The sequence below is a fragment of the Pseudonaja textilis genome, chromosome 3, assembly GCF_049901715.1.
Source record: "Pseudonaja textilis isolate UNSWEBS1 chromosome 3, rPseTex1.2, whole genome shotgun sequence".
Classification (NCBI taxonomy): domain Eukaryota; kingdom Metazoa; phylum Chordata; class Lepidosauria; order Squamata; family Elapidae; genus Pseudonaja; species Pseudonaja textilis.
This window is the reverse complement of record NC_141992.1, coordinates 149559815-149684234: the sequence shown is the minus strand read 5'-3', so window position 1 is coordinate 149684234 and position 124420 is coordinate 149559815. Positions and strand designations below refer to the sequence as shown.

The following is a 124420-nucleotide window of genomic DNA, read 5'->3' as shown; positions in this document are numbered from 1 at the left end:
CTCCAGAGAGTAATTAGGACTGCAGAAAAAAACAATTGCTACCAACCTGCCTTCCATTGAGGACCTGTATACTGCATGAGTTAAAAAGAGGACTGTGAAAATATTTACAGACCCCTCATATCCCAGACATAAACTGTTTCAACTCCTTCCCTCAAAATGACGCTATAGAGCACTGCACATAGAACAACTAGACATAAGAACAGTTTTTTCCCGAATGCCATCACTCTGCTAAACAATTCCCTCAACACTGTTCAACTATTTACAAAGTCTGTACTACTGTTAATCTTCTCATCACTCCTTATTGCCCATCCACTCCCACTTGTGACTGTACGACTGTAACTTTGTCGCTTGTATCCTTACAATCATATTGACTGTTTCCTAGTATGATTTGATTGCTTATTGTATCCTATGACTATTATTAAGTATTGTACCTTATGATTCTTGACTCTTGAGGAATGCATCTTTTCTGTTATGTACACTGAGCGCATTTGCACCAAAACAAATTCCTTGTGTGTCCAACCGCACTTGGTCAATAAAGAATTCTATTCTATTCTATTCTATTCTATTCTATTCTATTCTATTCTATTCTATTCTATTCTATTCTATTCTATTGAAAGAACAAGGGGAAGGGATTATATAGACACAGCCCCATACACTGCTTGACTGCAGGAAACCCATCCCAGCCATGCAGATGACCAATATGGAAAAAATAACTCCAGACACACAGATCCTTTCTCACAATGATTAAAGGCACGGAGGTTGAGGGGAGGGCCATACCCTTATCCTAAGCAGGGAATAGGAGTAGACTACAAAACCTAGTAGAGGTAGTCCTTGACTTACAGCCACAATTGAGACCAGATTTTCTGTTGTTAAGCAAGGCAGTAAAATGAATCATACCCAATTTTACAATATTTTTGTTGTGGGTGTTAAGCAAATTTGGGGTCCCCCATTGACTTTGCTTGTTGGAAGCTACTTGGAAAGGTTTCAAGTGACGATCGCATGACCGCAAGATGCTTAAACTGTCAAATGTATGCCAATTGCCTGAATTTTAATCACATGACAGTTTTAAGTGTGAGTACTGTTGCTTTGTGGGAAAAGAGACTCGAGACCCAGTTGACTTTTTCCTGTTTATTTTCTTTCTAGTAATCGCATGCGGAGAAACCGTGGCAGCCTTTTTTATAGCTGGCTGCTCGCGGCTCGTGGCCAATGATGGCTTTTCAAATCTCCCGCCACCACGGACCAACCTATCATAGGTAAGTATGCAAATATATAACACCCCTCCCCATGTGGTCCAGTCTAATCAATCCGGGCCTCACCTATCTTACATAGTCACGTAAGTAGGTGGGGCTCTTATGGTTCCGACTAGACCCGCGCAATTCAATCGTGAGTATTTCTGTTTGGGACTAATGTTAGTATTGGTTGTTGTGTCATTGTTAGGGTTTGTTTTGTCACTTCTTTTACTTGTGGAGGGTCTCCCCCTCCCCTTTTGTTTGTGTTTGAGAGGTCCCCCCCCTGGTTTGGCTATTTTTGTTTAATGTTTGTGGCAATTCCTTTATTTGTGTTGGTTCTCCCCCCTCCTCATCCTGATTGTTAGTATTTCTCAGTGTGGTCCTCGATCTTTTTTGGTCTATGTGTCTCCTCCAACTTTCCATCCTCTGTGTCTACCCTGTATGACCGGGGTCCTGTTATTTGGGTTATTGTTGCCGGTATCCACAATGGTTCCCCCATGAGGTTTTTTGCATAGACTAGGTCCTCTGTTTTGAATGTGTGGCACTTACTGGAGGAGTCTGCTGGCTTTTCTGGGCTATATGTGGGGTGTAGCCTGTCTAGGTTTGATCTTAGTTTCCTTCCCATTAATAATTCTGCACCATTTGTTGTGGTGTTTGGTGTAATGTGTTGTATACTTAGTAGTTTGTCTATTTTTTCCTGTATATCCCCCGGTCCCAATTTGTGTAGTGCTTCCTTAGTGTAATGGACCATGCGTTCCGCCCGTCCGTTCATAGCCAGACGTCCTGGCGCTGTTAGTGCATGCCTTATTCCTGTTCTGCCAGGAACCTTTCAAATGTTATTGCCATGAATTGTGGTCCGTTGTCGGATACAACTAAATCCAGCAATCCATGTGTCGTAAAAAGTTTCCTTAGTTGTCTAATAACAGCTTCTGCTGTGGTTGAGTGCATGATGCTTACCTCTAGCCAATTTGAGTAAGCGTCTACCACTATTAAGAATGTATGTCCTTTAGTTAGTCCTGCAAAATCAATGTGTATTCTAGACCATGGTCCCCTAGGTGTTTCCTGTTCGCGTATAGGTGCAGAAGGGGGTGTAGGTCTAGATTCCTGGCATTGTTTGCAAGTTGCTATCCATTCTCCTATGTCTTTATCCATCCCTGGCCACCATACATAACTCCTAGCCAGGGACTTCATTCTGACAATACCCGGGTGACCCTCATGCAATAATTCAAGTATTCGCTTCCTTAATACGTTCGGTATGACCACCCTATCCCCCCATAGTATACATCCCTTTAAGACTGATAGTTCCGTTTGTCTATTCTGAAACGGTTTAACAGTCTCGTCACTTGCAGTCTCTGGCCACCCTTTACCTACCCAGTTTAAAATCCGCGCCAGGTTTCTGTCTCTCATGATTTCCATAGCAATGTCTGTTGCTATTATGGGTAGGTTTGCCAACATCTTGATCTGAAGGGTTGATGTGATTGGTGCAGGATCATTGTCTAAATCAGGTGGCGGGGAACGGCTCAGGGCGTCAGCATGTGTTATGTTCTTTCCTGGTCGGTAGATCAAGTTGTAGTTATAGGCAGTTAGGAATTCAGACCACCTCGTCATCTGCGGTGACAGTATGTTAGGTGTAGCTTTGTTTCCTGCGAGGATCCCTAGGAGAGGTTTATAGTCTGTGACAAGTGAAAAAGGTCTGCCATAGATATATTCGTGGAAACGTTTTATTCCTGTTATTGAGGCCAATGCCTCCCTATCTAGTTGGCTGTAATTCCGCTCCGGTTTAGATAGAGTTTTTGAATAGAATACGATACGTGCTTCTCTTCCATTGGGTAATACGTGGCTGAGTGTGGCACCAATGCCGAATGGTAACGCATCGCATGTTAATGTTATTGGAAGGGTCTCACTGTATTGTATTAGCACACAGTCTGATTAAGTAAGTTTTTTATTTCCTGGAATGCTGTTTCTTCTCGTCGCCTCCAGGTCCAGGTAGCTTTCTTATCAAGCAACCTGTGTAGTGGTTCCGCTATCATTGCTTTCTGTGGCAAGAATACATTGTAAAAATTAATAAATCCCAAGAAGGCTTGCAAGCCTGTTTTATTTTTGGGTCTGGGAGTTTTCTTTATTGCTCTGATTTTGTTTTCAGTGGGGTGGATCCCTTCTTTGTCTATGAGGTATCCCAGGAATTTGACTTTGTCGGTGGCTAATTGGCATTTCTCTTTTCTTTACTTTAAGTCCTGCCTCTTTAAAAAAATTTAAGACCTCTCTTAGGCGGTCTTTCAGTTGTTCTTTGTCCTTGGCTGATACTAATACATCGTCAAAGTATGGTACCACCCCCTTTATTCCTTGCAATAGGCATTCCATTAAACTCTGGAATACCCCTGGGGCCATGCTAACTCCAAATTGCAGTCTGTTGCATTTGAATGCCCCCCCCCCTGTGTGTCATAATTGTTTGTGCTTCCACTGTTTCTGGGTCAACTGGTAATTGTTGGTAGGCTTGCGCAAGGCCCAATTTTGCAACGATTTTACCTCCTCCTAAAGAATGTAATAGGTGCTGTACCACCAGAACTGGGTATGCGCTTTGCTGTAGCGCATGGTTAAGGGTTGCTTTGTAGTCCCTGCAGATACGTACGGACCCATCTGGCTTAATAGGGGTAACAATTGGGGTTTCCCACCTTGCGTGGTCTATTGGTTCTAATACCTCCTGTATGATAAGTTTATCCAATTGTTCATCAATTTTTGGTTTTAACTCGAAAGGAACTCCCCTTGCCTTTAGTCTTATAGGGGCTATATTTGGATTTAAATTAAATGAGATAGGGGACCCTTGGTACTTGCCCAGTTCTCCGTTGAGGACGTCCTGGAATTCTTTTATTGGGTTCTCTTCCCAGTCTGTCTCAGTAATGCTGTTTATTCCGGTTACTCCGATTCCTAATGGTGCAAACCATTCGAGTCCCAGTAGGCTGGGTCAATCCTGGTCGACTATTGTTAATGGAAGGACTTTAGTGTGTTTTTGAATTCAACTTTGAAATGTCTGGTACCTGCTACAGGAATTCTGTTTCTCTGGTAGTCCTTTAGTGTGAGTTTTTGTATTTCGAGCTCTCCCTTTTTATATCAGGTATTAGTCTTTTTAGGGTATTCCACGATACCATTGATAAATACGAGCCTGAGTCCATCTCCATCTTGCATGGCTGGCCTTCTATGGTGACTTGCACATGTAACTTTTTTGCATTGATTGAGTTTGAGTGCCCAATGGTTATTGTTTGATGTGTTTCCTCTTTTCTGTTTGCTTCTTTCCATCGTTTGTTTCTGTTTTCTTGACTCCAACGGCTCCTTATTTGCTTTTCCCTCCCTCTGGGTGGGGGGGTATTCCATCTTTGTTTAGGGCCATAGTTATTTCTAGTTCGGCATGCCTTTGCTATGTGTCCCCGCCGCTCACAATACCTGCAAATAGCATCGAACAAATGGCATTCAGAACGTGGATGGTTTCCTCCACACCCAGCACAACGGAATTCTGACTTTCTTTGATTCCGCTCCCGTCTACCTTTTTCCGACTGGAGTTGATTTACATCTTCTTCTTCCTCTTCATCTTCTGATAAGGATTCAATGTCCTCGGGGTGTGTTGTGGTGGTGGGTTTTTTTGTTTCATCTGGTGTCTTATTGCGTGTTTGATTAGTGTCTTCTTGGGTTTCTTTTGGTAATTTATTCATTTGTCGCATGGTGGCTGCCAATTTCTGTGTGGCTTCCGCTGCGGTGGCTTCTTCTATTGCCTCCTTCAATGTTATCTTAGGTCTTGTTAGTAGTCGACCCTGTAGTGTAAGGTCCTTTAATCCGAGGACCACGCGGTCCCTCATGGCTTCATCCATGTTTAGAAATTGGCATGCTCCACCAATGTCTCTTAGTGCTGCAACAAAATCTCCGATGCTCTCGTCTTCCTTTTGGTCGCACTGATAAAATTCGTGTCTTTTGATGAGTCATGAAACGGTTGGTGCATAGTGGGCTTGCAATAATTTCTCTAGGTCCGTCCACGCCATCGTCTTTACATCGTTGGGTGCTGCTAATGCCTTTGCCATTTTGAATACTGTGGGACCGCAGTGGGTGAGGAAGACAGCTCTCTTCCTATTTTCGGATATTCCTTGGAGATCGCTCCCTTCTAGAAACATGAGGAATCGATCAATGTAGGATTCCCAGTCTTCAGTTGTTGGATTGAATGGTGTGGGTGGCAAGTTGTTCCCGGCCATTTCGTTTCGCTCGGTCCTCGTTGCCACATGCACAACTGGGCTCCTTTGTCTCACTATCCCACCCTCATCACCAGTGTTGCGTTGTGGGAAAAGAGACTCAAGACCCAGTTGACTTTTTCCTTTTTGTTTTCTTTCTTTTTTTTTTAAACAAGTTTTATTGATTTTACAGACAAACAAACAAAACAAAACATCATTAAACATTAAAAACATAAAACCTCTTTCCATTGTATATCCTTACAAGGCAGGTAACATATTGCTTTATATCACGTACTTATAATTTATCCCATTTCCATATAAACACATAAATTCCCTTTACCAAATTCCACATTGTTTCTCTTTAATCATTATTCAATCATATTTCCTTTCTGATTTATCTGCTATCCAGTCATCAACTTTATATTTTCCTCTGGCTTGTTTATAATTATTCTCATCTAGACTTCCTCCGAGATTTTATTATTTAATTCTTAATTAAACACACACACATAAAACATAGACATAAAAACATAAAAACTTTCTTCTAGAAAGTAACTTGGCCCCAGATTACCTCTTTTTGTATGGATTCAATTGAATTCACGCTCTTCTTATATACCATTACCCATCTTATTTACCATTCTATATCTATTATATAACTCCTCTCCACTTTTGCCTCATCTTAATTCTGTTTTATATATTTAATCTTGCTTTCAAAAAAAAATATTTTTATATCTTTTGTCCATTTCTCCATTTACATCTGTCTCATTTCCAATTTAAGAGAGAATAGTTTCCCCTGGAATCACTAATCGGAGTATGATGCCTTTCTATCATTCCTCTAAGTTAAAATTTAAAATAACACCTAAATCCCAATCAGATTCTGCTTAGTACATTCTACTATTTCAAAAACCAATACTACAATAATAAATCCGTAACAATCAACACATTAATCCATTAAACTCTATATTCAAACTAATATTTTAAACATTCCCTTTAGTATTTTATTAAAACTTATTATCATTCATTATTAAACCTTTTAAAGTTATACCTTGATATTTTAGTCTTTTATTAGATCTTAAAAAGTTCTGATTATCTACTTATAATACAAATACCACTATTACAATACTCATGTGTACTTTGCAGAATCCCCCTTTTTTTAAAAAAAAAAATCCCATATATTACCCATTATCCCTGAAAAAAATTTCCTTTTCTCCATCTTGTCTTATACCTTTGTAACTTTTTTCCTCCTTTTCCCTTTCCTTCTTAGCCCGCCTAAACTTTTTACCCCCTCCTCTCCAAACCTCTGCCTTCTTGATTTCCCCTTTCTGTTGCATTCCTCTTTCCTTTTGCTTTCTAGCATTCTGTTGTTTTTGCATCTTCTTTTTCTCTTTCATAAACATTTTTTTATTTCTTAAGTCCTTCCTTTTCGCTCCTCTCTTTCTCCTTTCTTTCTTAGTCATACCGTTTAGTTCATTAAAAATGGCTTCTTCTTCCTCGGCTTCTTCCAGCTGTTGTTTAATTTGCTGACACATGACAAGCGCCATATGTAGAAAACAAAGGGCTTCTCCCATAACATCTTTGCCTTCTTTCTTTATTTTTAAATATTGTTTTTTTAGTTCATCAAGAGATAGAGCCATTTTGAACAGTTTCTTCTTCTCTTTCTGTATCCTCTTCTTATTATTAAGCCAATCAATTATTTCCAAACTTAAAACAGTTCCCAAAAGTCCCAAAATCCCACAGTCATCAAACAGTCCAGGCAGAGTACAAGCTTCTTCTTTTTACAGTTTCTTTTCTAGGGGTGAAGTCAAATTAGGGAAAGAAGAAACGTCCAATCTGTGCTTTAAATCTTTCTTAGAATTAATTTCTATTCTCTTTATCTTCAAGGCATCTCCTCCAGCAAAGTCTTAGAGTAAAGATTTGTTTTCCCAAGCCTCTCCCTTCCCACTTATAACAAAGGAGTTTAGGTTTTACCTTCTATCAAAAGGCTGGTTTCCCTTGTCCATTTGTTAATTCCATAAGGGAGGGAGAGTGACTTCCCCTTTTCGTCACTTTTCTTCGCAGCTGAAAACATCAATCGGGAACATTATAGCTTCCAAGTCATTACTTTCCCAGGTGTTAAATATATCCTTAAGGTCCCAGTTCGACCAAGAAAAGACTTTCTTTAAAAAAAACAAAACTCCTTCTCCCTCCTGCGCATTTTTTATCCAATTGCCGGCTTCTTTATGATGGCCATAAAAGACCACCGCTACACCGTCTTGAGAGAAGGGGGTTATTGCCGGCTGGGGGGGTGTTGCGATGCCCCTCACCCCCGTCCGGATCCCCCCTATCTTCAGCTGCCCCAGCAGGGCAGCCTTAGCCTCCAAATCCGTCAGGATCGGAGGCACCAAGGCGGCTAGCACAGCAGGGATCGCAGAGAAGGCGAATCCCTGCTGTCACCGAAGCCGACAACCGGAAGGCCTTTTTGTTTTCTTTCTAGTAATCGCATGTGGATAAACCGTAGCAGCCTTTTTTATAGCCAGCTGCTCACAGCTTGTGACCAATGATGGCTCTTCAAATCTCCTGCCACCACGGACCAACCTATCATAGGTAAGTATGCAAATATATAACAAGTACTGGTTGTAAGTCACTTTTTCCAGGGCTATTGTAGCTTTGAAGAGTTGCTAAATGAATGGTTGTAAGTCAAGGACTACCTGTGCCACAGTGCTCCTCTCAATAAGAGAACAATGGCCTTGCTTGCTCTCTTGCTCCAAAGTAACTGGGACTTGGAAAATGTTGACCTTGGCTCAGTTGTGAATGCAATGATAATCTCTTCCTTTTCAAACCACACCACAGGGGGTGGAAGCACAAGCCTGCTCACTTTGGTGTTCCCAGAGCAACATTATTCCACCTGTTCCTTCCAGCTCTGAGTCACAACCTTGCCAGGAAAATACAAAATTATTCCTTCTGGCTCCTGTCTCAGTTCTGTGCTGGAAGACTCCTCCCTAGCAGGTGGCCATGACTGAGATTCCAGATGCTTGGAATAATCCATTTCCCCAAAGTGTTCATTGCATTTAAAACCAAGCCACAGTAAAGGAAGAATCTCTTTTTGGGTGGCTGCAGTGCATTCGTTAACCAGTTTACAAAGGCAAACCAAGGTTGAACCACCTTTCCCTCTCACATTCCTGTAGGAGTGATCTGCTGGAAGCAATGGATTCATGGGTTGATAAAGTTGGCATGGCCCCTAATTTTCTGGCACTCAATTCCCTCCTGTCTACTTTGTAGCTGGCTGTTCCAAATTGGTCATATTTTTTCTGTCAAAAAAGTTAAGGGATCATTTGCAAAGTGTCTGCAAAATAAGTATGGCAACAAGACTCCAGTGAAAGATCAGCACTGGCACAAACTTTACAAAGTACAAACTTCTTGGGCACTTTCTCCATTTCTCAATCCACTGGAAGCAACACTTACTGTGAGGTTTTGTTTTGTTTTTTTGAGGCATCTGGTTGGCTGCTGGACAAAGCAGGAAAGTCGCTTGCCTAATTCAGTTCAGCTCCTATTCAAATGGCTAATTATCCTTGACATCTATCTACCATCCATGTAGTTTTTGTTTCAGTTGGTAGGTTCAAAAGAACAAAGAAGCAACCACAATACAATAATGGGAAGAAATGTGGGGGGAGGGGGATCAATAAATTTTAAGGGAGAATTGGTACAAAATGTTTTTACAGGTGATATATAACTCCATCTATAATTACCAATGCAGACAAATTATATAACAATGTTTTGGAAATGCCACAAAAAGGAACATTTTATCATATATGATGGTCATATTTAAAAATGCCTCAAAAATACTGAAAAGAAATTCTAAAATTCAAAAAATAAAATTTGCATTGAAACCATTAAGAAAATATAAACAACAACATAATTTATTAAGATACATGCTGACATCTACAATTTGTTACATTAGAAACTGACGTATCTGTATTAGAGAAATCTAATCAAATTTAAGTAGGAGCACATCACACAGGAAAGCAAATTTAGACATTTGGAATACGGTTTTTAGGAAAACAATTACGAGACCAATAAAAAATAACCAATTAAATGACCTAAACAGATAATAGCAATATCCTTCAAAATTTAATGCTAAGTTAAGTGGTCATGGAAACAAAAGAAGAGAAAGGTTCCCTTAAGAAATCATTCTATAATGTTTTTTATACTGTACATGCTTTTGTGGGGGGCGGGGGGGTAAATTCCAGTATAGGTAAGTCCTCAACTTACAACCACAGTTGAGCCCCAAATCTCTGTTGCTAAGTGAGACAGCTGGATTTTGCCCTATTTTATGTCATTTCTTGCCACAGTTGTGAACCATTGCTGTTGTTAAGTTAGAAGCATGGTTGTTATGTGAATTTGGCTTCCCCATTGACTTTGCCTGTCAGATGGTTGCCAAAGGTGATCCCATGACCCCAGGACACCACAGCCGTCATAAATATGAATCACTTGCCAAGCAATCATGTGATTATGGGGATGCTGTCATGTGAAAAATGGTCATAAGTCACTTTTTTCAGTGCCACTGTAACTCCGAACATTCATTAAACGGATGGTTGTAAGTGGAGGATGACCTGTATTCTGTTTTAAATCCTCATCTTTCTAAAAATCTGTTAAAAGCTTAAACAAAAAAAGGGAGGTGGGATGGGAAGCAGAGGTGGTATTCATTAAGTTCTGATCAGTTCTAGAGAACCGGTAGCAGAAATTTTGAGTAGTTTGGAGAACCGGCAAATACCACCTCTGACTGGCCCTGCCCCCATCTATTCTCTGCCTCTCAAGTCCCAGCTGATTCGCTGGGTCTTCTTTGGTTGCCTTGCACAGGAGAACGGAGCTGGAAAGCAGATTGGTGGGGTGGGGAGGGAATGGAGATTTTTGCAGGAACCTTCCCCTGCCACATCAACCAAGCAACCCCCACCATACCATGCCCACAGAACTGGTAGTAAAAATTTTTGAATCCCGCCACTGATGGGAAGCATGTACTATAGTGCAAACAGTTCATTACATTCTGTCCCTACTTTGTCTAGGTTTGCACTAAGCCTAGAGCAACAAACGAATTATCCTTTTTGTCAACTTTGACTTCAGATGAATGCAATGGATAGGCTTGTGCAGGTGGTACCATTTTTGAAAATGTTTTATTGCATCTTCTTCTGGGATATTTTTTTGACCTCCTAGTCTAGGACTAAGAGACAGTGATTGGCCCAATCGCCCAACTAGCTTTCATGCCTAAGGGAGCACTGAAACTCGGGTCTTCAGTGCCTTTAACCACTACATTAGATTGCCCCTCTAGGGCTGAACCACCCCAATGTTTAGAAGGAGTATGTGGCCACCTACAACCATTGATTGATTGATTGATTGATTGATTTGATTTGATTTGATTTTTCAATCGCTTACAATAGGTACAAGGATAAACATAGTTATGAATACAAGAAATGAGTACATATCAGAAAAATAAAAGAAACAACAGGACAGGGATGGTAGGCACTTTGGTGCACTTATGCACGCCCCCTACAGATCTCTTAGGAAAGGGGTGAGGTCAATAGCAGAAAATCTAAGATTAAAGTTTTTGGGGTTTGGGGAAGAAACCACAGAGTCAGGTAGAGTATTCCAGACATTGACCACTCTGTTGCTGAAGTTGTATTTCCTGCAATCAAGTTTGGTGCAGTTAACCTTGAGTTTGTATCTATTGTTTGCTCTTGTATTGTTATGGTTGAAGCTGAAGTATTCATTGACCAGTAGGACATTGCAGTGTATAATTTTATATACTATACTTAGATCGGACCGAAGGCAGCGTAGTTGTAAGTTTTCTAGGTCTAGAATTTTGAGTCTGGTGGCATAAGGTATTCTGCAACGAGTAGAGGAGTGGAGAACTCTTCTTGTGAAATATTTCTGGACTTTCTCAACTGTGTTAATATCAGATACGTAATGTGGGTTCCAGACTGATGAGCTGTATTCGAGTATTGGTCTAGCAAATGTTTTGTACGCTCTAGTTAGTAGTGTAATATTACCAGAGAAAAAGCTACGTAAGATTAGGTTAACAACTCTTAATGCCTTTTTGGCTATGTAGTTACAGTAGGCTCTAGCACTTAGATCATTAGAGATGAGTACTCCAAGATCCTTGACAGAGTTTGGATCATCAACAAGGTCTTGACTATTCAGCCTGTATTTTATTTTCTGGTTTTTTTTGCCAATATGTAAGACAGAGCATTTATTTGTTGACATTTGAAATTGCCATTTGTTTGACCATTTTGATACATAGCAGGTCTTTTTGAAGGATAGCAGTATTGTCTGTGGTGTTGAACAGCTTTACATCATCAGCGAAGAGAACGCAGCTGCTCTTAATATGATCACAGAGCTCATTTATGTAGAGTATGAAGAGAGTTGGTCCTAGAACGCTGCCCTGGGGGACACCACTGTTGACAGGTACAGAAGTTGATAGGATGCTCCCAATTTTGACCATTTGTTGTCTGTTTGACAGGAATGCTTCTATCCAGTTATGCAGGTGTCCAGAGATACCGTAAGGTTTTAGGTTTTTTGAGTCTGGTGGCATAAGGTATTCTGCAACGAGTAGAGGAGCGGAGAACTCTTCTTGTGAAATGCTTCTGGACTTTCTCAACTGTGTTAATATCAGATACATAATGTGGGTTCCAGACTGATGAATACTAGATTCTGGCATGGCTGAAGAAGGGTTGGGCAAGCACCAGGGACTCTGAAGGTGTAGAAAGCTCTGAGCCCCTAGTGCAGAGGTCTCCAAACTTGGCAACTTTAAGACTTGTGGACTTCAACTCCCAGAATTCTCCAACTCCCAGAATTCTCCAGCCAGCACAGCTGGCTGGAGAATTCTGGGAGTTGAAGTCCACAAGTCTTAAAAGTTGCCAAGTTTGGGGACCCCTGCGCCTAGTGTGAAACGGCTCTTCCCAAGAGAGAGAGAGAGGGACGGTTCACACGCCCACAGGCGCGTCCGGAGCAAAGGCTGAACAAGGGGCAGCGCCAGTTGCTGCCGCCGCCGCCGCTGCTGCTCCCTCCCTTCCCTCCCAACTTCTGTGAAAAGTTGCCGAGTGAGCAAAGCCCGGAGGCTGAATCACGACCCGGGGAGCCAATAAAAAACGTTCCTCGGAGCCAGCCGCTCCGCATTCATCCGCCCGAGGGGCTTGAAATACGCCAGGAAAAGGGGGAAAAGCAGCGGAGGCCACGCCAAAGCAGACCCACCACCATGAGGGAGATCGTGCACATCCAGGCGGGTCAGTGTGGAAACCAAATTGGAACCAAGGTATATGAGTGTGTGTGTGTGTGTGTTGGGGGGGTGGGGCGGGGGGGGGAAGGGAGAGGGGGAAGAATCCTCTCGTATTATGAAAGCCAAGCGATTCCTTCTCGGCAGCCGGTCGCGCGTGGACCAGGTCCAGCAACCCCCCTTAAGGACGACCGCGCCTTCCCGTCTCTCCCTTTCACCTGGACGCCGAGCCTTTGAACCAGGGCGAGGAGAAAGCCGCTCCTTTCCTTCCTTCGTCTTTTAATACCAACTTATCCTCCCCCCCACCCACCCTAAAAATGGGGGAAGGAAAGCAAAATTGTTCCTTGCGAGTTTCGCTTCGCTGGGGGAAGAGAAGAGTCTTTGAAACCGCCGGGCCGCCTCCTGGGTGGGGAGAGCCGTGGAAAGAAACCACACAACGCGCACACACCAAACGGGAACTAAATTAGAGCCGCTTCTTTCATGTTGACCATACAAGGCTTTGGAAAAAAACTGAAACCGTGTGTGTGTGTGTGTGGAAATGCTGAAGCGGCGGGGAAAAGGCGGTGTGTGTGGGGAGGGGGAGGGGATGGAGAAGGCTGGAGCTATGAAAAGCGGGGAGAAGAGGGAAAGGTGCGACTAGGAAGCGGGCTGACGCGCTTAAAACCGATTTCTTTTCCTTTGCAATTCCTCGGTGCCTCTCTCTCTCTCTCTAACACACACACACACACACACACACACACACACACACACACACACACACACACACACACACACACACACACACACACACACACACACACACACACACACACACACACACACACCCCTACACCCCTACACCCCTCCCCAGCCCGCCCCCCGTTTCCCCTGCTGGGTTGTTGCAGGCAGCGGCGGGGCGGGGCTGGCCGGAGCCTCCCTCAAGCACGCCTGGCATTCGGCAGCTGCTGCATCCGACACATGCCTTCCAAGGCCGCCTCTGCCCCGGCCGGCCGCGATGGGTGTGGGGGAGGACAGGCCGCGCAACGGGCCCTGCGGGCTGCTGAGAACAGCGCCGCCCTAAACCGTCCCTGACTCCTTTTTCTGCTCCCCGCAGTTTTGGGAAGTGATCAGCGACGAGCACGGGATTGACCCGGCCGGAGGCTACGCGGGTGACTCAGCTTTGCAGCTGGAGAGGATCAGCGTCTACTACAATGAATCATCCTGTGAGTTTGTACAGTGTTTCATGCCTCCCTCCCCCCCCCCATCTCTTTTGGAAAGGGAGCGACCAGGTTGCTCAGGTGTTTCTTTTAGAAAAATACTCCCCGAGCTGGCAGACAAAGAGCAGCTCATTCCCCTGGCCTTAGGGTGCCCATTCCCAGAATTCCCAAGCATGGTGAGAAATTCTGGAAACCTCCCAATAGGCCTTCCTCTTTTAGAAGCTGCTCTGTGAACTTTAGCATAGTTATTATCAAGCTGGCTTTAAAAAAATATATATATATATATTTAAATATATATATATATATAGCAAAGAAATCTGTCTTATTAGTATGATATCTATAATAGTAATAGGAAGCAGCCTTTAAGTGTGGTGCCGGTCATGAGTGAACTGTGATTTTAGTTATACCATTTCAGAATGGTATAAGTGAGGCATTGCAAATTTATAATCAATTATGAAATTGCATTTTTGTCTTTTAAGCCGTTGCCCATGTGTTTTTTAATTCATAAGTGTAACAAACTTGTATAAATAAATTTTAGAATACCCACTGTCTCCTGCTGAAATAGGGTTACTGAGGGAGACAGAAATGAAACACAAATACATTACACTTTTAATAATATGTGCTTTAGTTGGTTCTCAGTAGGTTAGCCCAGACTAATACCTGTCAGAGATGTCAGATTTCACCATAATTCCCAATATAAAAACCACATCTACCACTTGCAATGCTCCTTTGCATTGTTGAGTCATTCTTTTAAGAACATTCCTCATTTGTAGTGAAAAATCTGCTCCTTCGTCAATCCTTGAACTTCATTACATATGACCCGACAGACATTCTTCATGGTCACATCGTTGGACAAATGGCTGCTGATACTGCTGCCTCAAATTTTTCTCCTGCCACAGTTACTCAACTTACTTCTCAACTGTTGCTGAATGCAAGTGTGGACTGATGTGGAAGCAACATGCATTGCTAGGAGTCACTTCTCCTTGGCTTAAATGGGGAAATTACTTAATGAGCTTTCAGTTCTCAGGAACGGAAAATTACAGTTCCTTTTCCATTGAGTGAATGACATTTGTGAATGTGGGTGCATGCATATTTACGAGTACAATAAAGCTGACTTCTGACATACCCTCTTTTGCCTCCTACAGCATTGGGGGTGGGGGCGTAGAAGAGTTTCCTGAAAGCTCTTTCTTGATTAGAGAAATATCATGAGCGTGAAGTTTGCAAAACCTCAGCAACTCGCAGTGATTTACTAACATCAAGCCCTAATGTTTTGAGCTATTGTCCCATTCCAAAAGCATGAAATCCTGCCACTCTTTAGAAGTGTGAACATGTTAAGCTTTGTCCTGGATTAATTTCAGATGAGGTGGTAGTCCATTCTCCCCTCCCCTTCCTTCCCTCCCTAGGGCTCCTGACATTTCTGGTTGAATGGAACCTCCCACTAACTTTCCCTTTCTATTAATGAAGTATACAAGTTCCATTTGCTTATCCTTGCTTTAGCTGATAGCTCGATGGGTAAACAAAAGAGGCTTTAATCACTGTGGGCCATGTTTATAACCTGTGATGGTTATACTGGTTATTCTAATCCGCTGTACTAGCATGACATACTAACCTGAGGCTAACAACAAGAGCTATCATTCTCATCCAAACATGGCCAAGGACATGCCTTGGGGAAACCAAAAGATGAATGCAGTGATTGTAATGGTATGTGATAAGCTGATGAGCTGAAACCAAGAATCTCACTCACCTACCAAGAACACTCCTGCAGGTGTCGGCCAAGACAGAGACTGTTCTTAAAACAAAAGAACATTATTGGACAATGTGACTTGTTCCGTAGGGGGGAGGGGAAGAGATCTTTAACTATGCGGGGTTGCACGGGAAACAGAGTTGGTTGGCATTCTTCAGTGCTGAAATCATCTACTCAAAAGTTTTGCTTTTGGGATTTTTGAAGTTCCTGGAACTGTCTGCTTTTGTTCGGTTTGTTAATTGGACCTTTGACATTGGGGCTGTAAGGGTGTTTAGGGGTTGAAATTCTGGTTTTAAAAACCTCACCAGCTTGGCATATGGCACCTCTAAAGAATGGATATGGGAGTGAGCTTTACAGATTTTTAAAAATGGGATGGCATACAATACATTGGCTGAACTTAAGCAAAAGTCTTGGTTAAGATTTCAGTAAGGGACAACAACATTTTTCCAAAGAATGGTAAAGAAATTGGTCCCTCTTTTTGAGATCAAATAAAAATTAGATGGTGTAGCAAATATTCAGAAATTCATGTGATAAGATGGGTAGTTAGTTTTAATTTAATATACATATCATTTCTTTTAGCCCAAACGTATGTACCCAGAGCAATTTTGGTGGACTTGGAACCTGGAACTATGGATAGTGTTCGATCTGGCCCTTTTGGACAACTCTTTCGGCCTGATAATTTTATTTTTGGTATGTTGACAATATTCTGTTACAAAAAGAAAACTTCTCAAGGACAATGACTAGTGGTCTGGAGGTGGAGCTCTCACCTCACAATCAGGAGGCTGTGAGTTTGATCCTAGGTAGAGGCTCTATTTGGAATAGAGTCTCCTGCTCAAGCAGAGGGTTGGACTAGATGACCTCAAAGGTCCCTTCCAACTCTGTTATTTTATGAAATACGTTCAGTAGACAATACTCATGTATCCCTGCACATTGAAAGCTTTGGCGGGTTCCTCTTGTTTCACATTAACTCCAAATGTAATAAAACTTCATATAGTCAGCCAATGCATTTTCCCATAGCACTGGCAGATGAATCTTGAATTTTTAATAAAAGATTAAAAAAAAGTGAACTGGAAAACCTATCCATCTTGGCCCTAATGGGTGTGAATGGAATTCCTGTGTTATACTGTCAATATACCACAATGTACCTGCATGTAAAATTATATGAAACATTTCTAAGAATGTTTTGGCCATTACTTGGCAGCTAGAGTTCCCAATATATGATAACACTTGAAAATGTTTAAATTTATAAACATTCTGGAATGGTGAAGATTCAGAAGTTCCAGATATTTTGAGTTTGTTTCATGACTTGGTAAATCTGACCTTTTCCTATCATTTCAGGACAAACGGGTGCTGGAAATAACTGGGCCAAAGGACATTATACTGAAGGAGCAGAACTTGTAGATTCAGTGCTTGACATTGTGAGGAAAGAATGTGAACACTGTGATTGTTTGCAAGGATTTCAGCTCACTCATTCTCTTGGAGGAGGAACAGGTTCTGGGATGGGAACTCTTCTCATCAGCAAAATTCGAGAGGAATATCCTGATAGGATAATGAATACGTTTAGTGTCATGCCATCTCCCAAAGTGTCTGACACTGTGGTAGAACCATATAATGCCACTCTCTCAGTCCATCAGCTGGTTGAAAATACAGATGAAACCTACTGTATTGATAATGAAGCCCTGTATGATATTTGCTTCCGTACTTTGAAGCTTACTACTCCAACATATGGAGATCTCAACCATTTGGTGTCTGCTACAATGAGTGGGGTGACGACATCACTGCGTTTTCCTGGCCAACTAAATGCAGATTTACGCAAGTTGGCAGTAAATATGGTTCCATTCCCACGCTTACATTTCTTTATGCCTGGATTTGCTCCTTTGACTGCCCGAGGCAGCCAGCAGTACCGAGCACTTACAGTCCCAGAGCTCACTCAGCAAATGTTTGATGCCAAAAACATGATGGCAGCCTGTGATCCAAGACATGGACGATATCTGACAGTGGCCACAGTCTTCCGAGGTCCCATGTCCATGAAAGAAGTTGACGAACAGATGCTGGCCATCCAGAACAAGAATAGTAGCTACTTTGTAGAATGGATCCCAAATAATGTCAAAGTGGCTGTTTGTGATATAGCACCTCGTGGCCTCAAGATGGCCTCTACCTTTATCGGAAACAGTACCGCCATTCAAGAGCTCTTCAAAAGAATTTCAGAGCAGTTCTCTGCCATGTTTAGGAGAAAGGCTTTTCTTCACTGGTTTACTGGTGAAGGTATGGATGAGATGGAATTTACAGAAGCAGAAAGCAACATGAATGATCTTGTTTCTGAGTACCAACAGTACCAAGAAGCAACAGCAAATGATGGAGAGGAAGCATTTGAAGATGATGAGGAAGAAGTTAATGAATAAAGTTAATACAATTCTCCAGTCTGAAGTGTTTGCTTTAATGCTAACCATTTGCATAACATTAAGAATACCACAGAGCTTAATTTTCAAAGGATTAATTTAATCATTTTCTTTAGAATGGATTGTGAATGCTTTGCATCAAAAGTAAAGCTAAGGCTTCCCCTGATATATTTACTTGCTCAAGGGGGCTGTGAGAACAAGACTCTCTCTCCCTCTCTCTCTCTCTCACACACATACACACACACACTCTCACGGCCCAATTTCTATAAAATAAGCATTATCCCTTCCATATTCACTGGGTAGAATCTTGGCCATTTAAAAGCAGTCATAAACCTATTAAGTGTAATTTATAAATTACATAGGCACCCCAGTTATATAATGGGTTCATGAGTGCTCTTCATTTGATTTTGTGTTAAAGCACACAAAATTTATATTGAAATTAAATAATTGTATCCAGCTTCTTGAAAGAAATCGAGATTTTTTTTTCCTTTTAAGAAGGTATATATATAGTATATTCCCCTCCCACATCCAACTGAAACAATTCACAGCACAATCCTATGCACGGTTATTTGAAAGTAAATATTTCTTACTCTAAATGAGATTTATATCTAAGTAAAATGTGTTTCAGAATTGCAGTGTTACTATGTCTTTGTTGTTTTGTACCATGTATTTTGTTGGGAACAAACTCCATTAATTAAAAACAATTTCAAAATATAATTTAGTCTTCTGCATATTCCATATTTATAAATTAATACTTCAATGGTGATGTTTTGGAATCTTTTAAAAAAGTAACCTCCGAGGAAGTGGATGATTCTTTTGGAAGCTGAAGCCTTAAAAGTTCATGACACAAAGGAGGCATATTCTGAGGCTGCAGGTCCCCATACGCCCTACCTAATTCCCAGAATTCTTCCAAACATGGTTACTAATTTTCCACTTGACATGTGATAGAAATCATAAAAACATTCCATGTGGTTCAACAAGAGTAAATGTAATTTTGTTACATTGAAGTGTAAATTCACACGTTCTCTGTCTCCAGCAACATTGCCTTTAGCCCCCACCTACCTCTTTTGTAGTGCTAGCAAGCATGGCATCAGTCATTCTCTTGGGTAATCCCCCATCACGTGGATGGACCAGACATGTTGTCTGAATAGATGTCAGCACATTCCATAAGAATTCCAGTCTTCTTCACCATCTGCCACATTAGATTTTTCCTAAATGCTATGCTTGACCTATGCTGACTTAGGACATTTTGGATTAGATAGACAACCAGCATTGTGAAACAGCACTTTCCAGCTGAACTCCCATTCCAGGCTGCAAAGATGTATCTCCAAGTGTGTGTATATGAAATTACTACAGCAGGGGTGTCAAAACTCGCAGCCCATGGGCTGGATGCATCATGTGCTGGCCACATCCATACCTGGTTTAGCAAAGTTGCGATACATCACATGACTTCACCATGACACCACAAGTTTGACAACCCTGCACTACAGGAACCTAATGATTCAGGGTGAAAACTGGGGTTCTCTCAGATCTTTTATTAGCTACCTAGCCTTTTCAATCCTTGATGCTTGTGCTAGCTCTTGTCACAATCCAGATAACGTGCCATTAGGAGTTGAATTTTTAATATCTTCTTTGAAGATCTCCCAACATGATTTTTTTTTTAAATACAGCCACAAAGTAGACTGGATTTTTCATGTGTCTGTTTTCCACAATCTTCTTATCCTTGTTTTGTCACAGGAAGTTCATAATGTCCCGATGAAGCTACAGATTTTGCCCCAATGTTCGTCCTTTGATAGTTGCTTCTATTACCTATTATTCATTGCTTTTTAGTTTGATATTTTGGGAACACTTTTCTCTTTTTACTGAGCTTGATACTTTTGCAGGAGTAGCAATCCTACCTTCTTTCTGCTCAATACCAGTTAATTTATGAGCAAGTTAAAGGATCTGTGTTAGCAGATTTGCTTTTCATTGTCAACTGTTCAGTTTGCATTCTGTTCTTATGTAATTACTAATCTATAATAGGAACTCCAGCTTCTTAGTCTGACAGGCTCTTTGCTAATAATGACTGCTCCATCCATCCATCCATCCTTCCTTGCTTATGCGATCTATCTCTGGTTCTGAACAGGAAGATCAGTATTATGTGTATGTGTGTATGAGCTCATATCATGATTTTACTTAATATCTAGATAACAGAATGCAGCAGACAACCTGATGTTATTTTTCATGTTAATTCAGTAGACGGCACATAGTGAATTCTTATTTTTCTCATCTCATTGCTGCACTTTATGAACATGTCTATGGGGCTACTAGTGTCCTTCAAAAAGTTACCATGTAATCTTTTGTGTCTATATTTTTCTAATTAGAAATCTAACAACTGGTTGTATGGTCTCATTACTGACCCAAGGATCCAAGAGAATCTGCCTGTTTGCACAGTCCAGTGTGCTGATTTTATTTGATGTTTCTAAACTGTATTTACAAAATACATTCGTATGCTCAATATTTTACAATCTCATGTAGAAAAAAATCCACACTTTATTAAAATTGCAGTAATATAATTTAGATTTTACACTTCATTGCAGCCACAGACCCATATCTCTAATGAATAAGCTCTTTAGCAGGTTCCCAGTTTGATCACTAATACCCGCAGGGTCTTTTTATTGGACAACAAGGTAAAGAAATGAATTTAAACCGGCGGTTGAAAACTATGTGCTTTCACAAAACAAACGTATTTAAGCGATGTGGGGTCCCAGGAAATACTCTATGATCAAAACCAACAGTTTCAGGATATTAACAACTCACATTTGGTAGAGGTGATCAGAAGATAGAAGATTTTTTCCGGTGTTCTGGGAAGTTGTACATTCTAGGGCAGTTTAAATATATCAGGTTACACAATTGTGATACAGATCTGAAAAGCTGCAACTCTAGAAGAGATTCAGTGTAGACCCATTCGTTCTACGAACTATTATTTTTTAAATCAGGAATTCTGGGAAACAAGCTTCCTGTGGATTCTGAATCCTCTGTAGACGGAAAAACCCACCTTTTTTGGTTCATCAACCATGGCAGTCTTCTTCCATAAAGCAGAGGATACTTGGGCACCAGATTTTTGAAGTGTTTCCCCTTTACTTTTCAGTGCGCAACATAATACTGTGTCACTCTTATGTACAACACCATCATACTGCAACACTAAAAAGGCACATGTCCTCTGATCTGCCTGGCAGTTCCCTCATCTGTTGCCTCTTCTTTCTCTTCACGTTCTTTGTTCCAGTCTTTAAGACCTTCTGGAAGTGAAGTATCTTCATCTAAGCTGCCCGTGCCTTCAACAAATTCTTCATAGGTTGATTTTTCAGCAAAAGGTCGGGGGCCAAGCATTTCAACCATATCACTCTTATCCAAAACCTCTTTCTCTAAGAGCCTTAAAGCCACCTGAAACAATAGGCACACATGTATTACAAGGAAGTTCAGCCTCTAATTTTTCATGCTACAATCTTAATATAGAGCTTAGGGATAAAAGAAATTCCAGATTTTAAAACCATTCACCTCTGCTGAACATGTTCGGAGCAGGTTACAGTATTACTTATTACTTAAGGTCTTCCAGGTAAAGAATATGCAGGATGAACTCTTGAATCACTGTATCCCTGGGTATTTCAAGTTTTCCAAAAACGAAATGTGTAACTTTTCTTCTGTTATGACTAAAACATCATTTATAGTAATGAGATATCTGGAAATAACATTTCTGCTACTCTCAAAGTTTTTGGTCAGTGTTTATGGCTATTATTTTTGTATTACTTTTGAAAAAATAACATGATAAATTCAATAGATATGGATTTTTCTGATACGCAAAGCTTAGTAAACTACCACTACCTTAATTTCATATTGGAGGTAAGCAATTTTCATTTGTTTCTGTTCTGATACCTATATCCCTGGAAACCAGGTAATACTGGAATTTGAAAGGAAAAAGGAATTGGAAGAAATGGATGTCCCCTTTTCTTTGATCAACTAGAAGGAATCCTTATGTTCGCAGAGAATCAGGTTTGGACCCAAATAAGCAACAGTCTTTTAACCTATTTAGGACAAGAATCCATACCTTTTCTACCTCCGCCTTCTTTCCAGTAAGTAGAGATACTGTCCTTTCGTAAGCTATGTTAATAAGTGTTCGCACTTCATCATCTATCAATCTTGCAGTTGCTTCACTGTAGGGTTTTTCTAACACCATGTCTCCTTGCCGTGGAAGATCGAATGAAATTTGGCCAACTTTTTCATTCATTCCAAACTGAACAATCTGAGGATTGAACAGCAGAGCAGTTAAGCAATTTCTATAACATTTAATCAAGAATCTAATATTAGTGGGTAGTGTTTTCGGAGATAACAAGCTGATGAACATTAGCTGACAAGCTGATGAACATTAACTGTTGATATGTTAATATGAAGATGGCTTCTGAGCAAGAACAGATTAAAAGTCCCAGTGAGAACCTTTGCCAGGGAATTGCTGGCCAAGATCCAGGTTCTAACTTTTGAAAATCTCTCTGGAAAAAGGATTGCCCATTTGCACTCTGGAAAAGCTACTCCTCACAAGGAGGCCACAGGAATTGAATTTCTTGATCTGCGATCCATTGAGAATTGAGCAGTTTTGGAGTGAAGGGATTTAAAATACACCCTTAAGTGCAGAATTAATATTCATTTAATCATCAAAAGCCTCACTTTCTTAAACATGTTACACCCTAAAAGAGACATTCCAAATGGCATTAAAGATAGACGATTCCCTGGATCAGGATTAACATCAGATAATCAAGTAGAATAATATCCTAATCAAGGAACTACCAACTCAAACAAACAAACAAATAATAAATAACAACTTCATCAAGGAAAAAACAACACCTCCACCAAAAATGACAGGGCAAGCTATTATAATACAAACAAACAGCAAACCTCACCCTCATATAGCACTGAAGATATTACCTAGTTGGGTAATAAAATGTCTGCAAGCAAACAACCAAACTCAGAGAACACCAAAGATATCACAGTTCAACCCTGAGCTACATATAGTTTCTTCTAGAGGTGAGGCTGCCTGGATGTGAGGAGGACCAACAGTTAAGTGCCAGTACATCTTAAGTCTTGCACTTGTATGGCACCGTCTGCCAAATGCTTCTTTCTTAGGCTATCCAATGCTTCACCCCTTTTGTATTTCTTCTGCTGTAGTAACTGCAAACTCCCAAGAATTAATGGACTGGGATATGACCTTTCAAAACAGTTCTTGGCTCTTTGTTTGAGCTATCGCATCTTCCTGGCTTCAGAGAGGAGGAAAACAGAAACAAAGACCACCATTTGCCGCTTCACAGAAAAAAGTATCCGGCTTTCAAGGCTGATATTCATTATTCCCACCTTGAACTGATATATGCAGTTAGCTCCATTGGCCCACCATGTGACTAGGGCTCTCTGTTCTAATTAACAGTTCCTCAGTTCTGGCCCAAAAATATTCTATGCCTGCTACATTGTCCCACCTATTACTGTTCCTTTTATTCTTCTCTTCTTTTCTTATCTTCAGCCTGATGCAAAACCCTGAGGGAGAATAGGCCTTCTTTTTCTGTCCTAGGCAGAGTTAGGCCTGAGGACAGGTATCCTTCACATCTAGATGGAACAAAACCTAGGCCATATATAACTAATCCTTGACCTATGGCTCTTACGGACCTTCCCCACTGTGGTCATATGTTGGATGGTTGTAAAATGAGTCGGTCACATGGCCAATCCAACTTTATGACTTTTTTGCATCGTTGTTAAACAAACACCATGATCATAAAATGAACACCATGGTTGCCACTCAATGGTTCATTATGGGCATGATTTTGCCAAAAACCAGAAGTGCTGGTTTTTGGCAAAACTATCATAAAAGACAGACACATGATCCGTGTGGCTGCAAATGGCCACAAATCCAGCTGTGTTGCCAAACACACAAAATTCCATAACGTGACCCTAGAGGAAGTTCACTGTTGAATCTGAGTCAAAAGTCCTCTTTTGGGGGGTCTGTCAGAACTTTGACTGGTTGCCAACCTGTTAAACTAGTCGTAAATTGAGGACTATCTGTATAAAGTTTTGAATGTTGTATAAAATGTGGATTTTTCTTTCTATTTCACAATATTAGTACTAATGAACATTCCCTGGCACTATATATCAGAAGATTCAAGATCAGTTAAAATACTGCTTCGCAAAAAATATGTGAATTAATGAATTTGCTCCCATCAGATAGTATGACAGCCACCAATTTAAACAGCTTGAAAAATTACTAGAGAAATTAATGGATTACATCACTTATCAACAGACCTGATAATTTTCCTGTACCTGCTGAAACAATTGGCAGGACTTTAAATATAAGTTGTCAGAAAGTAAAAGTTGGAAAGCTCTTACTCTTGCCCTTTGCATCTATAATGTACTGTATGAACCATTTATGATGTGGAACACCAGATTAGATAATCTTCACCTGATCCATAATGGCTTTTCTTATATTCCAAATGAAAGTGGCTTTTTAAATATGGATATCAGTCATTCTATTGAAATATTACTATTAAATAATTGAATTTAATAGTTAGAACGGAACTTCTACATATCTATTAAAATAAAATATTTTAACTAATCACATCAAATTTTGTAACAAAAGTATTCAGTAGAAATTAGGGATTCCATAATAATTTAGTTATTAACTCAATAATACAGGCAGTAGAGAGTATAATACTACACCAGCATCACTGAAATGTATGGAACCTGCTCAAGAATGCAATACACACACTTCCCATTCATTCCTGTGTTCTCAGAGGGCTGCTTTGGAAGAGGCACTTCCGGGATTTCACCCAATAGAGCCTGTAAAAGGGGATGAGGCACATGCTTAATAGCTATCCAGGAAAGTTCTGTTTAGCAATAAGACAGGCCCAACCTAAGCTGTTATGAGGAGACCCAACATTTCAGCGTAAGTCTCCAATTCCTCTCGTTGCAGTTAAGGTCATAGCCTAAAAGCCTTTTAGTTGGGAGATGCTAATCAAAATTATATAGTACTTTGGACATGGCTAGATGATAAAATTTAAATGACCAAATAGGAGTTTTCATTTTTGCACGAAGAAACAGAATTTTGGGAAGAAAGCAAACTCATTTTCAGCCTGCATCTAGCAGATTGCAGATGAATCTTTGAGAGAAACTGTGGTATTGTCAGAAGATATTAAGAGGAAATAGCATGTACAAGCAATATTCTTGCCAGGCAAGATTTCTACAAAGGTGGTAAAAACACCAAGTAAAAATACAGACCTGAGCATATGCACTCTGAGTAACTTTCTTTAGGTCGTCTTGGGCTCCTGTTGTAATTCTTCCAAAGAAGATTTGTTCTGACACGCGTCCTCCCAAAGTCATACACATTCTGTCCAGAAGCTGTTCTTTTGTGTACAGATACTGTTCTTTTGGCAAATACTGAGCATAGCCCAGTCCTTTCCCACGAGGAATAATAGATACCTTGTGTCAGAAGAGAAATACAAGTATTTTTATAACAAACCAACCAACAAATAAACAAGAAAGAATTAGCCTATAACAAGTCCGTATTTCATATGATGGCTTTCTCTGCAAAGACACTTTTAAGTAAGAAATATGTAAGGCATGACTTTTGGATTCAAAGATAGTTAATAGTTTCTATATTAAATGGACAATGATTAATTCAAGGCATCCTGGTTTGAAAGCCTGCACTGCAAGTGGAGATGCCAAGGAGACATATAAAAGGCTTACCTATAATTTATCTTAACTGAGAAGCAATCCTTCGAAAGAACCTCTATGCCAGAAGTCAACATACCTTCAGAAGTGGATCAGCGTGTTCCAGAAACCACCCAGCAACTGCATGGCCAGCTTCATGATATGCAACTGTTTTCTTTTCTTCTGGTTGCAACACTTGCGTTTTCTTTTCCAGGCCTTTGATTGGTTAAATAAATAAGTATTCAATCAGTGTATCAATTTCTATGGAACATACTTCTCAGCTGCTCTGCCAATAAGTGGCTAACAAAAAAAAACATGAAACTAGTAGATAATTTTTCTGTTCTCCCTCTGCATGAGTGATGAATTACCACAGGAGAGGAAGAAGAAGAAAAATTTTTAGGCAGAAGCCACATTGGCTCCTACATGCTATTTTCAAGTCAGAAGCAGAATATCATTGTTGTTTCATAGCAGGGGTGCCAAAATACAAAGTGCCAGCCAAAGCAAAGTTTTGTGGGTGCCAAAGCCCCTAAGTGAGTAGAGTTAAATAAATAAGACTCTGTTTTTTGTGGTTTTTTTTTTTTGCAGTTTAATGATTTACAGATGAATGGGCAAAACAGGTGTCTTAAACAAGTGCACCTGTCTTATCTGTTTAAAATTCCAGCCCCCTATCCCTGGGGCAATTAATGAAAAAGGGGCTCTTACTGCATTAGAGGAACAAAATGCCATTTGACAATCAAAATTTTGACTGTCATGTTTTTGTCATTCCTTCTAAATTTTTAATTCCTCCTCCATCCCTGTAAATTATTCTATGGACACTGCACAGATGCTCATGGCATCTGTGTGTCGCATAAAACCTAGCGTTGTCCATATGCTAATATAAATATTTGCCAAACAAGCAACATTAGATCATGAATAAAAGAACCAACTGATAACAGCACTGATAACGTAATCCACAATGTGTGAGCTCTCACCTCCTATCACTCTTTCAATAGCTTGCTCAAAGTGCTTTTGACTGATGGCATCTGCAAGATGTCTTGCAGCAATTAAGGCAGCCTCATTGCATACATTAGCTATATCCGCACCTAAAGGAAAGAAGGGATAAGAGGCATGTAACTCCAGGCTATTTCCAATTTTGTTTTATCATTTACCACAAGGAGGATATTTTGAAATTTTATTTCTCAATGGCTAATGTTCTGCCAAAATAAATGCTACTCCTGGAAAAATCAAACTCCAAATTAAATTTTGAGTCAATTAAAGATTATCTGTTCAGAATCAAGGTAAATAGTTAATATGCTCATAAAGAATCCATTCAGTATACCTAAATAATTGGGACCAAAAAAAAATATTTACCAAGTTCCAGAAAATGATGTTCAGTACGCTCAAGGCAAACCTTACTTTGTTATTTACTTTTTTCCTTTGAGAGGCACTATGCCAATATGCCATCTTCAAACTCTAGGCATGTGACATTAGGAAAACTAAAAGCAAAGTCTTCTTAATATAAATACAAAGTCAGTAAATGATATTTGTTATGCAATGTATTAATAGCGCATTAGTTATTACATAGGATTACCTACCTGAAAATCCAGGGGTTAGTGATGCAAGTTTCCGTGCTAAATTATCTTTATTCAAGGCAGTATCCAACTTAAGAGGTCTAAGGTGAACTTTGAAAATAGATGCTCTTCCCTTTATGTCTGGTGGCCCTTGGAAAATTATAAAAAATACTTTTAAAATACACTTTTTACAAATATTTCAAACGTGTATACTTTTTATAAAAGCCAACAGTAACATCTAATTACTCCATTTCTCTCGCCCTTCACGTACAAAGAGTATCCAATTTGAGAATCTTTTAGATAATAAGCAATTTCACATATTAAGTCTGCTAAGATGCTCCAGGAAAATAAGAATTCCACCTGATTTCCTCTCTACATATTATTATTTAATATCTTTACAAAGCCAATATGAGGAACAGCTTACCAATGAAGATCTGTCTATCAAAACGTCCTGGCCTCAGAAGCGCAGGATCCAGGATATCTGGTCTGTTGGTGCCTGCCAAGACGACGACGTTTGTTGTGGTGTTAAAACCTGGGAATAGAAAGTAATATTGAGTAATTATTGATTATTACAATTACATTATTTTCCAAAATAGACCAATAAATTATGTTTTGAGTCTTGATTATTCAGAAAATCCATAAAGAGGTGAAAATGCATTTGAGCTATATTAAAATGAAATTGTAAGAACTGTGCTTCAGCAAACATTGCTGAAAAAAGCTGTTTCAGTTAATTTTTAAAATAATTTTCCTTAGTCCATAGTTCTTTACTGTATTTGCTTTCTAATTCTCAAAGTTAGTTACATGGAAACAACAGAATTTATTTCCATTTTATCTCTATAATACTGTAGTTTTATTTTAATACCTAAATAATAAGATGTACCAGAATTACTACAATATTTAAACAGTTACCATCCATTTCTACTAGAAGTTGATTGAGTGTATTTTCTTGTTCACTTTGCCCTCCAAAGTTACTCCTTCCTCTCTTTCTTCCCACTGCATCTATTTCATCAATGAAGAGAATGCAAGGTGCATTTTTACGAGCCAGAACAAATAAATCACGAACCTTTGTAAGAGAACAGAAAGTATTTTCAATGATTTAGAATTCCACCCCTTGTTTTTTATTCAACAGAAAGTTACAGCAAAGTAATGAAATCAGGAAGATTGTATTGTACCCAATAAACAAAATGTAAAATGCATTTTGTGTAAATTGTAAAATGTTTTAAAATGCATCAAACATACATTTTATAATTAATTTAAACATAAAAGTATGTTGTTGTTTGAGAGCCAAATATATAGAAGAGCTGGATTTAAAATGAATGTAGGTTGATCCAAATTCTATCTGCTAGAGCCAGATCCTTTCAATTTTAAGTATGATCTAAATAATATGAAAGGCTCTTATTTGTATCTTATTTTTACATCCGACTCATTAGAAATAAAATAAGTAAAAAAGGTAATAATACCTAATAAGGATATGCAAACTTGTTCATAAACTTTTTTAGGTATAGAACACTTGGCATTTCAAGTCTGTTTCGTTCTGAATATGGATTGAAACATTCAGGCAGAAGGTGGAGGAGTGGGGGAGAGAGTGGGGGGAGAAATCCAATCCAATCCCTCTGCCAAGGAGCTGTTTTGTTCTCAGAGAGGCTGCCTGAAACAGGTTTCTCCAGAAATCCAAGGTTTTCAATCAGTCCTCAGGAATTAGCCAGCTTGAATCCTTTCCCTGCTGATCATGTAGGCACCTAATGAAGACATGTCTCTTTTCTCAGGCTCCCTGAGAAACATCAGCGGAACAGTTCTTCTTATCAGTCATATTTCTGATCCCTATCTTTTTATGGTATCTGATTTTATATTACCTTTAATTTATTATTTTATATGTGTATTTTATTTTATGAATTGCATTGAGATGGTTTTCTATAAGTATCAACATAACTTTCCCTAAGTGCTGTTTTAGATATCTCAACCAGCCAAATGCTGTTCTTCCAGGCATCAGTCACTCCCTTTGCACCTAACCCTTATGCATCTCTAGCCTTCTTGTTCAGCATATACAGTATATCAACAATCTTGTTCTAATTACTAATTAAAAGACCTGACATGAACTAATTAAAAGAAACAGACAGGAAACTGCATATCCAAAATAAGGTTTCTTAGAATCTAAGTGGGATATCATTGAATGATAAACTTTGACAGCTATAATTTGAAAAAGAACTGTAATCTGGATAATAACTAAAGTACAGGGTATTATCAGGTTTTTAGGCTTTCCATGTTAACTATACCCTTTTAATTAATGACATCACAATAAAAGAGCAAAGTCATAGACTTACTCTAGCAGGACCCACACCAACAAACATCTCTAAGAATTCAGACCCATTGACTGTAATAAAAGGAACATTGGCTTCCCCAGCTGTTGCTTTTGCTAGAAGAGTTTTCCCAGTGCCTGGGGGTCCAGTCAGAATAGCACCCTAAGAAAAGATAGGAAATAAAAATTAAGCATGATTAAACACACACACAAAGAGAGCGTTATCATCATTCGCTTTTGTCATAGTACTAGCAAAATTCAGCAAAGAGTTTAGATCAGAGAAAATGTGAAATATTTAAGAAGCACAATCTAAATTATAAGATCCTATGTCAATACAAGGTACATACTTCCTACTGGTGAGATGAAGCCAACCTATATTAGTTTGCAAGGCAGTTTTTAGATCAGGGGTATCAATCTCATGCTGTCACGTTGTCATGTGACATATCGCGACTTTCCCCCTTCACTAAACAGGGGTGGGCGTGGCTAGTACATGACGCATCCGCCCCACGGGCTGTGAGTTTGACACCCCTGCTTTAGATTATAGCTCCCAACATGCACAGAGCAGTATGAACATGTTTATTTTTTTAAAAAAAAAATGCAGCCATCATTTGTTGAGGTAAATCATATTTAGTGAAAAGTTTTTTTGGATCTTATCTAAAAGGAATAGGATTGAGTTAATCCAGCAACATCATCAGTGAGTTCTTTACAGTGCATAAATTAATAAACACATTTTTCTTATTCATGCAGATAATTAAAATAAACTAACATAAATAGAATGTAGGAAGACAATTGTGATTAAGTTTGAAATTACTATTCCATACCAAAGAAATGTCTAGATATTTCTAGCTCTAAGTTAATGAATGCCCTTAAGAATTAGTACCTTTGGGATCTTTGCTCCAAGATCTTGATACTGCTTTGGGTTTTTCAGAAAGTTAACAAACTCCATTATCTCTAATTTAGCCTCCTCACAGCCAGCTACGTCTTTGAACTTCACATCTATTTCATCTTTTAAGACTTTAGCAGTTGTTTCACCAACACTGAAGAGTCCACCCATTCCTCGGCCTCCTCGGCCTAATCCAGCTGCTCCTCTTCTTATTGAATATAGCAAAAAGCCAATTATAAGGACTGTTGGCAACATATTTAGCAGAAATGAACTAAAAAAAGGATAAAAACTGAAAGTTGGTATAAAGCATGGCTTAGTCAAGATATTCAAGCAACTTGTCAAACTCAGTGCATGGAAAATACATTGCAATGTGTATATTTACTGTGTTAGGAATCTTCTAAACTTAATAGAAAGGCTAATATTTACATTAGCAGAATATCTGTTCTTTCTTTAAAATGTTTAGAAACACACCATCTTATTATGTCCTAAATAGAAGAATACTGGATTTATTTATTTTTCTGACATTTAGCACTCTTATACCTTATTGCAAACAGCTCTATGTGTCAGAACTGCCACCTAACATTCTGCTATCGCTTGGTGCCAATCAGCAATGAACTCCAGGAGACTGGATGAAAAAGGGGAGTACCAAGGGGTAATGAAAAGTTCATTGTGTTGGCTAGGTATGTAAATTCAAGGTCAGACAGCTAAGAATGGACTGCAGCTGCTTTCCAACCCACACTTGAGTGACTGTTCCGAAAAAATCCTTTTCGGATTTGATTAGACATTTGAGGGCCATTATGGAAATAATTCTAGGAGACACGGTGTTAGACCTGCGGATTTTGGAGGCGAATTTCAATTATGGCTTAATGTCAGACCTGGCTCAACTTGAACTTTTAAGTAAAACAATCCTTGACTCTTTGTTGAGAAAGGTATAGTTTACTAAAGGTCAAGTGAAATAAAGTAGAGGAAAGCTAGAACTGAAATTTCCGCACCAAAATACCCAAGTCTAACATCCCGTCCCCTAAGGTAGTTCCCATGCTGGTTCCTAAATGTCCAATAAAATTTGAAAATGTTTTCAGAACGATCCCTTGAAGTATGGGTTAGAATGCAGCTGTGGTCCATTCTAAGCCGTCTGACCTTGAAGTCGTATCTCTAGCTGATACATTGAACTCTTTGTTACCCCTGGGCAGGGATGGGATCCGACCAGTATAACTACCGGTTCTGTTGCTTTGCATCACGTGTGCATGCGCGAGTCGTGCGAGTGCAATTTACAACCTGCTGAGCTGCCCGGACAGCTGAGTAGTGCTGCGTGCGGGTGTGCAGTGGTTGAAAAAGCCCCTTTTTCCTGCTTTTTCAACTGCAGTTGTGCTGCACAAAGCAGCTGAAATTGAAAAAGCAGGAAATAAAGGACAGGTAAGAGACCAGGCGGGTGGGCGGGTCAAAACAGCAGCAGACATGGAACCAGTTCTACAGAGGTGGACAGAACCGGTAGAAACCCACCCCTGCCCCTGGGTACTCCCCACTCCCATCCAGTCTCCCCAAAGTTCATGGTAGACTGGCACCAAGCGATAGCAGAGCATGAGGTGGCAGTTCTGACACTCAGGCTACTTTTAATGAGGTAACTGCAAATATAACTAAAGAGAACTTTGGATCCCAACCATTATTTAAAATGATGAAAAATGAAATTCAGATTAAAAACAAGGAAGCAATGGTCACACACGGAAATAGCTAAAACATTCATTTCCCAAAATACTGAAAAAAGTAAGCAGCAACTGCTCAAAAACCCATATTTGAAGGTCATCTTTGCTTTTAGTTCTGAGAAGCCAACAAAGGCTTAAATGACATAATTATTCAATAACTTTTAAAAACAGCTGCTCTTGTAAAAGTGAATCTTTATTTAAAGTTTTCTTCAAAAAATTCAGCCTTAGTCTCAATAACCCTTTAGAAGAATTGTTTAATACTGCCTTCTAGTGATTTTTAAAGGAAAATTATAATGCAAAAATTAAAATCTCTATCATTTAAAATGCTTACCCATCACTTTCTGCAGTATATACTACTGGCAATTTGTTCTCTCCTTCTATGCCCATCTCCTGTTGGGCAGTTTCCAAGTTCCGCTCAAATGTATCCACACTCCCAATATTAAACCAAAGAAATTGCTGTAAACAGACCAAAATAATAGCAATTTAGTTTTACTACTTACAGTAATTTTAGACAAATAATAACACTTAAATTTCAGAGAGAATGATTCCATTATGCATTAAGTGAATCAGAAAAATTACTTATTGAATTACTATTCAGCCTTTCATTCAGTTCAAATTGCCACATATAGCACTTTGTTCAATTCCCTCCCCCCCCAAACATGTTTAGTAAATATGTAACAAAATTAGAAAATTCTGGATTCAAATGCACACACTGATTCAGAAGATTTTAAAGATTAATATACAATTGAGACTAACAGATTTTCTTTAGGGGTTTGATGAACAAGTAGTTGGAAAAAATCATGGAAATAATTTATTTTGTGAATGCTAACCGAAGTGAGATTGCTATATGCACAAAAATGAAAAGATTCGGCATTAACCCCAATGGAGAAACCACCGGTGAAGATGATGGAACTTACTGAGATGCATAAATTGACTTCTTTGATCAGAAAAATGACAGTATCTGTTTATTGCTAACCAGAAACCTATGTGGATTTTTTTGCATAAAACAGAAAAAAATGAACTTGTATGATGTATGGTTTTGATGATTAGAAAGAACGTATTACTACTGAGATGCTTAACAGATTAAAATTAAAAACATAAATTTCTTAAAGTGTAGCAAAAAACCCCAACATTTCTGCTTTATGAGCCAGACTTTTGTCAATTGTATATGAAGGCATAGACTTTTGCCATAATGCTAAGTAATAGTGGGGATCAGTCATTATTTAACTTATAGGAATGCATATAAGTATAAATGTTGCAGCCCTTGATGTTTGCAGGCTACTATAAATTCAACTTACCCCATCAATAGGAGATTTCCCTGGAATAAAGATGACTCTAACAAAGCGTTTGTTCACTACTTCTAGTTTGTCCACCTATCAAAAAGAAAAAGAAACATGTTATTACCAGTTTTCCTTGTTCATATAATACTGTGCCTTCTATTTGTATAAAGGCAGCAAAGTATTAGTACCAGATTTATTAACTTCTCCAAACTGCTCTCCTTGTTCATTAAATTACAGGCTTTAAATCTGAATCAGTGATACACTCATATTTTAAAAAATGTGTTCAATTAAAATAACAAAGAAGATGGGTGAGGTTGATAAATTCTCCCTGTGAACAGACTGCTATTGCTTCCTGTGATTCATAAAACTGTGCCCTTGATCACTGGTCCAAAATATAATGTTGTGCAACGGGAGGAAGAACTACAGAAAGTCAATAAGAATCCACTAGTTCCTGCTTTGTGGTCCTTTATGTGTCTTGAATTGCACTGTGTGCCCATTCTTCAAACAAACAGAATAGTACCTGAAGCCATGGATTGATTAACATTACTTAAACCTATTTAATGCTATCATTTGGTAAAATGTGCATTTTTTGGCACTTGCAATAGAGCTTTTTCTGAATTTCAGCTTTCCTATTTAACTTCTGAGGTACAATAGTTAAATGTGTTTTACACACTGAATTATGTAAATTGCTCCATTAGCTCTTCATCTCTAATGTTTGTGTGTCTAACAAAGACATATTCTTTATATGTCCTACATTTGTATATTAAACAGTCCCATACAAGTCAAAAATTGATTCCCCCCACAACTGAAAAACCAGTAGGCCAGGGATGGGGAACCTTTTATGGCTCACTCAGGAATTCTGGGAGTTGAAGTCCATAAGTGATAAAAGAGCCAAGTTTCCCTACCCCTGTTCTAGGATTTTAGTTATAAGTCATTTTGTATCAGGGATATAAGGGACTGAGTCTTCTGCATGCAAAACACTAGCTCTGGTTACTACACTTGATATTATATAGCTATTTTATTTATTTGTAAAATGTTAACCCAATCCAGACTAAATGTTCTATGATCTGTTAGGCTAATCTGTGATTAGGTGAATTTAATCACATTGATTATAAATTATATACCAATGCTATCTTTCATAAGATTACTTTCTATGGCTACTTACGACTCCTTTGGAAAGATAATTGTTGACAAAGTCTTTCCATGTGATTTCTCTTCCAGAATTCCTGAACATAACATAATAGATTACCAAAGACCAGAAAAGAGAAGTTGAGATGAAATAATATCGGAACTCTTTATCATCCCAGGGAAAATCACCCTAAAAAGAAAGAAAAGGCATTACTACTTCCAGAGGACAATTCTATATACAAATTTCTTACTTTTCACTGACAAAAACAAGCATGTAGCTTTTTAAATATCCTACTAATCACAATCCTTCACATATCTTTTATATTGTTCTAAAAATATCTGAATTCTGTACATCACCCTAACACGCATTAAATGACGGGCACTGTAAATTATAAAAACAAGCAAAGATTATAGTTGAGATAAATATAGCTGCTTACCAGAAATAGTGAGCTTAGGCCAGAGAAGTATAAATTTAAAATATAGAGTAGCTTAATTTGTATTGGCTTCTACACTAATATCAAATTTTATTTAATATTTCCTTAAATTAACAGCATTGCAAATGGAGTGTCATGTATTAATATATTTATTTACTAAGGCTTATATATGCTGCTCCAGTCCATAAGGACTTTGAGAGGCTTACATTCCCGTATCTCCAGATATTAGGTAGCAGCTTTACCACGTTGCCGGTTTGGGCTAGGGTTAAGAAATAAAACAGATATCAGCACATTCTGTGCTAAATAATCCCTTCCAGTAACCTTATACAAATGTGTATAAAAGGGATACAAGTGACAAGCTCGGCAGCATTTCATAACAGAGTATTCCCCCCACCCCCAAGCTACTTTTCCTGTCTTCACTAACACTGACTGGAACGTCTTTCTTCAGAAACCATTGTATAAAACAGTGCCTGTCACTCTTAATCCTTGAGGGGGTGGGCATCAGGACAGTCACACTACTGTACCCAATCCCACCACAGGTCTTCCATGTGGTCAGCCAATAAAATTTCAGTACCATACTTAGTCTGGAACTCAACTAAAAAGGATAGTAAAAGTCCACCATATTATCAACAACCTTCCTAAAAAGGGAGACTAGATTATTGTTATGGTTGTTGGGTTGAGTATTCTTCAGGAGAGAATGTATCATCATTTCCTTCAAAGCAGACAAGGCCATTGTCTCTCTCATGGATCCATTATCTATACCTCCAACCCATCTTTCTGCTACCTCTTGGAAAAAGAATTGGAACCTTTTGTAATCTTGACCACCAGTTAGAATCTTCTTTCTTGCCACCTTTTTTGCCTCCACTACTACCTCCTCCACTGCCAGTTTTGGAAGGTTGCTGGGACTCAGCATCCTTTGCATCTATAACAAACATACATGTGTTTCAATGGAAATGATAAAAGATTTATTAAAATTATCAATCTGACATTCTCAGATATGGACAGTTCTGTATACACAATATTTATACATTAATCGCTATAATAGTCAAACTAGGGCTTCAAGTAATTACACCATCAAATAATATTTTGCACATTTAACCTAGATGATGGGTATCAAGAAAGCTTACAAATTTGATTAAGAAACACTATTACATCCAATTGTTGTCCTCTATTTCCCACCTAATTGAATACAGATACCATTATACAGAATAGTGCAACTGCAATATGTGATAAGAAAGCTTCAGTCATTTTGGTGTGCTTATAATCTCAAAGCCAGAAGGTACACAATCTGAGGTCTTGGAAAACCTAGAATGTAATCCTGGAGTCTTTCAAAAATTATCAAATGCCAATTTTTAATGTGAGAAAAAGGGGGAAATAATTAACTACACCATCATAAAAGAATTGTACTATTTTAATTAGATTCTAACATTAACAAAATTTTATTTGGGACCCATTTGACATTTTTTTGCATTTTTTACTTCATTGAAAGTAGTAGTGTAGATTCAGCTTTGCTATAGAGAAAGGTATCTCTCGCAAGCACTGACTTCCTTGTGTCAGGAGTCACATGGCTTCTTTCCCACAAAGTACATAAAACGGTAAAAATCTGATTCTGGAGTTTTTGCAATTTTACAAAGTTTGTGTTTACCCAGTCGCTTCAAGATAATAACCTAATATTCACATTATGTGATTATGCTACTATCATTAGAACATGTAAATACTGAGGGAGACAGTTTTGTAACCAATTTACAAATTACAGAGCCCCTCAGGAAGATATCAAGAAATAAACTGGTATGAATGGAATGTTTCAAAGACTGCTTGCAATTTTCTGGTACAGTATTGGATTTCAATAAGACAAGAAGCAATGGGTGGAAGCTTATCATACATTTCCAGATGTATTTATTAAAATATCTGTACTAATGTTATGGCTTGCAAAACAGAAGGCTGAAAATTCAGTTTCATCTCCCAGATGCCCTGTGGATCCCAAGGGAACTAAGCTAAGTTTAGCCCAGGGGTCTTCAAACTTGACAGCTTTAAGACTTGTGGACTCCAACTCCCAGAATTCCTCCTCCAGTCAGGTTAGCTCAGGAATTCTGGGAGTTGAAGTCCACAAGTCTCAAAATTACCAGGTTTGAAGACCCTTGATTTAGCCTAACAAAAAGAAGGCTTAGGAATGACATGATAGTTGTCTTCCTATACTTGAAAAACTGTCATTGGGAAAAGATGATTGATTTATTATCCAAAATAACTGAAGACAAGAGAAGAAGCAATGGGTGGAAGCTTATCAGAGGAAGATTCAACCTGGAACTAAGGAGAAATTTCCTCACAGTGAAAACAGTCAGTGGAACAGCATGCCTACTGGAATTTTGGGTGCTCGCTCATTGGAGGTTTTCAAGAAAGGATTGGACAACCATTTGTCCATGATGGAATAAGGACTCCTGCCTGGGTGGTGGGTTGGACTACATAACCCCCAAGATCCATTCCAACTCTATGATTCTGATTCCTTGCATCCTGATCCTACTTCTTGCTCTGAAGTAGCTGCTTAGTCATTCCTGCTGCAACCACTACCCTTCAGGGCAAGGGTGGGCAAACTTTTTGGCTCGGGGCCCTCATTGACTTTTAAAATTTGACAGACGGGCCACCACCTGGTGTTGAAATGCCTGTCATTACAAATCAAAATCAAATGAATGCAATCATTCACATCAAACCTTAATTCTGTACCAATCTTTGGCGGGCCGGATTAAAAAGACCAACGGGCCGGATGTGGCTTGCGGGCCGTAGTTTGCCCACCCCTACTTCAGGGGGATTCATTTGGCATATTAATGTGCAAGATGCAATATATTAAAATCCCTTTGTAGCTGTATGATTTAAAAATTAGATATTCAAGTGGAAGTAGAAATTAGAATTGTTCTATGGGCATTTTCACTGCAATTTTCATATTCGCTAAGAAATAAAAAATCCAATATAAAATGCAGTATTCCAAGATGAACACAAAGTGATGCTTCAAATGAAAGGCCTCAGTCCCAAATCTTGAAAGGGGCTAGAAAGAAATTTACAGATCATCGTAGCAGTGTCTTCCCCCTTCCAATGAATGTAGTTTGAAGTATCAATGAAGGCTAAATGTCTAATTGTTAACTTATACAAAGATAAACAAAGATTTCCTGGTATCATGCAGGAAACAGATATAAATTTTTTTAGCACAAATGTATGGCTATCTATTATCTATTTCTTTGCAAACAGCTGATGGGGAAGGTGAAAATTTCTTTTGATAGATCTCTGTCCAGAAACAAGAGAAAGAGACAGACTCTGATTCTGAAGGAGATCTCTCATTCATGACAATATGACTGTTTGCAGACTAGGTTTCCAACTAAATAATTTGCTGTGATTGCCCAGCTAATTCTGTTTAAGCTACTCCATCGGCAATGTCTTCAGGATAAAAAGGTCAAAATTAGCAAGATGGCAGATGGACTATTACAATACAGGCCTCATTTCTCTAAATAGCACACAATGTTGGTGGATGTACAAAAGAAGTGGAACTTCCATCAACGTTTTTCTTCTACGCACTTGCTGATTTTGACATCCTCTCCTATGCGCACTATTGCCCTCCATATTACCCCTTTTCTTTGCCCTTATTATTTATGACAATTGAGCCCAAAATTTCCATTAATTAAGCAAGAGTTAAGTGAATTATGCCCCATTTACAACCTTTCTTAAGTGAATCACTGCAACTGTTAAGTTAATAACGTTGTTAAGTGAATCTGGCTTCCCAGTTGACTTTGCTTGTCAGAAGGTTGCAAAAGGTGATCACATGACCCCGGGACACTGCAATCATGATAAATACATGCTAGCTGCTAAGTGTTTGAATTTTGATCATGAGGATGCGGCAATGGTTGTTAAGTGTGAAAAATGTTCATAAGTCACTTTTTTCAGTGCTGTTGTTAACTTTTGAGTGGTCACTAAACAAATGATTATAAGTCAAGGACTACTTGTGAAATACACAACAGCTATCAAATAATCAGCTCTTTGCTTTCGAGCAACACCTAATATATAACAAATCTGACAATTAACTATAATTTAATACGATGAAATCAATCTGAAATGTGCATAAATGCAATAGATTTTTCTTCTAGCTAAAAGATGCTCACAGAAAGTAGAATAACAGAAGTGAAGAACAGGAAGATTATATTTAGAGGGAGACATTTGAACCAGTTTAATCCCTGAATTATACAAAAATAAATATGCATACTAATGCAAGTGATCATTTGAATTAATGACTACTAAAATGGAAGTAACCAAGTTAATATTCATTCTACATACAGGCCTTTAATGAAAGAGCATCTTGGTACCTTTGGGTTCTTCACTGGGATCTTTTGCATCATTAGGTTTCTTTCCCCCAGGAAAATATTTTTCAAATCCTATTAAAATAAAGCAGTGGAAATAAAAATCACCTTGACATTGATGCCTAAGACAGTAAAGCATCAGTATATCAGGTGGTTTCTGGGTGCAATTCAAGGCACTGGTTATCACCTTTAAAGCCCTTCAGGGCAAACACCATCATTACTGGTGGGACCGTTTACCATTAGCTGCTTCTTCCCATTGGGTGTTATCAAGCAGGATGGGTGTACTCTAGATTCTGTCTATCACACAGCGTCATTTGGCAGATCCAGGAGGCACATCAATCTGGTTGCAACACCTATCTTCTGAAATGATACCTCTCAAAGATTTGTACAATCCTCACCTCATAATTTTCCAGAAAAGCGGGGGAGGAACCCAGTTATTCTCCCAGGCCATGGAAAAGGGTGGTTGTGGAGCTCCTTTTAGTTTAGATTAAAATTTCTAGTTTAAGACTCTATTCCCGGACACTTCCGGTTTGTCGGCTTTGGTGACAGCAGGGATTCGCCTTCTCTGCGATCCCTGCTGTGCTAGCCGCCTTGGTGCCTCTGATCCTGACGGATTTGGAGGCTAAGGCTGCCCTGTTGGGGCAGCTGAAGAAAGGGGGGATCCGGACGGGGGTGAGGGGCATTGCAACACCCCCCCCCCCAGCCGGCAATAACCCCCTTCTCTCAAGACGGTCGAGCGGCAGTCTTTTACGGCCGCCATAAAGAAACCGGCAACTGGATAAAGAATGTGCAGGAGGAGAAGGAGTTTTTAAAAGAAAGTTTTTTCTTGGTCGAACTGGGACCTTAAGGACATATTTAACACCTGGGAAAGTATTGGCTTGGAAGCTATAATGTTCCTGATTGATGTTTTCAGCTGCGAAGAAAAGTGACGAAAAGGGGAAGTTACTCTCCCTCCCTTATGGAATTAACAAATGGACAAGGGAAACCAGCCTTTTGATAAAAGGTAAAACCTAAACTCCTTTGTTATAAGTGGGAAGGGAGAGGCTTGGGAAAACAAATCTTTACTCTAAGACTTTGCTGGAGGAGATGCCTTGAAGATAAAGAGAATAGAAATTAATTCTAAGAAAGATTTAAAGCACAGATTGGACGTTTCTTCTTTCCCTAATTTGACTTCACCCCTAGAAAAGAAACTGTAAAAAGAAGAAGCTTGTACTCTGCCTGGACTGTTTGATGACTGTGGGATTTTGGGACTTTGGAGAACTGTTTTAAGTTTGGAAATAATTGATTGGCTTAATAATAAGAAGAGGATACAGAAAGAGAAGAAGAAACTGTTCAAAATGGCTCTATCTCTTGATGAACTAAAAAAACAATATTTAAAAATAAAGAAAGAAGGCAAAGATGTTATGGGAGAAGCCCTTTGTTTTCTACATATGGCGCTTGTCATGTGTCAGCAAATTAAACAACAGCTGGAAGAAGCCGAGGAAGAAGAAGCCATTTTTAATGAACTAAACGGTGTGACTAAGAAAGAAAGGAGAAAGAGAGGAGCGAAAAGGAAGGACTTAAGAAATAAAAAAATGTTTATGAAAGAGAAAAAGAAGATGCAAAAACAACAGAATGCTAGAAAGCAAAAGGAAAGAGGAATGCAACAGAAAGGGGAAATCAAGAAGGCAGAGGTTTGGAGAGGAGGGGGTAAAAAGTTTAGGCGGGCTAAGAAGGAAAGGGAAAAGGGGGAAAAAAGTTACAAAGGTATAAGACAAGATGGAGAAAAGGGAATTTTTTTTAGGGATAATGGGTAATATATGGGATTTTTTTTTAAAAAAAGGGGGATTCTGCAAAGTACACATGAGTATTGTAATAGTGGTATTTGTATTATAAGTAGATAATCAGAACTTTTTAAGATCTAATGACTAAAATATCAAGGTATAACTTTAAAAGGTTTAATAATGAATGATAATAAGTTTTAATATAGAGTTTAATGGATTAATGTGTTGATTGTTATGGATTTATTATTGTAGTATGTTTATGTCTTATGTGTGTGTGTTTAATTAAGAATTAAATAATAAAATCTCGGAGGAAGACTAGATGAGAATAATTATAAACAAGCCAGAGGAAAATATAAATTTGATGACTGAATAGCAGATAAATCAGAAAGGAAATATGATTGAATAATGATTAAAGAGAAACAATGTGGAATTTGGTAAAGGGAATTTACATGTTTATATGGAAATGGGATAAATTATAAGTATGTGATATAAAGCAATATGTTACCTGCCTTGTAAAGATCTACAATGGAAAGAGGTTTTATGTTTTTAATGTTTAATGATGTTTTGTTTTGTTTGTTTGTAAAATCAATAAAACTTGTTTTTTTTTTAAAAAAGACTCTATTCCCTTTTTCTTTACATTTTTTTATTTTATCTGTAAGCTACCCAGTCAGGTAGCCTTGACTAAGATTGATTAAACAAATGAATAAATAAAATAAAAATCCCATTAATAAAAAAAAATGACACATAATTGTAACATAGTTCTTCCATATCTTCATATTCCTAGATCCTTAATTCCACCAAGTGGCTAATTCAGTTAGGCTACACTTATTAAGCAAAGGAAAATACTTATTCATCCCCCAAAACACTTTCCTTTTAATAACAAGAGAAGAAAAATATTATCCCTGGTATAAAGAAGCAATGGACAAGATTTTTTTTTTATTTGTGCCTTAGAATAATTTTTGACATTCCAAATTTGTATATATGTGCACATTTATTTCTTAAAAAAACAAAGCCACATTTAAGAGTACTGTATTTGATATAGTTGGCATAAAGAAAAGGGATATCAAAAATCAGATGTTTACCTATATTATAGGAATGTTTTCAAACTTTTATAAATAATAATAGACATTTTGACATTGAGCTAAAAATATTTCTTTTCTATATCATAAAGGCAAATCAGTGTACTTTCTTTGGTTTCTTTTATTAATATTAAATTGGTCATTAATCGTTCTATTTCAGTATAAAATATCCATTTGTAGATATCTCCTTTGAATTTTTTTATTTTAAATTAAAAGAAAAGATATTTTGATTTGAAAGTATCTGGAGCTAGAGAAAGTTTTCAAAAATTATGAAAATACATGCACAATTATATTGATAGAATTTTAAGATGTTGAAACTTAAATTATAGAAAAGTAGAAGCATGCATATTATGAGTTTAAAATCTCATTGCACATCACTAGCTTCCAGTAAGTATTATAGACATTATAGTATTTGAGGAAGATGTAGCTGCTGTATATTTTTTTAAGATTGTATAAAGAATTTTCCAAATGGAAATTTCATTGAATACAATTGAATACATATTAATCTTTGCTACTTTTTAATAAAATACACATTTTGCAGAAAATGACAATATGTACAATAAATATATGAAACATTGATTGGTTTCAGAAATAATCATACTCTGAACAAACTTTTGAAATTAATGAGAGATTCCCTTTATCTCAGCGGATTTATTTAAAGTGACTGAATTTGAGTATTTTAAAACCACAATATAATCTGCAAATCATTTTCATATGTCTCTCTTACAATTCAGAATAAGTCTTGTTACCTGTATACATACTTTACATACAGGAGATAACAGTATGTAAGCTATATGGCATCATTATTATATAACAATAATTACCTTTTGGAGGTTGGGAAAAGAGTTTTTGGTAAGCAGCAATTACATTTACAAGGAGACTGCTTCTGTTTGTAGGAACCTGGGAGATCACTTTGTCATGAAGCTGAAAAAAATGAGAATAATTGTTAAGAATGAAAATCTTTTCAGATTTTTTTAGTACAATTGCATGCACATAAAGTAACTTAAGATGCTTACAGTAAGGATTACTGGTAAACTGCATCCAATATTCTCTTAGATTTGAATTTACATAAACCTATCTAGGATTATATCTCACTGATGTCACACTTCCACTATACTGTACATTCCCTAACTTCTTCTGAATTCATATGAGAGCCCCAGGAAAGCAGTACTTGGAAATGGCTTTTAACATGCAACAATATCACAGACATACAGAGATCACATTTGGAATTTCTTAAAAGCCTTACAACAGCCTCATATCAAACAATACACTGATCACCAGAAATGATCAGAAAGTCCATGCAAGGAGTAGGAGATGAGGAATAAATAATCCATGTTGGAAATAAAACTGTCTGGTAAAGGGAAAATAGAATGTTGTACCAAATGTATATGGAGATTCTCACTGAATCTCATGCTTGTCTTAAAGGTACTTTTTCAAAAGGCCATCAGGCTGTTTTTTTCCTTAAAGAAAAAGATAGTCCAGTTACCTTTTGAAAAAGCATCTTTGAGACTGAATGCTGTAAATTTCTGGCAACAAATTTAACAGAAATCTTATTTTTCTGTTTAACAATTTTACAGTTAGGTAAGGTTGTGCTAAGCTGGGATTCACTGAGTAATATGAATATGAAGGACTGGATTATACAAGGAACAAACCTACCATGTTATGGTTTAGCATGGTAAGTGGTCCACCCGTCCACTATATATTTTGGGGGCTGGTTTTGAAAATCTTGAGGGGAACTGCTTTTCTGCAACTTATAATGGAACAAAACTTATTTAAGTTAATCTATTTCCCAAATATTTTTTCTACAATTACTTACCAGCTAACTAAAGCATAATTAATATGTGCTAAAAATCATGCGGAATAAAATTCTTGCTTCCTTATGGAATCAGGATTTAGTCAAGCATTTTAGGAGAATCCCAGCACATAACAGAGAGTAGGGGATTTTGTTGCACTGTAAAGTGTTTTTTTTTAAGCTTTCTGACGATGTTGAAGTTCACTCTTAAGTCTACTACAGAGGATGCTCCGTTTTAGAAGATTATAGGATATTCATTAGTATTCAGGTTACCCTAAAGTGAGCAGTCCTGATCTGAACAGGCATCTGTTGTGTTCTTGCCGCGAGCAAAACCGCAAGCTACGCAAATGTGCTTCGTCCCAGCCGCTGGCTCAGTCCGTTCGGGTGATTAGGGGCTCAAGCAGAGCTTATGGGGGTGGGGAGGGCAGCAGTGGAGGCATAGGAAAGAAGACACCCATCTGCCCTTGCCCTGCTGATCGTATGTGACTCACTCACCTGTCTCAAGGAGCGGGAAGGGCCAGTTCGACCTCGGGACCAAAACTGCAACTGAGCTCCGGGGACCCCGGTAGGGGTGCGCCGGCAACAACCGCGCGACAGCCAGAGGCAGCGGTGAGCCATGGCCCCCCCAAACAGGCCTAAAGGGCCCACAAGCACAACTCTCTCACGCCGCTTGAAGGGGCTGGACCACGCTCCTGGCGCTTCGCCTGCGTCATCACGTCGACGTCTTCCTCCTCCTCCTCCCCATGCGCGCGCAGTGTCACCGCGGCTGCCCTTTGCCTGGGAGCGTTCCGTTTCTTTTTGCAGCCCTGGGGTTCTTGTGGAAGCGCCGCTACTCCCCAAGGGAGCAGTTTTCGGGCAAACTGCGCTTCCGTGCTTTTCCAGAAGGATCTTTACAAACATGAAAAAGATCAGCTAAAGTACAAGCAGAGATAATAAGTTTGAAAAGTTGTAAGTTTAGAATTATATTTGCAGACTTTCTTCATACATAAAGAGTTTCGCAGAGGAGGATAAAGATGACTTTCTTTTGTATGCTTTTGCTTCAAGACCATATCATAATAATTTGGCTTGCACAGAGCAAATCAAATATAACTGGCTTGTTTTTTTCCCCCCAGAATTCTTAAAAACATCTGATGTTGGAAACTGGACTGCTAGATTCTTGTTGGTGAGGAATACAAGAGGGATTTATGTTCAAATAAGTAATTGAATTGCAGCAATTATTCTCAATGAACACAAACTGTTTTCTAATTAAATGGCAATTATCCAGGAAATATAGGGCTGTGGTGGCTCAGTGGCTAAAATGCTGAGCTTGTCAATCAGAGAGGTCAGTAGTTTGGCAGTTCGAATCCCTAGCGCTGTGTAATGGAATGAGCTCCTGTTACTAGTCCCAGCTTCTGCCAACTTAGCAGTTCGAAAGCATGTAAAAATGCAAGTAGAAAAATAGGGACCACCTTTCGTGGGAAGGTAACAGCGTTTCATGTGCCTTCGGTGTTTAGTCATGCTGGCCACATGACCAGAGATGTCTCTCCGGACAGCGCTTGCTCTTCGGCTTTGTAATGGAGATGAGCACCGCCCCCTAGAGTCAGGAACAACTAGCACATATGTGCAGGGGAACTTTTACCTTTTTATCCAGGAAATAAAAAGCATGGTTTCAAGTCTGCTCCAAATCTGAAAAACTGTTTTTTTCTATATGTTGTGGAAAGGGAACTTCATGAGGACAGTGGTGACACCCAAGCAGGAAAAGCCCAAAGGGAACATCAGGCCAGCCATAAAACAAACTTGCATAGGAAAAGAGATTTAATAAAAGGTATTGAAAGAAGCCCCCTAGACAAAAGCCAAATAATTAAGAAAGCTAGGGAAACAAGAAAAAGAAATTCCTTACAAACAACAGGTCATGCCAAATCAGCAAAACAAATAGATGCAAAATATATTGCAAAGGAGACAGACAGGAGATTGCCACAAAACAAATATAAGAAAACATTAGGACGAAACTGATAATCCAATCAAACCACCCCGCGGAGTTTACCCTCCGGCGGAAATGAAGACAACCCCCGACAGGATTTAAAACATTAAGAAATACAAACACAAGCACACACACACACAAAAGGAGAAAAGGTATAAAAAATCAGGGGTTTATTATACAAAGATGGCTAGCCTCAGGAACGCAGGCTTCTTGCTATCTCTTGCCTTTCTGAGAAATAAAAAGAACCAGCTTCCAAGCAGTTGTCTGTGTCCTTGCACCAGAGCCCTCCCAGCAGGAAAATCGAGCCTTCAGAAGAAAGGCATTTTCCAGCCTTTCAACAATGTCTATGGAGATTCTCAGTTATCCAGGTCATGGTTGTCCCAAAGATGTTTTTTTTCAAGAGGCAACTTGACTTCCTGGTTTTCTTGAAGATGTTTTGCTTCTCATCTAAGAAGCTTCTTCAGCTGTGACTATGGTTCTAATTTTTTTACTACCGGTTCTGTAGGCGTGGCTTGGTGGACACGGCAGGGGAAGGATCTTGTAAAATCTCAATACCCACCTCACTCTAGGGGAAGGTTACTGCAAAATCGCCATTCCTTACCCACCCTACTAACCTGCTTTCCAGTTCCATTCTCCTGTGCAGGGCAACAAAAGAAGATCCAGCCAACCAGCTGGGCCTCAGGAGCAGAGAATAAATGGGGGTGGGGCTAGTCAGAGGAGGTTTTTGCCGGATCTCTGAACTACTCAAAATTTCCTCTACCGGTTCTCCAGAACTGGTCAGAACCTGCTGAATACCACCTCTGTCTGACTGGATGGTGGGGAATGGAAGGATTTATACTCTTTGCAGACAGCTGGACATTTGCATTCTTTTAGCGACTTAAGGTCACCTTTTTTTTCATACTTCAATTTTACAATGACATGGTAGGTGCAACTGATGCCCTTGCTGAATCAGCTTGAACTGGAATGTATAAATGTGATACTCTGAGTTCTAGGACATTCTGACAAGCAGCAAGGGCATCAATAGCAAAAAAAAGTTTTATCTTGCTCTTTGTTCACACTACTATTGCATCAATGCATGACTGGTCTACCCTTCCTCCAGGTTAAAAAAATAGTTTAGAAGGGACTTAAGTGTATCACTGCCAAGAGTTTAAATTACAAGGAAGTAAATTTGTACTGGGCATCTAGAAATTTTTTTTTGACATTAAATCTAATCCAGTTGGCTGAACCATCTAATCCAGTTGGCTGAACTACAGATGTCTGGGGTTGTAGTACACATAGTAGTAATACTGTACATTAGGTAACAGCTGAAATTGCACAATGCTAGCTTTCAATTCTGTTAAACCCAAATACCTACGGTATTATGTGAACATGCCCATCTGATAGGGCTACGTTATACCTGAGTTTCTTTTTGTTTTAATTAAAATTAGTGATCCAACACAATAGACTATTAAATTCAGTGGATTTAGCCAGGCGTATATTAAAACAAGAAGGTTCTTCTTTAAAGTTGTTGAAAGGCTTGAAAATGCCTTTCTTCTGAGGATTCAGTTTTCCTGCTGGGAGGGCTCCGGTGCAAGGACACAGACAACTGCTTGGAAGCGGGCTCCTTTTATTTTTCAGGAAGGCAAGAGATAGCAAGAAGTCTGCGTTCCTGGGGCTAGCCATCTTTGTATAATAAGCCCCTGATTTTTATACCTTTTCTCCTTTTGTGTGTGTGTGTGCTTGTGCTTGTATTTCTTAATGTTTTAAATCCTGTCAAGGGTTGTCTTCATTTCCGCCAGAAGGTAAACTCCGCGGGGTGGTTTGATTGGATTATCAGTTTCATCCTAATGTTTTCTTATATTTGTTTGGTGGCAATCTCCTGTCTGCTATGGAATTTACTTCGTGTCTTTTGTCTATTTGTTTTGCTAATTTGGCATGACCTGTTTGTAAGGGATTTCTTTTTCTTGTTTCCCTAGCTTTCTTAATTACTTGGCTTTTGTCTAGGGGGCTTCTTTCAATACCTTTTATTAAATCTCTTTTCCTATGCAAGTTTGTTTTATGACTGGCCTGATGTTCCCTTTGGGCTTTTCCTGCTTGGGTGTCACCACTGTCCTCATGAAGTTCCCTTTCCACAAAGTAAAGTGCTGTCCATTCTGAAATTCTACTGCAATGTTTCTCAACGTTAGCAATTTCAAGAGGTCTGGACTACTACTCCCAGAATTCCCCTTCTAGGAGTTGAAGTCCAGACCTAAAAATTGCCAAGGTTGAGAAATGAAACACTGTTTCAGTAAGATAAAGGAGTACCGGATTGCATCTTTCATCAAATAAAAACCCAGCAAACCCGAAATATATTATTCTGCTTTCGGCACGGACTCGACTGGGCCGAGGCCACCTTTACTAAAACTTCCCGCGCGCGGCCAATCGCTTAACGAAAAGCCGCTTTAGGGAAGAGGGGGGGGTAGGGAAGGCCGGCCGCTCACAGAGGCGGGTGCGTGGCCTAGCCGCGTAGCATTGACGACGCAGAGCCCACGCCCACCGACAAGGTGAACTCGGCGTCTCCGGCTTCAAGGGCGTTGCCGTCTCTCCTTACGCACTCGGCCCGCCTTTTCCCGCCTGCGAGAGCCGAGAGTGGTTGACCCAGGAGATAGTCTCTGCCTTTGCCTTGGTGACGCAGAGGCTGACGTCTCCGGCCACATTCCTATCCGGGAAGCTCCGTCTTTTACTTCTGAGCCCAGAAAGCCGGTGCCTTCCGCCACGCAGCCCAAGTCGCCGCCGCCGCTGCTCTGTAGGATGAAGATCTGGAGTTCAGAACACGAATTCGGGTAAGGGAGGGCGGAAGGAAGGGGCGCTTCGCCCCGGCGAGGACGTAGCGAGAGATCCAACACGGGTTCCTCTCTAGCCCGCTCTCTCTTGAAGACCTCCAGCTTTTCCTAGCTTGCTATCTTTCCCGTCCCTTTAATGGGAAAAGGCTAAAGTGATCCACTCTGCTGGGGCTAATGAAATCCTGGTTTATTTCTTGGGCAGTTTGCGCAGTGGGCTAACCTATAACCCACGATTGACAAATCATCCCTCCTGGATCCCCGGAACGGCCTCTAAAGATACAAAGAGGCAGCCTCGTTTGGACTGGAGGTTTTTAAGAAGAGAGTGGACGGTCTACTTGTCTGAAATGGTATATGTTCTCCTGCTTGAGCAGAGGGGCTGGACTTGAAGACCTCCAAGGTCCCTTCCAGCTCAATTTTGATTCTAGATGTTGTGTGAACGCAGCCCGTAACCCCCAACTTTTTGGCTAGCGCCAGGGAAACCCGTCTCCTACAACGTTTCTGCCTAATTGTTGTAGCTTTGCCGACCTCACAGTCCTGATGTTGAAGACTCAGGTGAAAAGTGGGAAGAGCTTCAAAAGTTGACCGGTATTGGTGGATTTAGATAGAGTCGCACTCATTTTGATATCTTTAAAGCATTAATTCAGTATTTATAGTAACTAGGTCTTTTCCCCCTAGTGTTTCCTTCCTGTTCTTATTGCAGGACAAAATAGTTCTTGACTTGCCCTCTAACGGAAACTGGTAAGATGACACTTCTGCTAGGATGCTGGAAGGTCATAAAGTTGGGTGTTTTCTTCCTCTATGAATGTTTGTGATCCAGGCTGGGTAGCCCTTTGTGGTTTATCTTAAAACCCTTACTTGTTCTGAGGTTTTTAGAAGTAGTTTTCTGGTAACTATGCAATTTGAAATAAACAGTTTGATTAAGTGACAAGTAAAACTAGTCCTAAATCTTGCTCTCTGGCCTCCACTGTTTTGACATATTGAGTCTGTTTTGGTTATGAAAAATCCAGAGATTTTTTTCCTGGTTTATGTTTCTCTGTATATATACATAAGAAACATTTTGCTTTCTAAATCCATTTTTTCTTTGTCAACTTTTTTGAGTTAGTAACATGCTGGTAAATAGCTATGCTATTATGAAACAATCCTATGAAATTTCATGATAAACCATAGGTCTTTTCTATTCACTGATCTTTTCCCAGAACCTCATACAGTTCTTCCAGCTGATACTGAATGTGTTTTTGTATAATTAATAGAATGAATTTGAATGAGCCCAACATTCAGCTATTCTAATTTTCAGGCTTCTGGGTGATTCTGAAAAGGTGCTGCTGCTTTAAGCAACACATTGAAGGCAATGAATTGATGCCTTTAAACAGTCACACCTTTTTTAGACTTCCATGAAAGCCTAAAGAAAAGAGGGTATTTTAATAAATGGCAGAGTGGCTCTGAAGCATTTAATTTTTTTTAAGTATGAGGAGTTTAGTTAAGTATGGAATTCTAATCCTTGCGAGGTTTTTTTTTCCTGAATGTTTCAGGACATCTGAATGTGAATTTATCACTTTTCTGTACAGTGTCTGGTTAGATTGCATAAGCCTTAAGATTGCACATATTGGTGTGATGAAAATCTTGTAATCTCGTTACTGACATTTCAGCTATCTTAAATCTGCATTTTTATTCAGAAATAGATATAAAAATGAGAATATAAACCTGTGGCTGCAGTTTCCTACCAAAATTTATAGGACCCTCTTCTAATTACATCAATAATATTCTGCTAAGAGAGGACTTTTTAATTAATATGTGAAATAATTTCTTGGTGGAGGATCATTTTTTTAAGAATGAAAATAGAAGATAGTGCTACTTATACTTAATATTTGTCAGTGTTCCTTCCACTAGAAATGGAAACAGCAGGTGGATATGTTTTTAGGACATGCAAAATGTGATGCAAAGGTAGCAGGTAGAATATGTACAGTGGTAAAAAAAAAAAAGAATATTTGTCCCAATAATTTAATATGGCTGGCTGTGTGAATGTGCTTTTGCCTAATTTATTGTATAGAAATGAGTGTTGGATATATCAAAAGAAATATAAAAGCAAAAGGAGGTAAACACAAGGGGAGGGGGATAGCTTAGAAATTTATGAAATAAGAATGCATGCTGTTGAATGAGCATTGAATACAAAAATGAGCAAGCAGTATAAAAGAAGAATGCTGATGGCTTGGTCATAGGGAAAGATTGAGGCTCAAATTGCGAAACAAGTATGTGAAGGGGAAGACAAAGATTACTAGGGTTGTATGAAATGGCATATAGAAAAGGTAAAAACCGAAACTGGGACATGTATTGAAGGTGTCTTTCCCTGATCTTATTTTTTTGTCTTTTAAATCTTTTGTTTAAGTGTTACTCTTTTTCTAAGATTTGCATAACATTGCTTAACTAGACAAAGAACTGCATGATTGGTATGATGTATATCAGTGGACCAACACCCCAGAATATCTGTCATCTTGCCAAAGTTTATCTAAGATTAAATCCCGAAACTTGAGATAGTCAATTTGAGTGGTGTAATATAACATATTACATATTGAGTTTTAAAAATTCACATTATTATTTGTCTGACATTTAGTATCAAACATTTAACTGTCAGCAAAAGCTTCAATCTTGTCTGGAAGTGCCAGAAGATAAACTGTATAGGTAGAGCTCACTAAAAGACAATAATTCGGACTAGAATTTCTATCACTAAGCAAGTGTGATGTCACATAACCAGATTTCTTAGTGACAACAACCCCAGCAGATCCTGTTGCCGTTATTAAGTGAGGATCATGGTTGTTAAGTGAGGACCTCATGTGATTGTGACTTGTGAATACTTATCAGCTTCCAGCAAGTAAAGACAATGGGGAAGCTGGCAGGAAGTTGCAAATCTCCTTCGGTGGCTTTACAAGCAGGGAAGCAGGGGTTTGAGGACCTGGGATGCAGAAGTGTGTATGTGGGTAATTTGTTGTGTGAGCCCAGCAAAGCCAGCATATGTGTGCTCAGTACAAGAGCAAACAGATAGGTGGCTGCCTGGGCCCATGGTTTGGGATTTCTTTGAGAGAAAGAAGAGTGGGAATTATTTACTATAGTAACTTGCAACCTTCCATACTGGCTTCCCCTTGACTTTCTTATAGAAAGCCAGCAGAGAAGGTCACAAATGGTGATCATAGGATGCTGTAAGTTGTCAAGCTCCTGAATTGTGGTCATGTGATTGATTGCAGGAATGTTGAGATGGGCACAAATATGAATACTGGTCGTAAGTATCACTTGTCAACCCTGTCCTAACTTTGAATAGTTGCTGAACAAGTGGTTGTTAACCGATAACTACCAGGATGCATTCTTGCCTAAGAAAAAGTTCCTGTCAGCTTTTCAGATTTGGAAAGAAAGAATGGAATGTTCTGGCACACTGAATGAGATTGTACTACTGATATGAATTGGTGAAGTTCTTGTTGCAATTATTTTTCCTTTGTTAAGACTCATGCTAAAAGATACGTTTAATGTGGTTTGAAATTGCCAGGGCACATCAAAAAAGACCATTTTGAGCATTTTATTTTATTTTTATCCTGCCTGTGTTGTTATTTATAAATAACTCAAGGTGGCAAACATACCTAATACTCCTCCTTACTCCTTCTATTTTCCCCACAACAACAATCCTGTGAAATGAAGTGGACTGAGAGAATGATTGACCCAAAGTCCTCCAGCCAGTTTTTCATGTCTAAGACAGGACTCAGATTCATGGTCTTCTGGTTCCTATGCCAGCACCTTAACTACTAGACTATACTGGCTTTTTCCCTGTGTTGGAGGAAATATTGTTGCTCCTATTAAATTAAGAACCAAAGTGGTTGAAAATAGATCCAACAAAGTATATTTTATTGGCAGGCCCAGATTATAGAAATCACAGGCCTCCTCACCAAGGATTTGCAGAAGAACCCTGAACAAAAGCATGGTTATAGATGTTAGACATTTGGTTTGTTACTCTATGTAACAAAGATTCAGAAAATATTGTAAATTTCAGTGAGACATTTGCATAATGCCTTTGAATATGGTGGTGAGTAACCTTGCCCTGGTGCTCTGGTATCCCTTCACACAATTAAGATTCCCTTTTGTATACAGTCAGCGCAGTTTTTAAACAATAGTGTTTAATGTATCTGCATCCTTCCTCCTGTTATCTTATTCTGTTAACATTCTGAGGAAAGACAATTGTTCTGTGGTTTCTGTTATCTGTTACTCTAGGGACACTGCACTAGCCATTTCAAATTCTACCGTACAGTTCAATTTTAAATTATGGAAGAGCTGTTAACTAAAAGAATAAATGATGTATAAATGAATTAAACCTCCAGGCAAGTATTAATTATCAAGAGAATCTAACAGCTCAAGCTGTGTATATTTTAGCATATGGGAATTGCAACAGAGCCATAAAAGAGGGATGTGTGTGGAAAAGTTAATCCTATAGAAGGATCATGTTCTACTCTTCTCCTTTCAGTTCCAGTGATCTAATTCTAAAGCTACTTCTAAAAATCAAAGTCCAGCTTACATGTTCAGAATATACCCATGTTAAGTGCTGACTTATTATATTCAGCAGCCTGAGGCAAGTAGGGAACAAAGGTTGTTTGGTTTATGTTGGATACTTCTAGATTTACCACCAATAGTTTTCAAACTGACCTGGTTTCTTGAATAGGCATGCATTGAATCCTGATGCCTTTGTCAAATATTTCATTTGCCTAGTCAGTTTTCTGGAGCCATCAGAATTCAGCATAAATGGAAAATATAAATAGATTTTAAAAGTGACCGATGAAAACTATCTAGAAATCTAAAACTTCCAGAAATGTGGTAGGTATAAACAGACAAACGAATAGAAATGAGAGGATATTTCCAGGTCAAGTGGATGTGACACAAGACTGAAAACTACTTTAAAAACTCATAACCACAATTGAAACAATTTCGAAGTTGGCACTGGTGATTAAAAGAGCTCTGTTTTAAGAAAATCTTAAATACAGGATTGAATTGATAACCTGAAAGATTTTCCTTTGAGTATATTAGGCCGTTCCTAGATAGGAACTTTCTACTGAGAAAGTTTGTCTTGTTGGTTTTTAAAATGAATAATATTTGCATTGGTGTTGTAATGACGAGGCAATCGAGTTGTTTGATCATGAACAACTGAATCATGATGATCTTTAATGGAGTCTAGTCTTGCATTTATACACATTTTTAGTTATCCTCCATCACTGGTTAACTTTGGTTACTACTTAACTTTTGTTATTGTTTAGCATAGTAATCCATTCAATTAATTATCTCTAGGTAAAGTCTAGCATATGTTTACTTCCTCTCTCTAATCCTCCTTTAGATTAATGACTTTGTTTACCTGAGTTGTATTTGCTTGGAAACATTCTTTATCTGAGGTTTGCCATCCGAGATTGGAACATTCCTGCAATTACAACTCTACACATTGGTATTGTAATAGTATGATGTTCTTGTAATGCTGCTCATGCTAAAACAAATTCTGATAGAATTCTTCCAATTGAAGAATATAAAGTAGAATCAACATTAAAAGTTCATTACACATGAAGATCTTATTCTTTATAACATTAGCAAATCATTTTATTGTACATTAATTTTATGTTAGGCTACACTTAACGTCCTTTGGATTGTGGGTGTGGACGGAAGTTCATTTAAAAAAATGCGTACATTTACTTTCTCTTAACTAACATAATATGGATAGGAAAAGTTGGGAGAAGAATTAAAATGTAAGGAGATTCAGGAGATACCGATTCCTTTGAGTGGGCATTCTTTAATACAAATTAAAATAATTGCTACTTGCATTGAACCTTCTTAAAGATGTACGTTGATTAATTCTGTTCTATTTCATTTTTCTCAGGCATCCATGGGATACTGTAATAAAAGCTGCAATGAGAAAATACCCCAATCCTATGAACCCATCAGTGGTAGGAGTTGATGTCCTGGACCGAAGCCTTGATAATCAAGGAAGATTACATAGTCATCGATTACTTAGCACAGAATGGGGTCTACCAAATATTGTAAAAGCTGTAAGTTACAATTAACTTCCTAAATTATTACCCTTTTGGCTTCTTAATACAATTATCATTTTTGACCTTGCATGAGTCTAGTGATAAATATTTAATATCGTTTTGTTAGGAGAAAGAATTACGTGTCTGTGGGGAACCATATTTTTAAAGATTTATGTTTATTGCATAATTTCTGATCATGTGACTTTAGATTAATTTTCTTTTTTTTCCTTTTTTTTTCTTCAAGATTTTGGGAACAAATAGAACTGTTACATACATTAAAGAACATTCAGTAGTTGATCCAGTGGAAAAGAAAATGGTATTGAGCTCCACAAATGTAAGTAATGAAGTCTGTTGGGTTTTTTGCTTGCAGGACAAGAGACTTGCTGAATGCTTTCTCTATAGGTGTTTTTTAATACAAGGTTTGAAGATTTTTTGAAAATATGTAAGACCAAAGTGGTAAACAAGGACAGAACGCTAGATAATATTCAGTATCTCCAAAGTAAACCTTAGGAAAGTCATGCTGAGGATTATAGGTTTGAGAGTAGAATGGGCATCTTAAAAGAATCACAGTCAGTTATTCTGCTTATATTGATACTTAAACTATGAGCCTTGAAACTCTTATGGCTACAGTCCACAACAATGGGTTTAAGATTTCACCATTTTTAAAATGGTCCTTTTATTTAAGATTTTTTTCATTTAATATGAAAGAGTAAGTCAGAAATTATAAAATAACTAATTTTTATTTTTAATCTTTATTTTTCTAAGATAACACTTACAAATCTTGTATCAGTGGATGAACGATTAGTTTATACACCTCATCCGGAAAATCCTGAAAAGTAAGTTTAGCTCTTCTGCTTAAACAAAAGTGTGAAAATTAAGAATCCTTTGTCGTCTAAGTTTTAAATTTTTTTCCTTCTCTAGGACTCTTCTAACTCAAGAAGCAATTATTACAGTAAAAGGTGTTAGTCTCAGTAGTTATTTGGAAACTTTAATGGCCAACACAATATCATCTAATGCTAGAAAGGTAGGCATATAAAATCTTTTTATTGTGTTACTGTTGTTGCTATGAGGATTCTTTAAGACTTAATAAGTATATGTTATCAATCCATTGGCTTTTGAGATAGATGAGTAGTATGTAATACTACTGAGGGGAAATCCAAGATGCCCTAAATTAAAAATATTTTAACAGAAATAAAAGAGTAATCAAAATGCAATACTATTTAGTAGTTTTTTTTCAGTATGATGCCATCTAGACATTTTGGATTATAATCCAATTTCTCAATTGTCAGGGAGTGATGAGAATTAAATTGAACAAAAGTCACTTATTCAATATTTTGAAAATGTGGTGAATACATGATGACTGGGTGATGGATTGCCCATTCACAAACTACCTGTGCTTTTGCCAACCCCTGTACTTCCTAAAAATATTCAGTCTTTTTTTTTATTGCAGGGAGCATATTTATCACAGCAGCTTTGACCTGCAGCTATATCCCATTTTATAAAGAAGTCCTGGTATCCATACATCTCTCTGTGTGTATGTCCTGGTTAAAATGGGTATTTATAGCTCAGAAGAGTAGAACATGTGTGACTAAGACACAATCACATATTCAGTTTGAACTTGAATTGGAAATATGGCAGCTGGCCTCCTGAACATAGATCAAAGTATAGTATTTCTTACTGCTAATTAGCTTCCCCAGTGGGTTTCTGAAAGTACATATGATTTCAGAGGAAGCAATCACCGGCTTGCCATTTTTAGCCTCGAACAAAGGAGAGAGGAAAAAGAAAGGTGTTTATGTATTATGTTTAAGGCAGCAGTTACTACTGCATGATATGATGTGATGTGGGCACCTTCCTGAGGGAAATCTGGGGACAGGAATTATTTACAAGTTATTTAAAATTAAAATTGCCCAAATGTCATGGAATGTAATGTAAGAAAAGTGCAAAAACTTGTTTTTCTCAAGGTTATAGGCTTGTAGGGACCACCCAGTAGTGCTTTGTTCCCAGCCCCTGGTTTGTTTGCAAATGTAATCTGGCAACTACAATGTGGAACTGGTTCAAACTGTTCCATAGATGGTATCATTAGGCAATTCCCATCCAGTGTATCTGAAATAGCCAGTCCTATTGCTTCCTAAGTTCAGTAAGGTATGAAAAACATGGCATACTTTCTGTTATGGCTGCATTCCATTGAGAAGAGTCTGCTACTTCAGGGAAAGCTGAAGTCAAGAGCTGGCCTGCCTCATTTTTACTCTGTCCCTCACTTTACAGATTAGTCCAGATTGCAAATACCTGTTCTATTTAGTAACAAAAAAAAAGAGGTTGCAAAATGGTTACTTTAGATGATTGATGTTGCTTTAAAATAAGGTGTAATACAAACAGTCCATATGTTTGAGATATTGGTGGTAAACCTGTCGCTTCCAGCTATTGCTGATGGTTTAAGTTTTTGGAAAGTTTTTCAGTATATGAAAAAGTAAAAATTTCCCATTCTGTGTTAGTGGGTAAGAGAAAGCTAGCTTCATAATAACTGTATATCTTTTTCAATAATTTCTGGTGCAATTAATTTCAAATAATAAATATGAAGTTTAGTCAGTGGTATTTGAATGTACATGAACAAGTCTGACAATCTGCTGCTCCCTTTTTCCCCTGTGACTTTTGGTTTGTCCTAATTGCAGCACTTAATGTTTGCTATGAAATGTAACTTTTGGTTCTCTGAGGTGTAATTCTTATGTCCTTTAGAATTTAATTAGAAATGACTGGCAAAATGGCAACTAAGTAGCTCACTCCTATAAAGATTATTTTTTGGAAAAGATCCATATGTTGAGATGCTGTTCACAGATTTTTTGGGGGAATGTGATAAACAATCATTTTTACATTTACCTGCCTGTTTATAAAATTGTCAGTGCATTGCTTGATCTAGTCATTTGCCTGCAGTTTTTCTGCAGTTTCTTCTTTTCTGTCCTAATGCTGAGACCACTAAACAGTTGAAGTGCCTCTGTATTTTTCACCCATTCAGCTGAGGTCACTTTAATTTTGTAACCAAGTGTCTAGATGACAGTTATTTTTTAAGAATGGGTAATATATAATCTCAAGTAGATACTAAAAACAAACAAGCAACAACACATTGTACTTAGTTGACTTTTCAATATTAGTATGATGGGATGCATGTTTATATGCTGTCAAAATCCCACTTTGCTATATGTATAAACTTTTAAGGGTACTCTTGCTTGCTATAGCTATGCAATTAAAAATGTTTAATTTTGTGAGAGGCTATTATAGGGTTGATGGAAAAACTGTTTGCTGCAAGTTGTACATTTTTTCTGTGTTGCTCCAGGGGTGGGATGCTCTTGAATGGACAATTCAACATTCTGAAAATGTTCTAAGCTAGCAGTCTCTTTCTACAGCTGCATTTTGTACTAACTAGTGGTAATGTCAGCATTTGTTATCTTGGTATAGTATTTCAGCTTCTACCAAGTACATGCATGTTGTGGTGATGTACCTTTAAAAAGTTGCATGCTTTTATATGTATATACACACATTACATATAGAGGAACTGTGCCCTTAATTCATTAATTATGGAATCAGGGCTCCTTTGGTACCTAAATACTTTGTCATAGGAAGATTCTTAATCCAAGAGGATCAATTTAAAGTTATTTTTATATTCTTTGTTGTTGCTTTTTGTGTAAAAAGAATGTTATTAGAACACTGGTGGAAATTTCTTTTCTGGCATTTCTATGTTGAATTGGTTGAAAAGCTCTATTGTAGCAGTACCTGTCAAATCAGATGGATTATGTTTCAGGTCTGGGCATTGCAAGACTAGATGGGAAACAACTATTCATTGAAGAGTTACATTCAAATTCTTGGTTGCTTAACATGTACTACTTGAGGTCAATATTGGTTTCAGACTCTGTAGTATATTTCTGTAGAACCGGGGTGTCAAACATTGTCATTACATGACATATCACAACTTGTCCTTCACTAAACTGGGGTAGGTAAGGGGTGGGATGCTACCAGTTTGGCCCGGTTCTATAGAACCAGTAGCTCCAAAGAGCAGCTGACACCAAACCGGTTCGCTGCAATGGTCTTCTGGTTGTCTGGCCCCCCGCTCGCCTGGGCTCTAGGATGTCCTTTATTCTCTGCTTTTTCCTCCTCAGCTGCTTTGTGTGGCACAGCTGAGTGCCGCTCGTCAGCTGGAGCAGGTGAATGGTTGCTGGACCTAGTAATTTGTAAATAATGTGCACGCATGCACATGAAGCGAACCGGTTGTTATGCCGGTAGGATCCCACCCCTGGGGTAGGTGTGGCCAGTGCGTGATGCATCTGGCCTGTGGACTGCAAGTTTGACGTGCCTGCTGTAGAAATATGATGCCAACTGTATTTAGTTGATTATGTGCCAAGAAGTCATTATCAACTTGTAACAACCCCACAGATTTTTCTGCATGGTGCTCTCTTAACAGAACATTGTTAATACAGCTTGTGCTAAAAGCTTATATAAATACAATCAGTGTACTCTGATTGTCAGGCTATGTATATGGATTCCAGCTGCTAGAATTTGACAGAGATAGATGGATGCTATCCAAAACTTCCTCATGAGGAGGCAGCCAATTCTCAGGTGTTTACATCTCATGCCTTGCCTTTCTTGACAGTGCCGTGGGAAAGAAGTGGGGAAGGTAGCAAACTGCATGCATGTCATGATATATCTAAGTCAGACCATATGTACTCATAGAAAGGTAAGATTGCTTCCTCCAAATAATTAGGAGGTTGGAATTAAAGTTACCATTTTGAAGATTAGGCCTTATTTGGGAAGGGCTACTTGCCTGATGAATGTAACTCTTTGGGGACATCTAAATGATCCTTCTCTCTTTTCTTCCCTTCACAAACAGTTGCTTCCTTCCTTGACCTCATCTCCGTCTCCTTCCTTCCTTCCATTCAATATGATTCTTCATCTGGACAGTGGTTTAAGTGACAGAATATGCTGATGAATTAATGGATTTATTTGCATTATAGTCTTATTAATTTTAGAAAGTTACTTATTCAGTAGTCTGTTTTGTCTATTTCTGGAGTGTGGGGTTTTTTTGTCCATCACATATTCAAGCCTGTAAAACACTCATATTTATTGGCAATGTTGAAAATTTCCAGCTGGTGAGTTAAATGTAAATCCTGGGCACAAAATGTTGTCCAGAATTATATTTTCCTATCTACTTATTTTGAAAATTGGTAGCCCTGGGAAACCTTGTCTTCAATTCAGCACTGTCTTCTTTTGGATAAATGCAGTAGATATCTTCATAGTTTATAGATACATGATTGCTTTTGTGCTTTTTAAGTGAGCAGTCATATAGAACCTTTTGACTCCACTTGCATCTAATTCAAGCTAAGATGATTAACATATTTTTGAGATTAAAACAGCTTTCTCTTTTTCATTCTCCTTTGCATATAAGGAGAAACTAGAACTTTCTAGTTATAATTTATAATTATGCTTGTATCTAGATTGACTACGGAGAATGGCATAAAAACCAGTTGCTGTTCATTGGAATGCAATGAATTACAGCTCATTAATTGAGATGTTACTTAATTCATACTAATAAAGTAACATTTTCCATAATAAAAGTGTTGATTTTGTATTTATACAATTAAATAACTTGTTTTTTTAGCTTCTGATAAAATTGTTAGTTATCTATAGCAATAAATTTAGATAGGGCTCTCTTTATATTTTTCTATCAATCTTGGAATAGAATAGTTTAATTTCTTTGCTTAATATCCTAATTTACAGTTAATTAAAATTTATACAAAGATGGTGCAATAGTGTAATTCTTTAAACACTGTGATTTTTGGAGTGTGTGTATATAGTATGAAAATGGTACATGCTCATCATATCTTTTTAGTTGCCCTTAAATTAAAAACCATTAACATTGTGTCAATTTTGTACTATCATCATATGCATAAACATATTAAAGTTGCATGTCTATTGGCAAATCTGCTTGCTTACAGTGTATATTAATACACTATCTGAAATACATTGCAAACTAATTCTTTGTCAGGATTATTCTACCCATAACTAAGTTTATTAAAAGTAATTTAATTTATGTGTCTCCTTCAACTGCTATAAATGAAAGAGTAGCTGTTCATTGCAACATAAACTTGGGAATTCAGACATTCGCTTATTTATCAGTATAATTGGAATTCGCTGAAATCAAATTATTTCACTACCTAGAATTTATTTAAATATACACCCCCAAATTTTATTTCACCTGGAATTTTGTTGACATAGGTGAGGGATTTGAAGTAATGTTTAAGATTTCTGAAAATTGATATATTGCAAGTATCTTGCACTGTAAGAATGCAATGGTTCACACTGTTTTGTAATCAACCAGTGAATGTCTTCTTTCAGCATGTTATTTTTCTGTGTTGAAGATTAATTTTCATCATTTTTAAAAAGATTTTTATCTAGAAAATTTAAAAGTAGATCTAAACTGTAATTTGCAATACCGAAGCATGTTCAGATATCAGATAGATTGTAGTTTAAAGATGGTTGATTTAGAATGAAAAATGTTGAAATGTTTGCTGGCTTCAAAATATATGGAAATGTTAACAATGAATATAGTTTGCAAAAATGTGAAACTACCTTAGAAAAGATATAATTGATCTGGATGCTCTTTAATAATTATGCAATTTGTGTCATATCTACCACAAAGCCTTTTATTAAGAGATACTGCAGTACTGACCTCACTCTAGATTCTTTTGGGAAAAGTCATGGTTATCATATATTCAGGATCAGTTATGCTGTTGCAGGCCTAAAGTTGCATTATGGATATTATTAATGTTAAGCCTTGGATCTGCTATATTTACTTGGTGCATTTTTCCTCACATTATAATTAAACTTTTTTTAAGAATTCACATTTTTGCAATTTAAGGATAATACATGCAACTAGTACAATATTCTAGCAGATGAAGACAAAGTAGTAAGCACCATCTGTTTTTTTTTCTTTAATAAAAGCAAAATGCCTGATTTGAGTCATAGGTTTTGCTGTCATCATAGTAAGTGGGGCATAGGTAAGCAGTTCTAATCAAGTTTCCTATTCCTACCTCACATATTTTTACAGAACGATAGTAAAATTGATAGCTGGAATATGTGCAGGTAGAACATAGTTGATCTTGATTACATTCAAAAAAGGAGTAGTTAAGTTTGGATATGGTTACTGCTTGATGAGAAATTGTTGCCAGCTAATTCACTGTGTGTACTTGTGACATGGCTGTTACTTCATATTGATGAGATTAGATGTAGGTTTAGCTCTCTAAGGTGATTTAATTCTAAGTATTTATGATACTTCAAAAAGTCTGAAATTTTATTGAACATAATCCCCTGTATTCGCTTTCCGTAAGTTTATCTAAGTAGCAATGAATAATTAGTTGTAAGTCATTTCGAGCTGGAAGTAACCCTTCAGTTGAGCTCTTTATAATTATCTAAGTGCCATTAAAACAGGTTGTTGTACAAGTTTTTGTATTAACTTCAGAGATCAAAATATTAGTAAAACAAGACTATATGAGTATTCAATAGTCATAAATTAGGGTTTTGTATTAGTTTTAAAACAATTTCTTCAATTAAAATTTTTAGACAAAATTGATTTCAGCAACATGTTGAAAGGTTTTGGATTCATAGCCCATTGTGTTCCTCACCATGATTTGTAATGTCTTCTTTTAATCTTTGTTATTAGGGAATTTCTCAAAGTTGGAAATAGCTAGCAATTTTTCCTGAGCTCTGTGGGATGGCAAACTGGCTTTGGAGTTAACCTCAAGGACTGTAGAATTCTTATGTAGCATTATTTTCTAGGACTAGCCCTTAAAGTACTGTATTATTTCAATTGCAGAAGGGAGAAAAAGAAATCAAGCAAGGAATTTTCTCATTAAAAAGGAAAAAGATACTCTAATGTATTTTCTTCGTTGAGATGCAGTATGGTTAATGGCGAGTACAATAATTCCAGTATTCTCTTAGTATTGTGGCGTGTGAAAAAGTTTCACAACTTTTTGATTAGAATTTGGGTCATTGATACATTTTATTCTGGAAATATTTGTAAATCCAATCTGTCTTTAGCAGTCATCTCGAAATGGTTGAAACTCCGTATTTGATTTGATGGATTGAGAAAGTAATATATTGCCATTATTAAGATCTTGTAATTTAGTTGGCAAGGGCATTGTTTACAGAAAAATTGTGTCATTAGGTTAAATATTAAAGATTTTCAAAATAAGTTAAAATTAATGCTGTTTCTTAAGAGGGCCAAGAAATAACCCTATAGTTTCAGTAGGACTAATAATATAGCAGCTTTTTCATAATCTAGGCAGAAATAAATTATTTTGCTTTTGAAACTTTTTAGGTTCTGCCAGAGGAAAGTTTTACATGCTTAGCATTGTTTCCAGTCATTCAAATAACATTTTCTTTTTCCACTACAGGGACGTGAAGCTTTAGAATGGGTGATTGGTGAACTAACTTCAACACGAGACAGTATAAAATCAACAATGGCAGCTGCTTCGATGGAAAACTGATGAACTGTCACAATCTTTATTTTTCCATTTAATTTTTTGTTATTGTTGTTGCTGAGGCAAATACTGCTTACTTTTTGATATACATAAATAGGCAGGCAGGCAGAGAGACTGAGAGAGTCTGTTAATTTATAATGAGATTTACAGGACACTTTTTTTTCTTTAACACTGAAGAATTTTTGGGGACCTACTGCATTATAATTAAACTTATTTTTTATATATATGGATTCAAGATATAGTTACCTAATTCCCCGCAGGACAATGACCTCAAATTCAAGCTATTTACATGGATTGCAAACTGAAAGAAAGATTGAAGATTAGTCTACATAAATACCAAGCTGTGTTTTGATGAAGAGCTATGTGAATATACTTTTGAATGTGCTGCTCTTTTTCCTGCTTAAATCTTAGCATTTATTTTTTTAAAGTACAGTTGTGGTTCTTTGTTGAAGTACACAGGTACCAAAAATATGGAGATTCTGTCAAGCTGTAGTGGCTATTTATTTGGGGTGGGTGGAGTTGGAATGCCAGTCCAAAATTGTGTTTTTTAAACTTGAACAATTTCAAGATGTATAGATTTCAACTCCCAGAATTCTGGGAGTTGAAGTCCACATATCTTAAAATTACCAAGTTTGAAAAACATTTATCCAGAAGAGATATAAAGGCATGCTCTGATTAATTTCCTTAATTTTGCAGCATGGCCTATTGTTTTAAAGAAGCCTGTTTGCAGAATATACCAAGCAGTGCTTCTTGGCGAGTTACACTGTTTGTTTCAAGTTTCTGTGGTATTATTTTTTTGCATTGTTTGTAGAGGGCTGAACAAGAAATGCCAACATTTTACCTCTTTATTTATATTAAAAGGACTGCTAAACATAGGGGAGCAGATATTTTGCTACAAGATAGTAATCTAAATATTTTCTTGCCAGCTGATATTTAGTGCATTATTTATTTTGAAATGGATTTATTCTGTTCATTTATGAAAGGCCAGTTAATACCTCAGAGGGAAATACTGGAAATAAAAAATGGGTAGAGATAGTTTCATAGGATAACTTGCTTGTTTAACTCATTATTTCACCTCATGGATTAGAAAGTTGAAAAAAGGTTTTCTCTTCCAGTCTGCATTTCACATCCTACTTTGAGAATTGGGCTTATCCTGTCCATAGAACTGTATCTTTCACAAGTTATGAAACTCAAAATGATTGCTCTTTGGAACAAACAGCCTTCATAAAGTTAGTTCAAATAGTGGTTCCAAATTTCAAAATTCAGTGGAATGTTCTAATAAAAATTAGAAATAGTTTTGATAATGAAGACAAATTGGACAATAGCTGTTTTAAGTTATGACAGGGATCTGTAACTTGTATGTCAGAGAGGATGCAGTAAAAATTGGCTTGAATATTACAAAGAAGTTTTCATGAAATAGAACTAGTTTTCAGTCATTTTTAAAGGTAGGTTTTGTTTGCATATCATTATATTTCATATAAATTAAGTTTCATTTTTCTACAAGTAATTCACTGAGGAATAAAAACCTGCGTTGTGATATTTCTTTAGAAATTGGAAGCAGGAAACATTTTAATTCATTAGTATATCCGAGTAATTTCAAAGCTTTAAAGGAAGATGTAAGGTACATAATTGCTTTATTTCCAGAGAGTTGTTTCAGAGAAACACAAACTGAAAAATACCTTTACTATAGGAAAACTACAATCCTTTTCCCTATCCGTAACCCTGCTAAATTCTTTGTTTCCAAGGCTTTTCCTGTCTATAGATTTATCTACACCACCATTTTGCATTTACCGATTCATTTGTTGGCATTACAATATAATTAATCACAGGAATAATTCCTTATATATGAATGAGACCAATAGGGTCTATAGCTTCAAATGTGAAGATGGTGGATGCAGCATTGCTGTCTTACTGATTAGGACATTTCCTATGAACCCTGCTGAACAAAGCCCTTCACTAAGAGAAAAGCAAAGCAAAATGTTGATATCGAACTTACTCCACCTCACGTTCTAATAGGAGAATTGGCAAGGAAAATAATAGTCTTTAAGATTCTATTTTCAGGTTTAATTGAAAAAGTGTAGCCGTTATGCTCTACACCACTTCCAGCAACTAATAGTGACTAAATACAGGTGTCTTTTCAGGTTCATTGTCTGGCAACATTACTTGCATGTTCAAATGTTTGATTCATACTGTCCATGAATCCATCTGGTCCTTAATTGGTCATGTAACCTTTTCCTTATTTGCATGTGCTTTTTGTTTGCATTTAAAAATTCCTCAGTGTAAATGAAGACAAAGCTATGTATCTTCAAAAGATGGAGAAAATGTATTTGGGATAGATGAAACTGTTTATGCCATGACCAGAAATATCTGTGCAAATTTTATTTTCTACCTGATTGGCTATTAAAATAGAAAAATACTATCTTCCCTGACAATGGGGTCCAGTTTCTAGAATAAAGAAATCTTGATTTTAATGGAGATGAGCAGACTGATTATTAGAAAACATTTAGTTCATTTTCTGTTTCGGACAGTCACATCAAAATCTGGTTTACATTCTTTTAGTTAATGTAGAAAAACTGCCATGATTGATGAAAGGCAGGAACTACTTTTCAAATAACATAACTAGTGAGAGGAGACATTGAAGCACTTTGTTCAAGGTCTTCATATTTTGTGATTTGATTGTAAATTCTACAAAGTGGCAAAACATCTGATCTCAAGTGTTAAATACCATAATTTCTGAAATTATAAATTAATATGACTCACCTAGGGATGGCAACAAAATCTTGTTTTTCTTTAAGAAAGCAGTCTGTTTTTATATCAGTTGTTGAACAGGATACCATGTAATGCTGAGTCATAAAAACTAAAAAAGCACTAGCAAGGATAGCAAATGTTCTAGAAAGAATCACTAAACTCAAGAGTAATTAGGAGTACATATTTCTTAGTTTTGTGTGACCCATGGTATGAAATACTTAAACAAAGGGGAGTATATAAAATTGTGTTTATATTTAATTTAAAACTCTAATAAAAAGGAAAACAAAACTATTATCTTGGTTTTTTTCCTAAAAGTTAGAAACCATACATTCAGACCAACAATGGTAATTCTTATTTCCCTTGAATTTTATCTTATCCAGGCCAATCCACTCCCAGAAATATAATTTATAAAAATGGTCCTAGAAATTATAACATTTTTCAATGTTATTTTTGTATATGTGCATGTAATAGACAATTGTGTTCAGGTGATGAGACAACAAAAACAATATTACAACTTTTTTATGAGTTTAATAATTCATAAACTGCAGGTGAATATTATGTAACAGGAAAACAAGCAGAAAAATAATTATTGCCTTTTTCATTTACAAATCTTTATCCATCAGGGTATACAGCATGGTGACATAAGAAGGTAGATCTTAAGACAGTTGTGCTTCCTATTCAAATCATTGCCAGGTACCATTGCAGGTTCAGGAACAGTAAAGAAAACTAAACAGTGTGCAATTTTTTTCCTTGTAAGCATCCTGACTTTTGGTGACCTGTATTGTTTTGTTTTTTAAAAAACATCTATGTAGAAGATAGTAGAAAAAAATGATTTTGACTTGTTTCCCAAAACATATTGTCTACTGGCAGAGAAACATATATAACTTCTTTCATTACCACCGTTTTCTCTTAGTGCAAGATAAAAGTCATCACTGCAGCAATAAGTACTTTCTGAACATAATCAAGGGACGAAAACTTACCCTTTTTTAAAATATCACTTTAGCACACAATGGCTTTATTCTATATTCTAAATCCAGCTCTAGTAAACTCAGCTTTCTGTAATAATCATTCATGCATTTGATTTTCATTTGTTCCTCCTATTTTTTATCATGTTATGATTTTCTTGGCCTGGATGAGTTTCCAGGTGAGCACAGCCCTCTCAGAAAGCAAGATTTAAAACATAGAAGAAAGTCAATGAAGAAAAAAAGGATAACAAATTTCCTACAAATATACGTCTACAAAGTTTTGTTTTTGCATATCTTCATTTATGGAATGCAAAAAAATAAGTCTTAGGAATAAAATTAAAATGTGAATGTCATTATCTTAATTTGAATATAGAGTCATCTCCATACAAGTGAAGAATTATTGTTTTTGACAGCAGCAGCTTCCAGCAAAGGGTTCTTGCTGGTGGAAAGCTTGAGTACCTAATTTCTATACCAGCTCTCTGTGTCATCTCATTTCCCCAGTCCTCCAGAACAGATTTTGAGAAATGGGCATTGGCAAAAAGAATTGTGCTGTATATATGTGGCTTTTCCCTATGGATTCAGCCAAATCAAGGTCTTCTGTATTCAATCCAGTCATTAAAGAGACCTTGTATTTTAATTCTTATTTCTCAATATCTTCATGCATTTAAAAAGTGTACAGTTTTATACATGCCAATGGGCTTTGAAGCTTAGTGCAGATCACAGCATTGTGATACGAGGTCAGTCTGCAATGTCTTAAGATTTCCTATGTCTTGCTTGTGAATAGCATGGAACTGCAAAAGGACATTTGCTTGATGCCCCTTCCTAGTGAGTGGTAGGATAGGATTCTGACCCACCCAAGAGTTCATCTAATTCTCTTACTGGAAAGAGTGGTGGCTGCCAGATTTAAGTTTAGTGATGGTCTTTTTAAAGTTTCCCACTTTTGGCAAGAAATTATCTTGGAGCAGGAAAGGGAAATCATGTAAATCATAGGATTGCAAATAAATATATAACTTGCAAATGACTTTTAGCAAGTTCATTTAACTTTGACACGTTACATGATGTTCAGATGTGCTTTCAGAATCAGTACAGTAAGCCAAGTCTTCTATTTGATTTTTCCCTCCTGGGGTGTACTTTTCTTTTGAAAGCATGTAATCATGGAACATTTGGCTTGTGGGACAGCTTTGTCGTATTCTCAAACCAATTAGGCACACAACATTATGCAAAGCATTAAAAAACAATCACTTCACAAAATGGACCAGTACCCTTCTGCATTGACACTGCCATGTTCTCTGTAAGGCTCAGGACAGATATTTTGAAAACCTTTTCTTTTGGAGAGACGCACAGTGAAAGCCTTGAAAGCAGCCAAATTGCTGGAAGGGTCTGTGCTTTGGCAAAGAATTAACTTGGGTTTTAATTACAAAACAATTTGAGGTAGAGAAGACAGCCTCGGTTTAATAAAATTTCAGTCAGATGACAATGTTCCTATGAATGGATTTGGTTTTTTTAATTGATGGGACCTTGCACTGGAGCTGATTTTTGAATTACATAGCATATATTGATAAGCAATCACTGGGGGTTAATTTATAGATATAAGCCCAGAGATAAAAATGGAAAAGGAAAGTAATTGATCTTAATTTATACAATTTCTTCTTCAGTAGGCTTTGCCTTCACAGAAATAAGCTATTTAAATCAGTCCTGACATTTATATTGTAAATGTAAGCATAACGTAATTATGACAGGTAGTCATGGATCAGAAAAATGGAAAATATTACAACCGTCTATTCATTTTTCAGCTTGAAGTATGGAATTTGGGGGTAAACAATTTTTTTAGTACAAATTGGTAATATATTGTCTATATACGACTGCTGACTACAGATAGACCTCAACTTATAACCATTAATTTTAGGACTATTCAAAGGCACTGAAAAAAGTGACTTATGATGACCCTCATACTTTTGACTGCTGCAGCCTCCCCATGGTCATGTGATCAAAATAAAATTCAGACACTTGGCAGCCAGCATGTATTTGAACAATGGTTGCAATGTCCTGGGATCACGTGATCACCATTTGCGACCTGCCCAGCTGGCTTCCAACAACCAAAGTCAATGGGGGAAACTGGATTTGCTTAACAGCTGCATGATTCCCTTAACTGTAGTGGTTCATTTAACAACTGTGGCAAAAAAGATTGTAAAATTTTGTCTCATTTAACTTGCTTAGCAATAGAAATTCCAATCCGAAAGTTAAAGATTACCTATATTTCTCCTGTAAAGCTCAATACAAAATCTTTTCATTCATTCATTTCATTAGTATATCAAATATACGTAGGCAACTATCCAACTATTGTCCTAATAATTTCAGGTTAATCTCACATACCAGAATTTTGTAAATACTTTGCAAGGAAATAAATTGATACATTTATATAATACTTAATTTTTGTGTTTTCCTTGGCCCCACATAAAACACACAAAAAATGTGAAAACTATGGAAAATCTTTGACGATAAAAGGGATTTAATAAAACCCTGTAGTATTTTATTAAAGTATTCTAGCCTACATTTCAAAAGATGGTTTCTGTAGAAAAACAAACCCCCATTTTTATTCTGTAATGAGAACTACGTGATACAGCTAGAAGATCAACTGCATTGGAAGTGAATATACAGTATGGAGAGATTCTGGGTAACTCAGGGTAATAAGGACTACCAGCTTGATGATAAAACAATATTTTGCTTTCTTGATATATGTGGGAGTAGATTTTAAGTTAAAGAAAGCAAAGTACCTAAGATAAATTATTTGCTGATTAACAGAAATGATTACTAATTACGTTGGAGCTTGTCAGTAATCACTCATGTTGCCATGACTCCTAACATAGTTTTCAATAAATTTCAAATATCTATGATCTTGTAGGATCATCAAATCTTTCAAGATTTCTTGTATTATATATGAGTTTTTAGCTATTTAATTTTCAAAAATTATGCCTAATATATTCAATATTTGAGTATTTGGGATATAATCATGTGTCTTTCCTGGAAAGATTGCTGACATATTAAATTTAACATTCATAATTTCAGTTAGGTTATGTAACAATAAACTGGGGTATTCAAGGAATAATCAAATCAAAGGATTAAGGTGACAGAATAAATTTTGATAGTATATTTCATAAATAAATGTCTGGTTGGTAATTGATATAAGAAAATTTTGCCTATTTCGGAAGTGAACTGAGATGTTCCTTTTACAATATAAAAATGAAAATGCAACCTTTTTTCCATCATATATTGTAATTTGATTCTAAACATAAGTTAGGTCATTAAAACATAGCAGAGTAATTGTCCCTATCCACAGATGATCTGCAAACAATTTAAACGGACTGCTATATATATAAAAATAACCCAATTCCATACTAAGCGCCAGTTTTGTTTAAAAATCTGACTATAAAACAGTGCAAAAATGTGATATTCAGTAGTATTTTAACTTGAAAACATTCAGTGTTTCTCCAACCTTTTGAAAACAAGGAAACAAAAACACCTTAATCTGAGACACATTGTCCCAAATTTTTCCAAGAAAAAAATCTTTACAGCCAAGATACATACCCCTGTAAAAATGGGGTTAATAGTAGACATGCTTCCATATTCTTAGTTACAGCAATACTTACGCATTGCTTTATAAAACAAATATACATATTTATTTTAACTTTCTCAGGATTATTACCCAGAGAACCCTAGTTTACAAAAGTTCATTCATATTAAAAACTAAACTTATATTGCATTCTGCCTCTATAAAGGGTTTTGTTTTGTTTATTTATAAAAGCTACAGGTAACACTACCACTAATATTCAGAGTACATTCCAAATAGGAAAAAAATATTATTTTGAACACACTAATTTTATTATAATATAGCAGAAGCTCCAGGAAAATAATTACTCCTTCAGGCTTCCAGCTTATTCAGTATTTTATACTAAGACTGAGATGGCATGGATTGATCAACCATTTCCAGCATATTAGCAAATCCTTCTTAATCTTGTGCTATAAGATATCAAGTTCTGTACAATAGGAGACTAGGTACATCAAATAACAAAATATGATTAATATTTAATTGGTAGCAAATGGCATTATGGTTTACAAATGTACTAACACCATAATCTAGTTTTTCTTTAGATCTATCTACATATATATATACATACATAGACACTCATCTTAAAAATAATTAAAGGATAAATAGGGAAAAATACAGGTAAAGACTTCATTTGTACATTGAACATACACAATTAGACAACAATCTAGTGTAGTTGCATTCTTCCAGTAAAACAAGCTTATTCGCTGGCCTGGTGGGTAGGACAATTTCTGATTCTTTTTATGAATTATATAGAAACAGGGAAACCAATAAGCTAATGAAAATGTAAATGATCATGTAGAACAAAGGAAAGACGGATGCTCTGGTTCTGAAGAGTTTTCTTAGGATCTCATGAAGAGTGAATAAAGAGAAAGGCACAAGACTCAGATTTCATTGATAGTCCTCTCAGAAGGACAGTATTCTGAAGTGCCTGGAGATGACATGTAGAATGACTGTGTTTTCCTTTTTAACCTGGCTCGTTTGTTAGCCAGAGAGAGGCTGCGGCGGCTTGAATTAATGATTTCCGAAATGAACTTCTTGCAGTCCACACACACCTCCATGGTGCTCCAGTCCTCCATGAGTTCTTTTGGAAAAAATGGTTCGTCACTTGACTTATCTACAGATTTTGACTTTGAGGACAACCTAAAATAAAGGAACAATTCTTAACTTAGTAGTACCACTCATTCTAAATAATTTCAGAAACCTTTTCAAGTTTTCCAGTTCTTAACATTTGGTGTAAAGCAAAAGAAGCAACTTAATTAGTCACCTGACTTTCTTTTGGTCATTTTATTAATTTGTTTGTTTCTGCTTTCGAGTCACTGTTGACTCCCAGGGACTGCCTGGACAAGTCCCTGCAGTTTTCTTGGCACATTTTTTTGGAAGTTTGCCACTGCCTCCTCCTCAGGACTGAGAGAGAGTGACTGGCCCAAGGTCACCCAACAACACAAAAATAACCAGTTTTATACAATCAGAACATTTAATCATCAGGGGGAAAATGCTTATAAGAAAAGAAAGACTTAACACATGAATTATAAAAGAAGACAAGAATGGCTAAGGTATTTCAGTGAATATATTCAAGAAAGGAAAATGCATATTTAATGAAAATAGGATGTAGCTGTAGAATATAAATTAAGCAATTGCTCTATATCTTGTTATGCTACTAGCTGCTACAGTTTACCAGACACATTGGGAGTTTTAAAAATTATTGTGGAGTCTTAAATACACAGTATTTTATCTTAAATCATGCTATGCAGGAAAAGTATATTTTCTTTCATTTTACTACAACATGAAATTACATTTAAAACTGGCTGAAAGAGATACAAAAGATTACATTCTTCATTTAAATCTGAGATTCTCACAGCTTCATCACACTCACCTATAAAGAAGGTAGAAAGCCAATTAAGAAAGGGTTTTCTCCGAATTTATTACACAGTGACAAATGTATGGTTATCTGCTTGGTAAAAAGTTTACACTCAATGCAATGAGCTCATGGCACCCAGGAAGCAAAGCCTGTTCCAAGACCAAGATAGTTGAAGTGGAGATGCTTGAAGTGGAGAAGCTACAACAAGGGTAGACAAATTATTCTGGGATGTGGTAGCATTGCCCCACTCCTAGAAAAATCCTCTTGCTACCTGGAAGACTGAGGATCTTAGGGAAGGGCGACCTCATTTCAAAAGTAAGGTAGATATTTCCACCGGAGAGAACAATCCTTGAGTGAGAGACCCATTTCCTCACTAAGAAGGGGATGTCCTATGGGATGTCAGACAAATGGTTTCTGCCAGACATGTAGTATGACAGATTGGAGAGGAAGGAATATTAGATGTAACCAAGAGATAAGAGCTTATTAGTAGCTCATAAACAGCATGGTGTTTAGATGACAGGAAACAATTCAAAATATTCCTACACTGTCCTAATGAACTCACTAATGACGTTTGGAAACTCCTGAAATTTCCAAAACTGTGTATTTACTCCTTTTATTAATATTAAAGACACTTCATTTAAGTTTCCCCAAGCTTGCCCCGTTGTGTGAGCTTGACATATAGATCATATCATGACTTGCCTATTTGGTACAAAGGCATCTAGGCATCATGAGTCAGCTAGATGTAAATTACTAGATAGTGCGGGGAGGAAAAAATGGTTTCATTTTGTTGGCACCAATAATATAAGGAAATATAGTGCGATAGTCTTAAATTTAGATTGCTAATGACAGACTGTAATCTAGACTATCATACTAGTGTTTTCAGAAATGTTACGTGTTCCAAATACAGGACTGACAGTGCAGGTGTCTTAATGTATGTGAGATGATGGTATCAGGCACAGGGGTTTATACAAGTCAAGATTCAAAAAGGTTTATATAGGCACAAAAACTTTCCAAGAAGGGTGCTTTGGATAAGCCTTCTTCACAGAATGTTATGCTCTACTTCACAGAAAGTTAGTCCGAAAGATGTTAACGAGAATGGGAAGGGGAGGGGTGTCCTTTTGAGATCTGCCTCGAAGTTTGTTAAAATATTAATTATTTTAAGATAGGGAAAACATTTAGACCATAACTTCTATAATTCTTTTTCAGCCTTTAGAAATAGCTATACTCTGGGTTGTTTGATTGGGCAGGAGATGGGGGGTGGGTTTGGGAGTTGGGCTTAGAATCAAAATGCCAGGAACATTTCAAGTGACTGACCAATTGCCTCTTCTATACTGGGAGGAGAAATTCCAAGGTATGAATTTATCTGGAATCTTTCTCCATATCTCTGATTAAACTCAGCCATTTTGAACTCCGTATTTCTAGCTTCTTCTCCACCTCTAATTTGAGTTAGCTGCATTCATATCCATTAATTTGGAAAGATGAATGGGGAGAAAGAAGTAAAAATGAATGTCTATCTGTCTGTCCCCCTTCCCTGTTAATTATAAGCATAACGTACCTTGATATGCCCTTCAGTGACCTGTGATGGCTGATGGGAGTTTTATCAGGCTTCATAAAGCTTTCTCCTTTCTGTAAAGTAGAAGGTCCCAGGGAAAAAATTGGAAGGGTCGAATATGGTTTTGATGGTAGGCGCATCTGTCATGAAAGCAAGGGAACAATGGTGAGATATAATTGCCATGAGATTGTAAATGCCATACCATTTATAGTGCCCCACTCCAATATATTCTCAATAATATTGTAATGATTTGATGAATCTTGGTAAAATGCTATGATAACAAAGCCTTCAACTATCTTGTAATATTCCGAGAGCAAGTGTAGACACTCATACTCACAACTCATCATTAAAGCTCATTGCATGACATTAGACCACTAACAATATTTCATTCAAAAAAAACCTCTTTATGTTTCTTTAGGGATAAAATTGGAGAAGGATAAAAGTAGAGAAGAATACCATAATGTATATATTATCTTGAATTCCAAAAGAAAAAGCAGAGTTTAAAACTAACAGATAAAAATGAAATATTTAAACAAATAGAAACAATTTAATAAACAGATTTTAGATTGTTGTTTTAAAACTTACTTTTTTACAGCACTGTGAACATACAGGCCTACAACATAAAAAAAATTGGCTTTCTTAATTCCAAGTAAAATTGTCTCTGACGTCTATATTGCATTTTTCTTATAAAAATATTTTAAGAGTTATACACTATTTTTGAATTTTACTGGTTGTTTTATTTTTCAGCATAAATAAAAAAACACAGAAAAAGCCAAAAAAACTAGAACTGGATACAAAAGATTGTGTGCCCTATTTGTATTCATCCCAGCTTCCCATGTGGGCTATTAGTTCTCCTGTTCAAACCTAGTCTGCTCCGTTAAGGTGATTTAACTTGTAGAAACTCTTTGGAAATAAAGAGGAGAAACCCCCAAATCCAAAATGATAATCTTTCAAATAGTATGCTTACAGATTTTGGGTAATATTTCACAATCTAAAACCAGAAATGAACAAAAAATTGCTGCAATTCTTTTCTCCTAAGAAAATTTAGAAATTGGCCAAAGATTTAACTTGAGATAACAGCAGACTCTTATTTCAGAAATGCAGAAAGCAAAATTTAAATGTGTCCTATGAAAAATTCAGAGGAGTGTTATTTTTCAGAATAATAGAACAATCCGTCTACAGTATACAGGCTTTGTATACAGGCTTATAAGACTGTTAATCTATTTTCTGAGTAAAGACGTCTTTTGCTATTTACTTATTTTATATTAGCTGGCATGAACATCATATGCCATAATTAGCACTGTTAGCTGTAAAGATTTTCAACTTATATCATTAAACATGCAAATCTTTAATCTGTTCAAATCCTTCTTTACACTCCCAAAATTATCCTTCCTCCTTCCTTTCATATGGAACACCAATAATAACAAATTCTTTAAAAATGGGTTAATGAGTACTTCATTTCTATCACTGTATTATTCAGCAATTTTTAATGACGGCCATGTGTGCTTACCTTTTACAAAATTGACAAGTATAGGACCAAGTGAAGAAAGAAAATCTTCTTGTGCGACAACAAAAACAGAGCTACGAAAAGTGGGAATAAGAGGCTATTATGTCTGTAAACAAACATCAGCAAAGATACATTACATAATCAAGTAGTTGTACAATTAATCATTTTAATTACATTTATTAAAATAAGTAGTTTTTCCCACTCTTTATAAAATACTCATGAAATGTTTTTATAATCCTTTGCTAACTGACATACCATCTTCTATATTAAGCATTTTGGCAGCATAATAGAGAAGCATGCTGACAAAGAAGAACTACCATTGAGTTCAGGAACTGGATTCAGACTTATACTCTGCTGAATTAATTCCACTGGTGTTTGAGGTGAAGATGGTGATTTATGTACTGATTTGTGTTCCTTTCCTCTGTAAATCTTGATTTATATATACAGCTACTCCAGAAGGCTGAACGATATTTAGAACAACATAGGAAAAAATCTGCAAAAATCACTGTTGCTCCCCCTATTGTACATATGTTTAAAAAAGGTGCTTTTCTATTTTCAGAAGAATAAAGTCTCAATTTACAGAGCTAGTCTTTTCCTTTTGCGCAAAAATTTGAACCCATCTGCGAATTTTAACTTCCTGTGAATGTGAAACTTCCTGTGATAATTTGTTTCCATGTTCCATTGTCCATATCAGTGGAAAATCAACACAATTAGCTGTACCTTTCCCTTCTTTAGGGCAGTATAGACATCTTTGTATTGTTGATACTTCTCTAGTTCTGCCTTTACCAGCACTTGACGGATATGCATTACTTCTTCCACTGTGAGAGCCAGGCATTCCACTGGATAGCAAAACTCCTCCTGAAAGCAAAAAAAAAATGTTGTTCAACTGTCTTTCTCAGAGCATTTCCCAGCTATCCAAAAGAGCCAGCCACCTGGTTAGTAATTTTAAAAGAAATAGATTTTACTACCAACATTGGAGAACATTTATATGATTACAGGCATCAAAATAGCAAAGACTTCAGATATGCAGTCTAAAGAGGTTGTCCCTGAAAAAGCCTTTGATGGTTATTAAGCCAATAATTATGATGATGTCTTTGATACTTTAAGATGCCTAGAGAAGCCAAAGAAACAGTTAGTAATCCAATCCAGAATAAATTTTGATTCTGTGGTATTTTTAAACTTACAGTAAAATTATATATTTTACTGCATATAATTATATTATTTTCTTCATAGAATATTTAATTAAAGTTGCAAATTTGTATACCTTATGCTCCTGCTTCTAGCAGGAATTTCAATCTATTACAATTTGCTATAAGTAGTACATAGAACATTTTTTCAACACTAAAACACCATAACAGGTTAATACTGGGCTGAGTAAATCATCAGAACTGTTGATACCACAGAATAAAAATGCACACCCCAAATTCACCTCTTTCATAGATTCTTGCCATAGATTTGGTTGAAAGACAGGATTCTTGCCCTAAATTATTTCTTGAAAATAATTTGGTTTCTCAGTTATATAAAATGATATGCTAACCTTATTTTACTCTGTGAAAGAAAGACTACAAGCTTGGGAGCACGAGGAAAATAATAAATAAATAGTAGTCTGCACATAAATTAGGACATTCATAAGCAATGTTGCTTATAGTTTTTAAGAAAAATTCATATTATACAAATTCATATATAAATGCAGCATAATGCTGTAAAATCCAACTAATTAGACCAATAGATACAATGCTATTTTAAGTAGCTTATAATTCTGTCTTTCAGGTCAGAAAAAAATTACAATGCAGAATTGGTAAAGAGAGTATATACCAGAGCCACCATATTTTAAAGAACAGCTGTCTTACCTATCTGGACCTCAAATACAAACTTCATCTTGCTCAAGATGCTTACAATTGTGACTTTTCTATCATTTAACTTATTTATACTAGGACAACGTGATGTCAGAGACAAAATTTATTGTGGTTTACTATATTATATTAACCTTAGTATTACATCTGAAAATGCTATTTTTCCTCACCACATTCTAAAAGTCTTCATGTTTTATAGGCATTCATAACTTTTCATCCTTTGCTTTCAGATTTATTTATCTACTGCTTTTACAGAATTATTTAGCTTATTTTAAAATAGCAATTGCTTTAGTGTTTTAAATTTCCATCACAAGTGTCTAGTCATTGGCTCCAAGATTCAATACATAAAAGTTGATGTATGATATGATTTACATGATTACCCAGAAAAAACCCACCAAGGAATATGATGGTAGGATTCTTTATATTAAATGTTAATACTCCAAAATGGTTTGCCAGCAACATATTTGAAGGACTGTTGCCTTTGAATGAAGCAATGCACATCTGAATGCCTTGCTCAATCACTGATACTAAACTACATATGGTATTGCAGTGCAGATCTATGAAACTCCCTCCCCCACTTCCAAAATGTCATTGTTCTTCCTCCCTACTGATAATTATGAAATAATGTAGGTATGTTCAACTATTTAAATGATTAGTTTAAAGTATTAAACAGCTTGTCTTTTGCTGCTTGTTCCATAACTTTGTTTAAAACACCATGGCCCTTTAAGGACTGATTAATTAGAAAAGGTGTGGGAGGAGGAATAAGTCCCTTATCTATTTTCCAACAGTGTTTCCCCCAAGTTACAATATGGTCCAATAACTTCCATGACTATGAAGGTATTTCATCAAATAAATAATACATTATTGTATTAATGTAAATAATGGTAACACTGAGAAATTACTAGCTTTTTAATTTATTCATTTATAAAATACCATCAAATTATAAATTCATAGCTTTTAGTCTTAGAAATATGATTTTTTGAAAAATGTGCTTCTTTAAGTGAACATCTATAACAGGGGTGTCAAACTTGATTTCACTGAGGACCGCATCAGCAGCGGCAGGGTTGCCAGGGTGGGCGTGGCCAGCTTAACGTCACTTCTGTTTGGGTGCCTGTGGCGGCCCAAGCACTCTGCCAGCAAAAACAGGTTCCCAAGCTCCATTTTTGGCTGTGATGGCCTCCTAAAACCCTCTGCCAGTGAAAAAGGCTTTGTGATGGCCTACTGCAACCCTCTGCCAGAGAAAACAGAGGAAAACAGCCCTTCTGCAACCCTCTGCCAGTGAAAAAGGAGCAAAATGGCCTGGAAAATGGCCTCACTAGTTCAATTTTCAGCTGTGATGGCCTCCTGCAACCTGCAGTCCTCTTGAGCTCTCTTTTTGGTGGTAGGGGCACTGTAGACCAACCCTTCGCTGTTTCCAAGGAGGCCCCATGGGCCATATCTAAGCACCCTGAAGGTTGGATCCGTCCTGTGGGCCTTGAGTTTGACACCCCTGATCTATAACATCAGTGTGAAAATTAGAAGTCATGTTTGGAAATGTTTAGTAGAGAGAGAATATGTAAGAGTAAAGCTAAATTGCTGCTCTCTAGCAAACTGGTCAACTCAGCTCTTTCTCCTGGCCTTATTATATGTAATAAACTATTAAAATATCAATAAATACTTTTTGCTAATACTTATTACATATTACACTGGACATTTGAAATGTTATTCATGTTATAATGGTAAAGTATGAAGTATGAAATAATATTTTCTAACTAATTTTCAGTTCTTTAACTCTTAAAGAAAATGTTTCATCAGGTCTTCTCAGTATAGCCTCGCTGATGCATTATTTGAATAGCATGTTACCAGAGTGTTTGTTCTCTTACTGAAAGCCCAGCTGTACTTCAAACTCTTCACATGTACATACTGATCCCAACATTCATTCAAAAACAATTATGCTTGTTGTGTGGATACTAGAAAAAGGAGACATGTGATAAAGAAACTCTTGTTTCAAAACAGGAATAACCTATATGCCTGGGTGGCTTCATGTACATGTGTCTACTAAATCCTTCCTATAGGAATAATCCATATTTAAACTTTCAATTATCCAGCACTCTGGCTATAGTACATTTTGAAGTACTATTTACATTTGACATTTTACAATGAAAACTAAGAGCAATTCATTAAAAAGTTCTCCAACTGTAGGATAGTATTATTGCTAAGCATTTTCTTCTAAATAAGTATTGTATTATAGATAAATAGACTATGATAGTTCCTGATGCAGCTGAACTGATGTTTCTTTTTCATTAGAGGCAATTCAAGTAGCTGCTAGTAGCTGCTAGCAGGATGAATACAATAGTTTACCAAGCTAAAATCCTCAGATAGCTCTGAAGTAGTTTATTATTATACTGTCAAGTGCAGAAGACTAATATAGGAATAATTTTTATTAAATAACACATAATAAATTTATTCATAGTTTGCAAGTGAAGACTATAGTGAAATAAACAACTTTATAATGATAACACCCAACATATTTGTTTATTTTTGGTCCAATCCACTGAGAAAAATGCAGTAATTTGTCTAAAAAGATTCAGCAATGTTCAACTATGTTGACACAAACTCATAAATGTTCTTAATTGTAAATGCTAATTTTACAATCTCTAAATCTTAATTTAGTTAACTTTTCATTTTAATTTTATATACGTTTGTCATATAGATTTATCTGTATGTAAATATACGTTCAAAGATTAATTTATAATGTGAAAACTTGGCCAAAATTGACATGTATTTATGAGTTTGAATACATTCTTAATTTTTCTAAACTATTTCTCTACTCTTGATATTTGTTCTTTTACTTCTAAAAAGTTAAGGTTGTAAAAAGCTCTTCTTTAATAAACTTCTGATGTTACATTCTAGTTTGATTACCTTTCAAAGATAATTTCAAATGCCAGACAAATTGATCAGTGAATCTATGCATGCACAAAAGAGTTCTTCAGGCACCAAAATCAATTTTAATCAGAATCCAGTAAAATCCTAAACTGTTAATGTCTTGCCACAGCTTAGGAATCTCTCCCCATTGATGGAAAGGAAAGACTTCTATGACAGATTTACAAAGCTCACAGTAGGAGGCAAACCTTTGAGGCTTTCCACTGGTTAAAAACTCTTTCACATAGATAATACACAGTTCTGGCCATTCCAAACAAAGCTGCTTCAAAAGGATGAGAACTAAGGTGAGAAGTTGTGTGTATGGTTGAAAAAAGGGTCTTCCTTGGAACCTGAGCATTAGATAGGAAGTAGAAAAAGGAAGGCTAAACATAAATAAAAAAATGTCTACCATTTTAGATACTGTAATATAACCCCAGCATTGATATTTCTTTCTTTCTTATTGGGAAGTCAGCTCAATACAACCAGAATTATTGTACAACATAACACAAGCCCTCTGCTAATTCTGCTGGAAGAACCTATTCAACTTTCTTTTCAGTGGAAATGAGGATTATTTAAAGGTGGGATTTCTTTCACCAGAAGATAAGCAGTGACAATCCATCAATCCTAAGGAAAGGAATGAAGAAGGAGGATGTTAAATTTAACATAGGGTAATGTGACCTTATCTATCCCATTTTCTTTATACTTTGAGAAAACTGTAGGTGTAAAATTTTAATGAATATGATAATGAAACAGTTATTCAATGACAAGTAATAAACTGTTATAAAATTATATTTATGTCTTTTCCTAAAAACAAAAAATACATGTGATATCAGTTAATTTCCTAAGAAGAAAGCAGAACCCCAATAGGTATATATTTATTTTTGAACAACATAGTATTTTTTTTAATCGCCATTTTGCATAGCAGGAGTCATACTTATGAACAAACACAACAATTACTGGCATAGGACTATATTCATTATGTCTATTTCAATTAAATATGCTATTTAATCTTTAAAACTTTAAACAGATTTTATTCTGTTTTATTCTGTAGATTTTGGTCCCAACTCTAATTGACTTCTGGAAACTATTTTAAGTTGGAACTTTTTTATTGGATGTTTGGCTCCAGCACCAGGTTTGCCTATTTTTGAATGTTGGGTTTTTTATATTTTCAACTTTATCAATATTATTGTTTTTCAATGTTGTGATTTGCTATGAATCTTTATAGAATTGTGACAGAATATAAATGTGCTTAACTGGGAGTTCAGTTTTTTCCATATTTGTAGCTCTTACATACATTCAAATGGAAATCTGCAGGGAATTACTATGAGCTGATAAAAAAAAATAAAGTTACAGAATATCACAATATTACAATAACATGTTTAATGGGTAGGTGAGAAGCCTATCAAGTCAAAAACTATTGTAAGTTCAGATACTAAAAAAATATCATACTTTCAGGAAGCGTTGATGTATGCTGAAATTTCAATCATTTCAGTCATTGCCTCATGGAAATGTGAGAATTTTGGCAAATCACTACAGGGTTGAATAGATTCTGCTGCTTTGTGATCATTCATTCTATTTTAAATTTGTTAACATATTATAACTGCTTTGTTTTTAAGGAAACCAATATATAAAATGTTTAAAATAAATAAATACTTACAAAAAGTCTCCTCATTTTCATAAGACCAAACAACAACAGAAATATGGGGTTTTCCTTTCAGTACAAGATATAAAATATGAAATTATTTCTTAGTCAGGAACTTCTGTAGTTTTAAATTTTTAATTAACATTGATTCCCCCACCCCCTATTTGTGTGCCATTCCAAGAAACTGATTTACAAAGCAAATGCCATGTGTGATACTGATGGTGCTCTGATTGCTCTTAGGGGCTTAACTTGATCTCCAGTGAGTTCTGGTAAATGGCAGTGCCATCCTTTGTTAGAAGCTAGAAAAGTTTGTTCCTCTCAGAACAGACAAAAAATCCAAAATAAATTGTTTCTGAGATCATGCTGCACAAACCCTGGGAAAAAGCATCCATAATTTCTTAGTCTGAACTACTTTTTGAGATAAGACACCAGGAATAATTACTTTATATTATCATGTGGCTTACTTTCTAATCCACAATTATGAAAAAAAAGGTAGTTTAAGTTTTATTATTATTATATTCAGTTTTTGTTCTACTTTTAATTTCAAAAGCTAAAATAAGAATATAATTGTAAAATAGTATTATTTCTGCTAAAGCAAACCAAGTTATAATCTGACAGTTTTTGATGATAATATTTTTAGGATCATTTAAGAAAAAAAGCATGATGGGCCTTATACATCCATAGACAACTTCAAAAACTATATGATTTCTTTAAAGTAAGATGAGACTGGACTTTTCACAGCATATCTAGTAGAAATGCCAGAAATATGAGAAATGATAAAGACTTTTTCTGTAATTGGGTCTCCATTAAAAGCAACTTTTATGTAGTACATAAGAAATAACTGCTACACAAGTTTTTTTATATTTCTGAATACCTGCATAGCTATACTTCAAAGAATTTTCACATGTACAAAGCCATTATTCGCATAAAGCTATTTCTTAGAAAATAATTGCTTTTGTTCTGTACGTTGCATATGGAACTGACAAATGAGTTTAAGATTATCTAGGATCAGAAAACAGCAGCTAAAAATTAATTTTCATGTATGATATAGAAGACATTTTACTTGGAAATCTGTTAATTCTATTAGCAAGTTTATATAAGAACATCAGCAATTAGGCACAGCATTCAAATCCTGAATTTAAACGTTCAGAGTTATTTCATGCTAGATCTTCCTTTCAACTTACAGGAAATAAAATTCAAGAGATGTTCCAAGGTCTCACAGTTCTGAGCTAAGGATTCATCACATCATATGTAAAACATGGATTTTCTTCCCTCAGTGCTGGAACCACTATGTTCAACCAATGCTGAATTTGATCTACTACAATACTTACGAGGGATCTGGAGCTCTGTTTTGTGGGAGGTAAGAACTGCCGTACGTTAGTTGGCGTTTCCTTCTCAATAGAATGTCGTCTCTGAGGTGGTTGTCTCCTTTCTGGCTGTGGTGTAGATGATATTGGCAAGAATTTTGGAGGCACTATCAATTTGATAAGGAAGAGTTATGTTCAGATTTTGTGAATTAATATTTTAACAGTACCTGTAATGATGTCATACAACTAGAATGAAAGTTCCATCATATCATATATATCTCATCTCATCTCATAATACATACACACACATACACAATAAATCTCTTTTAACCCATCCAGGTTCAAAATGTTTCTACTGTTGCAGGAAACCTTATTTGTTTTGAGCATTTTTACTCACCCTTTTTTCCAGATGTGGTCTCCAGAAACACATCTTCCATCTGGGAAGGAGAAACACTACCACTACTGGCTGATTTGGGTATAGATTCCTCCTGGTAATAATAAAATATGGCAATCAGATGTCTCGCTTCTTTTTAATTGGGAAACAGTATAAATAATATGCAGAAAAATATAGCACAATCATTAATGATGCAGGATATGGAACTATACATGATCACCTTGTCATATTAATGAAAATGCTTCTAGAAAACAACATATCACTATTTCTTCAAACAGCAGAAAATATTATAGAGGCCATATAATAGGCTGATAGCTATAAGCTTCTTGTCCATATGTGCAAGCCTCATAAACTAAAAGCAATTCAAGTGGTGTACTGTAGATATCAATAGTACTTATGTTAAAGGAGCATTCATATTGGGATGCTGTACAACCAAGGGTAAAGTGATAGCAAAATAGATCAACTGAATGTAAAATGTTACCAACATCAGGAACATGACCTAATTAAAGGTTATTTATTTCATATAGATTGTTTATCTAACATCTAGCCAGAACTGGATAGTGACACACAGACTAAATTTGCATTTGACATCACAAAGACCCGTGAGTTTTAAGCCTTGCAAAAACATGCAGCTTTTGACCTTCATTTTATAATTTGGTTTTAATCTTAACAGTGGTCATTAGGATGAATTGTTCAAAATGATTTGAAAAGTATTTTTTACTAAATGTACTATATCATATTTTAAGCAAAGCAAGTCCCAATGTGACCAATAAAAGCAGTAAATGAAATGAACCAATTACAGGTAGTCCTCGACTTATGACTGTAATTTATCTTGGATTTATGCTCTGATTTTATGCTCATTTTTGCCGTGACCATTAAGCAAATGCGGCAATTATTAAGTGAATGCATTGATTATTAAGTGAACATTGTGGTGGTTAAGTAAGTCTGTTGTCCACAATGGGTGTTTTTGTGCCAGAAACCAGAAGTAAACATTATTTTCCAGCAAAATAAAAATAAAAATTGAGGTCATAAATTGAAATCATATGAGTGCAGGATATGGTAATTGTAAATGCAAGCTGGAACCCCAAATATGATCACTTGACCGTAGGAGGATGACAAATCTGGGTTGTAAGTAGTTTTGGGGAGGTTCGTCATAACTTGAAGTGTTACTAAGTGACCAATTATAAGTCAAGGATTACTTGTAAAAATCTAAACTGAAGGGATGTATTGTTATTATCCATCTTACCTCTGAATCTGAGCTACCCAGTTCAGCCAAAGTGGGAGCTTTCAAAAGTCTCTTCCGCTGCACTGTTAATTTCGTACCTAGGCCATTTACCTTTGCTTTGGATTCCAAGCTGCCATTTGCTATACAGCTTTCTAATAGGTTTTGGGAGGCTGCTGATGTGGGTACATCTAAGAAAAATAGAAAAACAGCATGAATAAGCACTACTACTGTGGTATTTATCTTTTCTCCTAAAAATTACAATTATGTAAAGAATTGTGATGTGACAGAAAATCAGTTGCGAGAACTGAAGTTTGGGGATTTTTTTTTTCCAAATGTGAAAAAAATGTGCTTAGAAAGTGAAACAGCTTTATACATGGAGAGAGGGGCAGGCCCCATTTGCAAAGAGAAAAGGTAAAGTAAAGAATATTGCCAAGAGGAAGAAATTTCTTATTATCTTATTCGCATGTCAAACTTCTGACAATTAGTTCTTAAAATCAAACTGATAAAAGCTATACCAGTGCTGCATATATATATTTTGATATAAAAATTATATGGGAAAACATACATGTAGTCTATGACGATTGGGACCAGAATTTCCATCACTAACTGTTGTGGTCATAAAGTGTGATGTCACATGACTATATTGCTTAACAATGACAATCCTGGCATCATTGCCATCATTAAGTGAGGTCTGCAGGTCAATAAGCAAGGACCTCCTTGCAATTTCCTGCCAGCATCCAGAAAAACCAAGTCAGTGGGGAAGCCAGCAGGAAGCCGAAAATCCCAGACAGTTTGAAAGCAGGTCAGCAGGCAGGCTGCTGATAGGCAGGGGAGGCTGTGTGAACAGCTATCAAGATGTGGTGAGAAGGCAAATGGGGCTTCAGGTGCTTGCTGCCAGGCAGGGGAGAGGTTGTACAAGGTGGCTGGTAAGGTACAACATGAGGACGGCAAGGCTGAGGGTGGCTGATGCTGGGTGGGATAGATTTACTAGAATGAATTGCAGCCTTCTTTGCTGGCTTCCTCATTAACATTGCTTGTGGGAAGCTGACCGGAAGTTGCAAATGGTGATCACATAACTGCAGGATGCTGCAACTGTTGTGTGATACTGTTGCCAAGCATCCAGATTGCAATAGCCAGATAGCCAGAACTTTAAAGACTGGCCATTTATTTCCACCCATTTAATACTGTCATAACTTTGAATGATTGCACTACCAGTAGTTATTAACCAAGGGCTATCAAATTTGAATAAATATCAACATTGAGTTAGGACAGTGCATTTTCTACTACAAATTGATAATAAAATAATACATTTGATGTTTGAAATAGCCTTGCTCATATTTTTGAATAATGGTTTATTTAAAACAAATTGAATCCAATAACCTCTGTTAAGTAATAGTATATACCAAATATCCAGGTATTTTGTAATAGTATATACCAAATATCCAGCCAGCTATTCTATGGCTCAGGTTGTCTTTAATTCCCATATAAATGCTAGCATTTATATGGGAATTAAAGATAACTTGAACCATAGAATATGTCAGTAGCTTCATCTTGTTGCTTGCTGAAAATTATAATCTTATTTTTACCTGATTTCTGATAAATCAGGCAAAAAGAACACTGAAGTATATTGTCTTTTCCTTAGAAATTTGATTACAAACTATCAGCAATTCTGCCTTATTGCTTTTCTGCTTGTGGAACTGAAAAGACTATAAACAAGGATAGCCATATGATTTCTGTAGGTATCCTATGTAATCCTAACTCTTATTGGGCAGAAAGCTCTTAACCCCAGAGGTTCCATAAAGAGGTAACAGAAGAGGCATTAAGGCTTCACTTATCCATTGACAATTCCCTCTTTCAAAATGAGATATAAGCTTAAAGTCTGCACGTGAATTAATTTTTAATTTTTAAATTAGCTGCCTTTGTTTATTTCAGTAGACAATAAAAGTCCCTTTAAAGTTTCATATTTTACTTTTATCCATTTCATTATATTTTTCTTTGTAAGCAACGGAGATTAATCATTCAGGCATTTGAAATGGATAACTTATTTTAGAAATGAACTTGGTTAACACATCTTGGAAAAGTTTTCTTCAAGTTGATTTTGATTCCTAGAGGTTTCATAGCATATCTTCTTCTTCTTCCTAGTGCATTTCTGCAGATGCAGGCTCCACTGAATGCCACTTTGCATGGTCAGCTGCGTCTCCAGGCTGCAGGCCCACAGCTTGCATTTCTTTGTTGATGGTGTCTCGCCATCTCTATTTTGGACGCCTGTGAGGTCACTGGCCACTGATTTCAAGTTGGTAGGCTGTCTTGGCAACGCTGGAAGGTGCTGCTCTCTGGACATGTTGGCCTTCTCTCATCTTCTCTGTAATTGGTGCCACACAAATTGGTGCTATTTGTGATGTGATCAAGAAAGGAGATGCCTGATATCTAATGGAGCATTCGCATTTCCATGGCATATAGTTTTCGGTCCCTATTGTTTCTACCCAGCATTCAGTGCCATACAGTACAACAGGCCAGATGGTTGTCTTGTTTCATCATATATGCACCACAATTTTCTTGATAACTTAATTATCTCCTTTGGGAGGGTATGCGTCATCTTCTCAGTCTACCCTAGACCTGCTGGTATTCTGGAGAGGTTTATCATCCAAAGACAAATCACACACATTCTACCCAATTCCTGAGCCCAGAGAGATGAACCAGATTTCATTAAAATCAAAGTACTCACCTAGCCTGCTACGTCTGATCTCATCAGGTGAAACAGGTCTTAGCTTTCTTTCAGATTTTATTTCTTCTAGAATTCTTTCATGGAGGCTACGAGGCCGTGGTGGAGTTGGTTTCAGTTTTCTTGCAGATGCCTGGAAAGAATAACGTATCTCAAAGAAAAATACTGACCATACTTAAGAGATGTTGATCAATATATATGGATTTACCTAAATTAAGTGTCCATTGAAATAAGGTAAATTTCTAAGCTACAATTTAAAAATAATAGATTGCTTGCCAACATTATAACTGTGGTTTTTCAAGCGACCTTTGCATATTCACTGAAATATATTCTAACTCTTCTTCTGTCTAAGAAATGTCTTAAAAATATTATGTTTTAAATGGGAAAAGCACCCCTTGTCTGGCCACTGCATGCCACTGGAATACTTTTCTAGCTTTCTGATTAACACCTTGAATTGATGTCAAAAAGGAATTCTTTCTTGCAGACCAAAGAAGAGACATAAGTGGGATGGAGGGAAGGTTATATCAATGCACAGATGACCACTCAAAGAACTACAGTTATAAATAAGTAGCTTGTTCATCTTTGTAGTGGAAGTTTTAAGAAGAGATTGGACAACCATTTGTCAGAAATTATATAGGGTTTCCTGCTTGAATAGGAGGTTGGACTAGAAGACCTACAAGTTCCCTTTCAATTCTGTTCTGTCATTCCCTTGAAGGATAGGAGGAACAGCTAACAGGGAGTGGAGGTGTGGCTCCGGAGTTTGTGGTGGAGGCTGGGGAAGGGCAGAGGCTGGCTGGGTAGTCAGAGGAAGAACCAGGCCCATCCCTTCTGCATCCTAGCACATGCAGAGAGGAACGGAGAAGGCAACAACTTGACTTACGAGAGAGGAAGCGGCCATGATCCTCCTCATTGGTTGCAGCTGGGGAGACTAAGTATATAAGAGAGACGATTACAAAACAGCGTTGCCAGAAGCAAAGCGTGTGTTATTTTGGGCTGAAGTTATCTTGGTTGGCGTCCTTCCAACAGACTGTGCCTTGTTATCTCCTTGACTTTGGTAATTACTTATCCTGGTCTGTTGTGTAGTTTGTTTGGTTTTCTATTTCACCTCTATCTGCTCATTAAGTTCAGACTGTATTGCTTTCTTTTGAAGACTATTTTTGAGTACGTTTTACCTCTAACTGAGAATTATTGAACAGTGGGGCCAAGTTGGAGGCATTAAAGGACATTTATTTACGTTTTGGATTTTGTTATGTTTGTGCTACACTCTGGGTCATCACAGTTATTCTGTTATATGTGTATCTGATACACCCTAATGGGAACACACACACAAACACAAAGTCACATTTCAGATAAGGGACAGATCTCATGTCAGAATATATGACAAAACCAACAGGCTAAAAGAAATAGCTCTAGCAGAGATGTCAAGTGCATAAGATAGTTTCATAAAGGATGCTGAGATGACTGGTATGAAACAGCAAAAATACATGAGATTTTATTTCAAAATAATTCCTCTAATGTATATTAATTTTATATAAATGCATCTGGAGAATGCTAATGCTACAAAACATATGAAAAATCTGTGTTTCCTGTATTTTAGAGAAGACTGGGAAAAGAAATAGAAGAAACCTGAATATGGTTAAGGCAAAAAGGTATAGAAAATCTCTTATTTTCATTAACTCCCCTCTCCCCATTTTATTACATACAGGATTTAATGGAGGTCGAGACCGGATAAAGTCCAAGATAATTTCATGGGCACTCTTTTTTAATCGTGGAGGAATATCCCCATTGACCTAAAAGAGAGAAAGAAAAATATTTTGCTTGCACATCAGTATCATGCAATCTGAAAGGGCAATGAATTCTAAAACAAACATAATTGCAGTGGTTACTGAAATGCAGCCCATTGACCACCGGAAGGCAGGCACTATGTAACCAGTTTATCTGAAACCTGTAAAATATAGCTACCCAGATATTTAAAAGGTCTTCGGAAATTGAATTCATGGATCTTTGCAATTTAGATTACTCTATATAAAGCATTAGCTTTAGAAGTTATCCTGTGCTCAATGGTTACAGGAAGGGATACCTAGAAGCTATCCAAATTTCTTCTTAAAGGGTTTATAGATTTCATACATACAATAAAATAAAATGAACTTCAATTTTATAAACTAGTGTTCCTGCTGAACAGCAATTTTTGTTAAATCTATGTGATACAATACAAAATTCTACGCAGCTAGTTTTTTATGTGCCTAAATAAATACGGTCCTTTTTCTTCCAAATAGTAGATCCTATAACATACTAACTTTTATTGAAGTCGAGGTGATTTTCAAAAAAGCTTGTTAAATTAACTAAGATTCTAATATTTTAAGGGAAAAAAATTAAACAAAACAATATAATACCCCTCCAGAAGGCATTAGGCTTTCAAGTTAACTAAAATAGTTCTCTTTTTTGGTCCTTTTTGGTGGTCCTAACATAATTTAAGGCTATACAAAGAATAATAAAATTGATTTTGACAGAGCTTACCATAACCTTTCTTAAAGTATAGCGCTTGGATCGAATATCATCCATCAACATTTCATATGGAGTGAGCTGATATTCTATGGGTAGAGGGTTGTACTGACGTTCTTGAACCTTTTTAAGTTTTACACCATTTCGCAAATCTCTCATAACTTGAACCCAAAACTGTGCCTGAAATAGTTAAGAATAAAGGGTTAATATGTAACAAAGTTTGTATTATTGTTATTTTAAGCTCTACTAAACTTAAACACTTATACTTAAATACTCATTATAACATCTACATGTATCATAAAGCAAAATGATGCCTCAGTTTTTATAAGCTAGAATTTATTATATTCAATATTGTGACAATTATATTTTTCCAACTAATTTCCATTTTAGCTAACATAGAGCCAAATATTTATTTGTAAGCATGTAAGCAGGATAGGAAAGATTATAAACAAGCAAGCAGTTAATTACACTGTCACATAATCACATAACCAGTTGCATGTCTTAAAATTAATAGTATCATGTTTCTTCACTTCAATGACAATAAATTCTTTATTTACTTTACAGAGAAAGAACAGATATAATATTAGCCATGGTTTTATGGATTTTAGATATGTGCATCTTTGTATACATTCGATATAAATATTTGATATAAATTGTGTTGTCTGTCTCTAAGGTTGTAATATAAAGCCATTACTTTATTAAAAAAAGTAATCTTACCCAATCAGCAGTTTTTAATTCATCAAGGTCAGTGCTAGAGTCCTCATTTCCTTTTTTGTCCATTTCCTGCATTTTCTTTAAATTCTATCAATTAAAAGAAAAAAAATATTTGTTTACAATAATATTGGTGCCCTACAGATATTGCTGAACTATATATTAATACTATCATGTATGATCAGTGATAAAGGATATTATGCATTATAATTTAGCATCACCTGAAACAACATCAGCACTGTCACTGCTTAAAACTCACATTTAAAAAGATTATAATTATCACACATTTGTTTTGGCAATTGTCACTTCCAAACAATGTTTTTAACAGACACAATAAAGAAGATATATTAACACACTGATATGAAAGGTATAGTAAGAATGTTAAAGGAATAAGAAGGTGAGAAGTGAAAAGCTTGAATCTACTTTCAAATCACAAAATCATATATTAAATATATCCATTTAAAAACTAAAATCCAAATAAATATGATAGTAGTGAAAGAGCCCAGTACCAATATTGACAGATTTAAGTTATAATTATATGGTGCCACTGAAATAAAAATAATTATGACAAACATAATTCACCAAAATAGAAGTACAATATTTATAATTACAAAAACAATTGTTTCAGAGTATTAATACTAGAAGACAGAAATGTATGACATTTTAAAAAGGCAAATAAGACAAAGGACTAAGATATCTGTACATTACCTCTCTAGCACTTTTAATTTTGGCCAAGAATGTGTACAACTCCATTGTTTCAGCAAATAGTGCGCGACATACTGCTTGATAGTGATTTGGTGCATCTGATTGGGTTGGCAGATGGGCAGCGCAAAGCTGTGCAAACATGTTACAATAGCATAATGAGTTTTGTTTTACAGAGAAAATACAAATGCCTGATTTATAGTTTAAAAATGTAATTTCATTTTTCAATATCACAAAATATTTTAAACCATACTTGAATTATTCTTCATCCAAGAAAATAAAAAACAAACGTTGTTTAACCATATATACATTATTTAGCAATATCTAGAGCTATTTGCCCATGAATACATGTATTAATAAAACCAGATTTGTTTTTGACTGAACATTGTTTGCAATTAGTTCCAGATCTTCACTTAATTAAGACATGGTTTAAAGCAGGGGTGGGCAATTAATTTTCCCAATGGGCCGCATGAGAAATTGGGACTTTTGTGGAGGGCTGCCGCTATTCCCTCCTCACTCTCACCTTTGCCACCAACCCAACTCCTCACCCTCGCTCCCAGCCCCACCTCCGCCAAGGGCTGGATAGGGAAGCCAAAGGGCCAGATGTGACCAGCAGGCCGTAAAATGCCTAGGTCTGGTAAACAACCTTTAAGTTTTTTTTAATTAATATGTAAACAAGACAGCTTTCTCTTGCAAGAAGTTCTTTCTATTCATTAAAAAAAAAGAAATTCTTCTTTTCTAAGTCCAATCAATCAGTGGCTAGGTAGATTTAAAAGAAATGGAGCAACACCAATCTGAAGCTTTCAGGCTATAATCCCACAATCCAAATTCATTAAAAAATAAGTTTTCAATGTTCAGTGTTTCAAAAATAAAATTATTTTCTATATGAATATTTTAGCCTCTTTAATTTCCAACTTTTTGAAAGTCAAGAAAGTATTGGTATAAATTTCCAATGTTTCGATTTAAATGCAGTTCCAAAAATAAAATTGCCAGAGAAGCAATTATCTTTTCCAAAGTCTCTAACTATGAAGATGATAAAATCCAAAAAGTGATTTAGAAATGAGGAAGATTAGTTCTAATGTCCATAAATTTGGCAATATCACAGTTGTGAACTCAAGGGAAATCTTGTCAGAAGCTTGCAAAAGTGTATCATATGACCCCAGGACACTGCAACCGTCATAAATGTGAGTCAGTGTCAAGTATCTGAATGGAAATAATGTGATATGCTGCAATGGTCATAAGTATGAAAAATTCACTTTTTTCAATGCCGTTGTAACTTTGAAGGGTCAGTAAGTGAAGTGCAGGAATGGAATTCTACCAGTTCTCACTAGAACTGGTTGTTAACATTCTAAGCAGTTCGGAGAACCGGTTGTTAGAAGAAATTACTGGCCTAATCCTGTAAGAAAGGCAGGAAGGAAACATTCTGGTGTTGCTTATAGAAACTGCCTCTCCATTAACCCTTATTACATTCTTGGCAGGACTAGACTTCCTGTCTCAGGAACTTCTCTGGAATTTTTTCCCCCTCCTTTGCTGGTACTTTGCTTGTGTGGAGTGACCATTTAAAGTTACAATGGCACTGAAAAAAGTGACTTATGACCATTTTTCACACTTACGACTGTTGCAGCATCTCCACAGTCATGAGAGGCCAGGCGAGGAGATGCGTGCCTCAATGTGATATTGAGTTGGCCACACCCAGCCAGTAACATGACCACCAAACCATGTCCACACAGTCATATGACCACCATACCATGCCTACCACCTAAGCCACGCCCACAGAATCAGTTGCTAAAAATTTTGAATCTCACCCCTGGTTGTAAGTCAAGGACTACCTGTACAGCCTAGCACAGCTTTCTTCAATAAGTCAAAAAATAAAAAACAACCCTGAATTTAAAAGAGCATTCGCCAAGAAAGATTAGCCTGGTACTGTGTAGTATTTATGCGTGCAGCACTTCAGAATAAAAAAATCTGAAAGTGCTTTAGTTCATATGAGGGGCGAACATAGCACCTATCTGCAAACACATTCTTATTACTGCAAGATGGGGGAAAAAGTGGCTTTTCAAACAAGCTTTGAGAATTTTTTATTTTTTAGGAATTTTATCATTACTTTATCTGAATATAATTTTGTAAACCATCAAAGCTATCCAAACTCACTGCACATATATATATACAGAAATCTTCTACCACAAGTAATATAATAATGGTTTAAAAACACCTGTAATTCTCTTACAGGGAAAATAGGCATGATTTGGGCAAACAACAAAGCAAATTATAATTGTTTTTAAAGTTAACATTTCACAAGTGCATTTGTGTCATTGTGCTAGGGAGAAGTTTGCAATCCAGATTTTTGTATAAATATGGAACTGATGGCTGTTTGCGGAACATAGTAGGTGCAGCATATGATGAAGATAAACCATCTGTCAGAAAGGAATGCTTAGTGAATGGTTGAAAATTGGGTAGGGATGGGGGAGAGTGCTCTTGGTTATTTAATATATTTGTGGATAAAAGCCTAACGAACATTTGAGGTATGCGTAAGGAATGTTTGCAGATGGTGCTGTGTTATTGGTTAAGACAATGCTTCACCATTTTTTTCCTACATTATCCAAAACTACAGCAATGCGACTTTCCCATAAATGCACATATTTTGTTTTTTTCTAATTGTGGCACAGCCATATAGACAGCAAGTATATTACACAAACCCAAATTCTATATGCTGTAACCTATGGTATAGTATTGTGGAAGGTTTTTTTGATCAGGTGAAATTGGACATTTTTTTACCCAAATCTTCTCCTACATCGTATATAATAGGCATCCATTGGATGGCATATAACCAGGTAGATCTCAACAAGCTAAGCAGGATTGTATCTGTTTGATATTGGTCTACTGAATAACCTTTAAAGTTGAAAGAAATGTCAAAGGAGAAAGCAATAGAAAACCATGCCTACAATATAGGCAGGTTTGACTTATGACAATAATGGAGTCTGGACTTTCTGTCATGATGGCCGTTAGTTGAGGTACCCTTGTGATTGGATCAGATTTTATTACTTTTTTTGCAGCAGTTGTTAAGTGAACACTGTGGTCATTAAACAAATGCCAGTAATTAAATGAATCATATACCTGTTGGCTATTTTTTGTGGACCCCAGACAAAGAAGTCAGAAATTGGCAAACAACATCAAAAATTGTGGTCATGGGTTCAAGGAATGCTGCAATTGGCCACAAAATTGAGCTGATAGTCAGGTGCCTAAAATGCAGTCATTGACTGCAGCTATCTGACTGTGATGAGGTGTGCAGCTGTCAGAACTCTTGAACCAAGGTGTAAGTAGCTTGGGGGTGTATGTGGTTGTAACTTCAAACAGTTGCCAAGCAACTGGTCATTAAGTGTGGAAGAAAGTCACCAGGAATTAATGTTCACTCAAAGGCTCTGTTAATAACTATCTAGAAAGAGTAACTACTTAAGATGTGAATATTATATTTTGACAAAAAAAACTTTCATGCTGAATTAAAAGGTAATTTTACAATGCTAAATAAATAAGGTTAAATAAAGGACTATTTACAGAAAAATAGTTCTTATGTACCCAACTTTGCATATTGCAAAAAAAAAAATCATTTGGATTTTAATCTGACTGAGATAAACAGTTCTCTCTGGTATGTGTTTATATGAAAATGGAATGTGCTAAGAATGTGTGGGGTGTAGAAGAACATTACATTAATGCAGTGATGAAATTCCCAAGAAGGCTTGCATTGGAATGACTAGTAGAAAACAATAGACTCTTGGAAACTGAAATGCATTAAAAACAAAAACAAAAACCAGGTTCGTGCCAAGACATAGATCAGATGAAAATAATATTTTAAATTAGAATATACTAGTATTAGGATGAACAGGGTTAATGTTATAATATCTAGGTAAACTCTTACTTTATTAGACAACCACAATGTCAGTGCTCTACCTAAACATAAAAGGTGTCATTTACTTTAACTGTTCCTTAAATATCAACATTGGATAGATTAAAACTATGATATACCTTCATGACATCTCTATAAGACTGTATAACTTCAATATTGTCTTTATGTTCATCATCTGCAGCTTCATCCAGAGCTTCATAACCTTCATCTTTGGTTGCATCTGCTTCCACTGTATTAGTCATATGATCAATCAGTTGCTCCAAGGGAGGGCTTAGCTCTCGCTCTTCATTCTCTTTCAAGCCATAATCCAATGCTTTATAAATGATAATTCCTAGTGATTCTATAACCTGAAAAGGGATTATATCAGGTTTTAGGTAAACAGTCATTTTGCATCTTGTATCTTATTTAAGTTATAGTCCAAAATATTTGAAAAGCAGCAAATTGCAAAAGACTAGCTTATATTAAATCAGTAGTTAAACAAGAAAAAAAACTCTTACCAAATCAATATTATATAAGGAAAAACATATTACAATATAATCCAGTCATTAACTAATGAATTTCTAATATGCAGCTTGCCCTCTACTCAACAATCTTGCCGATTGTACTTTTCAAAATACTGAAATTGGATAATGTGGATGTCTTTAATTTTTGTTTGTTGCTTTGAACAACCAGGCTGTAACCAGATTACTTTCAATGTTATTCAATCATTCTTCCTTTGAAGTCTACATGTGGAACTGTGCTTTTTCTATGTTTCAGCTGTCTTCTGCTCAGAAGACATAATAGAGCTCAGTTGAGTAGAACACAGCAAGGTTACTCCACATAACACAGGAAGAGTCTACTGTTAGAGATTTAGGTTCGGAGAGGAAAAGTGGGAATGAAAGGGAAAGTTCCAAGAAGAGAATGTAGGACAGAAATTAGAACTAATTGAAGGGAAATGGGACAAACATCCCTCTCGGTCTCTCTTTCATAGCTGCCCGTCCTATTTCTTTGATGTTTTAAAGGGACTGAAATTTAAATGATAGATTTAAGTTAGTTTAATAAAGATAATTGACTTTAATGCAGATAATTAGAAAACTAATATAAGGAAGGGCTCTGTCTCTTTGTTATATCTTTAATAAACAAGTATTAAAAAACAGACCTTTTAATTATATTATGGTCTTTTATTTTCACGTTTCATGCTGTAATACAAAATCGTGCATACCATTCTCCCACACGTAAACAATATAATACAGCATTGTCCATAGGCTTGCTCTTTCCTGAAGTTCTCATATTCATAAATAAAATAACAAAGCCTCAATGCATGTTTTTCCTTGTAAACAATAAAAAAGTTGTTTTGGGCCAAAATTCTTGCTTCTCTAATTTTTCCTCAGGGCTATTTATTCCTTCAGCTTGTTTTTTTAAAAAGTTCAAATATCATCTGTCATAGCAAATTATGTTTACCCTGCCATGTTAGAAATGTTGGTGCCACTTAATATTCTGCTTTGCAAACTTCTGAAACATATCAATCCAAACTGAATGGATTACTGTATAAAATACAATATCAATATTAATTAATTCATAGAACTAGCATAAATTACACTACAAACATGCTAAGGAATTAGACCAATTGAAATTCAATGCAAATTATTTCTAAGTTGGCAAATAGATGACTAAACCATCCATTTTATTCAGGTTCTATTCAACATTAAATTATCATAATACTCCATATTAAAATATTACATTCCTGCAATAATATTTTAGACCACTCTAAACTAAATAATGAAAGCAGTTATTTAACTACATACATTGTTCTCTTTACTAGCACATGACTTTCCTCCAACATTATTGAGAACATTATGTACAGGTCAGAGAAAACTGTTTTACTCTTCAAACAGAAGGTTTGTTATTTTTCCTATTTGGATATGTGAACTCCCTCAACAAATAAAGAAACCAAATATTATTTTAAATTGTAGCTTCACAATTAACCTTTCATGAATTGCACATTGAAAGTCTATTGCTGATACAATTATAACAGAAACAGTGTTTTTTAATATTTAATTGTAGCTTTATAAATGTTAACAAATTGGAGAACATGCAGGTAGATGTTTTAAAGTGTCTCATCTTGTATCAAGTTCATTGTACCTTGTATTGTTCAATGTCTACAACTACAGAGAAAGAACATTTTGGCTCTTTGATTACACTGGTAATCTTTTAGATGACTGAATTAGTTCACTCTGATATGAATTAGTCAGTATTGGATAATGCAATTAATACAGGCATTTAGATTGCTGATTGCTCCATATTTCAAAACTACAACAAATATCTTGCTAGGCCAGCGGTACTGATTCCACAGTTACAGGTAAATGTATGAATAAAGCATTACATCTGCATGGTTACAAACTATTGTGAAATTTAAAAAATAATGTCAGATTTTGAATAGGTCAAATATTAATATGGATATTTTAACTAATTGGAGCATAACTTTTTTCCATGCAACTAATTTCATTAAGATCCAATTAAATGAGATCATTGAGAGTGGTTCCACTGGTTGAATTGATAAGTTGTAGAGAAGTGAGCTCAGGAAAAATGCAGTATCCTTTATTTGTGTATCTGTCTAATGTTATTACTCTGGGAGACTTACAAAAAACCAATTTGTTCTTGTACCTTATGTCATAATATTTCTAGTGAATCCAACTGAAATCTAATTTTCAGTATTAAGCACAAATCTATTGAATCTACTTTTGATATATTTTGGGATACACATGCACTATTTACCTAATTGCATATTATAGGCATGTATGTAGCCAAAGAGAAGTATATTCCAAACCTAAATCCTAAATTAAAGAGTAGCTGAACAAATTAACATAGGGAGCTAGCAGCAATGAAACAAATGGTTCCTCTACCGGAGGAACAATCTCACCCCAACGGGATTAACCTGCCCCATTCACTCCGGAAGAAGGGCATGCTGCAGATCCCATTAGTCAATAAATTTCAACTGGCAGGATCCCAGGTAAGAGCCTTTTGTGGTATGGTTCCTGCCCTTTAGAATGTTGTGCCATTAGAGATGAGATCTGCCCCCACTTTCCCGGCCTCTGGAAGAGCCTAAAAACCTGACAGTGCCAACTGGCTTGGGGCCATGATGCGGGCATTCCACACTGGAGTTGGCTACAGGATTAAGAACGTCCCACCTCATCCCTTTCATGTACTAGTTTAGCAATTTTTTTGTTAATTTTAATGTTTTAACATGTTTGCGTATTTTTTTAATTGTATGCTAAGTCACCCTACCTGCTTGTTAGTGAGATGGCAGCATATAGAATTAATTAATAATAAATAAATAAATTACAGCTACTGCAATAGTAGAAGAAAACACCTCTCTTCCCTTAAAGCAGGGACGTCAAACTGAATTTCTTTGATGGCCAGATCACCATTGTAGTTCTTCTCCACAGGCCAGCGGGCGGGGGGGGGGGAGTGAATAGGGGTTGAGACTGGACGGACGCCTCCTGCAGCATCCTCCCCGGTGGGGAGGCCAAAAATGGGATGCGGGGGGGGGGGTGCCCTCGGCCTTCCCATAGCCCATTTTGGCTGGCAGAGGTACTGCAGGCCAGTCCTTTGATATTTCCAGGCTGGTACTGTGCGCCAGATTTAAGCACTCTGCAGGCCAGATGTGGCCCATGGCCTTATGACACATCTGCTTAAAGACTTTAGGACAAAAATATGAGAATTACTTTAATTAAGATGCACACATACATACACCCAATATTTAAAGTCTTAACAGAACACCTGTGCTGACTATATTGCATATAGTCCATATTTGATCATATTCTTATCATTTTTAAAAATATTAACATTCATTTTAAAATAATGTTTTAATTCTAAGCATATACCACTCGTTCAGGGGCTGTTCAAAATTATGACAGCACTGAATACAAATTCTATAAGTTTTATTGTTTTATCAACCTATAAAAATACAAATAACAATAAAAATAGGTAACAGCACTAAATGAGATGTAGGACTGGTCCTCATAATAATGAACATCATATTGTACTGCAGTTATATAATTGTGATTTGGGTGTTTGGCAACTGTTTATCAATTATGATTGTTGCAGAGTCTGGCAGTCATGTGATTGCTATTTGTGATTTTCACTTCCAATAAGCAAAGGCTTTAGGAAAGTCAACAGGCTATCACGTGACATTGAGCTTAATGACTACCTGGGATTTGCCTAACAATGGAAGCAGCAACTGCCTTTGTAAGTTAACACAGTCATGTAACTGTCATGCTTTATTACTGCAACACTTAGTAGTTGTTAGTCTCAATTTCTGTTGTTAAGCAAAGACTCCTTGTATGACTTCCTGACTTCAGCTGTATTTATTGCAGCTAATCACATGTGGTCAGATTGAAATTGTAAATCAATGTTATTAAAAATGTCCCTGAAGGACAACAATCGGAGCTATAAGCAAAACCATTATTAATGTTTCTATCTGCTCTCCAGAATTTTAACTGCTGTATGTAGTATCCATGTAGTATTTTTTTTTTGCATTAAGAGAGAGGGAAAGAGAGAGGAAAGAATGAATGAAGGAAGGAAGGAGTCTCTGCTTCATATTGTGTTTCATATAAATTCTTACCTTTGTTTCAGAAAAATGTGAATGTTCAGATTTACCTAAAAATATAAAAAGAAACGTTACTGTCACATTTAAAGTGAAAAAAAAGTCAATTTAAAAACAAAATTAGAAAGTCTCAGTTGCATTCTATGAACCCGATAAAGGCAGTGATGGGATTCAAATAATGTAACAACAGGTTTTCTGCCCTAATGATTTCTTCCAACAACTAGTTCACCAAACTGCTCAAAAAGTTAACAACTGGTTCTCCCGAACTAGTGCGAACTGGCTGAATCCCCTTACTAGATAAAGGCAAGATTGAAAATCCTTTCATAATCAAAGTCATGTTAAAATCATCAGTTCTGAATGCATACATACACATCCTCTTTCACTTTGCAATCACATACATAACAAATAATACATGAACAGAAACCATTTAAGTGCCATCTGCTTTTTTCTTTTCTTTTTGTTTTTAAGGTTCCCAGGTCCATTTCCATGTCTACTTCTTTAAAAGTAAGGCCCATTAAACTCAGAGCACACATTCTGCTGGTTTGGTTATTCAAAGTCAAGGGTTCTGTGACTTTGTCTCCATCTTATCTTCAGCACACATCAAAGAGATGTTAGGGTCATTTTTAAATGCTTGTTTTAAAGTAGTGTTTTCCCTCTTTTATTAATATATGTTTGGCCACATTAACAATATACTTAGTGACATGGGCAATAGTTGAGGCCTATCTACTTATACTGGCCTCTCTGGGCTTTGGCAGCTATGCCCCATCACCTCTGACCCTGCATCTGTTTTCCATTCTGCTTTTGGATTAGCAGGTGGGTTCTTTCCAGCTTTGCTCTTCCCATATTCTTCCCAGGTTTCTGAAACTGAACCCCCAAACAGACACCTGGAACAGCCTGATCCGAAGCTGACTACAACAGGAGAGATAAATCTGCACACTGTACATCTGCACAGTGAAGCAGGGCACAGAAAGCCATCTCTCTCACACCAATTCGGGGTACAGCCCTCCCATCTCTGCTACTTCTTAATTAATAGTAAATTTACTAGCTGACTGGAAAATATGGTTCTTTACCTGTCAGGCTACAAACACATTGATCAGCTTTATGGGAATAGAAATGTATTGGGTAAAGAGCCTCCTATCTCAATTTGCAAGCATCCTTCAGCAAAAGATGAGGGGGTCAAACTATTTTCCAAAGTACCAAAAGACAAGACAAGAAACAATGGACGGAAACCAAAGAAAGAAGCAACCTAGTATTAAGAAGTTTCCTAACAGTGAGAGCAATCAACCAATAGAACAGCTTGCCTTCAGAAGTTGTGAGTGCTGCATCACTGGAGGCTTTCAAAAAGAGACTGGACAACCATTTACCTGAAATGGTATAAGGTCTCCTTATACCATTTGGTATAAAAGTGTTGAAATAGGGTTGGATTAGAAGGCATTCAAGGTCTTCCAACTCTAATATTCTATGCCCCTCCCCCCCACCCCCAAAAAACTTCCGGGAACAGTGATTTGAAGCCAGAGAATCCTGTTTTACCATATAGCTTTCTCAGGAAATGGCAGCGTTTTTCAGGCCTACTTTTAAATTCAGAAGTTCTCCCTCACTTCACCAGACTATTTCTATGGTACTCATTTGCTATTTTTGGGACTGGCTCACAATGATTGGTGGTGGGTTGATTTGTTTCTTCTACCTCCTGCTGGGAGTCTATCTTCAATTTGTGGCTGACTGAAAGGGTGGAGCAGGACTGCAGGGAAAAGGGTGGAGAAACCCAGTGCCTGATTTAAGCAGTAAGGAAAAAATACCCGATAAAACAGAAGAGCCTCTGTTGTTTTTCCAGGTAGCTTCAGGATGTCCTGAAAACCAAGAGCCTGTTCTGCAGAGGTGGAGGAAGACTGTTGAGTAAAGCAGAACATATTCTACATTATTGGGCAGGTCTACTCCAGTGGTGGGATTCAATTTTTTTTACTACTGGTTCTGTGGACGTGGCTTGGTGGGCGTGGCAGGGGAAGGATACTGTAAAATTTCCAGCCAGAGCTGGTATTTGCCAGTTCTCTGAACTACTCAAAATTTTCACTACTGGTTCTCCGGAACTGGTCAGAACCTACTGAATACCACCTCTGGTCTATTCACCTTGCAAATCAATTCTCTTTGTACCAAGTTTTCATAGATGGCTAAGCCTATGGGTCTAGCCATGTGTTAAAACTTGGTTCCTTCCAATGATAGCCCTTGCCCAAATGCTGAAAACAGTTGATGGGTGTTTTTTCTCCCTGTGGTTGACACTTGACATGAAAGGAAGCTAAGCTAAGGAAATCCACCAATAGCTTTGACAGACTTTAAACCTTTCTGGCAGAATGTAAACTCATCCCTTGTTCCTTCAGAAACATAGATAGCTATAGGGAATACAGGTCATCCTTGATTTGTAATCGATGACACAGTTCAACTTTACAATGGACTCCACCCCGAAAGATTCTTATGACCTGGTTCCAAAGTTTTATTTTGGGCATTCAGGTTTGCAGCATCCTGTGGTCGCATCTTGTGTGGACCACAATTTTTGCTGAAAACAGGTGGTTACTTCTGGCTTTCAGTAAAAATGCTTCAAAGAATAGATTCACTTAACAATTGCAGTGTTTGCTTAACAATTGCCACAAAGAACGTTTTTTAAATCGGGTCATGTGATGGCTCAGTTTATGACTATCATGACTGAAATTGGCAGGTTTCATTATAGTCGTAAGTTGAAGACTTCCTGTATATTTGTTGTCCGCAAACTATTTATTGTATGAATAACTTTTGAGAGAATAACTTTGGAAAGCTAATTTAGTTTAGTGATTAAACACCAGGTTAGAACCTAGGGAACTATTAATTCTAGTTCTGTTTTAGGTATAAACTCTCTCTCAGCTCAGCCCATCTCACAGGGTTGATGTGGAAAAATAGGAGAAGGAAGAAGTATTACATATGCTGCCTTGAGTTATCTATAAAAATAAAAAAGGTAGGATAAAAATACATAAATGTGTATACTAACCCTAATCCTATCTATAGCCTGCAATAAATTATTCTGTTTTACTTTCAAACACAACTACCTTGGTATTTGATAAATTAATTCATCCTTTCAGATGCATTTGGGCCTTTCTTCTAGTAACATCTAGTAGGAAGGTGTCCAATGGAAGCACTGGTAAAAAAAAATTGATCCAGAAGTTTTAAATAATTATAGAACAGTGATCAATATAGACTTCCAGACCAAGATGTTTGAATATGGTAGGTGACCTGATAGGTGATCAGATTTGACTTTATTTGGGGGAAAATGGATTTTCGAGATCCATTTCCTTCTGAGTTTATGCCTGATTTTGGCAACAAAACTGTGCTAGACAAGTATAATCCTAAATTTCAGCAGTTTTGACGTAATTCTTCCACAGAGGTTATCTCATCTAGATGCCTTATACCAGAGTTCCCCAATCTTTCTGGCTTTGCAGAACAGCCAGGGGGGAGGGGATAGTTCTGTAGTGGGGAAGCATGTGTGCACTCAGCTCCATTTGCACGCCCACCACTCATGCAAATGGAATGCACACTTGCTTGCCCGCTGCTTATGCAAGTGGGGATGCATGCTCACTTGTGTGGGCTTGCCCGCCACTTCCAAGGCCTGGTTCCAAAGGGCTCAAGGTTGGGGACCCCGCCTTTAAACCAAGACAGTGACATGTAAACAGAATAATACTTTTTACTCCTCCCATACATAACCCTGCAGAAATAAGTAAGTGGTGTGTCAAATGAAAAGCTGCATGTTATATATACTAGACAACCCATGATCTGTTGGCTTAGCATTTCAGATATATTTTTTATCACATTCCTTAATGCCTTTAACAATGGTACAGCTTCTAATGTACTGGAAAAGTTCATAAAAATTCAGGGGGATATTCAGAGATGTATCTACCTTGAGATTAGCCCATGTTGAACTGTTCGGCATAGTCAAGTAGCAGGAATCGAGCCAAAAACATTTTATAACATTTTGCAATATGTCATAAAATACTTGATGATAATTTCTATGTCATAAAATATTTATAAAATTTGCTGTATTTCAATTTCATAGGAGTCATGGGTCTCAGAGTTTAAACATATTCTGTAAGTTAACCCATTTAGTTTAGTTTAGTTTATTGTCACTGCACCTGGTACAATGAAATCAAACACCATCTTCAGTGCACATCATGACCATGACCATGAAAATAAACATAAACACACATCCTTCACCCTTCACACATTGAACTGAAAACCCCCAACACCACACCAACACTGCACTATACAGCAGAATTCAAAAGAGCTACTGCCCTGGGATAGAAGCTGTTTTTCAGCCTATTTGTCCTTGTTTTTATTATTCTGTACCGTCTGCCAGATGGTAATAGTTCAAAAAAGAGTTAAGGCAGTGGGAGCTATAAAGCTCTTCCAAAGAGGGGAGAGGGCAACCAATGATCTTATGGGCAGTGATATTAACCCTCTGGAGTGCTTTCCTATCTGCCATTGTGCAATTGGCAAACCATACAGAGGTGCAGTATGTTAAAATGCTCTCTATGGTTCAGCGGTAGAGGGTCACCAGCATTTTTTCATTCAGTTGTTTTCTGAGAAGTCTCAGGTAGTATAATCTCTGCTGGGCCCTTTTGACCAGGGCTGCAATTTGGGCACCCCAGGTCAGGTCTTCTTTTAGGGTAACAACCAGAAACTTAAAACTGGCCACTTGCTCCACTCAGCCTCCATTGATAAGCAATGATCTGTTCCTTCTATAATCTACTATAAGCTCCTTGGTCTTACTGGTGTTGAGGACCAAGTTATTGTCTCCACACCATGAAAGCAACCAGTCCACCTCATCTCTGTAGGCAGACTCATCCCCCACCCTGGAGATAAGTCCCACCACTGTTGTGTTTGAGGTACCTTTGTTAAAAAGATTTTGCCCTATGATAGGCAATGTTGCCCAGTTAAAGTTATAAACACAAGAATTTTAGTAGTAAATAGATAAATTACTTTTAAAAGGCCTAACAATATGTTTGTCCTAGGAAGAAAGGGGAGGGAGAATGGGCTAGCCTCACCTTTATCTCTGAGGGGTAAGGTGTTGTGATCTGACAACATTCCAAAATTCTGAGGTAAGCATTTCCAAAACTCACTGTAATTTGTGGATAATCCCTCAATTCCTTCCCAAAACAAAGATAGAAAAGTATGTTACAACTGTGCTTATTTTATAATGAGATATTCCATTGTTTTTTGATGTTATCTCCTCTTTCTCCATCCAAAGTGGGCCTACTTTGCCATCATTACAGAACTTTTTCCTTTTTGTATACATATTTGGTGAATTATTTTATTCAGTTTGTCCAACATGATGTTTGCAAATAGGTATATTCAGTTCTTTTAATTATTCCTTACAAAGATTTGTTTCTAGATACCTTACATTCTGATATTTCCCATGGTCTTTTTAAGGTGGGAAGCCAACTATAGTTTGACGAGTGCCGAGTACAATAGAACTATTACAAATAAAAGATAGCAACACTTTGATATTTGAATATGTATTAAAAATGAAAACAAGTGCATGTGACCTTTGTAAGTCACTCAGAATGACATCTTTGGCTAAAAGCATGAAATTCTTCAGCTAAGTAAAACTGAAAACTGAAAGAAGATTGATGATCATTGGGTACTACGTCAACCATGTATATTCTTTGCATGTTCAGACCAATATATAGGAGTTATGGATTCTTACAAAATGTTTCTGTGTACACATAGGGAGAGCATATTAGTGCCTAATGTTTCCTTTTGGCAGTTCTTTTTCATGTTTTTTTCATAATAAGATGTTCAGAATAGGTTATTTAGTTATATATCACATCCTCTGTGGATCATGAGTCTAATTTGGATCTCAGATTATTGTGGTCTTTCCTTTGAAAGGTAAGTGACTGTATTGAGAACACTTCAAAGAAATGTACATGTAATGCAAAAATTAAGTTGGTCCTTAGGAAGACTATAAATTCAATATCTATCATTTAAGCTAGAAGTCACAGTCTCCTGTCTCTAGCCTGGTGCCTTAATCACTAGACCAGTGGTTCCCAACCTTTTTTTCGCCCGGCACCCCTAAGGAAATTTCACTCGAACCTCGCACCCCCTGAAATTTAGACTTTAGGAACTACTGAACACGTTAAATATATGGTAGGATTGAATCTTTTCAGCTATGTATGTGACGGCCACTAAATAACGATACTTAACTCTAAAATGAAAACAAAGTTAATCCATTGCACAATAAATAAAAATGCCAACATATAGCCAACATCCTATTATTTACCTGGACTTTTCTCGCACCCCCTGGAATATTGTCTCGCACCCCAGGTTGGGAACCCCTGCACTAGACTAAACTGTCCCTCACATTATTTAATGTGCAATTCCACATGTTTCCTATTCAATTAGTAAAATCAAAAGGTCTACCTAAGAAAAGGGAAGATGTAAAATCAGGGTTTTATAAAATTACGTTGTCTCTGAAGAAAGTAATAAAACCCTGCTATTTGCAGATGGCCTTTTGTCAGACTCAAAGAAAAGAGCCTTTTTCCAAGTTGTTTCCAAGCAGTTCTCTTTAGAACAGGAATGGGCACTTTCCCAGAAACTTCTGCTCCAACCCCTCCTGTTTACAGAGAAGCACAGAAGAACCACCTCTCCTGACACAGAGATGAATGAATGCTCCATGGGATGGACTTTAGGGAGGGAAGTTCCTTTGCCTTCCAAAGTCTTTTCTTCTGGCAACGATCAGTGGAACAGGATTTTCTTGGGGAAAGAAACTAATACTTAGCTGAATTAGTTTCCCAAGTCTGACTCTAAATTATTGACTCCATTTATTTCTTTAAACAAAAGATGCCAAAATATATGTTTGAATTGAGGTTTTAAATTCTAGATCGTGAAATCTTAATGACCTTGTGTATTCCCATTATATCTGCACAGTAGGGAGATACGGTGAATGCATTTAACTTTGACAGTCTCTTATTTTCACTGTATGTACAAATTCAGAATCATGACTTAAATGACTAGTCAAATATTATAAAACTGAAAAGCAAACCCTAGATTGATTAATTAGTTCAGTTATCAGGACAACAAAGAAACAAACCCCATCAAGTGAAGTGGAGCGATTCGGCCATATTTCCAGTGTTTTTGCAAGAGATAACCATATTCTGGCTGTCTCAGTTGAGACTGGTGAAATATTGTGAGATATGGATATTTAAGGTTTGGTTGCAGGGGTGGGAGGGTTGTTTGCATCCACCATCTGAAAAATTGTGTAAAACCTGCCTGTCCAACCTGCTTTATTATTTCTACAGAAACCGAAGCTATAACAGTCTGAGCTTTTGAACCATTGCTTAGGGTTTATATAATAATATTCTATTTCAAAATTCAGCACTATAATGTTGTGCAAGAGAGTTGCATTTACTTTTACATTCTCTTAAGAAAAATGCCTAATCTATTAATGTTTAGTTTTTATAATTAAAGCTAATTCACACTGAGTTTGCATCTGAGCCATTCCATTTTGCATTATGAATGGAAATTGTTTTCAACGGTTATAGTAAATTGTAAAATATATCTGAGGCTTTAATAAAGAAAATGAATCATATTTAACCAAAACTATAACATACTCCTCCAGAGCACAAAAGAGTACAAAATATTTCATTTATTTTCCTAACATATATTTTGTATTGTTCAACCTTTATCGTGCATCATTAAAATAAAATGATCCAACTTCAAAAAATGTTAACTCCTGGATTGGCTTCCATTTTTAACTATATAATAAACAAACCATTCCACACAAAGTCTTTCTCCACTACATTATTAATGCATATTACAACTGATAAACTTTTTCTGAAAAAAATTGAGCTGAAATAATTGGATTTCTGCCATGAAGAAAAAGTACCTTTTGGAAATTTTGTACTAACTGAAGTAATTTGTTATAAAATATGGCAACTGTTCTTCAGCAATACTGTAAATTTGCTGTCATAAATGCATAATTAGTTTTTCCTACTATGTTTACTGATATGGTACAGTCCATTATAGCTTGTGTAGCCATCATATTCAATACCTAAATAAGCTTTGGAAGTTAAAAGAACATATTTTATATGTTATATTTTACAAATTCAACTTGAACTATGTTTCCTTACCCACTGGCTTTGTGATTAAGACTACATCTGGCCTAATCAGTCTTAGTCTTCCTTTTATTAAAAAAAAATATTTTTTTATTACTTTAGTCCAAATTTTGCCCCATGAATCCTACATGTTTTCACTTCTGTGGTGTTCTGCATTTTTATATACAATTGTAGAAAAAAAATGTTTCTAAATATTTTTCTTTTTTGACATCCTATTTACACATTTAGAAGATATTATTAAAGAATGTGTCTATATGAACAATAATGGGATTTGGCTTTTGCTTTGTTGTACGTGGTTCACAATTTGTGGCTTATGGCTTACTCAGTCAACTGTGACTGATACTCATGACTGAACAAACTCTGTCTCATGTGATATCAAATTGAGATCCAAGAAATAATCAGAACTATTTTTTATATTGACTCATAAATGTAAATATCGTACAAAATGTATTATTTACATAAAATGGAATATATTATGTATGCATTCATCTGCCTCAATCCCAAGTGACTCTGTGGCAGACAATTAGAGAAATAAACATAAAAAGCAACAAAATAATAAACTTCAGTAATCAAAATATCACTCAATAAAATCAACTTAAGTCAAAAGACCTCAAAAGTTAAAATGTTTGCTATTTTTATCACAGTAAGTTTAGAGACTGCACTTCTGTCATGATTTAAATAGTCAATTCCTATGATCACTGTAATACTTAATAATCCTAAAAGTGGAGCAATGGTAGAACAAAATCAGATTCTCCATTATATCCAAGGTCTAGTTTATGTCAAACAGGGGAAGATGTAGAAATAAAAGAGCATGGAAATTTTCAGAGAATACTACCTCTTCCCCCATTCATTTGTGGCATATATCCAGAGATAAGTTCAGAGTATAGGTATTTTTCAATTTATGACAGCAAATGAGATAGGAATTTCCATCACACACAGTGATGGCAGTCCCTGCAGTTCTGGTTACTGTTGTACTGGTTACATCATTAAGTGAAGTAATTCTTGCTGGCTCCCCACATGGGGAAACAGGCAAGAAACTGCAAATACCAAACAGCTTGCAACTAGATAAAGTAGGTGTGTGAGGTGCATGTGAGGGAGGTGCAGCTAGGCTTGGGGAAGGTGCACAAAGATTCAAGAGGTTACACAAGGGTGCAAGGGAGAAACGGCAAGGGTGGGGAGGGTTCTTAAGAGTGCAAGTGGAATTGATAAGGTCAAGTCAGTTGTCAAGCACCCAGATCATAATCACATGTCTGTGGGGTACTTGGATAGCCAGGCCTCTAGAGGGTTGGTTGTAATGGGATGTTGGTACGTACCTGGAACGCCCTTTCTCTGTGAGCTGTGAAGAGCATCCATTGTTTGGGATGATGTTTCTGTCACTCGTTTGATGGGCTGGGCTTTAATTGAGAGGACGCTCCTCCTCCTCCATGGGACTCCTCCCTAGCCTCCCCAGTTTTGGCGAAGTCGAAGTGATGAAATATTTCTTCTCCTTCACCCTTTCTAATACTTGGCCGGAATAGCATCCCACCAGACGAATAAGGGTGGGGATGGATGCTCTTTACAGCTCAAAGAGAAAGGGCGTGTCAGGTAAGTACCAACGCCCCTTCTCCAGATGAGTTGTTCAGAGCATCCATTGTTTGGGACATACCAAAGCTTGGCGTGTCCTACGGGAGGGCTTCCATCTGGTTTGGATTCCCCTTTTCTTGGTCCCTATGGACACTTTGTAACACTTTCCTGTCAAAGGCAGCCTCCGTAGAGGTGAAGATGTCATTCTAATAGTTTCTCAATAAAAAGCAAGGGTGAGGCCCATGTTGTCACCTTGTAAATTTTTGCTATTGGCGCTTGTGGCCCATGTTGTCAACATCTCAGCGCTCTAGGTCGAATGAGCAGTGATACCCCTGGGTACAGGAAGAGATTGTGTCTCATAGGACTTGGGAATTGTGCTCTCAGCCACTTACTGGTCATTGAGGAAGGGGTCTTGCACCCAATGGTGGGTGGTTGAAAAGAAACGAAGAGAACCTTTGTTTCCTAACACACATCGTGCAGTTGAAATATATGCAGAAAGCTCGCCTTACATCTAGATTGTGGCATTTTTGTGCCAGATTTTATGTCGGTTTCAGACAAATGTACGGGAGTATCAGTTCCTATGGTCTGTGGAAACCAAAATTATCTATGGGTGAAAGATGGTTCTGGACTAAGGACCACTTTGCCTGTGTGAAAAATACAGAGCTCCTGTCTAACTGACAAGACTACTAGATCCAAGATGTAACTGGCTGATGTAATGGCAACCAAGAGAAGCACCTTGTACGTTAGGAATGGAGACGCATGGTCTACATGGGCTCAAAGGGAGTTTTCTTGAGTACGGTAAGGACCTTGTTGAGGTCCCACGTGTGATATCAATGCACTACAGGAGGCTGTAAGATTGTAGCTCCGTGCAAGAAAATAGCATATGCATGGATGATGAGAGGTGGACTGCAAGTCTCTCCTAGTGATGACCGATGCTAAGTCCTCCCCTTTGCCTGTTTATATGAACAAGATAATAATGAAATGTCATATAAATAACACTGCTGTCTAACAGGTGTTCCCCTGAGATGAACAGCCAGAGCCATCAGAACCTTCGTAAGAACCTTGGGCAGATGACAACCCAAAGGACAGTGCAATGTATTCAAAACGTTGAGTATTATAACAAAAACTAAGAGTTTTGCTATGTGAGGATCTAATTGGAATGTGGGGATGGGCCTCCATTAAGTCAATGGAGGGTAGAAAATCGCCCCTTCTGAAGCTCAGAAGTATGGAGTTCAGTATACTCATCTTAAGCCTCCTATGAACTATGGATCAATTAAGTCATTTTAAAACTAAAATTGCCCCTGCTGATCTGGTGCCACAGGTTGGTTGCCTGGATCTCCAATAAATGAACAATAGCTGTCTCCATCATGCTCCCTTTAACAAGATCCCCAGAGAGAAGGCAAGTAATGCAAAGGTTCCGGGGAGAGGATGGAAATTCTATAGCCAGGCCTAATCTTCTGATACCTCTAACCCAGGAAACAGAGGTAGAGGCATCCCATCTGTCTATGAAAGGCTTGAGCCTTCCACCAATGGGGTCACAGTTGTGAGGCCTATGTTGTGCCTCGGAGACCTCTATTTCATGTTCCTCAAGAGATTCTTTTGCTCTGCCCTCCCCTTCAGTATCTATCTCCAGATCAGAAACTATCTGACTGTTGGTGATTCATGTGTCCAGATGGTCCCTGGAGTCTGGAGAGAAAAAGCCCCTGGTAGAGGGAACGAAGGAACCCTCCAAAAAGCTGGGAAGGACTATTTTGGGGTCTATGAAAAGAAAGGAACTTATTTTCTGCTTCTAGTCTCTATCAGAGATAGGTCAGGGCACCACCAACCAAATTATCTCCCTATATTGGGGAGGAAGCAAGCTTTCATTAGTTGTGTGATATCTGCTTGCCAATGTCTAAGCCATAGCAGTAGGCGAGGAGTAACCTGAGATGCCCTGGCTTGAGCAGATAATTTAATAGAGTTTTGAGGCATCCTTGTATGCCCTGATATTGGAAGTTGAGATAATCTCCCTCAGATGGCGGAGCAACCTGAGAGACGATCTAGTAAAAAAAAGGGGGGATGAGGCCAACTCCGCTCTTATGGCCCTCACATCAGATCCACATGCCCTACATGGGGACAACTCGACCCTGTATATCCTTTGACTTGAGAGCCTCTTTTGCTTCCATTGGAATTTCAGAGGAGGATGATAATTGCCATTATTGTTTTATCTACTATCGTGATGAGAAATTTAGCAGAATGAGAAAACCAAATTAAAAATTTGCTATCATACCCTGTAAGAGGGATATACGCCACTGAAGAGACCCCTTGTTTCTGGATGAGGTCCAAGAACCTCTGTGGGACAGTTATGATTTCCTCTTACATTATTGGTTGGGAGAAAATTAAATCATCTGACCCCCCCATTATAGTAACGATTGTTGGGCCGAGGGGAAATGGACTATCAAGGCAGGAAGTAGTTTTTTTTTTTTTTGAAGCAACAGAGACTTGAAAAAAGTCTGAGGGAGAAACAGACCTGAAGGTCGGTGGTCTGGCTTAATGCCTTCAATGTTTGACATGCCCCCCCTTTTTAAAGGATCCGCCTCTGACAGATTTTGGTCACTGTTGTGAGTAGACCCTTCCTCAACCTGTTCCATCTGGTCTCTAGTTCTCCCTCATCCTGTGCATCATGTGAATGTGTAACTGGATTATATAATACTCCCCTGAAGGAAGTACCTGCTGGTAATGAAGGTCTATTCTGCATAGTAACTAAATCAAGTGAGAATCGAGGTCAGATTGTGGAGGCTGCCTAGCCATCAACTTCTACTGTGCCCCGGCTGCAATGCCTCTTCAAGTTGCCATGTCCCTCCAGGCTTTCAATTTGTCAGGGATATCCTCTGGGAGGAGGAATTCTGGTGTGGTCCCACAACTGTCTGTCAGGCAAGTAGTGCTGCTGAAGGCCTGGGTTGAACCGGTCTCTCTGAGGCTCTCCTGGATGGCGTTGAGAGATCCAGGGATGGAGGCAAGGTGAAATATGGAACACTTTACAAATTGCGTGTCATCCTTGCACAGGGGCCATGCTAATCTTCTCTGTATCATTCTAATTTTAGTATATGTGCTGCTGAAGCGAGCACTCTGGAACTGGGACCAGCCTGGCTGGGGAAGAGGACTGAGACTTCTGTTCAACCTTCCTCATGCATTTTTTTTAATAAATTTAAGATATGCTCATCTAACACGTTTTGGTGTCTCTTGGCATCCTTTGTTGCCTTAGAGGTCTCTCTAGGATGTTTTTACCTACTTTGAGTTGGTTTATTGTCCTCTGGGGGTATTTTGGGTTGCCCTTGAAGATTCTGATCTAAAGCCCACAAGGTGAGATATCTATATTTATGTATTCTGTATGTGTATGAGATATTAATGGACTGTTGACTGGTTCAGAGGACTGATATAAACAGAGGCAGGGAATCCTCTTGATATTTGCTCTCCCCCCCTCCCCGTTTTTTGGTAAATTCAATTTGTTATTATGTTATTATTCATAATAATATTGATATCATTAATATTGTTATTATTGATATTTTTGTTATATCTGGGCACAGCTACTAACATAAATTGTTGTGCTGTTACCAAACTCATAATTAGATGACTGAATATGGAATCAAATTGTGAGGCCAAATAGAGAACACCTTTCAGGACCTGTACTGCAATTGGGTGATCCTGCAGTCACTGGCGCTCAACAGCTTCCTGCCCAGATGAACACAGGCCTTGATGCTCGCTGTTACTGTGCTGCTAGAATTCTGTGAGGGCTGCCAACTGAAAAAGGAAGCCCAATAGTCAACCTCAGAAAGAGGTCCGTAATCGGCATAAATGTCCCCTGGACCCTCACGGAGATCCTTGTGAGGGGAAGTGGCTTCTCAACAGATAATGCCATGGAATTCTTATAAACAAAATGATGTTGGCGTTGTTTTAGTCATCAAGATGTAGCATCAACCATCACCTTTTAATGTGAGCCGATGCGAATCTAACTAGAATTTGAGAATTTGAGCAGGAGTCCTCTGGCTCCACCCAATCAATAGCCCTTGCTTCTTCTATATACCTTGCGGGAATATATCTGAAACTACAGGATCTCCTGTGGAGAGATACCTGAGGATGCTCTGTCCTGCTTAGTGACCAGAGTTATAGGGAATTCCAGTCAGAAGGAGCGCTCTGTTGTTCAGAGCAGTATGCTGCACCTCCGCAGAGATACATTGGCATATTGCTAATTCCATCCACAGTCACATCTTTGTGGGGATCTTTTCCGGTAAGTCATTATCTTGACAGAATCTGGCCACTGTTAGAGCAATGTGGTCACAGAGTCACTTAGAGTCATTTGTACTGATCTAGATGGGCTACCTGATCTTGTGCAGCTGTGCTGCATCTGGATTACACAGACAGATTCGGGGTAGTTGCAGAGGGGGATTGGAGCCGAAGTAGGCCTGGAGGAGATGAGGTTTGAGAATTTTCTTCATCCTCCCACATGAACTTCTTCATGTGTTTTTCTAGTATTTTATGGCGCTTGTTAGCATCTTTTTCTGCTGCTTAGGAGATACATTCGGAATGCTTCAATTTGTTTTGAGAATTTGACATTGCTCTTGAGCTACTACCGCTTGCCATTGTGACCGCTTATTAAATTTTACTGTTAATGAGATTGAAATGTTGGGTGGTTGGCACGCCCAGGGGCCTGAACCAGCAATGGCCAGGGAACCCTAAAACAATGCCCCCCAGTTTTGTATAATCTTATGTAAGAATACTGAATTCTTATTCTTGTTCCTATTATTATTATCTTTATTATTTTGTTATTAATATTATTATTTCCAAATTAGGAACACCTCATAGACCTAGAAAGGAGGAATTGTTGAAATAAAATGTAGGCCTGCGACAGCTTCCTGCACAGGCAGACACGGGCCTTGGTGCTCGCTGTGGTGCTGCTGTTTAATTCTGTGAGGGCATAAGCCAACAGTTTCCTCCTTAATGAATTAGGGTCCAAAAGAGAATAATTATACCTGAATATCTATCTATCTATCTATCTATCTATCTATCTATCTATCTATCTATCTATCTATCTATCTATCTATCTATCTATCTATCTATCTATCTATCTATCTATCTATCTATCTATCTATCTATCTATCTATCTATCTATCTATCTATCTATCTATCTATCTATCTATCTAACTACATATACACACATATGTATTAGGGTGATTTCTCTTGGGTTCCAGGAAGGAGACCCCTGCTTGAGGAAAGAAAAGCCTCTTACAGTTCCAGAAATAAAATGCAGATCACTACCGCATGGTTAGTGAGTCTACAATGTTATCTCTTTAGGCGCGTAATGAGTGAAATCGGCTCAGCAGCACTTCCACGCCTTGTGAGGAGTCGATACTGCAGAGTTTCCCCTTGAATAAAAAGGCGCGGTGGGGCAGATGGGCGCTGATGCCCCCACCCCAGATGGTGTTCCCAGGGGAGAGAAAAAAGCCTTGGACCCTTTTAAAATGGAGCCTCTCCCGTCGGGTGCGGGCGGCAGTGATCGTAGCTGCGGCAGAGATTGTAGCGGCTCAGCTTGAAAAGATCGTAATGTGAGTTGTTAGCCATGCAGCTGAGGTGTTATCACCTTCTATAGTCCTGGGGGCGAGAGATCATTATCTGAAGCTACGGTGAGCTCCCGTAGAGTTATATATCGTAGGGAGCTGCTTGACTCATTGAAACTAAAAGCCTTAAAGGAGTTGGTTAGAGTTTAAAAGCAAACCTTTTTGTTGACTCCTTTTGAAGCCTTTGCTATTCCGGCCAAGGGAAAGGAAATTAAGCTGCCTATATCCACGAAGGCTGAGCAAAAACTGGGGATGCTAGGGAGGAGTCCCGTGGAGGAGGAGGAGCATCCTCTCAATTAAAGCCCAGCCTATCAAATGAGCAACAGAAGCATCATCCTAAACAATGGATGCTCTGAACAGCTCATCTGGAGAACATCATGCTTTCAGCTCTGTCCTAAGTTTGGATGATCATTGAACACACAGTTATAAGTTGAGAACAATTGTACCTATAATTTTACCTAGCTGACACTGCATCAAATACAACTTTGACAGCTCTTCAAAATATTTGATTTGATCAGTATACTGTATACTGAGAATCACAGGGCAGAAGGCTAGGGATTCCAATTCCTTTTTCCAGAAGGACCTAGGACTGTGATGGCAAACCTATGGCACGCATGCCGGAAGTGGCACGTGAGAGGTCTCCCGAAAGAGCCCCACTGTACATGCATGTGCATCTCCTGCCCACCAGTTTATTGTCAGGTATCTGGCACGCATGCGTGGGGGAGGCAGGAGACATGAGGCGTTCACGGGGATCACACAGACATGTGCAGAGACACATGGCACATGGGGGGATCGTGCGCGCATGCGCAGAGGGCCCTCCGTGCGCATTGCCTTCTGGGTGCTGGCACAGGAACCCAGAAAAGTTAACTACTACTGACCTAGGATGTTTAGACACCGTTCATTTTGGGCTAGCAGATCAGTAGTTTCTGCTGTCAACATGTATCTTCCAGGAGGTATTCAATTCATCTCCTAATTTCAATGTGAAAGAAACATAAGCTTGGATGCTTTTTTTTGGTAATGTTTCTTTTTTTATCTTATTTAGCCTGCCTTTATTACTTCATAAATAACTCAAGATGGTAAACATACATAATCCTTTCTCTTTCCTCTTTTCTTGACAACAATGACTTTGTGGAGTGGGTTGGACAGAGAGAGTATAACTGGCCCAAGGTCACCCAGCCAAATTTCATGCATAAGGACTGGAACTCATAGTGTCCTGGTTTCTAGCCTGGTGTCTTAAAATTACATTGCCTGAAAACAACTGGTGATGTAATTAGTAAAGAGAAATGCAAAACAAATAGATTTCAGATAGTCCACATTTGCTACAAATGAAAAGTTGTCTATCAGAATCTCCAACAACATATTGGAGCGGTTTCAAATTATTTTTAAAGATCAGAAGAAGAATCTAAAGAAAATGTGTACCTCTGTAAGAAAGAATGAAGGTTTACATTAAACCATTTTTAACATGTACAGAGAAATAAAAACAGCGCAGCAAACAATAATAATATCCCAATACAAATTCCTAGTTACATATTTTATTACTGCAGAAGTAATACAGAAAACAGAAAAACTGTAAATCATGGTTGTTCACTCTTTTGGTTGTCTAGGCTGCATTGAGTTGTCTTGGGCTACATATAAAATATACAGGTGAAACTCGAAAAATTAGAATATCGTGCAAAAGTTCATTTATTTCAGTAATGCAACTTAAAAGGTGAAACTAATATATGAGATAGACTCATTACATGCAAAGCAAGATAGTTCAAGCCGTGATTTCCCATAATTGTGATGATTATGGCTTACAGCTCATGAAAACCCCAAATCCACAATCTCAGAAAATTAGAATATTACACACAATCAATAAAACAAGGATTGTACATAGAACAATATCAGACCTCTGAAAAGTATAAGCATGCATATGTACTCAGTACTTTGTTTGGACCCCTTTTGCAGCAATTACTCCCTCAATGCGGTGTGGCATGGAAGCTATCAGCTTGTGGTACTGCTGAGGTGTTATGGAAGACCAGGATGCTTCAATAGTGGCCTTCAGCTCTTCTGCATTGTTTGGTCTCATGTCTCATCTTTCCCTTGGCAATGCCCCATAGATTCTCTATGGGGTTCAGGTCAGGTGAATTTGCTGACCAATCAAGCACAGTAATCCCACAGTCATTGAACCAGGGTTTGGTCCTTTTGGCAGTGTGGGCAGGTGCCAAGTCCTGCTGGAAAATGAAGTCAGCATCCCCATAAAGCTCGTCTGCGGAAGGAAGCATGCAGTGCTCCAAAATCTCCTGGTAGATGGCTGCATTGACCCTGGATTTCATGGAGCACAGTGGACCAACACCAGCAGATGACATGGCTCCCCAAATCAACACAGGCTGTGGAAACTTCACACTGGATTTCAAGCATCTTGCAGTGTGTGCCTCTCCATTCTTCCTCCAGACTCTGGGTCTTTGGTTTCCAAATGAGATGCAAAACTTGCTCTCATCAGAAAAGAGGACTTTGGACCACTGAGCAACGGACCAGGTCTGTTTTTCTTTATCCCAGGTAAGACGCTTCTGACGTTGTTTGTTGTTCAGGACCGGCTTGACAAGAGGAATATGACATTTGAAGCCCATGTCCAGGATCCATCTGTATGTGGTAGCTCTTGATGCACAGACTCCAGCCTCAGTTCACTCCTTGTGAAAGTCCCCAACACTTTTGAATGACCTTTTTTTGACAATCCTCTTCAGGTTGCGGTCATCCCTGATGCTTGTGCACCTTTTTCTTCCACACTTTTCCCTTCCACATAACTTTCTATTAATGTGCTTTGATACAGCACTTTGGGAACATCCAACTTCGTTTGCAATTACCTTTTGAGGCTTTCCCTCCTTATGGAGGGTGTCAGTGATGGTTTTCTGCACCACTGTCAGGTCAGCAGTCTTTCCCATGATTGTGATTCCTACTGAACCAGACTGAGAGACCATTTAAAGGCTCAGGAACCCTTTGCAGGTGTTATGGCTTAATTAGCTGATTAGAGTGGGACACTTTGAGCCTAGAATATTGAACCTTTTCACAATATTCTAATTTTCTGAGATTGTGGATTTGGGGTTTTCATGAGCTGTAAGCCATAATCATCACAATTATGACACATCATGGCTTGAACTATCTTGCTTTGCATGTAATGAGTCTATCTCATATATTAGGTTCACCTTTTAAGTTGCATTATTGAAATAAATGACTTTTGCACAATATTCTAATTTTTCGAGTTTCATCTGTATACTATAGTTAATGTATATAAATCACACAATAATTTTAAAAGCTTAGGACCTTGTGGGGCTGCACTGCTAGCTGTCCAGGGCTGCATGTTTTGGAAGAAGAGGAAGCAATTGGGTAAATTAATTCTGTATGTAACCAAGAGTCACATTTCATTTATGGGGATTTATACTGTTTCAGCCTGCAATCTAATGTGGCTACATTTAAAATTTTCAGTTTTCATGTTTCTATATATTGTACTAAGAGCAGGAAATAGGAGTTTTAAGAAAAAGGGACAGGCTATACTAAAGGATAAATCTAAATTTCCCCATAAAGAAAAAATGGAGGTGTGGTGGAGTTTATTTTACAGAACTACTGATCAGTAAAATTAAGTCAGAACGCAGTCATATATATTAAACATTATGACATTTTTCCCAACCTGGTGCCCTGTTCCAGTTGTACTATATTTCATTATTCATAGATTGAATGATTATCTCATTTAGCAATGATAGATAAGATCCAGTTTGAAGGCTGTATTCACATGACACACTGCTAAAATGTGATCTTTAATCTTTACGGTGTGAATCCAAGGAGTATTATAAATTTATGATTCAAGCAGTGGTGGGATTCAATTTTTTTTACTACCGGTTCTGTGGGCATGGCTTGGTGGGCGTGGCAGGGGAAGGATCCTGTAAAATCTCCAGTCAGAGGTGTCATTTGTTGGTTCTCCGAACTACTCAAAATTTCCGCTACCGGTTCTCCAGAACTGGTCAGAACCTGCTGAATATCACCTCTGGTTCAATGGGTTATGCAATCCCATGGAATTGAGTTATTTCATAAGTTAGCATATTGTATGAATATAGGTGTAATCTATTTGACATGCTGCAGCTTTACATCAAATATTTTATTTAAAAAACATATTTAGTATTTAATGCAAAACAATCATTTAAGACAAGATTAACCCTGAAATTACTGGACTACAGTAATTTGTTTTTCAGGCACATTTCTGCAGTGCATCTTTCCTGTTATACAAGTTCTCTGCTTATAGCCTGGACAGCAATATTTTAATGAGAGAAGATATAACGTTAGAAGTTTGGGTTTTATATTATATTAAAAGAAACTGGATTTGCAAGAAAATGTGGCTCTGAATGCTACTTTGCTGATCCTAGACAGTCATCATATTCTCTTCTATGAGTTCAAAAACTGTCAAGGATACAAAATGAAAAATCCATTTTTCCTATTCCCTCTGCCCCACCATAGCTTGCCCTTAATTATTGCAAAGACTCTATAAAACTATCTGTATGTAGCTTATGTTTTAAAAACATCTTCTACCTCTTGTTTTTCAAGTTCCCTACGTTTTCTTTCAGCATTCACCTGAGGAAATGATGCAGAAAAGATAAGAATTTTATTTTCCTCAAATGAAAGTTTTTCTTTCAGCTCAGCACTTTCTAATAACTTACAGAAATATGAAGGATAGGACAAGATAGTGGAATTATTTCTCTAAAAAGCACCCGGAAAAGGAATTACTCCCAGCAGAATGGTTATACTAAAGTCAGATTTATTGGCTATGTGTTTTATATTACTCAGTTAATACTATCTTCTCTAAAATATATTATTCCAGAAATTCAACTTTCCTAACAATTTTCTTTCTCTTGAAGTTTGTAAGATGACATGACTTGCTTTATATGAACTATCTGAATTTCTTTAATCCAGCACTCAACTTGTTTGTGGAATTTTATGACATATATAATCTTCAAAGAAAAGATTGAAGTATTTGATTTATTACATTCCTATCATCAATATAAATGAACCCAAATATTTGTATTTTCTTCCCTTTTTTCAGATTAAGAAAAAGAACCAATACAGACATTGCTATCAGAGCAATTCCATATAAGTTTATTCCAAAGCCTTTGTATTTAACAACTCAAAAATAATTCTACTCATGTGGTAACTTAAAACTTACTGCAATTGTTATTTATCTGATAACATTCTTTATAAGTTAATTTTTCACCACATAGTTTTCATTACAATTGCTATATTTTAATTTTATTTATAAATATTTATTTTATATTAGAAGTTTTAAGACTAAGTTAACCCACTTGTGGTATCTTTTGTCTGATTATGTATGTTATGTGAATTGACCATTTGTAAACAATAATATCCCAACCAATTGTGGGTTATTTAACAATCCATTAAAAAACCTATGAGTTAAAGTTATTTTGATGGACCTGGATTAATAATGGTATACGAATGTTGAGATCTTTCTGCAATGATCAGATACATTTTTAAAGCTTTCTAAATTAAAGCACTGAATAAATTGGTAATCCACAACTTACAGTTATCACAACTGAGCCCAAAATTTTTCTTGCTAAGCAAGACAGTTAAGTGAGTTTTGTCCCATTTTATGACCTCTTTTGCCATAGTTGTTAAATGAATCATTGCAGTTGTTAAATTAGTAACACAGTTATTAAGTGAATCTGGTTCCCCATTGATTTTGCTTGCCAGGTCACAAAATGTTATCACATAACTCTGGGATAATACTGCAATCCTCATAAATACGAATCAGCTGCTAAGTGTCTGAATTTTGATCACGTGACCAGGGGGTGCTGTAATAAATAAATGTGAAAAATGGTCACAATTCACTTTTTTCAGTGCTGTTGTCATTTTGAACAGTCACTAAATGAAGACTACCTGTAATATATCTTATTCATCAATGTCTGGCAATCTTTCTAATACAGAGCATAATATAGTTGATGTTGCAGGGTCTCACTATAAATTTTATACAGTAGAATGCTTTGTAAGTTCAACATTAAAATAGTAATATTACTGAATCAATTTAATGGGGATTGTCAATACTGTTTACCTCTGACAGTAACACTGACATGTTTGAAAGTATTAAGAATAAAAACAACAACATGCTGTTAAATGCCAACATAAATATCCCACGTGGTTACATTTTTTTTAAAAAGGAGAATTTTCTTTGATCATTACAGAAATGCTGGCTATAAACTGAAACCCACAACATAAATTCAGCCTAACTAGAATGCCTGCAGTGTTCTTCCATATTTAATTTTAAGAGTCTGTCGATGCAAAAATAATCACTTGCAGAGGTTCAGACTTTTTTCACCCTACTTGTTTGCATGGGGATCTCCAGGGTTTCCATATTTTTTAAAATCTTAGTTAACCTAATAAAGATATTCTAATATGGAAGTTTATAATATAATACCTAAAAGAAGGAAGACATAAGGAATACAGTAACTATTACAAATATTATAAACCAGTACTAAGAGGAATTATTTTTGTTATTCATTGCATTGTACAAAAACCTGAACAGAAGGGACAGTCCCTCATCTGAAAAGTCTGTGCCCTAATTCCAGACATGGAAATGCATCATAAATACAATTACTTTATTAGAGCTACATATGTTCTCTAACCAGTCTAACATGTAATTTTAGAATTTAAGAATTCATTAATTCATCTGAAAAAGATTGGGGGGGGCAATATTAAGCAGATATTAACTACAGTAAATTACCCTATTATTCTCCATACAATAGAGCATAAAAATCATATATTGAATTCAGTTTACTCCCCAATTTGAAGTCTTATTAGTTTTTGCTCTGTTTTGTTCAATAGTTGTCCATTTTAAAATTAGGATCTTTATGATATGCAGCACGTATCACATTTCTTATGTAATGTTTGAGTGACAAAAAAAGGACATAATATGTTTATTGGCAGAATGATTTTATGTTGAGTTGGCATTGGTTTAGGATGTTGACATGACTTCTAAAAGTATGTTTATAATGACTACTATAGACAGATGCTAACCCAACCACGACTAAGTAAATATGGTATTTTATTACTCACATACATGAAAAGAAAATTATACATAATTTGCTGAACCTGTCTGGCATTATCGCCCATAAGTACACTCTTGGTAGAGGAATTTAACAAGTCATATTTTATTTCCTGTATTCATTCTTAGCCTACTTTCCATATTCTAATTTCAATATACAATACCGATTAGAATATGATATTGTAGATATTAGAACATGAATATATTTCTCACATGAAAGACTGCACATATAAGGGGAACTATAAGATCAGGATGCAGTGTGGTGCATTCATAGAATGTGTATTCAAATTATCAGCAACTTGATTTGTCTGGATGTAATACACAACACACACACACACACACACACACACACACACACACAGAGAGAGAGAGAGAGAGAGAGAGAGAGACAGTAGTCATTAAAACCTCTGCTAACAGCATGCTGGGACTCTGACAGCTGCTCTCTTTGTTTTGCTTTGCAGTGCCCTCCCCCACCATCATGCTGACCTATATGAGCAGCTTTCTTTTCCAGGCTTTCAAGTAGGAGCAGGGAAAATTCTAGCTTGAGCAAGAAGCAAAAGCAATGCTGGTAAACAGGCAGATACAGGCTTATCTGACTGAAATCAACTGTCCTCATCCATATTGTGGTCCAGAAAATAACATTGCAATTGCACGATTTTTTTTTTAGATCCTTTATTCCAAAATGAAATCTGTACAAATCATTTCCTCAGGCCATCCTGCAGACTCAAAAGTGTTTGCTTATGTATCAGCCATAATGCAGCATGGGGAGGGGGCGGGGGGAATGTCAAAATGGTGACATCTTCATATATATATAAAATGCTATATATACCGGTGTATAGAAAAAAGGCGCGTTATCAAAGCGAAGAGGAAGGGATGAAGAAGAAAAGCTAAGCGGAATAGTTTTAGTACAAACTGTATAACCAGAAGCAATTTTGTACTGTAGGAAAAGAGGGAAGGGAGGGAAATTTCACAAACGGAGGCAATTCATATTCCTTAAAAAAATAAAAAAAAACCAGCAACAAGAGTTTAAAGAAATGCTGATGGACGGCGGGCTGAAGGGGGGGTGAGATTTTCCCGTAGACACCACTGACTAACCGGACCCAGCAGCAAGATCAAGAGACGCGAGCAAATGGGGCAAAGTGGGCGAGATGCGGGGAAAACGGGTCCTCGCCAAAAAGCAAACCCCTTCAAAGCCGAGCAGGGAAGTGGCCGGCCTCGGAGCTTCTGAGTCTAAGATCGCGCCACCGTCTTACCTGCTCCGGGCGAGCTTCGAGTGGCGCCGCTTCCATTCAAAGTGACGGTCCCATCTCTCCAGATGCGGATGTCGCCAGGTCTCTCCACTCGGCAGGTCAGGCTCTCTCCGCGGCGAACCCCGGAGCGGAGGGAACGGCAGCACTGGTAGCAAACGGCCCACGCCTGCTCCTCGTTGATGGGCTGGTTGTAGAGCTTGAGGATCTCTTCCAGCGAGAGGGCTTCCCGCAGCATCGCAGCCGCCTGGCCTCCGCCGTAGCCTTCGTCCTCTGTGCGGCTGGAGGTGCCGGGCGAAGGCTCCTCGTCCCCCGCCGCCCCGGCGTAAGCCATTCCCTTTGCTGGAGAAGAAACCCCGGCCGCGAGCTGCTCTATCAGTCGCCCCTCGCCTTCGCCTCGCCCTGCCTCGCCTCAGCTGCTGCCCGCTGCCTTCATCTTCTCCCCAAACTCCTCCTTCCCCGTCAAAGCAGCCACCGCAGCCGAGCGCGTGAGCGGTGCAGGACAGCCAATCCCGCGGGGAGGGGATCCAGCCGGGAAGAATTGCGGACCGCCGGCCGAGTCACCCGCTTCGAGGGCGGAGACTGTGGAAGGCGGGATTCACTTCATAGCAACCCAATGGCGTCCGCTGCCACCGACCGTTCTTTCTGGTTCGGCTGCCTCCTGTCTGTGGGAAAGCGGCGCGGCAAGACGGGGTAAAAAAAGGCCCTGTATTATCCTGCGCGCGGGAGGATGGTACGGTACAGGCCGTCTTCGACTTAACAACCGTTCGTTTAGCGATCCTTCAAAGTTACAAGGGCACTAAAAATGTGACTTATGACC

The 124420-nt window shown here is 37.2% G+C and overlaps 4 protein-coding genes and 1 non-coding gene across 8 annotated transcripts; 2 read left to right on the top strand and 3 right to left on the bottom strand.

The window, feature by feature from the left end:
• The first annotated feature begins 12579 nt into the window (after positions 1-12579).
• On the top strand, positions 12580-18736 carry TUBB6 (tubulin beta 6 class V). Its single transcript, XM_026699416.2, has 4 exons — positions 12580-12719; positions 13774-13882; positions 16200-16310; positions 16959-18736. The coding sequence occupies exons 1-4, from the start codon at positions 12663-12665 to the stop codon at positions 18020-18022; spliced, it is 1341 nt and encodes a 446-aa protein (XP_026555201.1). The 5' UTR covers positions 12580-12662; the 3' UTR covers positions 18023-18736.
• A 1701-nt stretch (positions 18737-20437) lies between these two features.
• AFG3L2 (AFG3 like matrix AAA peptidase subunit 2) lies at positions 20438-44716 on the bottom strand. The gene is made up of 17 exons (XM_026699415.2): positions 44476-44716; positions 43013-43112; positions 39353-39421; positions 35816-35931; positions 34613-34765; positions 33466-33540; positions 32499-32623; positions 30465-30738; positions 29610-29747; positions 28198-28351; positions 27713-27820; positions 27313-27438; positions 26710-26820; positions 25839-25954; positions 25307-25507; positions 22104-22298; positions 20438-21442 (listed from the first exon to the last, which is right to left on the bottom strand). The coding sequence occupies exons 1-17, from the start codon at positions 44596-44598 to the stop codon at positions 21203-21205; spliced, it is 2424 nt and encodes an 807-aa protein (XP_026555200.1). The 5' UTR covers positions 44599-44716; the 3' UTR covers positions 20438-21202.
• A 3826-nt stretch (positions 44717-48542) lies between these two features.
• PRELID3A (PRELI domain containing 3A) lies at positions 48543-65778 on the top strand. 2 transcript variants are annotated; one of them, XM_026699422.2, is made up of 6 exons: positions 48543-48741; positions 54632-54800; positions 55027-55116; positions 55548-55618; positions 55704-55806; positions 63221-65778. In XM_026699422.2, exons 1-6 carry the CDS (start codon positions 48710-48712, stop codon positions 63311-63313), a joined length of 558 nt encoding a protein of 185 aa, XP_026555207.1. In that variant the 5' UTR covers positions 48543-48709; the 3' UTR covers positions 63314-65778. The 2 variants fall into 2 exon arrangements, with proteins under 2 accessions (XP_026555207.1, XP_087787171.1); XM_087931045.1 differs by lacking the exon at positions 63221-65778 and adding an exon at positions 58111-58179 and having other exon boundaries at positions 48590-48741.
• Positions 65779-69511: 3733 nt separating this feature from the next.
• Positions 69512-124177, bottom strand: SPIRE1 (spire type actin nucleation factor 1). Of its 3 annotated transcripts, XM_026699418.2 has the most exons (18): positions 123607-124177; positions 100008-100042; positions 95524-95751; positions 91510-91635; positions 90808-90891; positions 90106-90270; positions 89292-89378; positions 87592-87721; positions 84888-85054; positions 83645-83735; positions 83272-83414; positions 81956-82009; positions 80508-80648; positions 76265-76402; positions 75548-75618; positions 74623-74650; positions 74041-74177; positions 69512-71767 (listed from the first exon to the last, which is right to left on the bottom strand). In XM_026699418.2, exons 1-18 carry the CDS (start codon positions 123932-123934, stop codon positions 71509-71511), a joined length of 2412 nt encoding a protein of 803 aa, XP_026555203.1. In that variant the 5' UTR covers positions 123935-124177; the 3' UTR covers positions 69512-71508. The 3 variants fall into 3 exon arrangements, with proteins under 3 accessions (XP_026555203.1, XP_087787170.1, XP_026555204.1); XM_087931044.1 differs by lacking the exon at positions 81956-82009 and having other exon boundaries at positions 71385-71767; XM_026699419.2 differs by lacking the exons at positions 80508-80648; positions 81956-82009 and having other exon boundaries at positions 71385-71767.
• On the bottom strand, positions 112683-112788 carry LOC113435652 (U6 spliceosomal RNA). The gene has a single exon (XR_003373956.1). It is a non-coding gene; the product is annotated as a U6 spliceosomal RNA (small nuclear RNA).
• Positions 124178-124420: the final 243 nt, after the last annotated feature.

Coding starts and splice junctions, on each gene's coding strand:
- AFG3L2 (XM_026699415.2), bottom strand. CDS start 44,598: ATGGCTCACCGCTGCCTCTGGCTGTCGCGCGGTTGTTGCCGGCGCACC. Junction 34,766..35,815: donor GGTGGTCAAGATTACAAAAG/GTTCCAATTCTT, acceptor CTTTCTTTTTAG/GGTGATTTTCCCTGGGATGA. Junction 27,439..27,712: donor TGATAGACAGATCTTCATTG/GTAAGCTGTTCC, acceptor TAATTTTCCAAG/GGCCACCAGACATAAAGGGA.
- PRELID3A (XM_026699422.2), top strand. CDS start 48,710: ATGAAGATCTGGAGTTCAGAACACGAATTCGG. Junction 48,742..54,631: donor AGTTCAGAACACGAATTCGG/GTAAGGGAGGGC, acceptor CATTTTTCTCAG/GCATCCATGGGATACTGTAA. Junction 55,619..55,703: donor CATCCGGAAAATCCTGAAAA/GTAAGTTTAGCT, acceptor TTCCTTCTCTAG/GACTCTTCTAACTCAAGAAG.
- TUBB6 (XM_026699416.2), top strand. CDS start 12,663: ATGAGGGAGATCGTGCACATCCAGGCGGGTCAGTGTGGAAACCAAATT. Junction 12,720..13,773: donor GAAACCAAATTGGAACCAAG/GTATATGAGTGT, acceptor TGCTCCCCGCAG/TTTTGGGAAGTGATCAGCGA. Junction 13,883..16,199: donor CTACTACAATGAATCATCCT/GTGAGTTTGTAC, acceptor CATTTCTTTTAG/CCCAAACGTATGTACCCAGA.
- SPIRE1 (XM_026699418.2), bottom strand. CDS start 123,934: ATGGCTTACGCCGGGGCGGCGGGGGACGAGGAGCCTTCGCCCGGCACC. Junction 91,636..95,523: donor CTTATAGAGATGTCATGAAG/GTATATCATAGT, acceptor ATGTTTGCACAG/CTTTGCGCTGCCCATCTGCC. Junction 85,055..87,591: donor GATCAGACGTAGCAGGCTAG/GTGAGTACTTTG, acceptor TATTTTTCTTAG/ATGTACCCACATCAGCAGCC.